The sequence below is a fragment of the Cryptomeria japonica genome, chromosome 4 (assembly GCF_030272615.1).
Source record: "Cryptomeria japonica chromosome 4, Sugi_1.0, whole genome shotgun sequence".
In the NCBI taxonomy this organism is placed as follows: Eukaryota; Viridiplantae; Streptophyta; class Pinopsida; order Cupressales; family Cupressaceae; genus Cryptomeria; species Cryptomeria japonica.
The window spans coordinates 152,121,976-152,266,154 of NC_081408.1; the positions used below are offsets into that span (position 1 = coordinate 152,121,976).

Genomic DNA, 144,179 nt, shown 5'->3' on the forward strand with positions numbered 1-144,179 from the left:
GAGGTATGTTTAATTTCACAAATTGAACCGGTATCAGTAATTGAGGCATGTAAAGATGAATATTGGTTGAAAGCTAAGGAAGAAGAATTAGATCGGATTGAGAAAAATAACACATGGACTAAAATAAATCCTTATTAGAACTAAATGGGTTTTTAGGAATAAATTGAATGAGGATGGTCAAGGTATAAGGAATAAGACTTGATTAGTTTGTAAATAATATTCTCATAAGGAAGGAATAGTTTATGGAGAGACTTTTGCACTTGTAGCTAGGATTGAAGCTATAAGATTATTTCTTGCCTATGTTGCTTATAAAAACTATAAGGTTTATCAGATGGATGTTAAATGTACATTTTTGAATGGGGATCTTGATGAGGAAGTTTATATTGAGCAACCTAATGGTTTTTCACTATCAGATGATACAAACATGGTTTGCAGGTTAAGGAAAGCTTTATATGGATTGAAACAAGCACCTAGAGCTTGGTATGCAAGGTTGGATAAATATATTTTGAAGCTTGGTTATACTAAGGGTAATGCTGACAATAATTTATATTATAAAATCACTGATCATGATATACTGATTATTGAAGTATTTGTTGATGACATTATTTTTGGAGGTGAAGATAAGTTATGCATAGAATTTTCTAAGAATATGGAGAAAGAGTTTGAGATGTCTATGATTGGAGAGTTTAAATTTTTGTTAGGTTTACAGATTACTCAGACTGACAAAGGTATTGTCATTTGTCAAAATAAGTATGCTAAAGAATTGTTGAAGAAATTTGTTATGGGAGATTCTAAACCAGTAAGTACTCCTATGGTTACAAGTGAGAAATTGACAAGAAAAGATGTTTATGCACCAGTAAATCCTACAAGATAAAAATCTATGATTGGAGGTCTGCTTTATTTGACTCAGACTAGGCCTGACATAATGAATGTTGTTTGTATTGTTTCAAGATTTCAAAGTGATCCTAGAGAAAATCATGAGAGTGCGGTGAAAAGGATTTTTAGATACTTGCAAGGTACATCAGAATATAGTTTGTGGTACCCTAAGAAAGATGACTTTACTTTATGTACATATACAGATGTTGATTGGACTAGAGATGTTGATGACTAGAAAAGTACTTCTAGTGGAGCTTTCTTTCTTGGAAAGAAGTTGGTTTCGTGGATCAACAAGAAACAATGATCTACTTCTTTATCTACTGTTGAAGTTGAGTATGTTTCTACTATTACTAACTGTACACAAGCTCTATGGATGAACCGAATGTTGAAGGATAAAAAGGTAGATTGTGATGTATTGGTAATTATTCACTATGATAACTATGTTGCTATTGATATATCAAAGAATCTGGTATTTTATTTGAAGACAAAGCACATATCTATTAAGTATAAATTTTTGAAGGAAAAACTAGAGGCAAATGAAGTTAGACTAGTTTATGTGAACACTAAAGAACAAATTGCAAATATCTTCACTAAACCTTTGCTTAAGGAATCATTTGAGTACCTGAGAGATAGATTGGGAGTTTTTGCCTCTCCGGTAGAGACTTGATTGATGCGGTTTGGCATCAGTCTGGTATGCATTATCAGATATACTATTCATTCCTGAAATTGATGTGGGGATGCTACTACTTAGGGAGAGTAGTTAGCTTTGAGTTTCAGTGGTTTGAGTTTTTGCTTTGATATTTATGTAAAATTTATGGCATTGATGTCAAAGGGGGAGAGATATTGATGTGATAAAGAAAAATTAAAGGGGAGATATATTGATAGGGGGAGAGATTCAGAGCTTTATAGAGATATCATTTATAGTGGGATTTTGGTCTTTGTTTCAAAACTTCATTGCTAGATCTGTAAGTGGGAGAGTGTTGGTTGTCTTCCATTGGGGGAGACTTGTTTGGTATTTCTTGGTACTTGGGTGTTTTTCACATCTACTGTTGTCATCAATGCCAAAGGGGAAGATTGTTGGCCATTTGGAGGAATTGATTATGTGTTGCATTAATGTTTTGTCATTGATGCCAACAGTAGCTATTTGGATGCTTTATTGACACCCTTCTAGTCCTAGTAGGATGAGTGGTTTCCTAGTTGGTTTGGACACGACATGATCTGGTAGGCTTCGGTATAGTTTGGTTATGGAATTGGCTTATTCATGATACTCATGTTCATATTCAGCAAGTTGGTTTTGGTCTGGTGATTGGATGTTATCATGTTTGCTTAGAAGCTTGGCTTCTGGTTCTAATGAGGATTTCACCAGCATAGCTTTCGATGAAGATCTTTGATGAAATGCATAAGTGGTATTGGTTCAACTTCTGGTGGAGTTTCAAGATGGTGATGGTGATCGTGTTCGACACTTGACCGATGGAGATCATTGTTGTAATGTGTGGACCTATATTGGTCCCCAATTGATGTAAGTTATGGAATGACTTTAATGTAACATGTGGATTGGACCTCTTGATGTGTTTCTGGGATGTCTTATGTGTTGGATATTATTTGTTTGGTCTAAGGCCGACATGGTTTGTAATTATGTAATTGGTTTATTGTCTGGTGGCCAACATGATTGTTTATAGTCAAGGGTTTGTATATATAGATGTAAGATCTCATTGTAGATCATCATGGTTATGGAAAGGGATGTAATGTGAGAATAATGTAATATCATTCAAGCAGAGGATTTGGTCAATTATTGGAGATCGAACTGGGTTTATGTAAGAGGATTTAGTCCTCTGGTATTGAGTTTATCTGGAACTGTACTCAGGCACAGGAGATGCTATCTTTTGTAGTTCAACACTTCTCTAGATTGTAGTCTGGATTTATATGTAGTTAGTGAGGCTCCTTTTGTGATGAGTAGTGCACTCTAGGCTATTAGCCTTCCTGCAAGTGCAGGCCCCTCAATTGTAATTCCATACTTACTGTAGACATATTATGTAACTGTGGGTAGGCTTCCCACTGTGGTTTTTCCCTTTATCAAGTTTCCAAGTATAAATCTTGGTGTCATGTGGATGGTATTTATTCTATGATTATTGTTTATGCTTAATTGGTCTAATTTCTATTCCAATATTAATGTTTCTGGTTCTGGTATTAAAGTTTTAAGTGCTAATAGTTCCTGTAATCTGTGACAACTAATTCACCCCCCCTCTCAGTGGTCTTCTGGTTATTTGAACTGTCTAACATGTACATCTCTTCTCCCTTTTCTTTCTTTCTCTTTTGTGATAATTATTTTATGTGTATCCCTTGTCTTCTATTGTTCCCTTAATATCTATTTAGGGATGATGCAAAGCATTGGGATCTTTTCTTTATCTCTTTCATGTTGACTCAAAATACATCCTCTATTCCCTTTCTTGCAAGGTAGTGTCCTTTCTTTGGGGAATGATGATTATTATATGCATATACATATATGATATACATGAGTTATCATACAACATAATAACCTCCAGGAAAGCGAAACTACCTCATGTTTTGTTCTCATTATCCTTGGGTTTATTGTTTACTTGGGGGCTAAGTCCTTGCGATAACGTGCTCCCTCTCTTTTATCTCTCTTGAGTGTATCCCATCTTAAAGAAATCGCTCCCAATAAGGCATTTGTGATCACTTTAACATGGGGGCATACACTCCGCTCATATTTTCCTTCTTGATACTTAGAATTATTTAGTAAACTTGGCTTTGCTTCATAATTTTGGTATCTTTTCCATGACTCATAGTAAGGGGAACCTTGCTACTTGCAGTCATGGTTTTCCCTTCTTGATCTTCCCTTTACTTTGTCAATCGATATCATAAGATCCTGAGTCCACTCAGGGCTTGGTGCATCTTGCCTCCTTGACATGGTAGAAGTCTTTCAATCTTGCTTCCTTTTACTTTGTTGGTAGTATTGGCATACACTCATACTCCCGCTAAAGTGGGGGCTAAATGTAGCATCATAAAATTGTGACCCTTGCAATTTTTGACCACATTAGGGTCCTCACGCATGTGAATCAAATCCATAGGCCTGATCGGAGACCGAACACTTGCTTAGCACCTGAAAAATTGCATCTTTCTTGCCCTCTGCACTGCCCGAACTGCATCCAGTCCTACAAAAAAGGGAAAGATAGGGGCATGGCACTCCTGTCCCCCCTAAGAAAATAGTTGTACTTTGGGACCCATAATAGTTGACCATATTGTCATGAGAGGATTCTAACCATAGTTTAATGGTAGCGTTGTGTAGTTCATCTTTTCAAAGAAGGTAACCTCCATGGAATTACAATTTAGTACCCTTGCAATATTTAACCATTATATTCAATTAGGCTACCACTTTATATTTTCAACTTGATAGTAATCGATTCAAATACTCTCTTTTGGTTTTAACTAAATCCATTAAAGTCATAAGTTATATCTATGAACTTGCCAATATATGTATTGCTTTGTTGTGTTCTTTGCTAGAATCATGGGATGATTTAGTGATCGCAACTAGTAGTACTACACTAAGTTGAAGCTTGAATAACTAGTAGGTTCTCTACTCTTGGAGGAGTTAAAAAAAAAAACTCTATTTTTTTTATAGGATGCATTGGTTATTAGAGGAAGATAAAAGGATAAAGCAAAGAGAAAAAATAAGAAAAAGGACAAATCTCAAAATATAAAGTGTGATCAAATTCTCTCAATAAATCCTATGTTAAGCTTTATAATTATGTGAAGAAAATCCACATAAAAATGAATGCAAGAAAAATATTACAAGAATGAATTAAATGATGATTTAGATTCAATAAATTATTAGGATGACAATAGTGATATTATTGTTATATATTTGGAATGCATATATGTGAGGATACATGGATGATTATATGTAGAGATTCTTTCCACATGACATTATATTTCTCATTGAGGCATAATTTTAAATTTAGTGTAATATTTTTAAGTTAAAAAACATCTTTAGATACACATTCTGACATTGGTAGAAGGTGGACTTTAGGAGTAGTTGAAATTTAGTATAATAATGTCATTTTAGAAACAATTGAGATACTTCACCAATAATGTCACTTTGATGACAAGTTCAAACTTTGACAACTTTTATGACACTTTAACAACACTTAATGTTACTTCAATAAGAGCTAACATTTAGTGGACATCTATCACTTTGGTAGCCATTGGACTTTATGGACATACTACCTCTTGGTTGGAATTTAATATTTAGCATCCCAATGACTCACCCTTACATATAAGAGTTCCATAATGTTCTAAATAAATATACTATGGTCTAGCATGAACACATGGACCACATTAGTGAAAAAGAACTTACGTATTCGAAAAATAAAAATATTGTTGAGGGATCAATTGATTATTTTTTATTTTCACTTTTGTGATAATTGTATATATGAAAAAAATTGTTTCTACTTTTATTTGAGATATACTTATAGATATGTCTACACCTATAAATATGGAAAAAATATAAACTAACTAGAAACAACATTTTGCTACACCTAGAATTATGAAAAACCATGAATTATTTGAGCAATATTTGTTTGCACTTAAAGATTTGGAGGACATGAGTCATGTGCTTTGTGATAGTGTGATTGGGAACCTCATGTATGCTATGACCTACACTAGACAATAAATTACCAAACAATGGGGGTTTTGAGTTGGTTTATGACTAATCTTAAAAAGAATCACAAGGCTGCATTCAAGATATTTTTTAGATATCTTTATGGTACTTTGGATTTCTCTATTTTTTATCAAGGATCTTTAATAGAAAAAATGCTTTCAACAACCATGTTTTCAAAGCCCAAAGTTTGGAAAGAAGAAAGTTTAGTAGTAGGATTGTTCCACATGTTATTAAAAATATAGGGACTTGTAAACTCAAATTGGATATGGCATGTTGGCATTAGGAAGTCTAACATTGACTATGTATTTAGTCTATGTGGTGGTACAATTAGTTTGATGAGTAGGTGGCAGGTTGTGGTTTCTCTTTCCACTATAATGTCAAAGTATATGACATGTTATCATGTTTGTAAATATATAGTATATCTTTAGAGATTGGGCTAAGTTAGGAAGTAGTGAGGATTAATAGTGACAGTTAGAGTATTATCAAATTTAAGAACCCTATTTTTCACTCACACAAAAAAGCACATTCATATTCATTATCATTTTAAAGTTCAATTTAAACATAAATTAGACATCAAAACATAAATTAAACATCTAACTTTTAGAAAAGAATCTTATAATTAAATACAACATTTAGAAATATAAATTCAAAAATTCAAACTTTTATACATGATTAAAATAGAGAGAGAGAGAGGGAGAGTAGGTAATTTGAGATACAACGAGTTACAAAGAGAATAGATAATGAGAGATAGAGAGTAGGTAATGATAGAGAGAAGGTAACGTGTACATGTGTGAGAGAGAGATAAGGGGGGTTTATTGTTTGTTAATTTTTTAGGGTTTTTTGTTCGTTTATTTTCTAGGGTTTATTGTTTGTTTTTTTAATCTAGGGTTTATTGTTCATTTTTTTGTCCAGGGTTTATTGTCTGTTTTTTGTGTCTAGTGTTTAGTGTTTTAACTATTTTTTACTTTTCATATTTTTTGCAATATTTAAAAACTAAAAACTATTTTAAGCATGAAATTAAATTAAAAAAAAAAACATTTTTCAAACTTTAAAACACTACAATTAAAAAATAACAATAAATTAACATTTTTTTATGAAAAATAATAACAATAAATTAAATTTTACAGTGAAAAATAATAAAAATAAATAAAGAAGAATATGAAAAACAAAAATAAGTACATGGAAGGAGGTAAAAAATGGTTGGGGGGGGTCAGCTAGGATGAAAAAATGGGTACCTATGCTCCTCTAAAACGTTTACCCATTTTTGAAACAATGAAAATGATGGAAAATGGTTTTAAATAAATAAATAAATACATTCAAGAAACGGGCACCCATTTAGCTTCGGGCACTCAAACCAAAAAAGGCACATGTTTCTGAAAATCCAAATCCATAATCTTAAGAGCGTAAACGTTTCAGGTACAAAGTACAAATCCATTTTTGACCAGTTGCCTCCACCGAATGGTAACTAAGTTTTGATGTTTGTCAAAAAGGGGGAGTATAGTATCAAAGTATGAAAGTGGGAGTGTAGTATACAGGGGGAGTATACCGAGCAAAATAGAGTATCCAAATGCACAGTTAATTTTGACAGGGCGAGCAGTGAACTGAGCAGTGACAACTAAGCAGTTAATACAGAATATTGATCACAGCACATGCATAATCAGAGTTTTGTACAGTATATTGATAAGGGGAGTATATCTGAATATACTATTTTATGTTCAGGCTTAAAATTATGTTTAGGCTTAAAGTACAAATCCATTTTTGACTAGTTGCCTCCATCGAATGGTAACTAAGTTTTGATGTTTGTCAAAAAGGGGGAGTATAGTATCAAAGTATCAAAGGGAGAGTGTAGTATACAGGGGGAGTATACCGAGAAGAACAGAGTATCCAAACGCACAGTTAATTTTTACAGGGCGAGCAGTGAACTGAGCAGTGAAAACTAAGCAGTTAATATAGAATATTGATCATAGCGCATGCATAATCAGAGTTTTGTACAGTATATTGATAAGGGGAGTATATCTGAATATACTATTTTATGTTCAGGCTTAAAATTATGTTTAGGCTTAAAGTACAAATCCATTTTTGACTAGTTGCCTCCACCGAATGGTAACTAAGTTTTGATGTTTGTCAAAAAGGGGGAGTATAGTATCAAAGTATCAAAGGGGGAGTGTAGTATATAGGGGGAGTATACCGAGAAGAACAAAGTATCCAAATGCACAGTTAATTTTGACAGGGCGAGCAGTGAACCGAGTAGTGACAACCAAGCAGTTAATACAAAATATTGATCACGATAATGCTCAGAGGGTAATGCTAAGGGATAAAGAGCACAGATTGAATAATCCTAGGAGGTGATCAGGTACGCACTCTCAAACCCTTGTGAATATCCTCCATCAGTGAACCTCTAGTGAAAGAGAAAATTTTGGAATGTGTATAAGTTTTTAGTTTTGGCGGTATTTTTGTGATGCGTCATGATTGTTTGACCAGATACACTACAATATTTTGGACTATTGCAGTGATTAGAAAACAACGTGTAGTGTGATCTAGTAGTAGCATAACTTTCTTGTATAGATCCTCTTTTGTGCACTCAACACTTCTTTACCATCATACTTTGCAACTTAATATTTCTGCCTTTGCACATAACATATCTCCTTCACTGATACAAAATAATTCAATGTGATGTCTAACATATCTATATATATTACAAATTAGGAATTAAACTGACTATTAACATAAAACAAAATAGTAGGTTACATATAAGTTGTTCTTTGAATTATATAGTTATGTTAATTATTGCTACTAATCAGAGTTTTGTACAGTATATTGATGTGGAGAATAATTTTAAGCCTGAACATGAAATAGTATATTTAGATATACTCCCCTTATCAATATGGGTTGATAAATGGGCACATGCCATTGGTAGATCTGCCTAAAGGAAAAGATAACTTAATATTTCTGCCTTTGCACATAACATATCTCCTTCGCTCATACATTAAGCATGCTCGTATACTATACTCCCCCTTTTTGTTCTGCATCAATTTGTACTATATCGGCCTCTATAAATCATATCACAATTACCTAGGTGTAGTGTATCTATTCGAACAATCATAACCCATCACAAAAATACCGCCAAAACTAAAAACTAGGGCACAGTGATGTTTGTCAAAAAGGGGGAGTATAGTATCAAAGTATCAAAGGGGGAGTATACCGAGCAGAATAGAGTATCCAAATGCACAGTTAATTTTGACAGGGTGAGCAATGAACCGAGTAGTGACAACTGAGAGTCTTGATAAAATTGGTTATAGGTGCCAGCTTAGGTTTAGAGTATGTGTTGGGACCTTGTGTCATCTCCTAGCACAGGGGGTGGTTCCTTTGGTTCCACATGGTCGAGAGGTTGGTTCTTTTTAGCCATTGGGATGTTCTTTGGGATTCTTCTTGCATGGATGTGGATTTAGAAACTCTGATGGATTTGTCTTTATCATTTATTTCTTGTAATATGCTAAGTATTTAGTCAAATTCGTCCATTTTCAATTTGATTTTTCACAGATTTTATCTTTTTGATAGGCTGAAAGTGAAATTTTTTAGTAAAACACCCAAAATCAGAGTCATCCAAGTCATATAATAAATACTCTCTCAACAATGTGATCCAATTCATCCCTAAGATAACGTCATAATCACCCATGTCCACAACATAGAACTCATCCTGGCGCTGATAACCATCTCCAAGATTGTTAAAGAGTATCCAATTACCTATTTTATCTGGTCAAGGTTATAGGTGCCAGCTTAGGATTGTAACCAGCTCACTCCCGCCTCTCCTGCTTCCGCTCATTTCAAATGGTACAAATGTTATCTAAAAATCTATAATTATATATTCTAGATTTTCTCTTTCTCCATTCAAATAAAAAATAATAACAAATAACTTTATATATACTCTTCTCCATTCAAATAACAAATAATAACAAATAACAATTCTCATATCTCCTTGGTAATTTTCTCTTTCGTTTCCAATTTGTAATTTCATAAGCATTTAAAGGTTATTATTGATACCTATTTTGATGATTGGCAGACACTCATAATAGAGATGAAAGGAAAATAGGCATAAGAGCGGAGTACAACACGAAGGTATAAAATATCTTTTAAACAGAGACATATTATTGGCCTGCTGGTATCCATCATTGTAAATGTATTATTTTTTATAATTAATTTATTAAATAAAGAAAATAATTTATATTATCAATGTGCATCTGGAAAGCCTTATTAATGCAGTTTTAAATGGGATTCATCAGTCATATTGATTGAAAGGAGAAACACCGAAGAAGTAGAAGATTATAATCCCCATCATTATTCACTAGGCCATGGACATTAAAGAATTTACTTTAGTTATATTGATTATGGATTCCAGTCTCATTCAGTTTTTAGAAAATAATTTCTCTTATTTTAGAGATAGTTATCACTTTGTATCATGTGAAACCTACAAATTTTCAAATCATGTATTTTTATCAATTGGTTATATTGATTTGTCTTGCTTTTTGAAGAGACATCTAATGCATATTTAGCAAAGAAGGAATAACCCTCTAAGCATTCACCCTAAGTTTGTTAGCAGCAAAGGCAAAGCATCTTGTAAGTTCCCCGACAATAGCCTTACTGTTTCCCCCTCCCTAACTATTATACTTCTGATAGTGAACTGGCTATGGATGTTACAACTATATATTGGTGCTAAAATTTGTTGAGGCCATAGAGAACCACCCCAATGATGATAAATCTGAGGAAGAATAATATTTAAGACAATATTTGAACAAATTGTCTTAACTTGAGATAAAAAAAAAAGTTGTGTATTGTCTTAAATATAGGTTTTAACCGAGTGTCTCAAATTATCGTCTTAAAAAATTGTCTCTATGAAGACAATATAAAACAAAAATATTTTTGTCTTTGTAGAGACAATTTTATATTTATTGGCATTTAAAGACATATTGTCTCTAGAGAGCCAATAATTTCAATTAAAATCATATCATCTTTTGAGAGACAATATATCTTAAGATCTCAACTATTGTCTCTCTAGAGATAATATTAAAAAAATAAACAATTTATTTCCTGTGAATCACGATCAGCTGCTTCAGTCACTATGGACCTCTGAAGGTTTTTCCACCATTGCATAACTTTTTGGTCTGCTACCCTGGTAAAAACAGAGATATGACTGCAATTTCTTGCTCGGTATGGGTGAAACTAGGGTTATTTGCGAGTGGGATGATATGGGCTAGGATGATCCACCACATGTCCCATAGCTAGTCTTCACGATGGGCAAATGGGTAGATATGGCAACATAGAATTGATTGAGGGCAGACTTAAGAAATTTCATACTGGTCTCCAAGTATTTTCGAGGTTTTTTCAAAGGTCCAAGCAGTGGAAATTGCCAGAGTATGGATAGCTCTAGTGAAGGGCATCAACGATTTTTAGATCGTAGGCATTTTGGTCAAGGCCCATGGCAAAAGTTTATCCCAAATCATTTAAAGGGGCTTCCAAGTAGATGATCTATAGAGTTGGGAGGAAAACCATCCTATGTGAAATTTGTGAAGTTTTCATCTGTAAATGAGGCAATTAGGGTTTCTCAGTTGAACGCTGGTGAAAAGATGATGGACAAATAGTCTAATAGTAACCTGCTTGAGTTATCTTTGTCACATCAAAGGGGGCATAAGGTAAGGGAATCTTTGACATCAGGAAAGGACAATAAGGTAAGTGAAAATCAATCTGGCTCTGAATTAGGAGGTGGGTCTTCATAGGTATGGGTTCTTGTTCCATGCAGTGAATTACTTGATTCTGTTGTGGATTTGAAAGCTCGTTGTTTGCATACACATGCTATTTTTAGGGAAATATAGGGCAATGCAACTAGTTTATCTAAATTTCATCATAAATTGCAGAAAAAGTGGTCTGATATGCGTTATTTTCAATTACTCTCTGCAAATGCATTTATTATTGTTTTCAACTCTTCTTCTATTAGGGATGAAGTTTTAAAATCTTCACATTACTGGTTTTGTAAAAATCTAGTGTTTGTTTCGGCTTGGAAACCATTTTATGTCCCTTCTTGGTCAAGCTTTAAATTAGTTCCTTTCTCGTTTGGGCTGCCCAAATTACCGTTTGAATTTACGGACCCAGAGGTTTTGGAACAAATTGGTAATACTTGTGGTTCTTTCTTATCATCAAGATTTGATTTTGTGGAGGGGGAGGTTTTGGTAAAAATCTGTGTCCTGACTAACCCTAATAATGTTTGCCCTTGGACCTATATCATTAAATCTCATGAGGGTATCTGGAAACAACCAGTTAATAAGCTGGAGAAAGACTTTGGTAAAACTTCCTTGCAATTGGATGCTCCTTTTCTTATGGATTTTTCAAAATCCTCTATTTTGGATAAGGCAAGTAACGATAATCCATTTTTGGATAAACTATTAGTTAATGGTTCCACTGGGAAACATCCCGCTACTTTTGAGCTTAACCAGGCTATGAGGGATGTTGGGAAGTGAGAGGTTTATGTTGTGTCTCATGATCCAGAGTCTATAGGGTTATTTTCAAGTAAGGATAAGCCAGTAGCTGACTAGAATATTGTGGTTTCAAGGGACAACAATGTGGATGATCTGCTTCCAAATCTCACTACCTTGAATTCCTTGGATAAGTCACTAAATGATGGTGGTGGGAATCATGTCTATCCTATGAAGTCAAAAGAATACTTAGAAAGTTGTCAGGGGATTGGTCAGATTTTTGCGAAGAATGATGGGGTTGTCTCAGAGTCTAATGTTGGGGTTTCTGCTCTAGGGTTTCTTGATGATACTATCCTTTCTCAACAAGTCAAAGAATTGGTGTCTAATTCTTCACAGCATGTTGATGTGGATGTGGATAATAACACTTCCTTAGGAAATAATATTTAGTTGGGAGACATTCCTGTTATTATGCCAAATGAAAATCTTGTTCACCAAGTAAATGATCTTTTTAAAGATCACGAGCATCAGATGGATGAGGACATTACGAATAGGGTTATATGTTCCATTAAGAATGACTTGGGGGGAATTAAATTGACCCTTCCTATTTCTGCATCTGCTAACCCTTTTGAGGTTTCAGCCTCATCAGAAGTGGGCATCATAGATAATTTAGTCATGACTTCTCCTAAGTCAAGTAAGAGTTTACCAATTGTTCAAACTACTCTAATTAGGGCTTCATCTGTGGTTTCTCCTGGTAGGGGTAGGCGTCCAAAGAATCAAAAGACTCAATTGGAAATTGATGCTGGGATTCAGAAGACTTTGTCTCTTTCTCCAGGTGTTGGGAAAGGGAAGCATTCAGTTTCTCTTGGTGATGCTATGAAAGGAAGTAGTACTCCTAAGGGTAAGAGGAGTAAGAGGTCTATTATCAGTCCTCCTATGACTAGGTCAGGGGCTGTGAAGTGTAATCTTCAAAGTAGTTTTGGAGAAGGGAAGTCTTCTTTGTCTAAAGGAAAGAGGGGAGCCTCAGTCTCCCCTTGAGAGCAATGAGAATTATATCTTGTAATGTTAGGAGCTTAAATGCACCTAACAAGAGGCGCTTAATTAAGTCCCAGATGGACTTAGTTACGTGTGATATTTTCATGTTGCAAGAGACAAAATTGTCAAAGGAGTTTGCTGATTTGGTTTTTTCTTCTTGGAGAAAGTGGGAATTCCTCTCCTCTCTAGCTTGTGGTGCATCAGGGGGTTTGGCATTACTTTGGAATAACTATAACATTGAGGTTGAGCTAGTTGCTTCTACTGTAAACTGGATGTTGGCTATAGTTAAAAGCAAGCTTTCGAAGGTTAAGTTTTGGCTTTTTAACATTTATGCTCCTTCTGGTATTCAAAGGAAGACTAAATTATGGGGAGATCTTAAGAGAATTTCCTCCCCTTTAAGGCATGGTCCCTTTATAATCTTTGGGGGGGATTTTAATTCTATCACTGACTTGGGAGAAAAGAAAGGAGGTATTCTTCCTAATAAAAAAATTATGGAAGACTTTGGGATGTTCATTAAGAACATGGGTCTTTTTGATTGTCAGTTTCAAAATGGGATTTTCACATGGACAAATATGCGAAGAGATTTTTCTTAGATTGCGGAAAGGTTAGACCAGTTTTTGTTATTAGATGTTTGGATTAATTTAGAGTTCGAATTTTTTTCCTCTATTCTTCTAGTTTCGGGGTCAGATCATTTTCCAATTTCCCTATCAATTATGGAAGATAAAGCTCCTTTTAAGTCACCCTTTAAATTTGAACCTATGTGGTTTAGAGATTCCTCCTTTTTGCCTTTGCTCAAAAAATGGTGGAGTTCTACTCCTTATTGCTCTAGATCTCGAATGTTTTAGATTGCTAAGAAGTTAAGATTTTTGAAATTTAATATTAGAGAATGAAATATCTTGCATTTTAAGAACATCTTTTAGGAAAAAAAGAGGATTCAAAATATGATTGAATGTCTTAATTCACATGTGATTCAACATGGTATGGTGCCTCTTGTTTTTGATGAACTAAAATTGCTAAAAGTAGAGCTTGAAGAAGTTTTGTCCAGAGAAGAAATCTATTGGAGACAAAAATCGAGGGAGATTTGGCTTTCAGATAGTGATAGAAATACAAAAAAATTTCACTCTTCAACAAAAATTAAGAGAAGTAAAAATAGGATATCTTGTATTGAGTGTCCAAATAGCAAACTTTTAATAGACTAGGAGGATATTGCTTCAGAGGCAGTTAGGTTTTTTAAGTCGCTATTGTCTTCGGAGCATGGGGATCTTCGTAATAACATTTCTTCTAATATTCCTTCTTTGGTATCTTCGAAAGATAATAAAATGTCGATGTCTCCTTTTTCTTTGGATGAAGTTAAGAATGTTGTTTTCTCAGTGAACTCTGATAAGGCTCCAGGACCGGATAGCTTTACTCCTTTATTTTTTCAGAAATGTTGGGATTTTGTGGGAAATGATGTCTTATTGGCCCTTGAGGAAGCTAGAAGGAATAGGTCTATTTTGAAAGAGCTTAATAATACAATGATTGCAATTATTCCTAAAAAAGAGGTTACCAAGACATTTGCTATACTTTGTACAAGATTTTTACCAAGGCTATTTCTTTAAGGTTGGCTAAAATTTTACCTAAGATCATTTCTTTAGAACAAGGTGGTTTTTTTCTAGGAAGGGAGACGACAGAGGGAGCTATAGTGGCACATGAGGTTTTGCATTCTATTTATACTTAGAGAGTCCTAGCCATGATCCTCAAATTAGATATGATGAAAGCATATGATAGAGTAGAATGGGGGGCATTGTGTGTTGTTCTACTTAAATTGGGTTTTTCCAAGGCATGGGTCAAATGGATTCATGCTTGTATTTCTTCTGCAACGTTCTTGGTTCTAATTAATGGCTCCCCTTGTGGTTTTTTCTCCTCTTCTAGTGGTTTGAGGCAGGGGGATCCCCTGTCTCCTTTCTTGTTCATTCTTCTAGTGTAAATGTCTAGTTGGGCTATAAGAGCCACTAAGCTGGGAGGGCTTTGGAAGGGAATTAGGATTCATAATGTTCCACAAAGCATTTCACATTGCTTGTTTGCAGATGATACCTTGTTATTTGGGCAGGCCTCATTGGGTGAGGCAAGAGTGATAAAGGGGATAATACAAAATTATGCATCCTTTTCTGGTTAGAGAGTCAATGTTGATAAGTCAAAGATTTTTTTCCTTCATGCTTCACAATTGGTTCTGGATAGATTGAAGATTTTTTGGGGATTTGCATTTGGAAATCTTCCTTGTTCTTATCTTGGTATACCTTTCTTCATTAAGTAGGATAGAGTTGAGTTTTGGGATAAGATCATTTTAGTCTGTCCGAAATGTTCTTATTAAGTCTATCCTAAATGTAAGATTGTTCTTATTAAGTCTATCCTAAATGTTGTTCCTATTTATCTCATGTCTGTTTTGTAGTCTCCAAAAGCAGCTCTTGTTAGTTTGCAAGATACTCTGAGGTCCTTCCTTTAGAGTAATAATAAATATGGTAAGAAGAAACTCCTTATGGTAGCATGGGATAAAGTTTGTTTTCCTAAAAACCTTGGGGGCATAGGCATTAGGAGTCTAGAAAGTTAGAATTTAGACTTAGGTGCTAAGTTGGTTTGGAAATTGTATGAGAGACCATTCTCCTTCTAGACACAAATTATGTTTGCTAAATATTTAAATAACAGACCAAGAGAATATGTTTTTCAAGTTTCTAGTTTACCGTTTGGTTCAGTTATTTGGAATTTTCTATGTAAATGTAGATCAGTGATTTTGCCTCATCTCTCATGGATTATTCATAATGGTAGAAAAGTCAAGTTTTGGGAGGAAGTTTGGAATGGACATCCCCCTCTGGTGAACTTGAGGGATTGGTATCCTTTAATTTCCACTCTTTCTTCCCTTTGGGGTGTCTTTGTGGCTGATTATTTTAAAATTGAGTATAGTGGGAATCTTAAGGTAGCAAAATGGAAATCAATTGAGTTTTTAGATATTGATCAAAATGTGAAATTGGAATATGAAAAGATGTTGGCGAAGAGAGTAATAATTCTTTTTGATGCTGGCGATGAGCTTATCTAGACAAGGAATATCTCTGGGAAGTACACAGTTAAGGATGGCTATAATTCTCTCTTGGTTGCTAAAGATTTATCTACTTGGCCATAAGGCTGGTGCTTTTGCTTGGTTAGTAGTGCAGGACAGGGTCCTTATAGGAATGAGGTTGGACAGGTTGGGTATTAGTGCAGTATTTTCTTGTGTCTTTTGTAATAAAAATTTAGAATCCTCTGCACACTTGTTTCTTCATTGTGATTTTGCCTATGCTTGCTGGCAGTGGTTGTTTGAAAAGCTTAATCTTTCCTTTGTTATTGCTAAGGATCTCCTTTCCCACTTTAGAGCCTGGCCTCTCCTATTTGCCTCATCTTTCTATGCACGTCTTTGGATTATTTCTCCATCTATTGTGATTTGGAATATTTGGTTAGAACGTAATAATAGGATTTTTAAACAAACAAGTTCTTCCTTGGCCGAGGTTTTATTGAGGATTGAATCTTCCATCTCTGAAGTTGCTTTGTCTTTTATCTATAAGAATTTGGAATCCGTTACCTCTTTTTCTCGTTGGGATGGTAGGGTAACTCGAGTTTGGAGAATGTTATCAGTCTTACCTTCTCATGGATCTATTTTAAATAAAACTAATGCTAAAAGTAAGAGAAATTTTGCTTGTTGGAAACCTCCTCCGCATGGGCATTTTAAATTGAATTTTGATGGTGCTTCTCATGAGAACCCTAGCCTAGCAGGGGCAGGTATGGTAATTTATGATCATAAGGTAAGATTTATTTAGGCTCATTGTCATGTGATTGGTTTCAAGTCTAACAATTATGCATAATTCTTTGCTTTGTCCTTTGGTTTGGATATGGCTATATCTTTGGGAATCAAGGAATTGATAATTGAGGGTGATTCTATGGTTATTATTCAAAGTGTCATGAAAAGGAAGTCGAATTGTTGGTAATTACAATATCTACTTGATCATATTATGCAAAAATTAGACTTTTTTGATTCCTTCTTGATTTCCCACTGTTATAGGGAAGTGAATAAGATTGCAGATTTCTTAGTTAATTTAGCCATTGACAGTGATGCTAATATGTGGGAGATAAGTGTGGATGAGATCCCTTCCTTGGTTTTAGAACTTTTGAAGTAAAGAAGGGCATAGTTGTTGTCTTCATCTACCTCCTTTTTTGGTGTGGCTTTTCTTTGGTGTGGGTTCTGTTATGCTAGACCACAATGTTTATTTTGATAGGGTGTCTGTTTATGGTTTCATTTCTGCTATGTGGTGTCATTCTAACTAGTGGTTGGAGAATTGTGTTTCATAGACAGGGGTGGTTCAAACTGATGTTTTTTGGCAGCAATGGATATGCATCCTTCAGTGATCATACTTTAATATTCCTTCTATATGCTTTTATTGGTGGCTTCCTTTATATCTAATGTGGCTAATGTATTTGGGATGGGTTTTTTGATGTACTATGCCAATGGACATTTGGTATTGGGTAGAATAGGCTTGTGTTACTTATCCAATACTAAAGGGTTTTCTTACTGGTTTTTTCCCTTCAGTGCTTTTTGAACCAAACACTATAAAGAAAAAAAACTTTTAAAATTTAATATAGTTCAGTGGTTCTATCCACTTTTATCAAAAAAAAATAAAATATACAATTTATTTTAAATATTTGTTGTGTGGTTTTCAATCAAAATGTATTAAAAAAATAAACAATACAAACTAACTTCATCCAAGAAAACAAGCTTGATTTCCTAAACAAAATTGATAATTATTTAGGAAACAACCAACTCCTCATGTTCTTAAGGAAAAGCTTGACAGTGAATATATTGACAAATATTCATTAAACAAGTATGATGATACAAAAATTAGGTTTATAATTACCAAGTCTTCTATAGGCTACAAAAATTAGGTTTATCATACAAGTCTTTTATATGTTGTGCCAACATTGATCCATTTATTTTGGCATTTGAAATCACTTAGCAATACATGCTTCTCCTCCTTTTCAACAATTTCCAACTTTATACGAGCCAAATTTACATGTTGATCTTGTTGTTCCATGTGTTGTTTGAAAGAATCATAGTAGCTATAGTGCCTCTTACAACGGTCTTTATACCATTCGCTCTCTACCATATAACTTTGCATTTGACTCAACTCTTTGTTTAGTTTCTCAATGTTCATATCTTGCTCATTTTTCATCTATCCAGCTTTTCTGAGAACACTTGATGCATGAGGGTTCTCCTTAGAAACAAAAAACAAAAAGTCAATCTCTTTGTCTAGCTTGCCTTAATCTAAATCTTAACATGGACTGGTTTGATAATAAAATACACATTTTTTTAATTTTTCATACCACATATGTTTTTGTCATTTTTACCAATTTCAAACTTTGAATTTCAAAGTGTTCAACTCGCTAAAAAACTACTAATAATGAAATATATGAAAAATCAATTTTTTTGTTATTGTATCTTTTGCACTTTCAGAGCATATTATGTCGCTAACATACATGCAAAAGAATTAGAGAAAGAAGAAATTGTGAGATTACCTGAGCTCTAACAACCATGCCTTCCAATTCCAGCACTCTTCCCATATCAACTATACGAACTTGGATCATAGATTCTACAGGGTATTTATAATCAAGAAACAATGCTTTCAGTAAGACAACATTAAACTTGAAACACATGAATACAACTACAGAATGCAAGGCTAGGAGGTTTGTTATGAAGTGTGAAAATATAGCAAGAATCCCTTGAGCTAATTCTACCAAGGCTTGTCATGTAATCCGCCAACATTTTTTGCTCCACATCGTATTCATATCTCCTTGCATGTACATAGTGTCATAAGTAGATCACAAATAAGAATACTGATGCAAAAGATAAAGGAAGGTACCCTCCTTCTGTAAACTTCCAAAGCACTGCTGAGAAGAAGATAAGCTCTATTGTTCCAAATATGACCACATAAGCACCCACCAGTAACAGTTGTCTGCCATATCATGAGCATTATGAGAGCAAGGAAGGCTGAGGTCACTATCATCACAATAACCATAGCTATGCCTACACCAACATGTCAAATTATAAACTTCTTAATTAATTTTTATTAAGTATGAAATCTTCATTATAACCTAAAAAGGTGTTGTTATAGGACTGTATACCATAGGCATTGCCAATTTTTTTTGTGTCTTTGAAAGAAGTGGTGCAATTACACACGGAACCATGAGAATGTAGTTGTTCTCAGGGATGTACAACTGCCCTTCATATTTCAGAGATGTGTGGATGATTGTAACTTGAGGAAAGCACACCATCGACATGGATTTCTTTACTATGGTAAAATATGTAGCCGATATCATTGACTGACTTGCAATAATTGAAGACAAAATAGCAACAACAAACATGGGCATGTATAGAGGATCTGAATCATATAAAAACCATATATTTCAATGCCTCATTCTTCATATTATTCATAGTTGCTGCTTCTACCAGTTTAGCTTTCCATATCTGTGAGTGGACTGTGGAAGCAATGATGCAATACTTTACTTGGAATTCACTTTTAAAAACTATCTGATACATTTTTTGGAAATCGTCGAAGGTATGAAACTTGACTCACATAGGCACAAATAAAACAAGGATAAACTACTCTAGTAAGTGCAATCTAAACAATTGTATCACAAGTGTAAGTTAGTTTATGTGAAATTAAAATCCAATTCTTGAACAAAGCTTGTACATCTATCAAAGGTGGTACTCACCTGAATAGATCAAACTGAAAAATGACCCAAGTCTACAAAGATGACCTCAATTCCTGCATAATAAGTTTTGCAATCAATTAACTCTGCATACACAATCAGATTTACTAATAAAAGAAAAAGTGGGTATGATTTTACATACCTGTAATGTAGAGAACAACTCCTCCCAAGGAGAGCCAGCCTTTTTTAGAATTTCTTTTAAAGTAGTCAATGATGCACATCAGATTGAAGGCCTACAGAACAACCTTGTCATGTTTAGCGAAGTTGTAGATGTCGATGGACCCAATAAGCAAAAACCATAGTAATATTGCAGGGCCGAACATACACCCAACTTTATTGGTTCTGAAGCTCTAGATGCAGAATAGCAAAACTAAAATAATCACAGAGATCATCACAACTACATCTGCAAAGAAATCATAAAGTCAGATACCTATGTATGACCAACCCTTCCTATCCCTTTTAAAATTTTATGTGTGAGGAGACATCAAAAACTCACCCTGGTTCAGTGACTTGTCGACCCTCTTGATTCCTCCTACTGCTGAGAGAACTAAGATATATAAACAAATAAGTGTTACCAAGATTACTTGAACAAATTAGAGGGAAAAAATTATGTAATTTTGTACATGAGCTGAGGGATTTATCATGAATTAAGTAGAGTACCAGAGATGCAAGGGGTGAGGACACCATCTCCTATAACCATGCAGGTTCCAGAAGGGTAGTGTTGATGTGCTCACTAGGCACATCCAAACTCAGAATAAAATAACAAAGTATCTTACCCTCTCTTGAACAAAATATTTTGGATGTTGAATATTTGCTTAAGGATCACCCAAAAAGACTCCAAGGTTCTTAATGTAGGATCTTTACGTGTGGATAAGCTTAGTTGGTCATTGTAATTGTCATTTCATCAAAGGGAATTTATGGTTCAAGAAGACTCAACAATTGATTAGCGGATGGTATCCAATGAGGTTTCTTTCTAAAACTTACTAAATCATTATTAAAAAATAGGCAAAAGGTCAAGGTTTAGAGGGAATTCTAAGCTATTCTAGCATGAATGGATGAAGAATGAATACAAATGAAGCTCAACTAGTTATAGCATTGCCATACATGAACAACTTTACTTGAACTAATGCAATCTTCTAAGGGCATTCTAAGGTTTCCAAATCATTGTTAACCATAGACACCATCAATTGAATGCATATCAAAAGTTGAATGATAATCGAACTTAAACACTTTTAAATGTTCTAGTTGACCACGCAAGGCTCGCTTACAATCAGCAAGGAAGCTAGTGGTATGGATAACGAGCTTCACTATATATCAAATATGACATTCCATCATGTAATCTATGCTAAAAATATCATGAAAATATCATCTTGAGAAGATAGAAGAACCATGCAATGAGCTTCAAGGATTGAGTAAAAACCCCATAACTTAATTGTTTCATTAATCCAATGACTAAATAACAACAATTCTTCAAGTCTTACACTTGCTACCATTACTCTCTCACTATTCACTATCATCTCTTGCTATCAACTATTAACCATTAACTATTAACCTTACAAATGAAAATGAGTGAAGCTTATATAGAGCTTCCTAATACAATGAAGGGCCGAGATCAAATGAAGATCAAAGGCCAAGATTTTGTCACCTAAACCCTAATTAGGGTTTGACACAAATGAAAACTGTGAGATTTTGCCAAGATCTAGAGGCAATGGAAAGCACAAATAAAAGAGAACTAAATAGATGGTAGGAATAAATTGTATTCTATCAAGATGCAAAATATGATCAACTGGATCATTACAAGTTGTTCAACTATTGCTCGTACAAACAACGTAGATGAGTCTGCTTATATAGACAAGGCTTATGGATATGTGAGCACACAAACATGACATGTGGCTCAATAAGAAATAAAGGTAGGTAGGAGAAATGATATAATATTCCACAGGAGGTGGAATGTAACAACAAGATAAGATCAACACCATAAAAGGTGGAAATTCTCCTACACACTATCCTAATGTGGCACAAACACCCAAGTGTCTCATACCCAAACTACTATTAAATCCATTAACTGAAGTAAACTTAAGTAAAGTGTAATAATATCCAAGATGAATAATTATTTACACCAACACCCCCCTTAAGTGCAACTTAGGGGAATGCGCTAAAGTCTACAATGCAACTAGGCAATGCAAGATGGGTCTCGGCTATGAGGCCATGTTAGGTACCCATGTACAAATACAAATGAAATCTCCCATAAAGCGGGGAAAGAGAGAAAAACACAATGGGAAAAAAACCTCGCCCAAAAGAGAGAAGATGAAAGCACACAATGCTCTCAATGATGAATGAGAAGAACAAAAATATGTCCCCCCAATAAGAGAGAAGAAGAGACCATGAAGCCCTCCCTTAATGTTGAATCTCCTACAAGGATGTTCCAATGATGTTGACCAAAATGCCTCCCCATAAGGACAAAAAAGAGCCAATGTTGCACCAATAATGTCAAAGTGTGACAAAACCAGGTACCAAGTCAATGATGATGAATCACTCATTGCAACAAAATGAAGATCAAGCATGGAGACAACCTTCTTTGAGCATCATCTGGATACTTGTAAATGGCAGAAATACTGGTACAATCTAAGTCTCACAAGAGCCATGCACAAAGTCTCACAAGAAATTCCTAATCTATGTGTACAAGAGGATTACAACAAATAGTCAACAATAACAATATACAAAGAGGTGTGGCACTATTTGATAGTGTGAGTACAACATTTCTCAAGCAAGAGCATACATCATGATAAAATATTCAAATGTGGAAACATGAAAATGATGCCACCAACAAAGAAGCCCTGTAGAATACTGCAGATGAAGATGCCTCCGAATGGAATTTCACCAAGAGATATAAATGAACAACTGACCCCCAATAAAAAGATCATGTTGGCACTTGCAAATAATGGAAAAGTGGACTTCTGATTTCAACTTTACAACTTCTCAAAATTAGATATAAGAGACTTCAACAAATACTGCTAGTGATATAAACTAAGATCCAAACACAATACAAGTACCAAATAGGCCAAAAAATGACCAAATACTAAAAGAACAATTTCTACTCATAATCATTGCAAACTAATGATGGATTATGAAAGTAGACAAAAAATTATGCACTTTCAAAAAAAACGGCACCTGAAAAGGAGGTCGTATGAGCCCAAATGAAGCCTCCAAAGTTGTAAAAATTAGGATTTCACGATTTTCAAAAAACCTATATCCAAAAATCAGAAAACTCCTACACCACAATATAGATCACGACATTCTACCCCCCCCCAAAAAATTGCTCAATAAAAGGAGTCCAAATGAGTGAGATATCACTATTTGAAAATTGTCTACAAAATTATAATTTCTGAAAAAATTTTGTCACAGCTTCAAACTTCAAATGCCTCTAGATTTGGCCTCTGAAGTCCGATTTGGATAAAACAAAAGGAAAAACTGACTTTCTTGGACCTCCTACATCCAATGATGACCTCAAATTTGACCCATCAAGTTTCAATAAAAACCTGCAGTAGAAAGCCCCAAAATGCAAACCCCAAATAACATCAAATTTCTCTCAATTGGCAAACCAATGACACTCTAATGGCTTTGATACCATGTGAGATTTTGCCAAGATCTAGAGGCAATGGAAAGCACAAATAAGAGAGAACTAAATAGATGATAGGAATAAACTGTATTCTATGAAGATGCAAAATATAATCAATTGGATCATTACAAGATGTTCAATGATTGCACGTACAAACAATGTAGATGAGTCTACTTATATAGGCAAGGCTTATGGATATGTGAGCACACAAACATGACATGTGGGTCAATAAGAAATAAAGGTAGGTAGGAAATAGGTGTGGGTAGGTAAGAGAAATGATATAATATTCCACAAGAGGTGGAATGTAAAAACAAGATAAGATCAACACCATAAAAGGTGGAAATTCTCTTACACACACTATCTCAATGTGGCACAAACACCCAAGTCTCATACCCAAGCTACTATTAAATGCATGTACTGAAGTAAACTTAAGTAAAGTGTAATAATATCCAAGATGAATAATTATTTACACCAACAAAACTCTATCTGGATAATCATCACCATGAATGAAACCAATAAGAAGGCAACATATACCAACATGGAAATAGAGGAAGCATCCTCCAATAGGAATGTGAAATGCTACATAGGATCATAACAAATTTTCTTCTAAAATCTAGTTCCTTTTCTCACATTCCTTCCTGGCATATTCAATGAATCTAGTCACCATTTCTTCTATCTCCTTCATCGAGATTTCTAGTAGAGACTTGAGTTTCTCTTCCATGTGCATCACCTCATTGAAGGCTTTGACGATGGCATCCTCCCATTCAAGTTCGAACTCTTGAACCTTGTTTACCAAAATCACAAACTCGAGCATATCATTCATTTGCTCTTTGGTTACCATACCATCTTCGTCGTAGAAGATAATATTTATTCTTTTTTTTTAATTCTTTGGATTCAATAACTATTCCTTAATCAATACTTATCCTCAAGACATCTCGTGCTACTACTATCTTATCATGAATTCGATGCATTTCGTCTTGAACTTGGCCACATCCATTTCCAATTTCTTTGAAAATAATCCAATGTACACTATAATTCTAATACAAGGGTACTTTAAAAATTAATTTATATAGGGCATGACTAAACTATTCAACCATGGCAAAACTATCCACACAAGGGACTTACATAATCTTACATCATGAGTCACTATCAGAGGCTATGGTATAGTGGTATTCACACACTTAACAAAGATAACACAATAGAGGCAATAGGCTATATGAACACAATACCATCATGATACAAGATTTACATTATGAACTCAATTACACCCACTATGTAGAGTATGGTTGATGCAAAAAATATAGATGATGATTGTAGGATACACATTATGCAGAAGGGGTTGAATGGACTTCTTCATAACACAATAGGACAATCAGCCACATAGATTCTCAAATGAATATAATGGAAAAAGAAATCTGAGGATATAAGTTATTGATGCAAATCATCTATTATGACAACTCCATATATGCACTATGTATTCTTATAGAGAAAGTTGTATAATGCACTCATTGAAAGTACAAAAACACTAATATATCACGGACATGAATTATTTAATCTCTTTCACATTTAAAGGCAACACTCATTCCATATAACTTATAATGCACAATTAGGGGTCAATCGATAGGCATTCAAGTCAAATCAAGTCAAATTTTGAGGAGACCATTACCCTAGAGAGAAATCCACAACACACATGATGATCTAAGTAATCATTTACAAACAATAAATTATGAAGAATATCAAGTTATGTCAAACATGGCAACAACATAACCCATCTAAATCATGTGACCTAGGCATCTTTTTTGTCTCATCACACATTACACATATATATGCATACAAAATTTCAAGAAAAGGATACCTTCCCTTCCTATTAGGTCTAACAACATCTAGGAGTTATCCCCCCCCCCCCCCTCCACTACTTAAGTTGAACCAAGTTCATTCAACTATTGACTCAATCTATAAGTACTTACACACAAATGTGCTAATTAGTATTTGATTGAAGAGTTCTACAATCAATCATCAGCAAGTGAACTCAACGCCCTAGTGTTGAACCTATAACTTTGATACCAAATGTAAGGGATGGACCTTGAAATTATGTCAAAAAATCAACTAAATAACTCAATTACACATTAAAAAGAAAATATAATGAAACAACATCAATATTTGAGTACATATTACATCATTGCATGAAGTAAGATTAAATTAAGAATATAGAGTATAATAACATATTGTGCAAATGTATGTTACCTAGGCTCTCATGCCCATCTGGTCATAATAGTACAATAAGAATACAAATCACTAGAATCTCCAGCCTACACTAACCTAGTGATCATCTAAAAACCAAGAGATGAGACCATAGTTCAAGTGCTTTTACACCAAACCATGAAGCTTACACGTCCCCAAAATGATCCTAGTCTAAGAATACCCAACCCTACAAGGGAAGCCTAGCAATATGGAAATGACATTTAGGATGAAATTTGATGCAACTTGATATATATACATTCATTTAACATATGAACATACTATGTCATACTATCAAGATATGGAAAAGAGAGTAAATCATAAAATAACATTAATCTATTTTAGTTGTACACATAGGTTTGGTCAAATCATTTGAACCATTTCAACCATAGCTTTGGTCAAATCATTAGAAAGGAGAAAGATTAGTTAGAACATGTCCTTGATAAGATAGAGGAAAGCGGTAAAGGCATATACAATTAAGAACAAAATAAAGGCATATACAATTAAGAACAAAAGCATGAAATCCTCTTACACCTCCTCGGATGATTGTGTTCTTAAGGATTGGCCAAGAATAAGTTTTTTCCTTCAAAGGTAGGTAGTCTTCTTATGAATTCAATCAAGAAATAGGAATAGGAAAGACATCAAGTGGGAACCACCAAACAAATCTCAATGTAAGCTCAACTTTGATGGAACCACCAAACACGGCAAATAAAGCTATATATACGCTTCTCCATTCACAGAATGAATAACAAATAACAAGCCTCATATCTCCTGTATTTCCTTCAGACTGGGATCATGGGCAGACACTCGGCCATCATTGTTTTACTAATGTTGGTCTTAATATTTCAATCACACTGTCGTCTACTTGGTAATTTTTTCTTTCGTTTCCAAATAGTAATTTCATAAGCATTCAAAGGTTATTATTGATACCTATTTTGACGATTGGCAGACACTCATAATAGAGATGAAAGGAAAATGGGCGTAAGAGCGGAGTACAACACGGAGGTATAAAATATCTTTTAAACAGAGACATTTTACTGCCCTGCTGGTATCGGTCAGCGTAAATGCTTTTTTTTTAATAATTGATTTATTAAATACAGCAAATACTTTGTATTATAAAAGTACATTTGGAAAGCCATATTATCGCAGTTTTAAATAGGATTCATTGGTCGTATTGATGATTAATAAACAGATTGAAAAGAGAAACACCGAAGAAGTAGAAGATTATGGTGGTGGTCATAGTTCGCCGGCGCCAGGTCGTGGAAATTAGAGAATTTACATTCGTATAGGTACTGAATGATTACCACTGGCTGAATGAATAGACATATTCGCATCACCTTGTATCATGGCAATTGCCAAGCCTACAAATTTTTAAATCATGTAATTTTAATTGGTTATATTGCTTTTTGTTGGTTTTTTAATAGACATCTAATGAATATTTAGTAGAGAAAGAATAACCCTGGAAGCTTTTTGTTGAGAGCTGATGCATGAGCCTCACCGCTATGCATTTCATTTTGACTACCATGCGTAGTTTGACTGCAAGCTTAGATTTAATCTGGAATTATTTATTTTTAGAAATTTCAGTTAAAAGTGTTGCTAGAATAATGCATATTGGTGCATGTTCTATTTTTAGTTGCATGAATATAATTAATTGTAAGGGGCTATGAGCCTTCGAGTGGGCTAAAATTTGTTGAGGCCACAGAGAATCTTAATGTCAAGGACGACAAACCACTCAAATTCATAGGCGATGGCTATGAAAGTTGAGGATCTTAATGTCAAGGACGACAAACCACTCAAATTCATTTGGACTGTGAGAGAAACAGAGAATGGATCGAACTCTTGGAAGGGGGCATTGAGAATCTGATCATAATAAACAAAAGCTTTATGTAGAAGTGAGTGATGTAGGTTATGATTGTGGATAAGAAAATTGAGAAGAAGAAGAAAATCAAGGCTCCTGCAGAAACCAAGAACGAGGGAAAGACTAGGAACACCTCACTCTTGTGTGAGGAGGAGTTCAACGACATGATGGATGGATGTGGCTATGTTTCTTAATTTCCATGAATGTTTTTTTTTTTGTTGTTTTTAGTCTTACATATTTTTAATTGGTTATCTCATAACTTCTACGTTTATGTTTTTGTTTATATTTATATGAATGTTTTATTAAATTTTCATTGCTTTTATTGGGCTTCACCTAGAAGCCTTGAACTTTTTTTATAGATAGTTTTTTATTTGGATGTGCAACCAGTTCAGGCACTTCCCCCTAATAAAAAGCAAATAAAGAATAAAAGAAAATGAGAGTTTAAATTGTGTAAAGTAACAATTTGTTTGAGTTATTTTAGGTATAAGAGTAATTTATTTAGTAGCTAATATAGATTATAAGGGATAGACATGTACAAAATGTTTAGTTTATATGTTTTAGATTTGACTTTAGTTTTATGAAAATCTAAAGAATATTTGTGCATAAGTTATTATTTTGATTAATTTGATAAATTAGTTCTAATTTTTTAAATTTTATTTAAAACGAATTTAAATTTATTTTGAATAAGTTAGAGTTGTTTGTGAGAATGTAATGATATATCAAATTATATTATGTTATTTTGTATTAGTTAATCTTATTTTTAGAGAACCTGGATCTTATATAGGGAAAATAATTGTATGCTCATGCAAGAGTTTAAAAAGGAAAGCATGTAAAAAATGACAACTTAAGACAGAAGAGTAGGATAAATGTCAATGATCTTGATTGGTAAATTTATGTAAACATATACATTTATAGTGTAAGGTAAATTCATTTTTATCTTAAAATGCACAATATTATGTGAACATATACTAATTAAGATTTCTTAATTAACACAAGGTATTATGTGCAATATTACACTTAGGACAAATATTTCCAAATTATAAATAAAACACCACAACCCCCAGTAAGTGCAACTTAGAAAGGGTATACAATCAATCTAAAAATAATGATGGGTTCATTTGATTAGGTACCCATTTACAGAGTAATCTCTCATAAATTGGGAAAGATATAAAATCCAATAGAAAGAGTACCGCAAAAGGGAGGAATGAATGACTCTCCAAATGCTAAGAAGAAAAAAATCTATATAATAAAAACTTCCTACTATAAGATAAAAGAAGAAGATAGACTGTGTAGCCCTCGCAATGTAGATCCTCATGTAATGATGGTAGATGCCGAGGACTAAATGTTGAGAATCATGCAACCTTGGCAAACAATATTCAACCCTGAGGAAGAAACATAATCACAAAAAGTATAAAAAAAAAATTCACATTCCTAAAAGGAATATTAAGGAAGAATGCTAAAAAATTATGGAGTTTTTGAACTATGCTATATTTATCTAAAAAAATTCTAATTCTGATTGATTCATAAAAAAAGTTGAGAATAGTGATCATTAAGGTGTGATATATGTTCAGATATGTAAATTAGGTTGTTTCAAGAATATCAGCTAGAAAAGAAAGATCTTGAGGAACTTATTTCTAAAGACAAGTGTAAATTTTCTAGAGATAACCCAAAGTAGCATAAAAATAAGTCAAGAACTTTGTCAAAATGGTAGGTGATGACACAATAGCTGCTAATGTTAGAGGTGTGGACATCTAAAACTGACCATTGATATTTGGCTAATTTTCCCCTTTATACTATCCTAGTTCTATTCTCTTATTAATTATTAATTTATTATTATTTAATTAATTAACCCTCATTATTCTATTTTCTTAACTAATCCACATAAGGTAAATAATTATATCAATTTATCTAGATAACTATAGTCTATATTCAACTATTAAATTAAATAAATCCCCTTGTTAATTTAATTAAATTTATTTTTCCTTTTCTTGTCCGAGTGGAATTGAAATGAATGTTTAATTCCCTTTTTAAAAGGAAAATTAAAACAAAATTTTGAATTTTTCCCTACTCATTCTCTCTCCAAAAGTCAAATCCTCTTAGATTTCCCACTTGCCACTTAATATTATTTTTAATCAAACCTAATCTCCACCTACCTCTCTTCTAATCATTTGCAAATTCCTTAATATATCTATTAACGGATAAACCACCTACTTGCCATAACTAGCCCCCTTTGTTGTCCTCTTAGGCCTTACATGCTTTCTCCATTTGTAAGGAGAACCAACATGGGCTTCTTGCCAAAGTAATCACAAAGTACATGCAACTAATTTTTAATTACTTTATTCCAATCATTCTTATTCTTTCATTTGCAAATGACACAAGACTTACCTTTGTGACAATATATTTCAAATTTGATATATCTCTCTCTCAAGATTTCCTATGATGACACTTAGTATCATCTTAGGACTTGGGACATCCTTAATCCATGTCAACTCTTCCATTTGAAGCCTATCCATTAGTTCAAATTTGAACCTTAGCTATTGATCTTCTTATTCTAAAATCTATAAATTGAAATCTCCACCCACTCATTGCTCATCACTTGCAAATCATACTTCCATTTATTGAAATCTCTAAATGAAATATTTATTGTTATGCTACTTGGAGAGAAATCTACATATCTATGATCAAAAGAGAAAATCAAGTCAAATGGGGGCATCACTTTAGCTCAATCCTAGACGAGGAGGGATACTTTAATTTGTGTTCAAATTTATGTTTTTCATGCTTTTGAATTCATACTTTCCTCATCCATATTTTGGCATATGCCCAATGGGACCCACATCCTTAAGATACTAAGAAGAATTTTGGAGCATTGTGTAGTTTTTACATCATAGGTTTTAGTTTGTTGCATTAACTTTGTATTTCAATGCATTTGTTGTTTGAAGCATATGCTCTTGGATCAGTGCCTTTGCTCCAATTAGAATCTAGCACATTTTGGTTATAGGGTTTTTGATAATTTGGATTTAAATCAACTTACATGACTAACCCTTTTTGTATGTATTTGATTTTTTTGAATATTTAATTAAAGTAAAAGTGGTTTTCATTGCAAAATTAATTACTAATAGTGTAGATTTAATATTTTAGTGCCTACAGTTTGCACATTGTCACATGTGCTTTTTAGTGCCTATACCTTTGTTTTGACACCTCCATAACAATTTAACTTATTTTTAATTTTGATCATTTTGTTACTTTCACAGCTAGCCCCTTTTGGCTTTCTAATATTTTTGCTTGCTAGTGAGTCTCTATCCAATATTCTATGGCTGTATGCTTTAATATTTTTTTTGTGTATTAACCCCTGTATGTTATATGTCTATACAAGTAAGCACCTCTACTTGCTATTTAGTTTTTGTGCATTAGATTTTACTCTTGTGACTATGTCATACTTCACTTGCCATTTGTTTCATTCATAATTTATTAATTTCCAATGTATCATCACAAAAGGCATAAAAATATTTTTAAAATTACAATATAAAAAATCTTAGACTATCATTATATTTTGTAGAGTTTGATGCATTCTTCTATCTATTTTTGTTAGTTATTAGTTTTTTTTAACCATAATTATTTATGTTCTATTTTGTTGCATATGTCTATGAATCAATGTGTGCACTTTTCAGTGTCCGCATTTGTAAATCATTGCCTACATTATATATTAGTTAGTTTTTCATTTTTATGATTTCTAATAGTTTGTGTAGACTGACTATGCCTCTCTAAAACCTTTTTGGTAAACTACTAACTTATTGTCTACATGTTATACTGTTGGAATACAAGAACACTGAGAGGGGGGGGCGTGAATTAGTGTTCTACTAGAACGATCAATTTTAACCTTATTAAAACATGCATACACCAACTGGTATACCGGTACATATAGAATTGGAAGAAGTAAAGCAACCAATAAGCCAATCACATAAATGAGTTCCATAACACACAAAATTATACGTGGAAAACCTCAAAGAGGAAAAACCACGATGGGATTTGTGACCCACAATATCAATCCACTTGCCATATGAATTGATATTATAAAATATAGGTGCCTGCACTTGAAGAAAGGCTTACAGCCTAGAGCACACTGCTCAGTCACAAAAGCAGCCTCACTGACTACATACAAATCTAGACTACAATCCCGAGAAATGATTAAACTACAAAGATAGTATCTTCTATGCATGAATATAGTTCCGGTTAAGCTCTGTTTGTTCTAGTCTGAAACCCTAAACCCTTTACCGAAATAACCCTTTACAAAAATATCCTCACATACATGATCTCTCTCATATGTTTCACATTACATAACATTATCTTATTCACCTATCCATCCATATTCACATTCATATCATATATCAAAATGATCTAACCAACTTAACTATATACCCTTTACAATTTATCATGCCTTATGTCGGCTTACAAAGATAATTACGCTATCAATATACATGTCGGCTAGATAACATAAATACATGAATATCAAAAAAAATTCCGATGTTGGATCCAAAAGATGTTGGCCTCCAATACCGATAACCTGATTCTAAACTATGTCGGTCTGTATTGCCAGTAACCAAAGAATTCTATCCAACCCATCGGTGCCGGTGTAGTGTTTGTGAAGTTCCTGTTGGTACACAACTGACCCAAAATATGAAGCCATAATGAATTACCATGTTTCCATCAATGACAACATAGTAAAACCAACCAATTGAGTGTCAAGTGCCAACAATCTCCCCCTTTGGCATTGATGACAACACTCATGTGAAAAATGGTCATGGTTTCCAACTGCCCATTTCATCTATACTCCATACTTCCATAGTTTTCACCTATACTCCCCTTAACGTATACAACTCCCTTTTTTTTCACATCTACATCACTCCCCCTTTGACACCAATGCCATCAAAAATACCAAAAAGTACCAAAAAGCCAAAAACTGGGATGAAGAATGAAAGGTTGTACAATGAATATGTCCCAAAATACCTTATCGGAGCTGAATGTATTTGAAAATATCTAGATAGGCATTCTCCAATAGCTCAAGATAGGTATCCCAGCTTGATTAGAAAATGTTGAAAATAGATACAAGTCCATTTAACATATGGGCAAATGACTCTTTCGCATTAAGCTCTGTAAGTGTGGGCTTACCAACCAGATCTATACACTCCTTCTTATGTAAACTAAGTGAATCCAATCGGGGACTCACCAATCCTCTAAGACTTTTGGCTCTTCTTATGATTTTGTCTTTTTCCCTCTCAGGAGGAAAAATTTGGGCTTCTAAAACCAAAATTTTACCATGTATATAGATGTAGTTAATGAATTCAATCCATCAAAATAATTGGCTATACCTGCAATCTCCTCTTGAATATCCTTAATCTTTTTATCTGTCTCAGCTGTGAGAAAACCTGTATTACAGAATACTCTATAGATATTAGTACACTACCTCAATGCATTATCTGTCAATTTCAATTTATCATTAATCTTCTTCCTTTCAGACTAAATCACTTGATCAAATGTAGCTCTTTTTGCCTGTGTGAACCTCTCTAGTGCTTGCCGATTTGATAGCCACTGCAAGGATTGAAAATCCTTTGAAATGTGCTATGTGATTGTCTTAAGCTTGTCAGATGGGCTTCCATCTCTGTCAAACTTGCACTCCGGGACCAGTCTATGCAAAACAGTGATATACTGATCAATAACCCATTTATCCATAGATCCTTCCTTTAACATTTTCTGTGCAACCATCATCATGAGTTCAGTAGAACTCATCTCGGTTATTCTTTTCTTTTCAACTTGCGAGGTGTCAATTGACAACAATGATGGACTCACTACCATTTCCCTGTCGGATTCCCCTTACTTCTCCTCTGATGTTTTAAACTTTATAGCTTCCTCACTTGCATCGGTGGCTTTGCCACTTGGTACAGTCTCAGTAACTATCGATTCCTCCCTAGGAACTATAACCTCATCCTGTACATCTATATCTGGAGGACTGTTGTCCTCAACATTAGTAACCTATACATTATCAACCTTTACACTCTCTATATTTGCTGGTATCTCAACATTTATCTTTACATTTGAATCTACAGGGGGCTCAATATCCACTATCTTAATGTTTTTCAAAATTGAGGGTGAAGTACCCATAATACCCTTTCCTTTCCCTTCAATCAGGATGTCTGTAGTATTTGTCTTAGATTTAGATGAAGTATAAAAACCATGATTCTCTTCAAAGAACTTAACCCATACCTTTTGGGTCTCCTTGATTATCTCATTTACCCTACCTAACATAAGACTGACTATTCTATGCTTGTTGTTAAAGATTTTCCTATCTGCAACTTCAAGTGTCTTATCCATCTCTAGAGAAATAGAAACACAAACAGATAATAAATCTTGAATCTTTATATGCTTGTCCTCTTGCATTGCTGATAGTCTTCTAGCATCTAACATATCATACAATTATGTCGGTATTTGGTCTTCAATTTCTAACAAGGCTTTCTTATGAATATCCAAATATAACAAAACTGCTTCCTCTACTTCTCTTTGTTCATCATCCTCTAAATGTTCATAATAAAACTGTACATTCTTTAATATACCATCTTTAGTAATTTCATCAACTAACTCTGCACAAGTCTTTGGTGGAAAAGTAGTTACATTACCAGATTCAATTGCCAGATCAATGTTGTCCTTCATCTTTCTCCTTCCAGTACTGGATGGGGCTGAAGGTGTTACTTTTGGTGCTTTCTTCTATGTTGGTAGCCTAATAGTAACTTTTCTAACCAGTTGATTCTTAGCCTCTACCTTATTTTCTTCAGTTCTCTTCCTTATTACCCTTTTGAATGCCAGGGGTATGTCATCATCAGATGTAGACTCTGCTGCAATAGGTTCAATGAATATTTCTAGTTCTTTTCTCTTCCTACCTTTCTCCAGGATAGCATCAATCAGTGCTTTGATACTCTAAGAAACCTTTTTAACAAACTTGCTTTCCTTTCCTTCCTGCTTCTCTCTCTTCTTCCGGTTGAACTCAGTTTCAATCTCTTGTGTCTTCTTCTTAGCAGTGCCAAAGGTTGTTACAGTTCCATCTACCAGTGCATCAATTAGTATTTGTGCATAAGAATCAAGAATCTGTGCATCAACTTCATTACCCATTTCCTTAATCCAAATCTTCTAGGGCCTAACAACTTCCATCAAAGTTTCATCTTTCTTGACCACAAAGCATATGTCAATAGAGTACTTCTCAACAATGTGCTTAGGAACCCTCATCCTATAATTCATACCCTTTTGAAATGCTTTAAAATAACCCCACACTTTGTCATCTCTTTGACTACCCAATGTAGCAATAGATTGTTTTAATTGTCTCCCTACCGGGATATCGAATGCCCATTTTCTCTTCCCAAAACCTAGGAGTCTCATTGATGAAAAATAACATTAAATAGACAATTAGGTTACCATACTGGAAAGTTCCTTTCTCCTCTCCTTTAATCTTTTCAAGGTTAATCAATAGTTCATCCAACATCCAACCACATACATCCAACTTCTCTTCTCCCTCATCATTTTATGAGCTGCATAAATGAGAGACCTAGAAATAGAATTTAGTCAGTTTGATTGAGTTACCTTGTAACCGATGACCATGCTACTGAATTTGAGGTCTATTTTGGTGATAGTATTGATTCTCATTGATCATCTGTCTGATGTTGCGTCAGTAATCTTGTTAACCTAATCATTTGAAACTTTCTTCACCAGACGTTGTCCAACCTGTGGTAAACCGATGATTTCCCTGATGGCCTCCTTCATAATCTTATATGGTCTATCCAACCAGATAAAATTTCCATGCACCTTGCTCAAAACATACCTAATAATTTCATCTTCGAATTCCAAAATATCCAGAATGTCGATAAACCCTCAATCAACAATATGTTGGTATTCAGACTTAATCTTTCTAGAATCTCTCATTAGCTCATTCACATACATGCTCTTCATATCAGTCATTCCCAAATCCTTAGTATGACAGTGAATGTATTCTCTTACATCTTTGACATACATGACTCCTTCTGGGACACGGGAAAAAGCTCCAACTGAATCATCCAGGGTAGATACAGGCGGATATCACTTGAAATTGGCTTGGGATGGTCCTTGACGTCAATTATGATTGAGTTTGCAATAAATATAGGTACAGATGATGATCCTGCTTCCATGATTGAAGATAAATACCTGTGAATCACTGACGGTGAAAAATCCAAAAGACCTCTTCCAATTGCTAGTGAAATCACTCAAGATGATATCAATCTCGTTGATTTGCCTTAGACTTCATCTGAATCTCTCTGAATCACTCTGAATGCAAAGTGATCAGAAATGAAGTGAATTCAACCTTTTATTCTCTAAGAAACCTTAATCTTTCATTGATATAAATGACTTCCAATGAAAGATACCAGATCTCGATAAAACATTTCCATGTTGGATAAGAATCTCCAATATCTAGAACATCTCCAGAACCTCTTCCCAGGGCATATGCAACATCTTCATGAATTTTTCCTACCCCTAAGGCATTTACCTCAATTATGGGTTGGGCTTCCTGTTGGTGCAGGAGCAACCTCCTCTGTCGGATAAGTAACCAGTGCATTCCCATCTGTAGATTGATCTTCAGACTTCCCGACCCATCTCTGGGTATGATCTTGCCAGATTTCATTAACCTTTTCTTTCCCTTTCTCATTTGACCATCCATTACCAGTCGATGGATTTCTGCTTTTACAAAAATTAGCAATATGTCCAATCTCATTACATGCATAACATGTAACATTCTTCTTTTGAACTGCTTTGCTAAAACCAGTGTAATTGCTTGATCTGCACTAATTAGCCATATGTCCAAACTTTCCACATGCATAACACTTAACATTCATTCTGCAATCTTCTATCTTGTGTCCATACTTATTACATTTAGAACATTGACTGGGAGTAGAATCAGAGTTCTGATTTGCTCTATTTCTACATGTTGCCTAGCCATGTGACCAAATTTATTACATGTTATAGCTTGAATTTCATTTCTTATAACCATTTTCTCCTGACTCAGCTTCTAACACTGTTCCTTAAGTGTATCTTTCTCATCATCATCCTTATTCTGCAAAATTTCCTTCCTCCTAGCTTGAATAGATTACAACCTCTCCTATAGGACAAGAATGAATTCCTGAGCATAATTCAATTCATTTTGTAGCTTCAAGTTCTTTATCCTTTCACTATAAAAATCTTCAAGTGCCACCTCAAGTGGATTTTCCAAACTCATATCCATGGATTTCGGATTCAGGATCTTCCTCAAGCTATTAAACTTCCTCCGAGGCACAAGGCTCTGATACTAATTGTTGGAATCCAAGAACACTGAGAAGGGGGGGGTGAATCAGTGTTCTACCAGAATGATCAATTTTAACCTTATTAAACATGCATACACCAACCGGTATACCGGTACATATAGAATTGAAAGAAGTGAAGCAACCAATAAGCCAATCACATAAATGAGTACCATAGCATACACAATTATACATGGAAAACCTCAAAGAGGAAAAACCATGATGCGATTTGTGACCCATAATATCAATCAACTGGCCATATGAAGAGATATTAGAAAATATAGGGGCCCGCACTTTCAGGAAGGCTTATAGCATAGAGCACACTTCTCAATCACAAAAGGACCCTCACAGACTACATACAATTCTAAACTACAATCCGGAAAAATGATTGAACTGCAACGATAGCATCTTCTATGCCTGAGTACAGTGTCGGTTAAGCACAGTCTATTCCGGTCTGAAACCCTAAACCCTTTACCGGAATAACCCTTTACAAAAATATCCTCACATACATGCTCTCTCTCATATATTTCGCATAACATAACATTATCCTATTTGTTGGTTAACGGATTGGATTTCGTAAAATTTATAAATAAATACTCCTGTTGCCCAAATAGAAAACCAATGGGAACCAACAGTTGGGTAAATAATTATTATTTTACCCTTTGTATAAAGGTACAACTCCCTATATGATATTCAATGAATTTTGACTAAATTTTATCATGTAATTAACTTTTAACCGGAATGCAAACAAAAGGCTTCAACATTCACTAGTCAACACAACGTGAATGCTTAATGATAGATAATGAAATTCATAGTAAGATATTTGGTCTCGAATAAAAATTAACTCATAGGATGATCAAAAATATTTGAATTCTCATTGATACTCACTCATGACTCACGGGACAAGGGAAATCAGAATATTAAAATGCTTTCAGCTAATTTGATTTATCAAATTGATTCACAGACTTCAAATGAAAAATCAGAGAAAGGAATCAGATACATGTACATATAATCATTCTAACAGAAATTTTTACACATTCAAAACACACAGGTTTTTTTTTTAAAGCTATATCATATATTCCATTCCATTCAAAGATGGGTATTTCACTGAAATTAAAAGTAAGACCAGACTGTTCCTCCTATTTTTTTTACAAAATTTTAATTATATCCCGCGCCAAAACATCATTACTAATATATATAGCCGCCAGGCTAAATTGTCTTTTTTTAAAAATGAAACTTTGAAATTCAAGAAACAACCGCCCGTAACTGAAATTAACTAAATGGCCACAAGCCATAAATAGAGCTATAACGATAAGAACAGAAAATGGCTTAAATTGTCTCTGGGGTGTGCGTGGTGCCACGTATATTTCGCCACTCCATATGAGCCGCGGAGAAGTTATGAACAACCTAGTAATGTGGGAGCCCAATGTGCAGGATGCATTGCTTCCAAACTTCTTTGTCCATACCCACTTCCGTAGCTTTAATTTTGTGCACTTCTAAGTGATTTGAATAGACAACCAACATAGATTCAATTCGAGCTACCCTGGTGAAGTCATCTCTGGTAAAAGATTTTGATTCTTTAACTGAGTTTATTTTCCCTTTGAAACTCTGCACCATATCTACTACCTGCTCGATAGTCTGTCCATCTCCCTTTAGAAGTTGTACATCAATGCACTTTAAGTCTTTCTACATCACGGCAATGAGTTCTTTCGATTCTTTCAACAGCTTAATGGACTCTTCATGACCTTGCTTTATGATTGAATTTCTCCATTCAATGTTTTCCTTGGCCACATGCAGTACCTTGTCATCCAAATCATTTACTACCTTTTCTATGAGGAAGTTAATGACTCCATATTTCTGCACATCTTTCATCTGAATCAGTACTATAGCCCATTTTTTACTTTCCTTTTCCCACGCCGACACCTCTGTTTCAAGCTCTTGAGTTACAGTTACAACATCCTCGTACACCCTGACTAGATTACCAATATACTATGTTCCTTGCTGAATTATGAATTCAAGCCACTCCTTGAAGGTTTCCGCCAACACATGATTTCTCTGAACCTTATCCAATAAATTTTGGTTCATGGGTGATTTAGGATCAAAACTCTGAGAAACCTATGACAGGGGCTATGGACTGGGATGATGTATGGCATTGACGTACTTTGCCATCTTCTTAACAATCTATTTCAACTCCCGTTTGTCCTTCTCATCCTTCCATGTTCTGGACAACATTCGTTTAGCAGAGATTTCTAGGTGTTTTGCATCAGCAGCCCTTGAAGTAGTTCCTAAATCAACCTTTTCAACAACAAAATCCTTCTTAGTTGCATTCTTTGGATCTTTTTCTGAAATCAGCCTAGCCACTTTAGCTACCCAGTGCCCTATATTCTCATCCACTTCCAGCATAGCTTCTGCTTTTAGCGTTTTAGACTTAGGTGTTTTCCCAAGGCATTTACTCACCATATCCTCCATGGATACACTGATAGGGACTACATTATGTTTCTTACTAATTGACGCTTCCAACCACCTCGAAACATTTGGGGATACCTTTGCTGGTGGTGTTTGATATTCAGATGAATCCATGGTAGCCAAAGTAGTCACTTGATTGGGGCTTTCCTCAGGTTGCTCCTTTTCTTTACCTGCATCTTGAGCTGCAGGGATATTGGCTTCTAGTTCACCCATAATCACTTGCGCCTCTTCACTATCAAGAACTATGATAGTTTCTTTTCCTGAAATTTCTGCACCTTTCTTTTTACTTCTGGAACGGGTGACTCCAACTCTTGAGGGGCCAAATAGTGGTTCTTTAAATATTCTAGTTTGAACCTTCTCACCTTGAGTACCAGTGACACCTACAATATCAACAATAATGTTAGAAGAAGAAATTGGTACAACAGCATGAGATTGCTCAACTGATTTCTTGGCTGAGGTAGTGGTCAGTCTTATTCTAGACCTACGGTCTCTTAACCATTTCTCTGTTCTCCTTATAAAATTAAAGGTTTTAGATTGAATATTTTCTTCTTCTCTCCTATCCCAGTCAATTTTAGGAATAGGTTGCTCATGAACTCTTTCATTGAACTCCGGGTCCAATACATCTTCACCTTCCTCTTCTTGTATTTCTGCAATGTTCATTGGCAATTTCAAAGTAACGATTTGCTGTAAAGTGAACCTTGACCATAATCTTCTCTAGACTTCAAATTCATCATAGCAATGTTCCCAGTAGTCTTCTAACTGGGGTATATGTGAAAAATTCACATCAACATTCAGGTGCTTCATTGCATATTCTTTGCTGTCAAACCCCTGTCGAGCAACATATGGCAGCAAATTCATCTTCTTGAGCTCCAATTCTAAGTTCAATGCATTAGAAATAGTTTTGCAACTATAATATCCAAGTTCAACTGGGAAAATTGCTTTAGACTCACTTTTCATCTGGAATTTCTTATCAACGTGAGCTAATTGTCTGCAAACTTCTAAAAGTACATAACTATCAAGAGCATATCTAGGCAATTTGAAAGGTTCATCTTCAAAGCCACCAATTCTAATATAAGTAAATCTAGGAAATTGAATAAAACAACTCCCATATGTGCTGACCAACTTTAATGCCTCAGGTGACATTCTATTATTCAAATTTCCCTGTAGTTCAAAAGTTAATCTTCCCACAAAGACATCATTTTATCTCAAGAAGTTTTCTATGTACCTCTATATTTGCAAATGTGGATAGCACTCATAGACCTTCATTCCATTAACCCAAGGTTCTTGATATAATCCTGGCCATTCTCTAATACAGGCTAAAATATAAAACAGGTATGAAGTCATATGAAAATTAGCTATTCCAACAAAATTACTCAAACCTTCATGCAATCTTTCAGCAATTACTTCCGCCCAGTCAAGGTATTTCTCACCAGCTAATAATTCCTGAATGTAAAAATACATCCAGTCCTCCCAATAGAAGGCATGTGAATTCCCTTTAAGCCTATTCAAAAGAATCACAATATCCCTAACTTCTGTGATGAAATGTTGTTTTGTCAAGGGTTTAGGCAACCTAGAAACCTCCTTTTGTATTTTAAGGAGCCAGTTTCTAGCAATGACGCTCTGATAAACACTTTTCTTCTTAGAGAAAAATGCATACGAGGTTCCTATGGACCAATCTTCATATGGCTCTTTGTGAGCAATTCTAATTGCAGACATTATTGTTTCTCTATCAATCTACACTAGCATGTCTCCATTATAGGCTATAATACACCTATTACTAGCATCATATCTGTTCATGCATGCATATACTAATTCTAGGTAAGGAGCAGCGATTGGGAATGCGATAGCCTCAACAAAACCACTATGAACTATCTTTTCCATCATGGAATTGGCTGTTGGGTTCTTAGCTCTCCTTATAAAATTATCTAACTCATCTTGAATGAAGGTTGTATCATCTAACTTTGGGAGGGTACTAATCAAGCATGATGTTCGACCCAATTTTGGAAGAGTGGGTCTCATTTTTGCTTAAAATTGCGTCAATCAGACAGCATTCAACTCCGAGGCAAAGAATTACACTTTTCCAATTTAAGAACTAAAATAGAGCAGGGGAAAATAAGCAATTGAACTCACCTGTCTTCAACATCAAACTATGAAACCCTCGGAAAAACTGAGCTAAATTACCTTCCACGTCTCCATTCTTCGCCAATGGCAACAATAATTGTCTTACCTGAGACGCCTCATATTTAAAGACAGAAAAGATTGAAAAGGACCAACACACACTTCGTCCCAACTCATTCATCCATGTAAAACCACTTGTGATTTGATATAGTTCTGACATGCTTATTAATTAGAAATCAACTCCACACAATCGACATGCCTTCTCATGATTGTTTCCATAATCGCAATTTGAAAACAGGAAAACCAAGGAAAATTCTATTTCGATCGCACTGCCTTTTCTTCCTAAACACCATCGGGCTGATTTGAAAACACCACTTTGAACCTTGAACTATTTTGAAAGAAGTTCATTGGTTCAAAGTTCAATGACAAGAGATCAACATTTGCGAATAGGCAGAAAGAGACAGAAGGAACATTCAATGACATGAGAATGAACCCTGAACCTTGAACCGTTTTAAAAAAAGGTTTAATGGTTCAAGTTCGAAGTTAGCACAAGACTAGTACTAAAGAGACAGCCACAAAACACAAGACAAAAGACCGATTGAACCTTGAACCTTGAACCGGAAAGGTTCAAAGTTGAAGTTCAATGACTATGCTAATGAAGACTTAGAACTTAATGGATCGCATTTCCTTTGAACCCAAATTTTGAACTTTATAAAAGGTTGAACAAATGAGTACGAAACTTGATTGCTGAAGACTTAAGTTCTACAAAAATGATGACCCTTATTTTTGATGGGCTATAAGCAGAAAAATAAAAAGGGGGTAACAATTGGCTCTAACTGGGGAACAGGATTGTGAAGGACTAGGAAGGAACTTAGAATCTCTGGTTTCGCACTAAAACAAAGATGAGGATGCAAAACAGGTACATCTTGACACAACAAAAACTGACACAAGCAAAATTGAGAAAACAAAACAGAGCTATGTACAGAGAATGCAAGGAATACTTTCTTACAATTTGTAGAGCTTGAGGTCCTGTCCATTATAAGATAGGGGAAGAAAAGCACCATCCATATACGTGAGCTTGAAAGAATTTGGTCCCTTCACTTCATGAATCAGAAATGGACCTTTCCACAAGGACTCAAATTTTCCATGTGCTCCCCTTGGCTCCCTTCTTTTGTCCTAGAGTAGAACTTGATCTCCCTGCATAAATTTCCTTGGCCTAGCTTTATGGTCAAAAATTTATTTAACCCGTTGTTGGTGTTTCGTAATGTGGTCAACCAATTTTTCCCATTCTTCTTCTATTCTAGCCAGATGCATAATCCTCCTTTCCAGTGCATTTTGAAAATGTGAATCTTCAATAACTGTCTGTAATTTGGAAGCTACCAATTCAAGAGGAAGTGAGAGTTGAGCCCCAACACCATACACTAGTTCAAAAGGTGACATACCAATTGCTCATTTTGGTGATGTCTTGTCTACCCACAGGGCCTCATATAACCTTTTATGCCAATCCTTAGCATTTTCACTAACCAATTTCTTCATGATATTTATCAGTTTTTTGTTATTGGATTCTGCCTAACAATTACCTTGTGGATAATAGTCAGAGGAATGAACCAAGGAAATACCGTGATCATAACAAAACATGGATATTTTTGTAGAAGAAAAACTTGAAGCATTGTCAGTCACTATCTTCAATGGTACCCCAAAATGAACCAGAATATTTTCCTTTAAGAACTCACATATTATTTCTGAGGTTGTTCTCCTAACAGGCACTGCCTCTACCCACTTAGTAAAATAATCTATAGCCGTGAAAATATGTGTATGTCTAGCACTGGAAGAAGGTGTCAGTGGACCAATGAAATCTAGTCCCCATTGCTTGAAAGGTTCTTCCACAACCACTGGCCTAAGAGGTAAAGCGGCTAGTTGTGGTTTCCCTGTAAAGAATTTACATTTATCACACTTTGCAACCCAAACATAAGCAGCTTTAAACATACCGGGCCAATAATAGCAATTTCTTAATATTTTGTATGCGGTGACTGTAGAAGAGAAATGACCGCCACAAGCATCATCATGAAATGACTTCAGCAAGGCCTCATGCTGTGCTTTATCCACACACCTCAGGAAGGTTCCATCTAGACTTTTCTTATATAATATGTTATCAAAAATAACATATTTAGCTGCCTTTAATTTCAAGTTTCTCTTTTCTCTGGGGGACAAATGTCTAGGACATTTGCCATATGTCAGGAAAAAGGCTACATCGGTGAACCATTCATCCTGCAGGATAACAAAAAGAGTTAAAGGCAAACTTTCCTCTTCTTCTTTATTTTCTGCCATTAGGCGACATAATCCCTGACCACGAACTAATTTTGTTGGCCTGATATCCGAGTCAAATTCTTGAACCTTTGAAACCCAAGTTTCTCTATTATTCATTCCCACCTCTTGCTGAGTCAAGATACTTTTAACAACGGAATTTGGCACAAAAACAATTGAATGAGAATGTAATATGTAATACCTGAAATGCTTAACAACTTTTACAACTGCAAAAGCTTGCTTCTCATTCAATGAATAGTTTAATTCATGATTTTTAAGTGGAATGCTCATAAATGCAATGGGGAACACTTCACCAAGTTCATTCTTCTGCAGGAGAATATCGGACATTGTGTGTTCTGAAGCATTACAGTAAATAATAAAACTTTTCTTAAAATCGAGATTAATTAATGTTGGAGCATGAGCGATGGCCTTTTTAACCTCTTCAAAGCTTTCTTTGCATCCTCTTTCCATTTAAAGATCTATTTCTCACTCATCATTCCTACAATATGCTTAGTGATTTCAGCAAAATCTAGCACAAATCTCCTAAGAAAGCTTACTTGACCAAAGAATGATTTGACACCACTCATGTCTGATGGCAAACTTAACTACTGAATAGCTTTAACACGATCAGGATCAATCTTGATACCATCTTGCAAAACTATATGTCCTAAAAGCTTTCCTTCAGTGACACAAAAAACTAATTTCTTTGGGTTAAGAGAAATACCATGATCTCGGCACCTTTGCAACATAGCTTCTAAATCCTTGAAATGATCTTCCCTTTTCTTGGAGAAAATTGTCAAATCATCTAGATACACAACAATGGTCTTACCAATCAGATGACCAAAAAAAAGGTTCATTGCTCTTTGGAAAGTAGCTCCAATGTTTATTAGACCAAAAGGCATGCGATTATAGGCAAAAGTTCCCCATGGTGTTGTAAAGGCGGTTTTGTGTTGATCTTCTTTTACCACACTTATCTGATTATATCTAGAGAATCCATCAAGCATCAACATCATTTCAGATCTGACAATAGTTTGGAGAATGCGATCCATTGCTGGTAAAGGACAATTATCTTTTAAGCTAGCCTGATTCAGATTCCAGAAATCAACACAAATTCTTATCTCTCCATTTTTTTTGCGAACCGGAACAATGTTAGCCACCCATGTAGAATGATGAATTGGATAGATTATCCTTTGCTGAAGCTTTTTATCTATTTCTCTAAAAATTGCATCTGCAACTTTTGGGTTATAATTCCTTAATTTCTGCCTGAAAGGAGCCGCTTCTGGTTTAAGGGGAATATGATGTTGTAATTGACCATCTCTAAAATCTTTCAAATCTTCATAGGACAAAGTAAAAACATCAAGAAACCTTTTCAATAGTTCAATGAACAAATGCCTTTCTTTCGGAGTGCAACATTTACCCAAATTAACCATTTCTAGATTATTTTCATCACCAATAGTAATCTTCTCATATTCACCTGATGTAGAAGCATTGTGGGAATCAGTTCTTCTTACAGACTTGTCATTGTGATCGAACAGGCTCTCTAAAGTCACTAATCCTTTTGGAATTCGATTTCCTTTAAGCTGAACTACTCCCTCTCTGAAGCTTCCCTTCTCATCTGGACACAATTCATTACATTGGTTTTCTAAGCCTTCAAAATAAGAAGAAGCAAACATAGCAACATTTTGTAAGAACTTATCAATATGCTTATCATCTTCAAACACCTGCCAGAAATTTGAATTATCAGGGACGTTTGGGCGATAAACTACTTCAATTTTTTAAACATTAGTACCAAAATCTGGATGTGGAAGTAGTAATGATGCTGATACCGCTAGAGAATCTGTGCGAGAATTTTGACTTCTGGGAATAGCTTCTATTGAAAATGCATCAAAATACTCAATTTCATCCCAGATTCTATTTCTATAATGTTTGAGCCTCTCATTTTTCATAGAATAATGATTGCGTACCTGATTAACAATCAATTCTGCATCACCTTTAGCACACAATAGTTTAATCCCTCTCTTCTTGGCTTGTTCAATTCCTAGCAATAATGCCTCATATTCTACGGTATTATTTGTATTTTTAAACTCCAACTTAAATGAAAAAGGAAAATTCTCACCCAATGGAGAAATAAGTACCACTCCAACACTAGATCTAGCAGATGCACAACTTCCATCAAATTCCATTGTCCACAACCCTGTAGTGTGATCAACCACATCTTTCAACATATTTTTAATGTCATCAGAGAAAAGCAAATAGTTACCAAATTCACATTCCTGGTACAATATTTGTGATTTTGGATCCTATGAAGGAAACACTGTAAATTTGGATTTTGGTTCTGGTATGAGAGTAATCTTTTGCCTTCCTATAGGAATCGTTACCTCAGACCAATCCATTTTAATCTCACCACCTAGGTCTTTACAAAAAGTCCTACTCAACAACATTCCATAACTTGCTGGAATATCAGCAACCAATATTGTGAGCTTTACTCTTTTATTGGGATGAACTGCTAAAGCAACTTGAGCATCTTTAATCTGACCAAGTAAAGGAATTTGTTTAGAATCCATTGAGAAGCATTTGCCAAAGGTTTTAGTAAGTGTGAGACCTAATGCTTTGGCCACTATGGAAGGCATTATATTATCTAAAGCTCTCGAATCAATAATATAGTTATTAAGTTTATAACCATTGATAAATAAGGAGACATAGAAAGGCTCAGGTTTTTGGTCAAGCATATGTGATGTTCCTACAGATTCATTAACTGACACTTTTGATGTAAAAGCATTTGTTTGTTCTGTTAACTGGGCTTTAGTATTGAATGGTAAAGACTCAAAGTTTGTCAATAAATCAGAGGGCTGCAACTGAGAGTTTTCCCTCCGCACATATTTAATCAACTTTTCTAGCTCTTTGGGATTCAGCCTGAGGTATTCAGCAGGAGAGATTTGAATTTTTGATGTTTTACAAAACTCAACAATATCAAAAGGGATATCAGACTCAGGTCGCTTCAATATTTGAACCTCTTGAACCTTTGAACCTGCTTCTGAATTTCGGTTCATAGGTTCCTTACCCTTGGTTGAATTTTCATAGGATGATGGAGTGCTTGTATTTTTAAATTAATGCTGGTTTCTAGTGAAAACAACACAAGAGGGATCTTCAAGGGTTACCAATATATCTCCTCCTCTATCTGATTCAGATTCATATTCAAGGAAGTGTATTCCAGAGTCGCCAGGTTGTCCATGAATTTCCTCTATTGAGCCAGGTTCATTTAGAACTTCTCCTGTGCTAAGCATCTGTGCATGTCTCACCATTTCTTGACAAGAGTTACCATCATGGTCATCTGTTAAGTGAAAGACGCACATATTTCTCCTGGGAGGGGGTGCTTCAATGGCTAGTCTTTGCTGAGTTGGGGGCAATTGTAAAGCTTTGTTTCCTGTTCTGGCAGGCTGATTAATAGGCCATCTTGGAATGTCTTGATAAGGTTGAGGGTATGATGTATTAGCCTTGGGGAGTTGTCTCTTGAGAGTGATCACATCATTAACTAATCTTTGGATTACATGATCAAAGGAAGTTGTGGAAGTTGATGGCCATGAGTTAGCAGCTTGAACTTCTCTTCTCCATTTGCCTGTATTGATCAGATCATCTTCGAATTCTACTGTAGTGGTTTTGGCAGTAGCTAAATCCTGGAACCTTTGCCTATGAATAAAGAAACTTATTTCTGCAGGCATTGCATTAATGAAGAAACATTTCAAATTATCATCAGAAGGTCTCCGATTAACTGGAATCTTATGAACAATCTTATTAAACCTTGCCACAAAGTCTCTCATGGATTCAGGTATTTCCTTTTTTAGTTGAGCTAATTGGGCTAAAAGAGAATGGTCATCTTCTGCCACTTTAAACCTATCCTCAAACCTAGTTTTCAAGTCCTACCAGTTTGTTATTACACCATTTGGCAAATGGTAAAACCAGTCAGTTGCTATTCTAGTCAATGTCTGAATAAACAACCTTATTGTTACATCTTCATGTTGAACCGCCAACATGCCGCATGCAACATTAAAAGCGTTAAAATGCTCATCAATTGTAAATTTCCCATTAGCATTAAACTTAGGTAAATGTTCTCTAGCCCCTTTAGGTAAAGAATTCAAATTTGCTCCAAGGGCAAGTGGTCCTACTGTTGGACCCCAAGGATTATTTGCAGCCATAGAAAGGATAATATTCAGAGGGGTAGGATTAATCACAGAGGGAAAGACAACACCATGTAAAGTCAAGGATTGGCAAATAGAAGATTGGGAAGGAATAGAAGGAGATCTTGGGGGCCTACTTCTTGCCCTTTTTTGAGGTGTAAAGGAAGGGAAGGAATTTAGATTTTGCAAATCTTCAAAAACTGAATCAACTAACCCTTGTCGCCTTTGGGATCTAGTATATCTTCTGGTCTCCAGTGTGCTCACACCCAATTGAAAATAGCTTATGGCTGTAAAACTAATCTTATTATTCAACTCCCCAGTAGAGTCACCAAAAATCTGTTGGTTAACGGATTGGATTTCTCAAAATTTATAAATAAATACTCCTGTTGCCCAAATAGAAAACCAATGAGAACCAACAGTTGGGTAAATAATTATTATTTTACCCTCTGTATAAAGGTACAACTCCCTATATGATATTCAATGAATTTTGACTAAATTTTATCATGTAATTCACTTTTAACCAGAAAGCAAACAAAAGGCTTCAACATTCACTAGTCAACACAACGTGAATGGTTAATGATAGATAATGAAATTCATAGTAAGATATTTGGTCCCAAATGAAAATTAACTCACAGGATGATCAAAAATATTTGAATTCTAATTGATACTCACTCAAGACTCACAGGACAAGGGAAATCAGAATATTCAAATGCTTTCAGCTAATTTCATTTATCAAATTAATTCACAGACTTCTAATGAAAAATCAGAGAAAGGAATCGGATACATGTACATATAATCATTCCAACAGAAATTTTTACACATTCAAAACACACAGGTTTTTTTTTAAAAGCTGTATCATATATTCCATTCCATTCAAAGATTGGTATTTCATTGAAATTACAAGTAAGACCAGTTTGTTCCTCCAATTTTTTTCCAAAATTTTAATTATATCCCACGCCAAAACATCATTACTAATATATATAGCCGCTAGGCTAAATTGTCTTTTTTAACAAATGAAACTATGAAATTCAAGAAACAACCGCTCGTAATTGAAATTAACTAAACGACCACAAGCCATAAATAGAGCTATAATGATAAGAACAGAAAATGACTTAAATTGTCTCTGGGGTGTGCATGGTGCCATGTATATTTCGCCACTCTATATGAGCCATGGAGAAGTTATGAACAACCTGGTAATGTGGGAGCCCAATGTGCAGGGTGCATTGCTTCTAAACTTCTTTGTCCATACCCACTTGCGTAACTTTAATTTTGTGCACTTCTAAGTGATCTGAACAGACAACCAACATAGATTCAACTCGAGCTACCCTAGTGAAGTCATCTCTGGTAAAAGATTTTGATTCTTTAACCGAGTTTATTTTCCCTTTGAAACTCTACACCATATTTACTACCTACTCGATAGTCTGTCCATCTTCCTTTAGAAGTTGTACATCAATGCACTTTAAGTCTTTCTGCATCACGGCAATAAGTTCTTTCAATTCTTTCAATAGCTTAATGTACTCTTCGTGACCTTGCTTTATGATTGAATTTCTCCATTAAATGTTTTCCTTGGCCACATGCAGTACATTGTCATCCAAATCATTTACTACCTTTTCTGTGAGGAAGTTCATGACACCATATTTCTGCACATCTTTCATCTGAATCAGTACTGCAGTCTATTTTGGTTCATGGGTGATTTAGGATCAAAACTTCGAGAAACCTATGGCAGGGACTGTGGACTTGGATGATGTATGGCATTGATGTACTCTGCCATCTGCTTAACAGTTTGTTTCAACTCCCGTTTGTCCTTCTCATCCTTCCATGTTCTAGACAAGATTCGTTTAGTGGAGGACTCTAGTTGTTTTGCATTAGCAGCCCTTGAAGCAGTTCCTAAATCAACATTTTCAACAAGAAAATCTTGCTCAGTTGCATTCTCTAGATCTTTGTTTAAAATCAGCCTAGCCACTTCAGCTACCCAGTGCCCTGTATTCTCATCCACTTCTAGCATAGCTTCTGCTTTTAGCTTTTTAGACTTAGGTGTTTTCTCAAGGCATTTACTCACCATATCCTCTATGGGTACACTGATAGAGACCACATTATGTTTCTTAATAATTGGCGCTCCCAACCACCTTGAAACATTTGGGGATACCTTTACTGGCAGTGTCTGATATTCAGATGAATCCATGGTAGCCAAAGTAGTCACTTGATTGGGGCTTTCCTCAAGTTGCTCCTTTTCTTTACCTGCATCTTGAGCTACAGGGATATTTGCTTCTGGTTCACCCATAATCACTTGCGCCTCTTCACTATCAAGAACTATGATAGTTTCTTTTCCTAAAATTTTTGCACCTTTTTTTTTACTTCTAGAACGGGTGACTTGAACTATTGAGGGGCCAAATAGTGGTTCTTTAAATCTTCTAGTTTGAACCTTCTCACCTTGAGTACCAGTGACACCTGCAATATCAACAATAATATTCGAAGAAGAAATTGGTACAACAGCATGAGATTGCTCAACTGATTTCTCGACTGAGGTAGTGGTCAGTCTTATTCCAGACCTACGGTCTCTTAACCATTTCTTTGTTCTCCTTATAACATTAAATGTTTTAGATTGAATATTTTCTTCTTCTCTCCTATCCCAGTCAATTTCAAGAATAGGTTGCTCATGAACTCTTTCATTGAACTCTAGGTCCAATACATCTTCACCTTCCTCTTCTTGTACTTCTACAACGTTCATTGGCAATTTCAAAGTAATGATTTTTCGTAAAGTGAACCTTGACCATAATCTTCTCCAGACTTCAAATTCATGACAACAATCTTCCCAGTAGTCTTCTAATTGGGGTATATGTGAAAAATTCACATCAACATTCAGGTGCTTCATTGCATATTCTTTGTTGTCAAACCCCTGCCGAGCAACATATGGTGGCAAATTCATCTTCTTGAGATCCAATTCTAATTTCAATGCATTAGAAATAGTTTTGCAACTATAATATCCAAGTTCAACTGAGAAAATTGCTTCAGACTCACTTTTCATCCCAGATTTCTTATCAACATGAGCTATCTATTTGCAAACTTCTAAAAGTACATAACTATTGAGAGCATATCTAGGCAATTTGAAAGGTTCATCTTCAAAGCCACCAATTCCAATATGAGTAAATATAGGAAATTGAATAAAACAACTCCCATATGTGCTGACCAACTTTAATGCCTCAGGTGACATTCTATTATTCAAATTTCCCTACAGTTCAAAAGTTAATCTTGCCACAAAGACATCATTCCATCTCAAGAAGTTTTATGTGTACCTCTGTATCTGCAAATGTGGATAGCACTCATAGACCTTCATTCCATTAACCCAAGGTTCTTGATATAATCCTGGCCATTCTCTAATACAGGCTAAAATATAAAATAGGTATGAAGTCATATGAAAATTAGCCGTTCCAACAAAATTACTCAAACCTTCGTGCAAGCTTTCAGCAATTACTTGCGCCCAGTCAATGTATTTCTCACCAGCTAATAATCCCTAAATGTAAAAATACATCCAGTCCTCCCAATAGAAGGCATGTGAATTCCCCTTAAGCCTATTCAAAAGAATCACGATATCCCTAACTTCTGTGATGAAATGTTGTCTTGTCAAGGGTTTAGGCAACCTAGAAACCTCCTTCTATATTTTAAGGAGCCAGTTTCTAGCAATGACGCTCCAATAAACACTTTTCTTCTTAGAGAAAAATGCGTATGAGGTTCCTATGGACCAATCTTCATACGACTCTTTGTGAGGAATTCCAATTGCAGCCATTACTGTTTCTCTATCAATCTGCACTAGCATGTCTCCATTATAGGCTCTAATACACCTATTGCTAGCATCATATCTGTTCATGCATGCATATACTAATTCTGGGCAAGGAGCAGCAATTGGGAATGCGGCGGCCTCAACAAGACCACTATGAACTATCTTTTCCATCATGGAATTGGCTGTTGGGTTCTTAGCCCTCTCTAGAAAATTATCTAACTCATCTTGAATGAAGGCTATATCATCTAACTCTAGGAGGGTACTAATCAAGCATGATGTTCGACCCAATTCTAGAAGAGTCCATCTCATTTTTGCTTAAAATTGCATCAATCAGACAGCATTCAACTCCGAGGCAAAGAATTACACTTTTCCAATTTAAGAACTAAAACAGAGTAGGGGAAAATAACCAATTGATCTCACCTGTCTTCAACATCAAACTGTGAAACCCTCAGAAAAATTGAGCTAAATTACGTTTCACGTCTTCACTCTTCGCCAATGGCAACAATAATTGTCTTACCTGAGATGCCTCATATTTAAAGACAGAAAAGATTGAAAAGAACCAACACATGCTTCGTCCCAGCTCATTCATCCATGTAAAACCACTTGTGATTTGATATAGTTCTGACATTCTTATTAATTAGAAATCAACTCCACACAGTCGACATGCCTTCTCATGATTGTTTCCATAATTGCAATTTGAAAACAGGAAAACCAAGGAAAATTCTATTTCGATCGCGCTGCGTTTTCTTCCTAAACACCATTGGGCTGATTTGAAAACACCGCTTTGAACCTTGAACTATTTTCAAAGAAGTTCATTGGTTCAAAGTTCAATGACAAAAGATCAACATTTGAGAATAGGCAAAAAGAGACAAAAGGAACATTCAATGACACGGGAATGAACCTTGAACCTTGAACCGTTTTAAAAAAAGGTTCAATGGTTCAAGTTCAAAGTGACCACAAGACTAGTACTAAAGAGACAGCCGCAAAACACAAGACAAAAGACCAATTGAACCTTGAACCTTGAACCGAAAAGGTTCAAAGTTCAAGTTCAATGACTATGCTAATGAAGACTTAGAACTTAATGGATCGCATTTCCTTTGAACCCAAATTTTGAACTTTATAAAAGGTTCAACAAATGAGTACGAAACTCGATTGCTGAAGACTTAAGTTCTATGAAAATGATGACCCTTATTTTTGATGGGCTATAAGAAGAAAAATAAAAAGGGGTAACACTATTCACCTGTCCATCAATGTTCACATCCATATCACATATCAAAAGGATCTAACGAACTGACCTATATATCCTTCACAATTTATCATGCCTTATGTCGGCTTACAGAGATAATTACACTATCAATATACATGTCAGCTAGATAACATAAATACATGAATATCAAAAACAATTGCCAATGTCGGATCCAAAAGATGTCAGCCTCCAATACCGATAACCTAATTCTAAATCATGTCGGCCTGCATTGCCGGTAACCAAAGAATTCTATCCAACCTATCAGTGTCGGTGTAGTGTCTGTGAAGTGTCTACCGGTACACAACTAACCCAAAATATGAACCCAGAATAAATTACCATGTTGCCATCAATGAAGACATAGTGAAACCCACCAATTGAGAGTCAATTGCCAACATATGCTTGGCAAATTATTTATCTTTTTGTAGTTTAGTTACACTAAATTAGTTTAATTATTAATTTCACTTGTGTATCATGTTTGGAGAGTTTTATGTGGTCTATATTCTCCCCTTGTAGAAACTTGGGTGATAAAAATCCAATACATTCAATTTATTTACATTTGACTCAAAACACAAAACCAAGTACAAATATCAACCAATATGGTTAAATTTTATACAACATAAATGCCTATTTTTAGTTGAATATTATCAACATTATGTTCCTAGATAAATGGATATGTAACATGAATTCACTATAAAACTTTAATTAACAATATTTCCAAGAATTGAAAAACTAGTAACAACTAACATCTTTTAAGATTGCATCAATGAAACTGAAACCATAAACTTTTTTTTTTTTAATTCAAAGAATTAAACTAGCAAAGATGTAATCTAAAGCATAAGCATATTCCATTAATTTTAACAATACGACATGAGAAAAAAAGAGAGGTTTAGAGTTTACAACTTCTTGGATTCATTTTGAACCTTCAAGTAATCTTTGCAATCCTATTAAGAGGGAAAATGTCATCAGGGTGCTTTTTTATCCAACCATGGACTCACTAGTCTGTCATGCCTTTTCTAATTAGAAAGGTCCATCCTTTCATAGGAAAATTTAAGAAGTTGATTCAAATGCCATTCGAGTTCAGTGTTTGTCCCTACAAAATGCTAGGTGGTCTCACCCCATAGGTGGCTCCTAACTAGTATGACCTTTGACTGGGTTGCATATTTGGACCAAAAGAACTGATTGATGCATACTTATTACAGTATCACCTTGGCTGAAGGTTTTACATAGATGCATGTAGTCATTGATCAACACCCTACTCAATTGAAACAAAAACAAGTGGTAGAACTCCAAATCATCAAGACTATCTCTTATGCTACTTGTAAACTGACTCTATTTTAGGCTTACTAGGATTACATATATGTGTCTGACTTAGAAGAATTTTTTTTTTTAATAATAAGCATCACTAGCTATTAATCCTACTTTAAGAAACACTTTAATTTTATTTTTATCTTCTTTGTTCATGATACCTTTTGGTTCCATACTTGAGCTCATGAGCTAGCTAACATTCTCTCTCCTATCCTCTGATATAGGAACTTAGTTTACCTTATTGTATTATCTTACAATTGTTAATTGTACCAAGACTCTCTCTCAACTCTAGAAATTTGCTAATTGGAGAAAAGATAGAACTTGCACGCTTATCCTTTCTAGGAATATAGTTATACCAATATTCAGATTTCTAACTTTATATTTCGTGTTTGGTTCTACTAACCATCTCAAATATTTATGCTATATTATAATTGTGTCTATACTTTCAAGTCTACTTTTGGCTAGCCACTTTGGCTTCCTATCCAGTTGTAGCTTATCATTACAACATTGTTGCTTGTAATTTGTGTTTCAATTCTAGGATAGTTTAGAGTTTAAAATTGTATTTGATACCACTATACAGTATCATACCATGCTTCTTGTCATTATTTCCATACATTTAATCACACTTAAAGGATTAGGTACACAACTAGTTGTTGTGAAGGTACTTCTACGTTAACATTCATAGTTCGTTCTCCTCATGAACTCTTTAGGACATATTCTTTTGCCAGGAAAACTTAACTCGTGGATGACCACTTATCTTTCAACTTGGTAACTAATTACAACACACATGAATCAATTATAAGAAAATATTTCTCTACCTAGTGTTATAGCTTGCTCATCTTGATTGGATTATCTGCCTCTTCTTGAGGTTTGGACACCTTAATTCATTTAATTGGTGTGAAGTATACAACTTGTTGTTTATTAAGGTTTAACCCTCCTAGTTCACTGCTTAATTCTTCTAGTCTTATGTTAATACCTATGCATGAAGGAAACTAGATAGGCAGTCCTTTAATTAACTTTCATGTCTGAACTATGTTGGACTATACACTGTATAATCGTGCTACTCTTCTTGAATGTATGTATTTATAAACAAATCTTCTTATTACAAGGCACAAAATAAGTTGACACGACCTAAGAAGTCTTCTTCATGCTAAAGTCGAGTTCATTCACATAGACTCAGTTAAAGAGTAGAGATCATTTAAAAAATAAAACTTTATCTTTTCCACATTAAATGAAATGGTAACTTAATTTATGCTCAGGAAAATCCCTAAATCTTTCTCTAAATAATTATATGGAAAGAGCAATACATTTTGAGGAATCCCTTTAGGTCCGAGATATTTTATTTGTAGAAATAATTTCCAAGTTCTAATACTAAAAACTTATCCAAATCTTGTTTATGTCTCTATCTTCCTTGATATATCTCGGCAATTCGATTCAATTCTTTATTCAGCTATGTGAAGCTATGACTAATTGTGTATAAGAAATGCATTTCCCTTTTATACTATTCAGAGCTTCTTTTAAAAGCTTCAGCTCCATAGAAATAGATGCTTAATTCAAAACAACAAAAGGGTTCTTTCCTTCCATAATTAAGAAATAGGGTAAAGAATGCTACAAAGCCATTTCAATTTATATGCTACATGACCTGGTTAAGTAGATAAAGGTATGACTTGTTGTAGCTTTCTTTCCAGCAAATACAAAACCCTATATTTTCTTCACAACTCCCACGAGTTTAGCTATGCAATGGTGCCGCTCTACCACTGAATTCCAACATACAATGCAAGCAAAACTACAATTAATGCCATGTACACTTCCTGAAAAAGAGATCTAACATATATTACTTCTATTACTTGTTCAATGATGACTGTGATTTTCCTCTAAGATCTAATGAGGTGAAATGAGTTGTTTATTGCCCCAAAGTGAATGACTCTTTGCATTAATTATTATTTTAAATTACTATCCATTGATTAAGAACTTCTCTTCTCATCTTTCTTGATTATTCAAACAAGAAATTATGTGATTATGAGAAGGGTGAATGCAACAAGTGGAAATATGATAAATGTGTATAGTGAATCTATATAGTAGATGCAAAAAATATAGAATCTCGTAAGTTACACGTGTATAGAGAATGAATAGGGCTACAAATTTTTTAGCTATCTTTAGGGTCAATCAAAGCGATGGAGAGAGTTCTATAATTATGTTCAACTATTGGCTAGCTTTGGATAAATTAATTGTAATGGATAGAGAAATAGAGGGGCATGACCATCAAGTTCATATTGGGTAATCCAAGACTACCTAAGATATTCTTTTCATAGCCAAGAACAATGTCTTGGTTCCAAAGAACATAGTGTGTGAAGTATGTGGGGATGTATAGTGGACAACCATGTAAGGTTTGATAGAGCTGGACTTGATGAAATTTGGAAAGTGATCAACAGAATATTTGAATGTCAAGATTCAGTACATCTTGATATTCGATATGGATAAGGCACTATCAAATAAAGATCCACTTTGGGAAGGGATTGGCAAAGCTTTAAATTTCCTTTTTCATGTCTATTGTATTTATTCTCATATGGATCCGAACTCATGCTCACATAGGGGTGCAGAGTGGAGAGGACGAATAAGGACTTTATTTTCATTGGATTTAAGTTTGGGCTTTGTTCTCGTTTCATTGGGTAGTGGTGCATACAAAATCATAGATTAAGTGGTGTTTTATTCTCATATGGATCTGAACTCATGCACACATAGGGGTGCAGAGTGGAGAGGACGAATAAGGACTTTATTCTCTTTGGATTTAAGTTTGGGCTTTGTTATTATTTCATTGGGTAGCGGTGCATAAAAAATAATAGATTGAGTGGTGTGTTATTCTCATATGGATCCGAACTCATCCACACATAGGGGTGAAAAGTGGAGAGGACAAATAAGGACTTCATTCTCATTGGATTTAAGTTTGGGCTTTGTTCTTGTTTCATTGGGTAGTGGTGCGTTAAAAATCATAGATTGAGTGGCATTTTATTCTCATATGGATTTGAACTCATGCACACATAGGGGTGCAGAGTGGAGAGGATGAATAAGGACTTTATTCTCATTGGATTTAAGTTTGGGCTTTGTTCTTGTTTCATTGGGTAGCGATGCGTAAAAAATCATAGATTAAGTGGCGTTTTATTCTCATATGGATCCAAACTCATGCACACATAGGGGTGTAGAGTGGAGAGGATGAATAAGGACTTTATTCTCATTGGATTTAAGTTTGGGATTTGTTCTTGTTTCATTGGGTAGCGGTGCATAAAAAATCCTAGATTGAGTGGCATATTTTTGGAGTTTATGAGTTAGGATGTTAGGCGAGGCTTCATTTATTATCAGATGAGAATTTCAAAGGCATCAATTTTTTCTGTGTGGAGTTCAAATGAGAGGACATCCTTTTAGGAGCGGAGAATGGTTTTGACCCTTGGAACCATTTGCTTATGTAGATTGAAAACACTAGACATTTAATATAGTTGCAATTTTAAGATTAATATGAAGTTTGTTTTAAATTCTATTAAACTAGTGTTGAGGGAAAGATTTAGAGGGGATTCTCATGTTCAGGATGGGTGGGTATACAAAGTCTTCTTTAGCCTAATTAATGAGCTTGTAGTGGAATATAACTTGTAGACATCTAAAATTGATTCGTCATTAACATTGTTAAATATTTTTTATTATTAATTAAATAATTTTAAATTATTTAATTAATTTAATTATGTTCTTCTAAATTAATGTTCATCATTTTTCATATGAAGCTAATTAGTCAATTTCCTTTTAATCGTCTGATCAACTAATCATTCCACCTTTAAAATTAATTAAATAATGATATTATTTAATTAATTATTATTGTTAGAATATTTAATATTTACTTGGCTTAGGTTTATTTGTTTTTAGTTTGGGATATTTCTATGGAATCCCTACATGTAATTTGTCCTTTAGTTCAAGTGTGAGGACAAGTCATTTATTTTATTTTCCTTTATTAAGGAATATTAGTTTATCCTCCTTAAGAGGATGATGACACATTGCACACACATATTGTGAATGGTGGCATTCATAGATTTGGGAGTTACTTTGTATGTCCTCTCCTCATCTCTAATTAAGAGATGCTTCTCCTTTTATTCTTCACTTTTGATATAATTTAAATGAGCTTATCTCTCTCTCTCTCTCTCTCTCTCTCTCTCTCAGTGCTTTGCCTTCATTTATAATACATAAGGGTTTTTTCTTTCTTTTCCCCTTTGAAAAGATCTTGTGTCTCCTCTTCAAGTTTTGGGTGAGTGCTCTCAAGTTGCTCTCTACTTTGGTAACATTACCTCAATCAACATACTTACTTCGATTTCTTTTTATTTTCTTGCTCTTGTATTTCTTTTCATGGTATCAGAGTAAGTTACTAATCCTTGTTTAAGTGGAAGCTGATGAAGGTTGCCATAGTTTATTTTGGAGATCACCTTTCTTGGGGGCACTCTTTTAAATAAGAATAGAAGTTTATTCTCTAATTTGTTTTGTGCAGTTTTTAATTTTATTTTCAAACTTGCTAACAAGTTTGCATGTAGGATTAATCCACTTATATTTTAGTTTAAAGTATTTATTTTAGTTTTGGAAGGCTTGTCACCAGAACTCTATTTCATTTCCTACATTCTTTAGTCTATATTCATTTTGGAAGACTTTCTGCCAAAACTGATTTATTATTAAGTTGCATCTCTAATTGATTTACATGTTTTAACATTTTTGTGCTTCCAAGTTTTTTGATAAAAAGAAATTTCATATTGTTACTGTATTTAATCTCTACTCAATAAAATATCTTTGGTTTTCATATTATAGTCACCAATTTGTGTATTGCAAAATTTTATTAGCAGAAGTTTAATATTCTAACGTATTCTATTTGTTGTGGGAATTTCTCCTATTTTGTTACATTTTTATTTGCTAGATCTTTCTAATTTCCATTAAATCTTTTCTTTTCTCACACTCCTTGTAACGTCTGTACCAGTTTAATAAGTTTCAAGTTCGGTTTCTGCATCAGCGATATTATTGGTGAGAAGCTTTAGTTGTTTGATTCTCCTTCACAGTCTTCGTTCATCCACTTTCTCACTGAGCTGAAAAAGTTTATTTATGTTTGTTCCCTGTCTTTTAACACCTCTGACTTGCCCTTCTTTCTGTGTGTTCTTTGTTCTTACCTTTGCATTTCCCTGCCCTCACAACCTATTGAATTCTCTACCACATAATTTATTTGTTCTCTTTGTTGTTTTTGTAACGTACTTCCTTCATTATAAAGTTTTAAGTTTTATTTTTATTTTTTCCCTTCCTAATGTATATGCTTGTTGCCTAAACCATACTTTATTCATTTCATGTAATAAGCTTTAATTCTCGTTCTATTCTTAATCATATGCATATATAAAAAACTTTTAAAAAACTTTATAAAGTTTTCTAATAGATATAATAAAGTTTCAAAAAAGAGTTTTCAAAGTTTACAAGATTCATGTATAATAGAGTATAGTTTATTTTCATTTAAAAAGTTTATAATTTTCATTTTTATACAAAAAGTTAAATTAAAATTTTAAAAAATTTATTAAGTTTTTTTCTAATATATAATTTTTTTTAATAAATAGTTTTATTTTATTATTAAGATTTAAAGTTTGTTTAAATAAAATTAATTTTAAAAATTTAATTTATTATTAAAATATTTAAAAATAATTTTTTTGATAAAAAAATTTAAAACAAAATTGGTTATTTTAAAAAGCTATTATTGAAATTTAGTTCAATTTTATTCAAGAAGGTTATTTTTTGCTTTTTAATCAAAGGGGTATCTTTTTCTTAATCATTATTTTGCTATCACGTCTACTTTACTACTGAAAATTGAATTAAATAGTTCTAGTTATCATTCATGGAAAAACATTATTTCCTGTATTTTTTGTTTCAAGCACCTTTTGGATGTTGCTACTACTAAAAATTTAGAGCCCGCTTCAACTACTCCTTAAGCTGGCCAAGATAGATGGAAGGCTCAAAATGATGAAGCACTTGACTTAATTGGTATTTCGATGATTCCCAAATTGTATGTTCTCATTAGCAATTGTACAAAAGCTTATGAAGCTTGGGAAATTAAAAAAAAAAACTTATGGTAGTTCAAATGAATCTCGAAAAATTCACCTTCAAGATCAACTCAAATACCTCAGGTGTACAGATTTTAAAACCATCGATTAATTCTTATTAAAGTTTGATTCTATTAAGTCAATTAACTAGTTTAGGAGTTAAACTCGACGATGCACGTTTAATTCATCTCATTCTTAAAAAATGTCTTTCTAGACAATTCCAGCAGTTTATTACTAATATTCTTGCTCAGCTTGCTATTCTTAGTTTAGTTACTCGATTAACTTATGATATTTTTTGTAATTTATTACATCAAGATGAAGCTAAATTAATTCAATTTGGTACTCTTAAAAGTAGTTGTTAGAGTAAAGGTATTAGTTTACTTAACTAATTAAATCATATTGATTTAATAATTAAGTCACATTTTCTCTATTTCACTTAAGCTAAATTTAGGAAGCTAATCTTAAGAATAGTAATAATAAATTTATTATTAATTATAAATTTCTATTAGGGTTTTCCATTTTTATGTTTGATCTCCTTTTATAAGGATTGATCTCTTTTATAATTCAATAACCAGATTACTATTATTGCATTATTTTTCTCTAGGTTTTCAAAGAAATCTTTGTGTTTTGTGAATCTTCCATTGTTGTGACAAGTTATTTGCATACAGGTGTTCACTAGGTTATGTGAGGTTGTATTCTACAACTTTAACATGGTATCAAAGCTTCAGACTTGAGGCTTTCTTGTTCTTTAGATTTGGAGATTCTACCTATAGTAGGTCTTCTATGCAATTTAGGTTGATCTAGACCTCACCATTGAATCCGACACATTTCAAATAGTTACGATTGACCTTTTCTTTGTCAAATTTTGATTCATGGGGCTAGATCTGTGAGGGTTTGAAAATAAATTTTTCTTTTGTGATCCAGGGGCACCTATTTTTTGGAAAAATTTGGGCAAAAAAAGACATCACGGTTGGCTTCTAGAGGTTGATTCCATGAATTTGGATATATAATTTGCCTATTTTCGGTGACAGGGGCATCTAGGACATGATTTTTTTTGGCTCATTTTTTGAGACACGAAAATCCGTACGACCGTACCTGAACATGGGTGAGAAATATTTTCCAAAAAAATCAACTTGGTGGTAAAAAAAACAAATTTTGATTGCTTGGTTTTTAATTTTTTTTTTTTTTTAAAAAAAAAATCAAGTTGGTGCATGTTGCTAAAAGATTATTTTTTAATTAATAAAAAAGAGGTCAAACCTTGTGCAACAAAAGTACCATGTGTTACTGCTTACTAAGTTGTCACTAGTTTTATGTCCAAAGTCATTCTATATACTCTAGTCGGTTACTACTATCGAAATATTCAGTCGGTAAGCACAGAGCAGTCAGTTAAAGAAGAAAGTAGTCACAGAGCCTAGTATACACTGAGTTGTCTACTGAGTAACACTCTATATCTACCGAGCAGCAATAATGATACACCGAATGAACACAAACCGAGTAAAACGTGTTACCAGATTCATTGAACCTAGACACACATGGGAAACATGTTACAAGATCAAGGAACAAAGAACCATTATCTCATTGGAAATTACACTTAAAGATTTTGTATGATTTTGAGGTCATCTATCCAATAAAATATTTTATATGGTTATTCATTTGATAAATCATGCTTGTAAGATCGAAGCAATGAACAAATCACCGACATAAGAGATCTATTTATACAACATGAATTAAGGATCAAAATAGAGAGAGATATATGAAGCAAGACATGTGTGATAGATAAGGAAGCACTGAGTATTGTGACTGTCGGAGACACAGAGGTCACCGAGAAGGATTTCATAGAACAGTCAAAGAACAGAGTAAATAGAAAGGTTTACCGAGTTACTTTATGGGTTACCGAGGCATGCTATAAGCAAAATAATCTCATTTTGAGCACATAAAATCTGCTATAACATTTCAGATGTAAAGTTGCAGGTATTTGTAAAGATTTTATTGTAATATTTTGAGTTGTAAGAGAAACCTTTAATAGGGTAAAAGACTCTAACAAAGTCTATAAATTGTAAATCCTTTTATCAGGTGCAACATTTAGAAAAAGTGTTGTAAAATCCTTTAGCAAGGTCGATCTAATGATCTTGATACTCCTCACAGGGTAAGCTATCAGAAATATCTAAACATGTAGCTCTAACCGAGCAACCTTTATTATTGCAGTACTGAAGTTGTGGGTGCCATCCCCACCGCAGTTTTTTTCTCTAACCAAGAGTTTCTGCATAACCAAAATATATGTGTTATGGAGTGAATCATGTATGATTATTATTTATTTGTTTTAGCGTTATGTTATGTTACAGCAGTTTTTGGTTTATGCATAACAGTAAAGTTATTGATAAAGAAAGGATTTGAAGTACTGATTCACCCCTCCCCTCTTAGTACATTACCTTTCCATATTGGGCCTAACAATTGGTATCAGAGCTTGAATCTTGTAAAAGGGTTTAACGGCATAAAGAAAAAGATCTTATCAATGGAAGGCTATAAACAATCTCAGAGAATTGTATATCTGCAAGAAGAGTTGGATCATGCTAATCAAGTGATTGCGGACATGCAAAGACAAATGCAAAAATCATTGAAAGTTAGAAGAAGATTATCTGATGATTTACAGGAATCTCAAGAGTTAGTGAAACAGATTGAGACATCATTTGAGAACAGTATATCTGAAGAGACTGAAGAAATGATTAGAGAACTAAAAGAAAAGAACAAAGCACTAACTGATCAGCTAAAAGCAATGAAGAGAGGACATGAACATTTCAGCACACAGATGACTAAAAATCTTGATGCATTGAGGATAGCCGAGGATAAAGTAAGAGATCTAGAAAGAGAAAAACAACAGCTTGAAGCATTAGTATCTAAAAAGAATGATGAAATCACAAGGTTGACTGGGATTCAACAAAATCTGTCAGATCAATTGGGTTATGCACATCATGAAGCAAATCTGAAAGATAATGAGAATCAAGCATTAAAACTTGAACTATCAAGGTTGATCGATGAACTTGAAACAAAGAAGAAATCTAAAGAAACATTGAAAAAGAGTTAAGAAGCATCAAAGATGTTGGATGAGCAACTAAATACAAAAAGACCCAACAAAGTTGCAGGACTCGGTTACAAAGGAAAGGACTCTACCGAGAAGGGAATCCACACTACCGAGAGAGGAGAATCATCAAAGCAAGCTGGAAAAAAGAAGAACATCAAAGGAAAGAAGCCTATTTGCAACTGTAGATGTATAAAAATGACCATATTCCTAAATGAATATTTTATGTTCATTTCTCTATTTAATTAAATCCAATTTAATTAAATTATCCACCTTCTTCTATTTTATTAAGTAAACTACTCAATTTATTTAAATAAAATTCACTATACCATTTAATGAATAAATCATTTTATTCAATTAAATCCCCCCTATCCACTTTTAATTAAATTCAAATTTAATTAAATAGTTATCCCAAATTGAATAAATCTAATTTATTTAATTTCTCCAAATTGCAACCAAATTGAATGAATTAAATTAATTAAATTAAATCTTATTATCCCCCCATCCACTTGCAAAATCCCAAACCCCTTCCTAGTCCCTTCTAGAATCTTCTAATCGCTTCTAATTAAGCTAACCCTCCTCTAAACTTTGTCACATCCCTAAGCAAAGGGAGGTCACTTCTCAAATGGCCCAAAGTCTTTGATAACCATTAAAGGTTTTTAACCTTCAACCACTAAATCCTCAAAGTCTTTGATAACCATTGAACGCTTTCAACCTTCAACCACTTAATCCTCAAAGTCTCTAATAACCATTAATGGTTAACTCAAACCCTCCCACATGGTTAAAACATTTTTTTTGACTCAACCTCTACCCAACCCAAAGGTCTCATTAGGCCTTTAATGCTTTGACCATGATTATCTCTTAATCATTTGCACAAAGGTTTATCCTTGGATTAAATCTTAATCCATTGGGTAAACCTAATTTAGACTTGACCCTTAGCCTTTAGATAACCATGAGGTTTTCTCAGGCCTTTAATGCCTCCAACCTCTTCTCTCAACCCAATCCTATGTTGACACTTGTCACCATTTCATTGGTGCCAATTGTGCACAAGGATCCCCAACTTTCAAACTTGACCCTTGATTAAACCTCTCAATCTTGACCATCCATTGCCCTGTTTATGCTATAAATAGAGCTCTCATTCCTCCATTTTAAACAATCATCATCTTTCAAATTTGAAGCATCACACTTATGCTCAAATTCTTTCAAGCTTTCATTTCATATATGCTCATCATTTAGCCTCTTTTAGATCATGAATTAGACTAAATATGCATGTTAGAGTACTTCCTTTATTGTTTTAGCTCAATCATAAACTAAATATAGTATGCTAGGATAGTAATCATAATAATTTTGTCATCTTATCATTTAGTTTATTGCATTTTTAACATCATACATAGCTTCACATCTATTTCATAGAAAAATTAGCAAAAGCATCTCTCGTTCTCATATTTGCCATCCCTAAACCATTTTGCTCAGTGATCTAAGAGCAAAAACATTGGTTTGAGGGACATTGTGAGATAGAGAACCATGGGACCCTCCTTGGGAAGCTGAGTAACACTACGTTACTCCATAGCTTGCATCAAGAAGTCTTGTGTGTGTGTGTGGACTAGTATTTAACTAAATTTTCACATATTAAGTTTTATTCGCCCACTTTTCCCTCATACATTTCTGGCACCTACTGTGGGGCCGGACCCCATATATCAAATCGGTTTTTGAAATTAATCATTTTGCAGGTCCGCGGGAAAATAAGAATCAGTGCATAGGAAACATTTCCTAGCGCATCCGATCAACAGTCTAGCGCATCTAGCTCCTTGTTTAGCGCGTGCGGTCTACAAACTAGCGCATGGAAACATTTTTGCAGCGCATGACTCCCTCTAACACTTTCCTGTAGGTCTCGACGTGGACGAATCATAGAGCAGCGCATTCAACAACCAGAATAGCGCATGCGATCCCTAGTTCAGCGCTTATAATCCATAATACAGCGCATGCAACCCAAACATTAGCGCATCATATTCCAACTTACTTGTAGTGTCGGGGCGAAAAAAAAATAAAAAAACACAGAGAAGCACTTCCAACACCCAGAATAGCGCATCCAGAGAACAGAGTAGTGTGTTTATCATAAATTTTAGCGCATAGAATATATATTGTAGTGCGTACAGTTTGTTCTGTAGTGCATCATAGATAGAGAAAAAAAAAAGACAAATTTTTTTTTTTATTGTAACTGAACTGGAATTTTAGACTTGTGGAAGTCCCCCAAATTCGCTAACAATTTTTTTTTTTGGTTTACTTGCAGGACTCTAATAATTTTCTTGCAGGTGGAGCGGACGCCTTTCCTTTATAACCGATTTCTTTTGTTGACCTCAAAATTGAACATTTGCTTTATTGACTATTTCCCTTTCATAGATTAGAAAATCATTGATTTGCCTGGATAAAATAAACACCATGTTTTGTGGAGCAACATCTCCACATAGATTTTAGCAAAATCATTGATTTGAAAGGCTAAAATAAAATTGTTTGCTTTGTCTCGAAAGTGGAAGTTATATGCTCTCCCCTTAATTGGGTGATCAAAAATCCAGACCACTCTTACAGATTTCAATAATTCAAGCATTAAAACCTTTAGCAGGCCTGCCTTCCCGAGGAGTTGCAATCAACTCTTAAAGCCATTTATGGGCCGGTGTGAAGGGAACGACCTAAGTGGGGAACGACTTTGACGCCAAGAATTCCAACCCACTATAATCAAATGTGGAAAGTGACGAAAGTCCTTTTCAATGGTTGCGCGCAGTGATTAGCCTTTTCCCAATATCCTTGAGATACGTAGAGCCTTTGTTCTAAAGGTTGGGAAGCCTCTTGAGGGAGTTTATCACTGACGGCTGAATGAGAAGCCTAATTACGAACCATAGAATTAGAAGCTTTGAACTGAGTCAGTAACTGAACATTTATAACATCATAGTGCAAAGGTGGGGAAGAATCCGCCCCCAAGATTACTCACCATATATCTCCCAAGATACCTACTCAACTGTGAAGCAATTCACTTTGGGTTAATTTTTGGCAAAAGACAAAAAAACGGGCGCCCTCTAGGGGGTGACATGGTTGTTTGAGCTGATGGAGTATCGAGACTAGTGGGCTATGATGTTATTTATGACCCTTGAATAAAGAGTCTTTCTGAAGTGTCTTACTTATATCCAAACCTGTTAAAACATTTGGGATTTAAACACATCCTCATAGAACATACACTTTCTCTTAGATTAGGCAAAATGGTTATATTTTTTGTGCCATGCTTAAGTTTATTATTTCAGAAAATCATCCATCACACTTGAAAAATTTCTCAACAAAATTCAAAATCCTAAAAAAATAAATAAAAAATCACCCAAAACGGAAAAATTAGGGCAGTCTAACGCATAAGAGAAACATCTTAGCGCGTGGAACACTTCTATTAGTGCATCCAAACCTCAAATTAGCACGTGCAGTTAAAACAGTAGCATTTTATCATTAGGCAAAACAGTATACAATCCTTTAGCACATCCGAAACATAGTCTAGCACATGGCAGCAACATTTTAGCGCATAGGTGCCCATAATTAGAGCATAAAGTAAAACAGTTAGCGCGTATCAGGCCCAGTATAGCGCATAGCTTTTTCAAACAAATTTCACAACAATTTTCAACAGTCCTAATTTTAGCGCGTGGCAGCAATAGCTTAGCGCGTGACATAGATACATTAGCACATTCACTCAAACAGTTAGCGCATGACAGGCCCAGTATAGTGCGTAGCTTTTCCAAACAAACTCAACAGCAATTTTCAATAGCCTGAATTTTAGCGCGTGAAAGAAACAACTTAGCGCTTAGAAACCAAATTTTAGTGCATAAGGTCGAACAGTTAGCGCGTCGAAAACCTAGGATAACGCATCAACTTTTGAAACTGTTAGACCGCTATTTTCCAAAATCCAAACTTTAGCGCATGTCTAGGGGCAGATTAGCACGTGTGCTCATTCCTTTAGCGCATCAAGTAAATTCATTAGCACATGTAGACTCTGTTCTAGCGCATGATCCAAAACAGGAAAACAGAGAGTAAAAACTATGAAAAATTTCAAAATTTCAAAAACATTTTTAGAAGCCTTTTTCATCAAAAAACCAGTTTTCATCAAGCCAGAGTGACAAACAAACCACTAAAACTATTTCTTGAGCTCAATTTGTGTTAAAACAAAAGTTGTCAGAATCCTAAACAAATCGCACAATAGAGGACGTCTCTCCTATCATAATCCAGAGATTTTATCATCAGTATCAACAAAATCCTTTACCATCTTACGGATTTCTATCTTAAAACACTTGTTTAAAATTCTCAGATTGTCAAATCCAGTTTCCAGATTGGGAAGCTTTTATCCATATCATTTGACATGCTTTATCGTGAAGGGGCATCTAAACCTTCACTCTGATAAAGTAAGATTTGAAATTTTTCAAAACAAGAATCAACTGAATCCACACACATCCAAGAAAATCATTGATCACTCATGCATGACTAATCCCCTTATTCTGAGAAGAAAGAACCTCTATCGTAACATCACGTTGAAGAAACAACAACCTAGTTTTTTCAAATTCATCAAGAGAAATAAGTTTTTATATATCAATTGTCAACTCTTCAAATCTCATCGGGTATTCCTTCATCACGTCAAACGTTACATCCAAAACAAATCTAGCAAATTTGACAAAGAACCTTTGAAAACAAGAGCATACTGTCAAAAGTCTGCTTTTAATCAAACCATAAACCACGATAGAAAAATCAATCCAGCATTCTTGCCCGATGAGTGCATTACATATAACACATCTCGACTAGAACCACCAACACCCGAGCAACCCATCGAAGAGGCTTTTGTCCCTTTCATCACTGAAAGTTTTTACTAAAATGTCTGTTACTTGCTCTCAACGAGACAAACAAAGCGAGACACACGTAGAATCAAGTATGAATCGCAGATTATCAAATCCTTTTGAAGTTCCACCCGTAGAAGAACCTGAAATTACTGAAGCACTTCTTTGGGAATGTCAAGAAAATCCTTCCTTCCAAAAACTTGTTGAAAAACTCATGGAAAATGACACAGAAAAATATCTGTTGATGCTCACAAGCAAGGGCATTAAACTTCCTGAAGATTTCGACCCAAACATCTTTCAAACTAGTTCTCGACAATATGCATATCAAGAACAACCCAGAGAAGAAGAAACTCGCATACCTGAACAACATAACTTTTAACAACACATTCCAGAACAACGCATACCAGAAATGCGTATACCTGAGCTAGAAACACCAGAGCAACATATACCATTTACCACACCTTTTGAGCTAAGAACCAATACAAAATAAGAACTTTTTCCTCAGCAAGACAATATACCCTTGGCAGCCCTTACTCAACAAATGCAAATGTTGCAAAGGCAAATACAAGATATGCAACAAGGGACAACAGTGTGGTACTCTTTAAACGAAATCTATCCTTATCCATTTGACCAAAGCTTAAACATGGTGCCTTTTCCTTCGAACTCGGACATTCCCAAATTTGATAAATATGATGGGAAAAGTGATCCCAGGGATCATGTTTGCAAATTTTGCACACTAAGCCTTGAATTTGCTCATGATGACACTTATTTAATGAGGTTATTCCCTAGAAGTTTGGGAGGGCAAACCATGGAATGGTTATCCAAAATATCACCACCTGTCTGATCATTTGATGAGTTGGTTAACAAGTTCATAACCCACTATTCCTACAACATCCAACATGCCATAACCATGCTAGATGTTTGTAATACCAAACAAAAGAACAATGAAACATTCATGGTATTCCTTCAACACTGGCAACGCATGGTCTCTAGATATCTTCGAGATATTCCTGAAAAGGAGAAAATGGAAATCTTCATCAATAACTTGAACGGCGAGATGAGTTACAGACTAAAACTTCAATGCATACCATCTTTCGCCAAAATTGATTGAAAATGGCATTCAAGTGGAAGAAGCGTGTGTCAAAAAGGGAACACTCAAATTTTACAAGGAAGGAATGAACTCATCAAACTACAATAACCAGAACAACACCAATCTTGACAAATCTCGCTTTTGGACTCGAAACAGAAATGAAGGCAACAACGAATCACATGATCCTAAATCAAAGAAACTAGTGCTTGCATTATCTGGAAATCCTCGAAACACGAAAAATACTAAAAATGCTGCACCAAATGCTAACACATATGCATAAAACATTGATTAAGGACAACTCAATACAAACAATACCAACGATACTCAAAGCAAAAACATGAATCCGGGACCTAACAACAATTCACGCAACAACACGAACAATTTCCAAAAATGCATCTTCACACCACTAGGACAATCATTAGAATGCACATTCAGAGAACTTTTTGCAAACAAGATTTTGTCTTTGCCTCCAATCAACAATTATGAACCCCCAATCAAACCACCTTGGAGGAATGATTCACACTATTGTGATTTCCATCGCAATAAGGGTCATAGAACAAACAAGTGCATGAGATTGAAACACATAGTACAAGACATGATTGATCGAGGTGACTTAACAGTCGATGGACTTAAAACAAATAATGATCATGGAGCCTTTAAAAATGCTCTCCCAAATTAAAACAAAGATGGAGCATCCACTTCAGATGATACACGCAGAGCTCGTATTAATCATATCTACAACAACACCATCAACCACATATCAACTGAAGATCATCACGTAAATGTCATCACCATCCGAGATCAGCGTGATCATGAATCTGTCAATGTAACAACCCGAACTCAGAAATATGTCTTGAAAGGACATACTGCACCTGCAACTACCACACCAAAAATCCAATATGACTTGGTTAGCCAACTACACAAGACTCCAGCTCAGATATCTATCCTGGAATTATTGAAACTATCACCGAAGCACAAAGACATATTGGAACAAGCACTATTGGAAACAAATGTACCTCAAAATCTGGATACAAACAAATTTCAAGCCATGGTCGCCCATATGACAGGATCTCATAACCTCACCTTCTCCGAGCATGACGATGCTTCCTTGATCCATCCACATAATACTCCTCTCCATATTGAAGTCATTGTTTGCAAACACCGAGTCAAAAGAGTCCTAATAGATGGAGGAGTCAGTCTTAATATATGTACTTTAAAGCTTATCCATGCATTAGGCTTCTTAGAAGAATCTATTGATCCTTGCAAAAAGATTACCATAAAAGCATATGATGATGAAGAAAGGTCCTCTAAAGGCACAGTGATATTACCTATTCAAGTAGGCCCAGTACAAAAGAATACTATTTGTCAAGTCTTAGATATTGATCTAACCTACAATATTTTGTTAGGACGACCCTGGATACATGAAATGCAAGCAGTACCTTCTACATATCACTAGTGTGTCAAGTTTCCTTATGATGGACAAGAAATCTCCATATCTGCTGATCACAATCCATTTCAACATTGCAATGCAATGGGGGTAGCCTAGGACAGTTTGGTTCCTCATAATAGAGAAAAGCAACAATCTTCAACAACAGCAAAATCCAACTCCTTATGGGGAGACTTCAAATAGAAAATGCAAATCAAAGCCCAAGGTATGGGAGAATACTCTCTAGAGCCTTTATGCTTGGCCAAATTGCCAACATCACCTAGATCACATGGTTTGCCTACTACATCAACACAACTGGCCACTCGGCCCATCACTAAATTTGATGGTACCTTCATCCAATTGGGTACTCTGGCACATGAATCAGAAGACAAAGATGTTCTTAGTTGGTTATACAAAGATGAGGAATAAAATCATAGAGCAGCCGCTCTAGACATTGTTCTACCCACACACCTGTATGGAAAAGGCTACTTAATCATGAAGCAAATGGGATATGATGGTAAAGGACCTATTGGGAAACGCAAAGAAGGAGTCACTGAACCTATAGATCTTCCTTCACAACCTAGCAGAAACAAAGCAAGATTGGGTTCTAAACTCACGTTCCTATTGAAACGGCCGCCACACCTACCTATCAAGCCTCAATGGAAAGTAAAGACAAAGTACAAAGAAGAATCCTGGCAGGAAGCACTCTTTGAATCTGCAGAAACAATCCACAAGGCATGGGAATGTTAAGATCAGAAGTTACATCAGGAAAAGCTTCTAAGTCATAAGAAGGCCCTAGCTGCAGCAGTAGCTCATATTCAGACACCAATATCTCAAGAACAAATCATGTCATCTCCAAATACCATTATTCCTCCCCGAGGAAGCACAGTCTATGAACAAATTCAGAAAGTGGAGGATGGATTTGACACAGAATCAACAAAAACCATCAAAATGGTATCCATCATCAAAGATTTATTTTCACCCTACAACATACCTATTTACAGCACAGATAAAATCTGGGATGATGCCTATGAGACTGATTCCAATGAATATGAATGGGGTACCTGCTCCAATGCTACTATAGATATCTCTAGTGATACTGATTCTATATCTATCTCCCAAGAAGAACATAACGCAGAAGATAGACCTCTAGAATTTGAACTGCAGAATATTTATGACGCCGAGGAAAGCGAATAGGAACATTATGAGCAAGTATATGTAGAGGATAATACCATTGAAGACCGCGACAAAATCCTGAACTTCTTTAAAACCAAGAACCATCACGATGAAAACTCTGTCCTAACACTCACAGTAGCCGAACTTGATCCACCTAATGATTCCTTACCACTTGTCTTTCCTGACCTCATCAACTGGGATGAACCTGAAATCCATAATATACCAATTTTCCCAAATGACGAATCTATTATCCATTACCTATGGACTGTAAATCCGGAAACAGGCTCTACCAGTGAACACAATAACGATGTTTACAAACCAGGGAGTGCCAAGTCTCTCAGTCACAAAAATGAACCAGATAAAGGATCGGATGCTGAAAACCAGTCAATGGCAGCTCTAGATCATAAAAAAGTAAAAATAAAAGATGCATCGAGGGGTGAAAACCTTTTTAAGGCACCTAACTATGGGAGACTTGACACTATTCCTGAGCACTTTCTTGAGTGATCACCCATATTGATTGAGCCCACTCAATCAATCAACATTGGTACCACAGAAGTAGTTAGGAACCTACATCTTACAGAATCTCTAACAGAGGAAGAGAGATCAGCGTTCATCATTTTCTTTAAAAAACAGCAAATCAACTTTGCGTGGTCATATGCTAATATGCCTGGAGTGGATCCACACTTAATCATGCATCATCTGTCCATTTCTAGAGGAGTTAAGTCAGTCAAGCAAAAGCTACCAAAGATGAATCCACAGGTGGCACTCATGGTCAAAACTAAACTAAAGAAATTATTAGATGTCGGATTCATCCGACCCATTGACTATGTGGAATGGATTTCCAACATCATTCCAGTATCAAAACCAGATGGTAGTATCAGAATCTGCACTGACTTCAGAGACGTCAACAAAGCTTGTCCAAAAGATGACTTTCCTTTGCCCAGTATCAACATCATTGTAGATCTCACAGCAGGCCATGCAATGCTCTCACTAATGGATGGCTTCTCAGGCTATAACCAAATCAAAATCGCCCCAGAAGATCAAGATAAAACTGCGTTCACCTATCCTTGGGGAACGTACTGTTGGAATGTTATGCCTTTCCGCTTAAAGAATGCAGGGGCCTCTTATCAAAGAGCAATGACCACAATATTCCATGACATGATTCACACATTTATGGAAGACTATGTGGATGACTTACTAGCTAAATCCTTCACCAGAGGAGAACATCTTGGCATCCTAACAAAGATTTTTGATCGATTGGAGAAATTCCAAGTCAGGCTTAACCCTAAGAAGTGTGTCTTCGGGGTTACATCAGGCAAGTTACTAGGTTACATAGTCTCAGCTAAGGGTATTGAAGTAGATCTAGCAAAGGTACAAGCCATCATGGACATGCCACCACCAAAGAATATCAGTCAACTCAGATCTCTGCAAGGACGACTTCAATCAATCAGGCGATTCATCGCTCAGCTAGCCAATAAAAGTCTACCATTTAACCATTTACTACATAAGAATGTACCATTCAAATGGGAGGCTAAGTGTGCAGAATATTTTTACCAAATCAAACAGTACCTGATGAATCCACCAGTTCTAGTACCTCCAGTCGTAGGAAAGCCTCTTATTTTATATATCTCAACCACAGACATATCACTGGGGGCATTATTGGCACAAGAAGATCAACAAGGAAAGGAATACGCCATATATTACATCAGTAGAACATTGAATGGATATGAACTCAACTATACATTCATCGAAAAGGCTTGCTTAACAGTGGTTTTTGCATCTCAGAAGTTCTAACATTATATGCTAGCACACACCATCAAGCTAGTGGCAAAAATTGATCCTCTCAAGTATCTACTCAGCAAGGCAGCTCTCACAGGCCGATTGGCTAAATGGGTCATGATTCTCAGTAAATTTGACATCCAATACACAGAAAGACAGGCCATCAAAGGACAAGCAATTGCAGATCAGTTAGCTGAAGCACCCCTACCAGGAAAACACACCATGGAGGTTGAATTTCCAAACAGAGATGTTCTTGCTCTTTCTACCAAACAATGGACCCTATACTTTGACGGATCCTATACACAACATGGTTTGGGTGTTGGCATTCTATTCATCACTCCTGAAGGACACACTATACCAAGATCATACAGACTTATGTTTCCATGCACCAATAATGTGGCTGAATATGAGGCACTGGTCATAGGCATCAAAATGGCCGTAGAATGGAAAATCACAAAGTTGAAAGTCTATGGGGACTCGCAACTGGTTGTCCATAAAATCAACAATGACTATCAAACAAAGGACGACAAGCTCTTACCCTACAAGCGAATGGTGGATGACTTCAAATAGTATTTTGTGCACATCACCTTCGAGCAAATACCAAGGTTGAACAACAAAGAAGACGATGTAATGGCTACTATCGCTTCATTACTACAAATTCCAGAGCAACAGAGTCGTTATGAGTTCCTGGTAGAGCAACTGTTCTCCCCCACCTATGACCACTCTAAATCCCATGTTATCTATGCCTTGACTGGTTCAAATTCTCTGTTATATGGACCAATATACGACTACCTCAAACATAATATCTTACCCATTGACCAATCCCGCAACCAAAAACGTAACTTTATCTGACAAGCTGCCCGTTACACCCTTACCGCTGATACTTTATATCGTCAAGGTCTCGATGGTACTCTTCTTCGTTGTCCTGATCATAATGATTCCGATTCTGCTTTACATGAGCTTCATGAAGGTATTTGTGGCACACATTCAAGCGGCACTACTCTTGCTAAAAAGCTTCTAAGGATGGGATACTACTGAACTACAATGGAGAAAGACTCATATCACTTTGCCAAGAAATGTCTTAAAGGCCAAATCCATGGTAATCTGATACATGCACCAGCGCAAGAACTGTAGCCATTTACAACATCCTGGCCCTTTTGTCAGTGGGGACTGGACCTCATTGGCAAAATTCATCCCTCATCTTCAAATGGACACAAGTTCATTATAACTGCAACAGAGTACTTTACCAAATGGATCGAAGCAGTTCCCATGACCATAGTGACCGGGAAACAAATTGCCTCTTTTATCCTAAATTATCTGATCTGCAGATATGGTATTCCAAGTTCAATCTTCACAGATAATGGACGACCTTTCAAAAATCAAGATGTACAGGAACTATGTGAAAAATTCAAAATCCAACATAGGTTCTCTACACCATATTACCCACAGAGAAATGGTCAAGCGGCGGCATCTAACAAGACAATACTGAAAATCCTCAAGAAAATAGTGAATAATGCAGGCAAAGATTGGCATGTACAACTCAATCCAACACTTTGGGCATACAAAACCAGCATCTGCACACCTACCGGAGCAACACCATACTCATTGGTATATGGATTAGAGGCTATTTTATCCCTGGAGGTAGAGATCCCATCTCTCAAAGTCTCTTTGAAAGGCTTAATCCCAGATGAAGAGTATCGCGTTAATTGCCTACAAGAACTTGAGCTATTAAATGAAAGATGCCAACATGCTTATACTCATCTCAAAGCATATCAGCAACGCATGTGTAGGAGCTACAATCACAAGGTCATTCCCCGCAACTTCAAGGTTGGTGACCTAGTACTCAAAGAAAATCCAAGAAATTAGCAAGGTCGAAAAAAGAAAGGAAAATTTGAGCCTAACTGGTTGGGTCCCTATGTTATCATATCAGTTTATGGATCAGGTGCTTATCAGCTAATAAATTCTGAAGGAGATGTGCTCGATGACCCAACTAACAGCATCCATCTGAAAAGGTACTATACTTAAAGTAAGCCTAATGCACGGAAAAAGCCCAAAACAAACAAAAAAAACAAAAAATCTAGAAAAAGCAAAAACAAAGTACAATAAAAACAAAGGGTGAAAACCTAGTAAACAAGCGCTCTTGTGAAAGAATGGCTCCTCCATCTATATCCACGCCATTTTATCCCTACAAACACTATCGGCCATCGACCAACACTTAGTAAATATCCATTCAGGACATACTTAGCGTAGTCACTATCCTGATTTGTCTATATATATCCTCTTACCACTAATCCACCATGGCTTGGAATCCTTGTATATATTCACATCAAGAGGCACACTCAGCTAGGGGCATATGAATCATATCAATATTGCAAACACTCAAGACATCAAGACTAGATGCAAAACTCAACAGCATGACATCCAACAAACAACTACGCTTCATTGCCAAACAAAAACTACACAAAACACAAAACTACCAACGATGGATGATTTTCTGACATACTGAATGTTGCACTATAGCATAAAATCTTAACTAGTTTTGCATTTTGAACTTTTGGCATTATTGGATTCTCTTCCTTGTCTCACTAAATGCTTCACAGCTAGCGGTCAAGGGGGACTTCCAATATTTTCTTAGTCTTCTGTCTAGGAGGCGATCACTTGTACTGTGTGGATACTTGCCTCGAGACGTGATACATCGAATATCACTGAAGGCCTGATTCCACTTCACACATACAAATAATCAAATCTTGTCTATTTACGCAATACACACTCAGGTCGTCCTGGTTCAATTATACCTTGACGCTTGTGCTATCTTGCAAAATCAAATATCATATAAATTTTTCTCAGGTCATTATGGTTCAATTATACCATTATGCTTGTATAAATTTTCAACATATCCTAAACAAATCCATGCTCAATGATGATGTCCACAAAGAAAGCAAAAACATGGTTCTATCAGATGGCAAATACAGAACGAGGGATGCTCCAAAAACAATTAATTGCATATCATTTTACAATTAGTTGCATATCATTATTGCACATCATTTTACAATTAATTGCATATCATTTAACATCATATACATATCACAATACATTTAGCAGCATATTAAAACATACATCTCATTTTCAAGATACATCTCACAGCATATAAAAAGCATACATCCTGCATCATGCATCATATATTGCATCACCATATAAAAATCTCATATAACATGCATCCATATAAACACATCACATAGATCAAAAATGGTGCCGTATATATATCTCAAAAAAGGATAAAAATCTACAAAATGTGTCCCAACACTATGTCCAGTACAAAGTATAACAAAGATCCAAAAATACAACAAAGACCCTATCTCTCAAGTATGACTATCTCTTGACGGAGATGGTCTCGCTCCAGATACACCCGCCCCTAGATCTCCAGGAGGGTCCAGTCTCGATGGCCCCGTCACACCTCGGCTCTCAGATCATGTCCCAATGGTTCGAGATCGACTCGATCTCAACTATGCAAAGCTCTCCACTCGCAGCCTCATAATACCGCCTATAATACTCTACCTCCTGCACTCTCCGTGTCAACTCTCTAAGGGTGTCTCTCAATGGACCACCCGCCGCTTCTCTCTACATACCCGCCGCTTCTACTCAGCTCCTCCTCACCCCCCACTACAGCTAGCACCTCCGTCACTCTCCCCTCTCTCCCGGCTCTGATAGCCAATCCTCCCCTGCCGTACTGCTCTCTCCACACCTCTACCTCCCCGCCTCCCTCTGGCTCCTCTACCTCCTCCATCCTCCCCATCATCTCCATCATCTCCCCCATCTCCCTCCTCCCCATCCGAGTCAAACGCTGGCCTCATCTCCTCTAGATCTGAGATCCTAGCCACCGCCCGTGCAGCAAACAAACGGACGAACTCATCTATCATCCCTGCATCCTGAATCTCTGGGGCATAGTCCCAGATCTGCCCGGGCAACCCTATAAACTCCTCCACTACCACGGCACTATCAATAGTCGGCCCCCAATCAGCCACATCCTGCTACCTCCGTGCATACAAGCACGCTCCCTGAGGAATCCCTTGCTGACGCCCGAACTGCCTCAAAACTCCCAATCAGATATCGCGTCATAAAAACAAAGGGCATCTCCAACCCATCCTCCGCCCATACCTCACAACCTATATACGGTCTCCAGGTGACCATATCTATATCATCAAAAACCCTCCTCCAATGCTCTAGTTTGCCCAGCTTACGCTAAACAACTAGACCTCTATATCCGTAGGCATATGATGCACCTACGGGCCTGTCTCTATCCGCTAGTGGCCTCATTGCTAGAATGTGCTCCCAGCACCATACCTGTAATAGGGTCACGCCAGCTGACAAACTGCCGTACCCGAGGTATACTACCTCATGCAAACTATGATATAAATGTGCCAGCATCGCTGACCCCCATGCAAATCTCTGGCCCTGTGTGACCATCTCCTGCAACACTAACCCCCATCCCACCGAGAATCCCTTTGACCTACGATCAGGATGAAGGAATCCCCTAATGAATCCTGCTAGTACAGATGGTAGCGGTGCATAACCCAAATCCAAAAACTCCTGCCAGGGGATCTCATAACCACAAACTGTGTCATCCTGAAATATGCAGTGCAGTGCCTTTGTGCCACCCTCCTTTGACTGCTCATAGGGAAGTAGTGCCCCTACTACAGGAATTCGCAAAATCCGATAGCAATCCTCCAGTGTCACTGTCATCTCTCCAGTGGCAAAATGAAAGGTGTTCGTATCGCTATGCCACCTCTCTGCCAATGCTGTCAAAAGCCCCCAGTTCATAGTGAATCGAGGCATATCCAGAAGCAAGGTCAATCCACATCTCTCTATAATGTCCAAATCTGCCTGTGACAATCTCGGTATCAATGTCCACGGTCTCAGGAATCTCTCCCTCGATTGAACAACACCCAATCACTCCTGTCAACAAACAAAACATATCCAATATCAGTTTCCACATCAACACAAAGATATCAACTTACATCAACAACATAAAACAATTTGCTCATCTACAATCAAAGTTCAAAATCCTATCATTTCATATCAACTTGTAAAACAACTCAAGTTCTCAAAAACCATATCAAAACTTGTAACACAACTCAAGTCTCCACAATCACATAAACTTGTAAAACAACTCAAGTTTCCCACCCATATCAGCTTGTAAAACAACTCAAGTTTCCAACCCATATCGGCTTGTAATACAACTCAGGCTTTCCACACATTGAATTTGAAACAGACCATGCAAATACATCATATTTTGATCAAAACAACAGATTGATATCTATACATAACTTGGCAAATTGCAAATCCAAACAAGTTATACAAACACTCATATTGGATAAATTCATCAAAACATGACAGGCAAACAAAACAAATTTTCAAATCGGCCAACACTGCAAAAAATTTTCTGATGCGCTAAAACAGATCTTCAATGTGCTAAAACATCCCCACGTGCTAGGCTGTCTCTCCTATGCACTATTCTAGCTAACCTATGTGCTAGATTCCACACGCTAAACTTTTTACCCAATGCGCTACGTAACCCACCCCATGTGCTAGACTCTGCCTGTGTGCTAATCTACCCTTCCTAAGCGCTACCCCCTTCCCTATGCGAACCTCGGCGGCCCCTATGCGCTAGGTCACACCTACGCGCTACCCTGTTGACGCGATGCGCTATCCTGTTGACGCGATGCGCTATCCAACACTTTATATCCGCTATTATCCATGCATGCGCTAACCTAAAAGTTTTATGCGCTAGCCTACATTTTTCAGACGCGACCCCTAAATTTGAACTTGATGCGCTACTGTGGACCCTAGACGCGCTAAAACAAAACACCCGAACTTTGAAATTCAAAAAGTGACTAAAAACGACAAAACAAAAAATCAAAAAAGGGTCAAAAATGTTGACTTACTGGTGGTCCACGCGCTACAGGTCTTCGGTACCTCCGAACGTGCTCAAAACGGTGTCTGTGATAGGGAATAGGCATTTTTTCTCCAGAGCAAATTCTCTTTCTTCAAAGTCAACAAAGCACAAATGACTTTAAATCAAGTCCTTTTCCCCTTTTATAGGAGGAAAATGAAATTAGGGTTAGCCGTATGGACCTGTAATATGGTCGCGGTCTCCCCTATACCAAAACAATTGTAACTTATCAGGAGATGAATCAATCTACACACTTTTTACATGCACGAAATCATACACATCATACGAACTTCATTAAATTAAATCAACAATTTTCCAAAAAAAAATAAAAAAAATTGATTCATCTCCCGAGGGGGCATCACCATCAAATATCGAATCTGGGGCATCACATCAAATTTGGGGCACAACTGGCAAATCAAGAGAGTGACACAAAAATTGCATTTGATCATAAATCATGATAAGGCATCATTTTCTTTGAAATAACATGTGCACACATGTCACTTCAAAGAGGGGCAAAATGTAGACGTATAAAAATGATCATATTCCTAAATGAATATTTTATGTTCATTTCTCTATTTAATTAAATCCAATTTAATTAAATTATCCACCTTCTTCTATTTTATTAAGTAAATTACTCAATTTATTTAAATAAAATTCACTATACCATTTAATGAATAAATCATTTTATTCAATTAAATCCCCCCTATCCACTTTTAATTAAATTCAAATTTAATTAAATAGCTATCCCAAATTGAATAAATCTAATTTATTTAATTTCTCCAAATTGCAACCAAATTGAATGAATTAAATTAATTAAATTAAATCTTATTATCCCCCCATCCACTTGCAAAATCCCAAACCCCTTCCTAATCCCTTCTAGAATCTTCTAATCATTTCTAATTAACCTAACCCTCCTCTAAACTTTGTCACATCCCTAAGCAAAGGGAGGGCACTTCTCAAATGGCCCAAAGTCTTTGATAACCATTAAAGGTTTTCAACCTTCAACCACTAAATCCTCAATGTCTTTGATAACCATTGAATGCTTTCAACCTTCAACCACTTAATCCCCAAAGTCTCCAATAACCATTAATGGTTAACTCAAACCCTCCCACGTGGTTAAAACATTTGTTTTGACTCAACCTCTACCCAACCCAAAGGTCTCATCAGGCCTTTAATGCTTTGACCATGATTATCTCTTAATCATTTGCACAAAAGTTTATCCTTGGATTAAATCTTAATCCATTGGGTAAACCTAATTTAGACTTGACCTTAGCCTTTAGATAACCATGAGGTCTTCTCAAGCCTTTAATGCCTCCAGCCTCTTCTCTCAACCCAATCCTATGTTGACACTTGTCACCATTTCATTGGTGCCAATTGTGCACATGGATCCCCAACTTTCAAACCTAACCCTTGATTAAACCTTTCAATCTTGACCATCCATTGCCCTGTTTATGCTATAAATAGAGCTCTCATTCCTCCATTTTAAACAATCATCATCTTTCAAATTTGAAGCATCACACTTATGCTCAAATTCTTTCAAGCTTTCATTTCATATATGCTCATCATTTAGCCTCTTTTAGATCAGGAATTAGACTAAATATGCATGTTAGAGTACTTCCTTTATCATTTTAGCTCAATCATAGACTAAATATAGTATGCTAGGATAGTATTCATACTAATCTTGTCATCTTATCATTTAGTTTATTGCATTTTTAAAATCATACATAGCTTCACATCTATTTCATACAAAAATTAGCAAAAGCATCTCTCGTTCTCATATTTGCCATCCCTAAACCATTTTGCTCAGTGATCTGAGAGCAAAAATGTTGGTTTGAGGGACATTGTGAGATAGAGAACCATGGGACCCTCCTTGGGAAGCTGAGTAACACTACGTTACTCCATAGCTTGCATCAAGAAGTCCTGTGTATGTGTGTGGACTAGTATTTAACTAAATTTTCACATATTAAGTTTTATTCACCCACTTTTCCTGCATATAGCAACTACTTTGGAAAAAAAGGACATACTATTAATATGTGTCAAATCAGAAAAGGTAAGCAACTGAATGTCACTAGGTCTAATGGTTATTGTAACAATTGCATTAAATATAGTCACACATCTAACCAATGTAGGACAAAGTCTACTAGCAATTATTAGAAGGCAAAACTCAAAGGATTTTGTAAAAACTGCAATAGATATGGACATAGTACCGAGAAGTGTTGGTTGAAGAAAAAGAACTATATGTGGTTTGCACATCGAGCAAATACTAGAGGCTACTGAACACACATAGATTCTAACCGATAGTATTCTACAGTACCATGGAATTACAATATAAGGATATGGTGTGAATATTGTGGAAGATATGGACATATAAGTGCCAACTGCTTTATAAGGTTTAGAATGAACAACTGAAGATCATGGAGAAATCCTGGTATGGCATGTTTTCATTGTCACAAAGCTGGACACTTGGCTAGAGATTATGGAGATCAACCTAGAGAAGACACTGAGGAAATAAGAAGCAAATTACAGATTATTTGCAAAAAGAAGGAAATTGTGTCAAATGAAGAAAGCACCTTACCTACCAAGTTAGGTGCACCTATTCCAAATTAATCGGTAAAGGTATGAAGGGATTGCATTCTTTCAAAGTTTAAATCTTAACAGTTCCTATTTTATCATATACCTAATTCAAAATCTGCATAACTAAAAGATGCATTAGAAAATTTGAAATTTTATCTAGTCTTCAAGAAGCCTATGAAGTCGGTAAATACAGGAAGCCTGTCTAGTCAGTAAATACAAGAAGTCTGGCTACTTGGTAAATACAAGAAGTCTGGCTACTCGGTAAAAGCATAAAAAGGAAGTGGTACAGAGTACATTTAATGTCTTTGACCTAACTGGATGGAGCCCAATAAGGTATATTGTGTACTTAAAGCTTTTGTGTGGCCATTTTACACTTACCAAGTTTTAAAGAGAGCAAAGAAAAGCGATTCAAAGGCAATCAAACTTCCTACGAAGCGAAATTCAAGGTATTTACACATCGATCTCAAGCATTTCTAAGAGCTAGCTACTAGGAAATATCAGTGTGATTATCTGCTTTACATTTGCTAAGTGAAAGCGTTTGCTGGTTAAAGTTTTCAAACCCTAAGGATCTTTTGTTAAGTGATTATCTAAAATTTGCAATGGCACCTAAGATCCAGAAGCCCGTTGTTGTTGAGAACATTGAAAAGCCCTCACTGAAATACTCTCTAACTCCCAAAGTAGCATTTGAATCGGATGATAAAACTGCATTTTCACTCATTCTGGATAAGGTTTTATTAGTTAGGATGTCAGATTCTTCACTAAGTGTTGTGTTGAGGAACTACGTCAAGTTGAAATCAAGGACACATATGATGAATTGTGTACTGATGGAAAATTGGATAGCAAGTATGAACACATCAAAATCAAGGGATTGACCGAAGCCCTAACCTATGTCTTCAAACCCCAATAGGTCAAGTTTGTTCTGAGCAAAGTTCATGATGATTTCATGTGGTTAGAGGAGCAACCATTTAAAATCACCTAGGAAATCATTCATTTGATCACCGGTTACCCTATTTTTGATCATGCTCAAGCTCAGAAAATGATATCATAGAAGGAATTGATCACTCTAACCGGAGTTGAATCTGATTGTAGAGGACTGAACTTGAACAATGTGATAGATGCAGAGCTGAAGTTTGCCATTAGAGTCATAGTTTATTGTTTCTTCCAATCGGCAAGGGAAAATAGTATACCTTATGTAGCAGTCGATTTAGCATATAAAATTGTGAAGAAAGGAATGAAAATTGATCTTTGTGAAGTATTGTTGAAAAACCTGTTTGAGATTCTAAACACCATAAGGAAGCCGAAGAAGAACAACTCGACTAACACACTAAAGTTTGGATCACTTTTGGTATGTATGTTTTTCTATTTTGAGAAATTCTTTCCATTAGTGGGTAATGTAGTTTGGGAGCTACAATGACCAATCACCCATCAAATGGCTAGGTGATAACTTTAATGATATTATGGATGATTACTTTAGCAAGTTTCAGGAAAAGATGCATAACAGGTATAGAATTCAACCCCAATTAGTAGACAAATACAAGGATGACATATGCTTTAAAGTAGACACCGACTACTGCTATGTTAATGCTGTGGAACCGAGAACTCAATCTTTGCCACCTATGGGTTATGAGATTGATTTTGACATCACACAACATCAGATAGATGATTTTCTTACATTACCAAGGCATGCTACTGAGATGAGATACGGTACATATGAAGAAGTTAAAGAGAAAGTAAAGATGAGTACTGTAGTACCCAAGGCTACAAGGAAAGCAACAAAAATGATCAAGGCATTAACGGAAAAATTTGGAGAAGGTTCTTCCTCCACACCTGTCAAGGGCACTGTAGTCATCACCGAGGAGGTATCTGAAGCCCAAGAGGTAGCTATTACATTGAGCACCGAGTTGCCTAAAGGGAAAGTTTTGAAAAGGAAGAAACAGGATACATGAAAGGTATCACCGACTTCTTCAGTAAAGCGCCCAAACACAAGATCATCTGCAGCATCACTGAGTAAGAAACCAAAGAATGTTGCCACACCAAAGGTAACAAAAAATTATAAGAAATCTACTCGAAGACTCATTTTGACTAAAGAGTTCAGTGACACCAAATCTAAAGACCAAAACAAATTTCAAATTGTCAAGAGTAAAAAGGTAGATGTACATAATGTTGATAACTTTTGTGCTAATCTGAAGCAATATGGTGGATTTGGAGCATTGAGATATGTTAAGTATGAATCCAGATCTGATGATGAAAAGAGATAAATAGAAGAAGTTGTCATCTGCACACTTCTGAAATTCCGATTGGTCCCATTGGAAGTATCTAAATCTCTTCCAAATGAATTATATTTGCATATTGATAACAGGTGGAAGTATGCTATGGACTTAGAGAAACAGATGAGAGAAAGAAGTCTAGTACATCTCTTTCTAGACACATCAGTAGATGAGATCAATGAACATCTGAAAAACTACCACACAAACTTCCTAGTCAAGCAAAGAGCCTTGAAATTGATGAATGGCCTCTACTTGGATGTAGAGAATGAGACCAATGAAAAATGGCAGGAAATCTTTTGAATCAAGAATGCTGGTGAGAAAGTTGAAGTTGAAATAGTTGATGTCATTGAGCAAGATTCTGATATCACTAAGCAAGACCCTGCTAACACTATACAAATTGATGAGGATATCATGGACATCGAGGCATAAGAATGAGAAATGATAGAAGGGAATGCATATGCCAAATTGGTATCCAGTGAGTCAGTTTTGGAACAAGTTCGTCCCTATCCTTTGGTCACTTAGCCTATTTTAACTGAGGCCCCTCATGATACTAAACAAGGAATAGAGGATCACAAGTCTACAAAAGGAGAAGCTACTTCTCAGGCCACTGGGGAACAAACTTCTCAAGCACCTGCAAGAACATAAACTGATGCCACCGAGACCCCAAGCATAGAAGCACCGAAGGACACAACAAAGGCTACATCAAAGGTTCAAGAAATTGACAAGAGTGTTGCCTCTACCGAGGGTCAAAAATCCTCCCAAGCCATTGTGCTAGTTCAACTGGTGAAAGGTAAAGAAAAGAAGATGAAAAAGCATAGTTTCAAATTAGATCTGTCAAAACCAATAGTGTTGCCGAATGTAGACATATCCAAATTAAAAGGGCAAGCACTCATTGAATTCGGTGAACTATGCAAAACCAAAGAAGAATAGGAAAAATAAATGGCTATTCAAAAGAAAAACAAAGTACTTCAGAAGGTGAAAGCACTATTAATAGATATGATACCTGAAGCTACAGTGACAAAAGATGCAGCCATCCATATTCAACTGGATTAACTCCTAACTAAAATAGAGACATCTGGAGTAGATGCCTCTGAATATTTGAGCAAATTGAAGGACAAAGAGCTCACTGCTAAAATGATTGAAGAGGTACACAAAGCTATTGCTATTGGCAAAGTAAAACTAGTCAAATTTATTGCTGAGTTGTCCCCTCAACTCAAGCATATTCTTTATTTATTTCAGAAACTCTGTACATTTTCTTTATTCATTAAAGATATCAAAAATAAAATAGAAGTGATTAATAAAGAGATCACCGATCCCTCAAATATATTAACCACTGAGACAAATTCTATTCTGCATTTCTATACAAAGTTACAAAAGCTCATGGCTCAACAATTGGAACTTAAGAATAAAGAGCACAAGATCAAGATGGATATAATGACTCTTCAGACATTATTCATTTCTCATCTTTCATCCGTCTAGGAGCAGATCAACAAGGCTACCTCCCTATCCACTCAACAAGAGGGAAGTGCCTTAGATGGACTAATTTCACTGTTAGCTGACATTACAACTCAGAATTCACTCATGGATATTGTCAAGGATGCCCTCTCTACCGCTCTCACCAATGCAAGGACAAAGTACAAATCCAATTTTGACCAGTTGCCTCCACCGAATGGTAACTAAGTTTTGATGTTTTTCAAAAAGGGGGAGTGAGTATAGTATCAAAGTATCAAAGGGGGAGTGTAGTATATAGGGGGGCTATACCAAGCAAAACAGAGTATCCAATGCACAGTTAATTTTGGCAGTGAACCAAGCAGTGACAACCCAACAGTTAATACAGAATATTGATCACCAAGCATGCATAATCAGAGTTATGTACAATATATTGATAAGGGGAGTATATCTGAATATACTATTTCATTGACAAATGTATACACTGTCAGTTTAGTCAAATTTTGTAAGTATATAGATTTTTGAGTTATGACTTTGAAAGTAGTTTTGTCAAACATCTCAACTAATGTCAAAAGGGGAGATTGTCACTAGTTACTAAGTTGCCATTAGTTTTATGTCCAAAGTCATTCTATATACTCTAGTCGGTTACTACTACTGAAATATTGAGTCGGTAAGCACAAAGCAGTCGGTTAAAAGAAGAAAGTAGTCACAGAGCCTAGTATACACCGAGTTGTCTATCGAGAAACACTCTATGTCTACCGAGTAACAATAATGATACATTGAGTGAAATGTGTTACCAGATTCATTGAACCTAGACACACATGGGAAACGTGTTACAAGATCAGGGAACAAAGAACCGTTATCTCATTGGAAATTGCACTTAAAGATTTTGTATGATTTTGAGGTCATCTATCCAATGAAATATTTTGTATGGTTATTCATTTGATAAATCATGCTTGTAAGATCAAAACAATGAACAGATCACTGAAATAAGAGATCTATTTATACAGCATGAATTAAGGATCAAACTAGAGAGAGATATAAGAAGTAAGACATATGTGATAGATAAGGAAGCACTGAGTATTGTGACTATCAGAGACACAAAGGTCACCGAGAAGGATTTCAAAGAACAGTCAAGGAATAGAGTAAACAGAAAGGGTTACCGAGTTACTTTATGGGTTACCAAGGTATGCTATAAGCAAGGTAATATCATTATGAGCACATAGAATCTGCTATAACATTTCAGATGTAATGTTGCAAATATTTGTAAAGATTTTATTGTAATATTTTGAGTTGTAAGAGAAACCTTTAATAGGGTAAAAGACTAACAAAGTCTATAAATTGTAAATCCTGTAACCAGGTGCAACATTTAGAATAAGTGTTGTAAAATCCTTTAGAAAGGTAGATCTAATGATCTTGATACTCCTAACAAGGTAAGCTATCAAAAATAGCTAAACATGTAGCTCTAACTGAGTAACCTTTATTATTGTAGTAGTGAAGTTATGGGTGCCATCCCCACCATAGTTTTTCTCTCTAACCAAGTGTTTCTTCGTAACCAAAATATATGTGTTATGGAGTGAATCATGTATGATTGTTATTTATTTGTTTTAGCTTTATGTTATGTTACAACAGTTTTTGGTTTATGCATAACAATAAAGTTATTAATAAAGAAAGGATTTGAAGTACTGATTCGTCCCTCCCCTCTCAGTACATTAGCTTTCCATATTGGGACTAACACCATGCATCAACATTGACATTAGCATGATGCCATGCTGACGTTAGTGATATGGATGGCTTGCATAGCCCCCTGTGAACTTCTTTGTGTCCTAGAAGAGAGGTTTTTTTTTTGTTTTGGCCATAACTTGGGCATACAATATCATTTTTTGACAAACGAGATATCATTGGAAAGCTGGTTTCATCTACTTTCTATATTTGTGGGTTTCATCATCTGATTTTGCCATTGAATTCTACAACCATTTGAATTCAGAGGTGTTGTTTTCACTCCCGAGCTCGTATCTTTTCACCAATTTCTCTACTTTTCATGATTCGAGCAGCATTGGGCCGGTGTTTTAGAGCTCTTCACAGCCATCTATGCACTTTTTCCATATTTTACTCCAAGTACATTTTATTCAGTTTTTTGTGTTTTCACTCTGGTGTATTACTTGGACATATGAGCTCGTTGAAACTTCTAGTTTGCATGGGATGACTCTTTTTTGGTTGTTCTTCATGGATTTCCAGTTTTATGTCTTTTTTTGGACATTCAGAGCTTTCATTGTAAGCATTTATGATTTTGTAATCACACTGAGATAAAGTGCCTCTGTATTGCACCTGTCTTATGGGATCTTGCACATCAATTTTGTTCCATATTGTACTCGCACTATGATATAAAGTGCCATGGGGGTTTGATGTTTTCCTTTGTTTTCCTTCATACCTTTCTCATGTGTGTGTGCCTTGGTTTGCACACCCTTTGTATTTGCTTGTACTTTCATGTTTGCACGGTCAGATGTTCTTGGTTCTTCTTCATGCACTACATTATGGCTTTCAGATTTAGTGTACCTATCGTACCTCTCCCTTGTCATCATTATGGGGGGGGGTTCTACTGTTGGTGCTAATGATTCCTTGGTTTTGCGTTGGAGTGAGCTATGTATTCAGTATTTGTTCCTATGTACTAGGCGCATGCAGCAGATGGTTACCCATGCATTTCAAGGAGATGGAATACTTATCATATGGACACTCTTGCATTCCTATTTCTGGAGGTGACCTTCCTTTTTTTATCATTTGATCAGTTCTTCAGACTTTTGGTACTCATGCCATTTGTATCTTCATATTCCAAATGTTTTGCCTATGTTTGCCATCTAATTTAGATTCGAGTAGAGTCATTGAGGGAACTCACGCAGATTCATGTCTTCTTGATCTTGATCATCTTTTGTTTCAGAGGAGGTTCTTATTTCAACATCATAGCAGTTATTCGATGATAGTGTTTGCAACTTCTTCATGCTTCAATGATTCTTCATGCTCGTCTTTTGTTGCTATCTTTTGGAACATTCTTGTTTGGAGGATTCTTAGTCCTCTACTTGAGTTTTCATCTCTTCTTGGAGAAGATTTTTGTTCCCACAGGATTTTCTCCCTTTTCTCCACTTTACAGAGATTTCATTGTGCTTGGGTACATCATCAGGCCTTGTTGTTGGGACCCATTTTTGGCTTTCATGCATCTAGTCCTTAGTTTTTTTTAGCTTCTCCCTAACTTCATCTTAAGGGGGGTGTTAGAGTAAAGGTATTAGTTTACTTAATTAATTAAATCATATTGATTTAATAATTAAGTCACATTTTATCTATTTCACTTAAGCTAAATTTAGGAGGATAATCTTAGGAATATTAATAATACATTTATTATTAATTATTAATTGCTTTTAGGGTTTTCCCTTTTAGGTTTGATCTCTTTTTATAAGGATTGATCCCTTTTGTAATTCAATAATCTGATTATTATTGTTGCATTCTTTTGATCTAGGTTTTCAAAGCAATCTTTGTGTTTTGTGAATCTTCCATTGTTGTGACAGGTTATTTGCATACAGGTGTTCACTGGGTTATGTGGGGTTGTATTCTACAACTTTAATAGTAGTGAACATGCTTTTATGTTTAAAACCTAAAATCATAATAATCATAATTATAATAATCATTATTCTAATAAAAAGTTTCATTCAAAATTGTATATTAACAATTCAAATAATGGCCAAAATAATAATTATTCTAAGACAACCCATTGTACATATTGTGGTAAGGATGGTCATGTGACTAATAATTGTTTCAAGAAACAAAATGGTTAAAAAACCATGAACCAAAATAATTAAAATAATAAAAAACATAAACCTAATTATAAGAAAGGTAATAATAATGGTACTTCATCTCGTCATGCATTTACTTGTAGTTACAATGTTTCAAAGCCTCTTGAATGGATTATTGATTATGGCACATTTCAACATGTTACTTCTCATAAAGAAATCTTTTATTCTATGCATCCTAATTCTTTGAATATTCCTATTCAACTTGTTAACAATAATACTTGTAAAGTAGAAGCTATTGGTGATGTTAATGTTCCTAATGGTGAATTACATGATATTATTTATGTTCCTGAATTAAAATCAAATTTACTTTATGTTACTAGGCTTTGCCAAGATTATAAGATTGAATTCTATAAGGATATCGGTTATATCATTGATCCAAAGCATAACCAAGTTATTGCTAATGCTAAAAATAGATAATGATAACTTATTCAAATTTATGAGTTTCCTCATTCAAAGTATTCTTTTCTTACTAGCATTGATTTTAATATTTGGCATGAAAGACTTGGCCACATAAATTCTAATAATATTGCCTTAATGCAAAAACAAAATATGGTAGATGGATTGCCTAGCATTGTTCCTTCTAAAATTGTATGTATAGGATGCATGAGTGGTAAGATACATAGGGAGCCCTTTCCTCATGTTCAATCATGTAGGGCAAATCATAAATTGCACTTAATTCATAGTGACCTTTTGGGACCTATGGAGAATAACTCCATCCAAGGATCAAGGTATGCACTTACATTTGTTGACAATTTTTCAAGGAGAACTTGGATCTATTTACTTCATAGTAAGGAGCAAGTTCTTGATGTTTTTATTGAATTTCATATGCTTGTTGAAAGACAATTTGGTTTTAAGATTAAAATACTTAGAACTGAAATGTTAAGGAATATGTGAATAATGCATTTAATGGTTATTTGAAATTTTTGGTATCAAACATGAGCTTACTATTCCCTATGCACCTCAACACAATGGTATAGTGGAAAGGAAGCATTGAACCATTGTTGAAATGACTAGATTTTTATTGCATGCTAAGAATATGGATTATAAATTTTGGGTTGAAGCTATGGCTTATGCTATTTATCTCATTAATAAGACTTCTTCAAAAGCTTTATAGGATATAACTCCTCAAGAAGCTTGGTCTAGTAGGAAGCCCAATCTTGAGCATTTAAGGATTTTTGGTTCAATTGCTTATGTTCAAAAACCTAAACAAAAGAGGCATAAATTAGATTCCAAATATTTTTCTTATAGAAATTTATTGGTTATGGTGACCATTCTAAACCATAAAGAGTTTACAATCCAGTCACTAAAAAAGTAAAAGTTGCTAGGCATGTTTGTATTGCTGAAAATGGTGTTCATGATTGCTTGAAAGTGCAAGATAATGAATTTGTTGATAGTACATTTGTGGTTGTGGAGGACAAACCTCCTTGTCTTAACCCTACTACTAATGAATCTATTTCTAAAAGTGATAGTGATGATGATCATGATAATTCTACTCCTAATGATTCTTCTTCTAGTGATAATTCTATTAGTTCTAAAAGGAATCCTAAATGGTTTAAAACTTTGATTCAAGAAAGTGATGATTATTTAGCTAGAATGGATAAACTTAAAGATAGAAGAATAAATTATTGCAAGTATGCTTTGATGTCTACTATTGTGAATTTAAATGATCCCGATTCTTTTGAGCAAGCTAAAATTCAACCTCATTGGCAAAATGCTATGCAAGAAGAATATGATAATTTTCTTGCTAATCAAACTTGGGATTTAGTTATGTAAAAATATTGTTTGTTGTAAGTGGTTATATAGAACTAAATTGAAAGCAAATAATGAAGTTAGTAAGTTTAAAGCTATATTAGTTGCTAGAGGTTTTTCTTAAATTGAAGGCTTACATTCTAATGAAACTTTTGCTCCCATTGTTAAAATGCCAACTATTAAATGTTTTCTTGCTTTAGCTTCTAATATGAATTGGCCTATTCATCAAATGGATGTTAAAAGTGTTTTACTAAATAGTGATTTACATGAGGAAATCCTCCTAGTTTTGTCAAGGTAGGTAATGAACATTTAGTTTGTAAGTTAAAGAAGTCAATTAATGGTTTAAAACAATCTCCTAGATAATGGTATGTAAAGATAAATGCATTATTTCTTTCTCAAGGTTTCATTAGAAGCAAATCTGATCCAAATTTATATATTAAACGTAGTGAAGATGAAATTGTGATTATTATTTTATATGTAGATGATTTGATTCTAACTTCAAGTTCCAATCATTTGATTTTTGAAATTAAGTTTCAACTCAATCAAAAAATTCAAATGAGTGATTTGTTGGCATTATTGGATGAATTGATTATGTGTTGCATTGATGTCAACACTAGCTGTTATGGTTGGTTACTAGTAGATAGGTTTTGGTTACCAACAAAAGAGACTATCTGTTGGACACTTTTGGCATGTTTGGATCAGTGAAGTATATTTGATTTTATGTGTTACATGTTCCTTGAGCATGTTTAGGTCAGTTGGTATTGACTTAGTAATTAGATATTGTCATACATTCTGGTGTTAGAATATTTATTCTTCACTTGGCATAGGTTTATTTGTATTTAGTTTGGGATATTTCTTTGGAATCCCTACATGTAATGTATCCTCTAGTCCATCTGTGAGGACAAGTCATTTATTTTATTTTCCTTTATTAAGGAATATTAGTTTATCCTCCTTAAGAGGATGATGACACATTGCACACACATATTGTGAATGGTGGCATTCATAGATTTGGGAGTTACTTTGTATCTCCTCTCCTCATCTCTATATAAGAGATGCTTTTCCTCACATTCTTCACTTTTGATATCATTGTAATGAGCTCTCTCTCTCTCTCTCTCTCTCTCTCTCTCTCTCTCTGTGTGTGTGTGTGTGTGTGTGTGTAGGCTTTTCCTTCATTCATAATATATGAGGGGTTTTTCTTTGTTTTTCCCCTTTCAAAAGTTGTTGTGTTTCCTCTTCAAGTTTTAGGTAACTGCTCTCAAGTTGCTTTCTACTTTGGTAACATTACTTCAATCAACATGCTTACATGTATTTATTTTTATTTTCTTTCTTGTGTATTTCCTTTCAATGATTTATTCACCCAAATTAAATAATTTTTTATTATTTAATTAAGTTTAACCTATATTTCCCCATAATTAAATAACTTTTTAAAATTATTTAATTATCTATTTATCTTCCAAGTTAAATAAATTACATAAATTTAATTTCCCTCCATTTCAAATTAATTCAAATTCCCTCTAATTCAACTTAATTTCATTTCCAATAAATTTGCATTTCATTTAGCATTTTGAAAAATCTGAATGCACATCAAATTGCATTTCTTGTTGATTTCCTATAATACATGCTAAATGCCACTGACATCAAGTCAACTCACAATCAATCTCTTCTAACTAATTACTTAACTCTCAATCAATATTTTCTTACTAACTAGTTAAATCAGTTAACTAATCAATTAGATCAGTGTTGTAATCAATCAATCTGGAGTTAAATATCAATTAAATTTCCTGATTTATCCATCAATTTTGTTCAACTCCCTATTAGATTTGTTATCTCTCAAATCAAGCCAATTAATCTATCAATTAGATTCAATCGCCAAGACTGATTCTCTCTCACCTACTTCTCACATTAAATCTCGATCATTGATCAAATCAAGTCTCAAATCAATCTCAACCATCCAATTAGATCCTCTAGAATATATAAATTCGGCATCAATTCCTCTTTTTTAGAAATCATGATCTTCAAATTCTTGTGTTATCATATTTTTAGTCTTTCATATCATGACTCTGAGAGTCAACATATTACAAGATGCAGAAGGGTAATGAAAGTGCCAAGCTCAAATTCAATAGGGAGTTTTTAATGACAATTAATTTTCTTGTTGATTTTTGAATGCAAAATTTCATTGATGTTACAGACAAATAATTAAATTTGGGCTTTTGTGGTTTCTAGTTGAATTGGATTAATGCTAATAATTTTCTTTATGTACATATTGGTGAACTTGACGTCAAGCAAAACCTCTTATTTATTTCATGATTTTTCATGTGTTCTTGATTAAGATAAATGCATTTTAGAGGAACTCGAAACCTAAATCCAACATCAAAAAATCAAACCAGTAGTGAACCAGAGTCTAAACAACTGCCAACCGACAACAAAAGTAGGGGATACACCCCACAACTCCTAAACCAAAAACAACAAAAACAAAGCGAAACATCAACTAGCAAAACTAGAGCTTTCATGAGCTTTGTATTTTTCTAGATCATATTCCTATTAATATCTTCTAGTTCCTCCATGATAAATCTCGATCTTCTCCTCTCCTAGTTCTTGCTTCTCATCCCGGTTGAAGGTCCATTAGAGATTTGTATATCAACATCATGTGTGTTTATTCTCGAACTCTTCTTGCTCATCTTGGATAATGATGGATGGGCTCATTGAAGATAAATTCTCTCATTAACCATTTTGAGGCCTTCCACACTACTATTCATAGCCTCTTTACTGATTTACACCAATCCCCTGAGGTTGCCATTTAGTTCCTCCATTCTTTTTTCTAGATAGGTAATTCTTGACTCATTTTCAGTTTTCATAATCCTAATATCTTCTGTTAATTTTTTATTCATCCTCAGAATCTTGTTGGTTTTTTCTTGCATAGGATTCTTTGTGAAGGTATTGATATTATAATTAATGTCCTATTTTAAGAAAGTAATTTCACTGGTCATCCAGCGAAAACACTTCACCTGGTTACTAGTAGAATTAGCAAGGAGCACTTCAAAGTCATTCTCATCCTTTTTTATATTCTCCTAGGTCCACATTAAGGGGGATATCCTATTTAATTTATTCGTCCACTTTACCCTTTGTTTCCACCCCTTTCCCCATTTTAAACTTTTTCAAACTTTGAGGACCCTTAACAGGGGATTTAGAATGTAGGGTTTTGAACTTTTTAGCCACTTGTCTAGGAAGGAATTTTCTTTTCCTACTACTATTTGTACCGGGGGTAGCTTTTTGTGAGGGACCCTCATCCTTTGATGACCGGTAATTAGAATCGTCAAACACATGGATGTCATTCTAGTCCATCCTCATATCCCCACAAGGGCCTCTATGGCTTGGCAATATTATATCACGTGCATTCATATTGGGGGGTTTAATATCCCAAAAATGAGGGTACAATATATTGCCTATTGGTGAAAATAGGGAGGTTTTTAATTTGGACTATTAAAAAATACAATATTTGGTGAAAATACGGGGGCTTTTAGTTCAGGCTGTGTATTGGGAAGGGGTGACAAAAAAGAGTTTAAGGCAACATTTTTTGAAAATAGGGGGAATCTTTAGTATGTCATGAACGCACGTGCTATAACCCAGGCTTACTAAGTAAAGCCCCTGTGCATATCCCACACCTCCTTCTCATTAAACTCGACATCAAAAACCACATGAACATCATCGCTAGCCAAATGATTAGGGTTATTTACAAAAGGGGAGGGCTTAACCTCATGTGCTTTGGCATATTCCATAATAAGTAAGATTAACCCCTCATGCAAAATTGGGTTTTCATTATTTTTAGCATGATGTAAAAGACTATGCTCAAGAGAATAAAGTAAATAAAAAGGCAGAGAAATTTTTCTATCATGCCTAAAATGATTTAAAATTGTGAAATGATTGGAAAAAATGCTAGCATAATGGTCGTCCAAAGTTATGTATCTCATTATAATCTCTACTACGTCCGCCTATAGATTCATGAGATCTTTCTTGTTGTATCCCCCATATGGCATTTTCCTTACTCTATTTCTTTCACTCTATTTGTCATAGAAGATTGAAAAATATTCCTTAAAGGTCTTTCTCTCTCTATAGAACTTTTTTCCTTCCATTTTTAAACCTATAATCTCTTCTATGAAATGCTCATCAATTCTAAATTTGGCACCATACACAGAGAATGCACTTTTGTCAACCCTTCACAAAATCTTCCATCAAGCTGGGCTCTTGGCCGTGTAGCTTTCTGAGGTAAGGCTCAAGGTTGTTGTACTTAATTTCAGTCCACATCTCCTTGTTATGTTCCCACTTCTAGCATGAGTTTAGCTCCATTCTATTCTTATCTGCCCCCATAACTAGAATACCTTTGCAATTTTTATTGTTCATAAAACTAATACCTGACCCAAACCAGTAGATACAAAGCTAGACATGCAAGAAGAATCTAGAATTTCATATCCACATATTTCTAGAAATGACTTTACTCATGTGATTTGATGCCATAATTACAATTTGGTAATTGGGCAAGAGTTTCATCATCCTTACGTGTCAACTCACACAAGTGAGTTGGGAAGGAATTCGTAGTCATCCACCATTTAATTTCATCATTTACCAATCCAAGTTTTTCCATGTGATCAGTAGGAATATTACCTTCCCTAGAGACATGAGAAATTTTAATTTTCTCCAGTTGGTAGTCATACCAAGGCACTCCTGTATTAAAAGTTTGATAGTCTAGCTAGGAGATGCTTTTATAATCAGGGATTCATCTCTAGATTTTTGCATTCATTGAAATCATTTCCACATTCATACAAATAATATTTCACCTTTGTTAAGGTAGAATTTTTCATTCATATGAGGAGTTTTTTTGCATTTGTGTGATAATTGGCATGCCAGCTAGGTAAAATAGAAAGGGTATAAAAGTGCTCACTGTGAATTTTGCTTTACCTTTCTCAATTTTCTATAGAAATTCATCTTTTGATTAGAAAATAAATTAATAGAATACCTAGATAATTGGGAACGAATTCAATATGATACCTCGTAAAATAAAGATGAAGCTTCTAGGTTACTATCAAAGAGAAGAAAAGAGGAGGTTCAACAAGCTATTCTAGTGGTTTTTGGAAGAAAAGAAATTAATCAATGAGCCCGACGAATACATCAAAATTACAAAATATAAAATGTGCATTATGGCTTACACCTAGAAATATAACATGCATCTCAGAATGATTTTGATGTTCTAATTTATTATTTTATTTTCTAGAAAATTCTAAATTTTTTTTTGCAGATCCCACTATTAAATGACATACATTTTCAAATTGATAAGGTAATTGTTTCACATTCATTGGAATTTTAGTTGACATTTGTTTTTTGCAAATGTTGCATTTGTTTGTTTACTATTTCACATTCGACTACCAGAAATAATTTATGTTTTGACCTGCAAATTCATTTTCTATTTTTTATTTGTTACTAGTGTCCTATTTTGAGCATGTGGCAGACGAAGTTCTAAGGAGAAAAGCTTATGATCAGTCAAAGACACAAAATTAACAACACTACTAATTCATTATTTTTCCAAAGGTAGTATAAGAGGGTGTCATATTTTTTCTAGATTAGCTCATAGTTCATTTGGTGCTTAAGATGAATAACTTCTTTGACATATCTAGGGCACTTGCTCATTCTGTTTAACCCCACTAGAAGGCTTGGCTCTTGAAGGATTTGTAGCATACTTAAATTGCAACCCTTATAATTTTTGATCAAATTTGGGTCTTTGCCTTAGTGTTTGCACCCCTTGGCTTGATCAGAGACCTAATTATGCTCATACATGTCATAAACATCATCTAGCTCAAAGATGCACCTCATTGCTACCATGGTCCTACCCCAAAATAGGCTCCCTAATGGGGACCTATTTTGGACCCCCTGACCTATCTCAAATTTGAGCGGGAAAAACCCCCTCCATGTTGGCTCATGTTGAAAAATTAATTCATTTTCCCTTCGAGAAAGTATATAAGGGGATATTCCTCTCATTTAATCATTAGACAACATTAATGAGTAAGCATTGAGCATTCAAGAAATCAAACATTCAAGCATTCAAGAGCAATTGAACATTTTTAGTCTTCCTTCAAGCTTTGGAGCAACAATATAGTCAAGATTTCAAGCATTGAAGACAAGATCATTATCCTAATCCATTAAGTCCTAATTCCATGTGAAGGCAAGAAAAAATTTACAAGGAGGTATAAGCATTTTATTTTCAATCAATTCAACATCCACTCAAAGAGGATTTATATTTTTAGTCATTTTCAATTATAGTATTTCAACATCTTGCTTAATTCCAAAATTGGGGTTTGACCTAAAGGCAAGCCCCTATCCCCAACACACTTCCATTTCCATTTTTGTATAGAAAAATAGGTGCACAGTTGTAAATCTTGGGATAAGTTTTAGATACAGAGACAAAAAAACCCTTTTCTGTGATCGGAAATCTCAGAGGACAAGGAGGGGGCATCTTGGTCCCTGCACATAGTGCCGGCTACTTTTGGCAATTTTCATAGAGCATTTTTGAATCATCTCATACTTCTCAAATCAAGGTGCACAACAAAATCCTAAATTTACAACTCACTGTTTTCTCAAATTTGTCTTCATTTTTATCACTTAGTCTAAATTCAACTAGTCAACTTACAAAAGAGGGTCAAACACATTCCATCTCCACTAGTCTACTTAGTATTCAGTCCTAATCTAGTTAGTGACAAAATTTAGTGGATTTTCCCCCTCTTTTGAATGTAAAGTCATCTCCCCATCAAAGAGAAAATAAGTGATTTGGTGATTTCTCCTTCTATCTTAAAAAATTACCAAGTCACCTAATTTTCTTCTTTACATTTTGGTGAACCCATTGTCAATTTTCCTTCTAATTTTGGAGTGTTATGTAATTTGCAATTCAAATTTTTAATTAAAAATTTAATTTCCTTGAAATTTTAAAACATTTGGAGCTTAAATTTACAAAAAAACCCTAATTTTTAGATTCAAATTTGAGCTTCTTGTTGGTTCCCAAATGGTTTTACACTGCAAGAGGAAAAAGCCAAGTTGATTCTTCAAATATCTATGAAGAATCCAAATCCAACTATTAAAATCCATAATAAATTGGACCAACTTACAAGGATTCAAACAAATCCTTCACTTTGGGCTCTGCAAAACCTGGGAGGGTGATCCCTTAGTGAATTTTATGATCTCTGCACCATCCTCAAAAGTTCACTAAAACAAAGCTAATAATCTCATATATAGGCTCAACAACAGGGAGAATGCTCAATTATGGAAAATCCTTCAGTGATCCTCAACCTAATTGCAACATGAGATGGGTATAACACACAATAACAAACATGAAGTGAAGGTATTCTAGTAATCAATAATTTAATAGAAAGAATAGATGAATGGAGCATAAAACTGATTGTAAAGACTAAGACAAGCTAATGACTTGTACCCTATTCCATTTAAGAGTCAAATTCATGAAATGTAAGGTGAATTACGATAGAAATAATCTGATAGCATACTGCTTGAAGAATATATTGCCTTACAATACACCTTAAGTATAACCCAAGCCCAAACTACTTATCAAAATCCATGCATAAGCCCTACCACTTTGCAATTTTGTTCAAGAATTTAGTTGATCCCTTAGATCAAAGCATAAACACAATTCACATACATCATAACAATGCACTGGATTAAATAAATCCTTGATTTACTTCATTCAAAAGATTGTAGAATCATACATTGGAGAGAAATAATCCTGAATTCTATTTCATTTATTCAAATGCTATATCTAACATGAAACAATATACAATTCAGTTCTTAAAAACATGCATAAGATGTGACACAATACACATTCTACTTTTCTCTATAAAAGACTCTACACTTTGCTCATTCCACCTAAAACCTACTACAGGAACCCTAAAGGAACCAAAATCTGAACCCCTGTCTCATGGCCTTGAAATCCCTTTTATAGAAAGAAGGGAGATAACAAGCTACGAGACAGAGGAGACACTTGTTATCAAGATGACCAAACACACCTGATTCTATTACAAAATATTCTAACTGTTAGACAGTCTAAATAACCAGAAGACAACTAAGAGGGGGGGGGGGGTGAATCAGTTGTCACAGGTTAGCGGAACTATTAGCAATTTAAAACTTTAATACTAGAACCCAAAACATTAATACTAGAATAGCAGTTGAACCAATTAAGCATAAACAATAATCATAGAATAAACACCATCCACATGACACCAAGATTTATATGTGGAAAACCGGTAAAGGGAAAAACCATGGTACGAAGCCTACCCAAAGTCAAATAATACTTCTGCAGTAAGTATGTGAATTACAATTGAGGAACCTACACTTGTAGGAAGGCCAACAACCTAGAGCGCACTACTCATCACAAAAAGGAGCCTCACTGACTACATAGAAATCCAAACTACAATCCAGAGAAGTCTTGAACTACAAAAGATAACATCTCCTATGTCTGAGTATAGTTTCGGTTAAGCTCAATACCGCAGGACTAAATCCTCTTACATACACCCAATTTTATCTCCAATGATCGACCAAATCCTCTGCCTGAATGATATTATATTATTCACACATTACATTCCTTGACCATGACCTCTAACATAATCATGATGATCTACAATGAGATCTTACATCTATATATATACAAACCCTCGACCATAAACAATTAGGTCAGCCACTAGATAATAAACCAGTTACATAATTACAAACCATGTCGGCCTTAGATGAAACAAATAATATCCAACACATAAGACATCTCGAAAACACATCAAGAGGTCCAATCCACATGTTACATTAAAGTCGATCCTTAACCTAGATCAACCGAGACCCAGTATAGGTCCACATGCTACAATAATGATCTCCATCTGCCAAGTCTTGAACATGATCACCAACAACATTCTGAAACTCCACCAGAAGTTGCACCAACACCACTTATGCAATTCATCAAAGATCTTTATCAAAAGCTCTATCAGCGAAACCCTCATCAAAACCAGAAACCAAGCTTCTAAGCAAGCAGGATAGCATCTGATCACTAGATCAAAACCAACTGACCGAATATGAGCATGAGTATCATGAATAAGCCAATTCCATCACCAAACTATACTAGGGCCTACCAGATCATGCCAGATCCAAATCAACCAGAAACCACTCAACCTACCAGGACCAGAAGGGTTTCAATAAAGCATCCAAACAGCTAGTGTTGGCATCAATGCAACACATAATCAATTCCACCAAATGGCCAACAATCTCCCCCTTTTTCATTGATGGAAACACTAGATGTGAAAAACATCTAAGTACCAAGAAATGCCAAACAAGTCTCCCCAATGGAAGACAACCAACAATCTCCCATATAAAGCTCTGAATGTCAATATCTCTCCCCTTTACTTTTCTTATTCATATCTCTCCCCCAATGATTTTTTCTTTTTATTTCTTTGTCTTTTTCACATCAATATCTCTACCCTTTACTTTTCTTATTCATATCTCTCCCCCAATGATTTTTTCTTTTTCTTTCTTTGTATTTTTCACATCAATATCTCTCCCACTTTGACATCAATGCCAGAAATCTGACAAAAAATATCAAAGAAAAAATATAAACCAATGAATCACAAAGCTGACTACTCCCCCTGAGTAGTAGCATCCCACATCAGTGCCGAAATGAATACTATCTCTGATAATGCATGTCAGACTAATGCCAAACCACATCAATCAAGTCTCTACCAGAGGGGTAGAAACTCCCAATCTATCTCTCAGGTACTCAAATGATTCCTTGGGCAGAGTTTTAGTGAAAATATCTGCAATCTTATCTTTAGTGTTCACATAAACTAGTCTAACTTCCTTTGCTTCCACCTTTTCCTTCAAAAAGTTATACTTTATAGATATGTGCTTTGTTTTAGAATGAAATATCAGACTCTTTGATATATCAATACCAATAGAGTTATCACAGTGAATACCTAGCGGTGCATCACAATCCACCTTTATATGCTTCAACATTTGCTTCATTCATAAGATTTGTGTACAGTTAGTAGCAGCAACAACATACTCAGCTTCAGTAGTAGATAAAGAAGTACATGACTTTTTCTTGTTGATCCATGAAACCAACTTCTTTCCAAGAAAGAAAGCTCCATCGGAAGCCCTTTTCTGGTCATCAATATCTCCAGCCCAATCAACATCAGTATATGCACATAAAGTAAAGTTATCATCCTTAGGGTACCACAAACCATATTTTGATGTACCTTGCAAGTATCTAAAAATTCTTTTCACCACAATCTCATGATTTTCTCTAGGATCACTCTGAAATCTTGAAACAATACAAACAGCATTCATAATGTCAGGTCTAGTCTAAGTCAAATAAAGAAGACCTCGAATCATAGTTTTGTATCTTGTAGGATTTACTGGTGCAGAAACATCTTTTCTTGTCAATTTCTCACTTGTAACCAGATGAGTACTTACTAGTTTAGAATCTCCCATACCAAATTTCTTCAACACCTACTTAGCACATTTAGTTTGATAGATGAAAATACCTTTGTCAGCCTAAGCAATCTGTAAACCTAAGCAAAATTTCATCTCACCAATCATAGACATCTCAAATTATTTCTCCATATTCTTAAAAAATTCTATGCATAACTTATCTTCACCTCCAAAAATATTGTCATCAACAAATACTTCAATAATCAGTATATCATCATCAATGATCTTATAATATAAATTACTATCAGCACCGCCCTTAGTAAAACCAAGCTTCAAAAGATATTTATCCAACCTTGTATACAAAGCTCTAGGTGCTTGTTTCAATCCATATAAAACTTTCCTTAACCTGCAAACCATATTTGTATCATCTGATAGTAAAAAACCATCAGGTTTCTTAATATAAACTTCCTCATCAAGATCCCCATTAAAAAATGCACATTTAACATCCATCTGCTAAACCTTGTAGTTTTTATAAGCAACATAGGCAAGAAATAATCTTATAGCTTCAATCCTAGCTACAGGTGCAAAAGTCTCTCCATAATCAATTCCTTCCTCCTGAGAATATCCTTTACAAACCAATCTAGCCTTATTCCTTATAACTTGACCATCCTCATTCAATTTATTCCTAAAAAACCATTTAGTTCCAATAACATTTTTATTTTTAGGCTAGGGAACCAAGGTCCATGTGTTATTTTTCTCAATTTGATATAATTCTCCTTCCATAGCTTTCAACCAATATTCATCTTTACATGCCTTAATTACTGATACCGGTTGAATTGGTGAAATTAAACATACCTCATTAGTTTCCAATCTTCTTCTTGTCATCACTCCATTGCTCTTATCCCCAATGATACTACCTCTTTTGTTCCTCTTCTTCCCTGTTCTTTAGTTACTATAGAATTCTCTGATATTGCCAGAGTAATTGGTTCAACACTCTATTCAGGTAAAGGTGCTACCAGTTCACATATAATCATTTCCACTATCGGTTCCTTCTCGTAAACTCTGATTTGACTTTTGTTCAGCTCATCTAATTTGACATTAGCACTCTCCACAATTCTCTGCAATCTCTTGTTATAACATCTATATGCTTTTCTTTCATTAGAATAACCAAGAAATATGCCTTCATCACATCTAGGATCAGATTTCCCAATGATATCATCTCTCTTGATATAACATTTACTACCAAAAATTCTGAAATACTTAACTATAGGTGTATTTCCAAACCATAATTCATAAGGTGTCTTATCAGTTTCTCCTTTGATATGTATTCTATTGAATGTATAAACCGTTGTGCTCACTACTTTTCTCTAGTAGATATGAGGTAGACTATCTTCCATCATCATTGTTCTAGCCGCATCCAAGATAGTTATGTTCTTCCTTTCCACAAATCCATTCTGTTGAGGTGTCCAGGGAGCAGAAAATTGTCTTCTTATACCATGCTTCTCACAAAAGTTATTAAACTCACTGGATGTGAATTATCCACCATGATCTGACCTCAAACATTTTATCTTCAATCCTGTCTCAGTTTCCACTTTAGCCTTAAAGATTTTAAACTTTTCAAATGCTTCATATTTTTCTTTTAGAAAAGTAACCCACATCATTCTAGAATAATCATCAATGATTAACATGAAATATTTATCACTTTGAAAACTTTTAACTCTAGCAGGGGCACACAAATTAGTATGAATAAGATCAAGAACATCATTTGATTTATCTTGTATACTCTTGAAAGAGGTTCTGACATGTTTACCCATTTGACATTTTTTACATACTGGATTATAGGGCTTCATAATCTTAGGTGTATCCCTAACTACCTTAGTTGAAATGATTTTGAAAATGCAATCAAAATTCACATGACACAGCCTTTTATGCCATAGCCAACTCTCATCAATTTTTGTAATCAAACATGTCTTCTCACCGAAGTTCAAATGAAATATATTACCTTTTGTCTATGTACTAGTTGCAATCTCTAAACTAGATCTGTTAATGATTTTGCATTTTCCATCCTTGAACTGTAATTGAAATCCCCGATCCACCAATTGTCCTACACTCAAGAGATTATGCCTTAAAGCTTCAACATAATAAATATTGTCAGTATTGTTCTTACCATCCAATGATATAGTTCCTTTTCCTTTGATCATACATGATTTTTCAACTCCAAATCTAACTAGACCACCATCAAATTCTTGCAAGGATAGAAACTTCCTTTTATCTCCAGTCATATGATGTGAACAGCCGTTGTCAATTAACCATTCATCCTTGTCTTCAATTTTAGCAACAAGTGCCTTCTCTTTAGGTACATTCTCTTCTAGTGTAGGAACATCTTCCTTGATAGCTAGGAACACCCATTCCTTCCCATTATCAGAACCACTAGTAGAGTCTTCTGCCGGTTCATCATCAGAATCAATAATGCCTTCCTCATCCGCTATGTAGCATGATTTGTCTCTATTTTTCTTGTACTTGTACTTGTTCTAATATCCAGGGTTAGGCTTAAATGATCTTCTAGATCTTTCTTCAATCTTGAATTCCTTTCAGGACATCTAGATACAAATTGACCAATCTTATTACATGCGAAATATTTAAAAGGTGGTTTTCCTTCATACTTACTTCCTACTAGTCCTTTAGGTACTCTTCTAGCAAATAGTGCTTCAAGTTGCTCAAACACATCATATTAGCTCTTCATATCCTCTAATTCCTTTGCATATAAAGCTTTCCAATCTTGCTTATCAGTTGTAGATGTAGATGCATGAAAAGAAGGTTCAGACTTCAAAGCTCCAAAAGGTCCAAATTCTTGAAGCTCAAAAGAAGAGAGTTTCCCAACCAAAGTATCTTTGTTGACAGATGTGTAAGCCATTGTTCTCAATTCATTAATAGCAGTAGCCTTCATTTTATAAGTCGGTGGTAGGGCTCTCGAGACTTTAGAAACAATTTCATCTTCGCTCAGAGTTCCACCACAACATTGAATTCCCATAACAATCTCATTTACCCTTTCCATGAATGCAGTAATCCTTTCATCTTATTCCATCTTTAGGTTTTCATATCTCACCCGGTAACCATTAAGTTTAGCAATCTTCACTATATGGTCACCTTCATTAAGAGTCCCCTACTTATCCCATATAGCCTTTATAGATTATTTGTAGGTTAATTCCATTATTTGCTGATGAGAAAGTGCAAACAAGAGGGCTTCTCTTGCTCTGCAATCATTCTCAAGATCCTTGTCCAGGTTTGCCATAGGAGGATTGCCAAATCCCAGATTATAAGGTGTGACATCATTCTATGTGATCTCCAAAATCTCCTTGGCAAGACATCTTAGATGAGTCTCCTTCTGAATCTTCCATACTATGTAATTTGTTCCATCAAGCCTTGGAATATCCCTTTGAAAGATAGGTCCAGAAGAATAGGATGAACTTGAACTATTAATCACCATAGGATCCTCCTCAAGCGGTTAAGATTTCTGCAGAGAGGACAAAATTTGTGATACCAATTGTTAGACTGTTCAAATAACTAGAAGACATCTGAGAGGGGAGGGGGTGAGTAAGTTGTCATAGATTACCGAAACTATTAGCAATTTAAAACTTTAATACCGAAACCCAAAACATTAATACTAGAATAGCAATTAAACCAATTAAGCATAAACAATAATCAGGGAATAAACACCATCCATATGACACCAAGATTTATACGTGGAAAACCTGATAAAGGGAAAAACCATGGTGGGAAGCCTACCCACAATTAGATAATACTTCTGCAATAAGTATGTGAATTAAAATTGAGGGGCCTACACTTGCAAGAAGGCCAACAACCTAGAGTGCACTACTCATCACAAAAAGGAGCCTCAATGACTACATAGAAATCCAAACTACAATCTAGAGAAGTGTTGAACTGCAAAAGATAACATCTCCTATGCCTGAGTATAGTTCCGGTTAAGCTCAATACCAGAGGACTAAATCCTCTTACATAAATCCAATTTGATCTCCAACGATCGACCAAATCCTCTGCTTGAATGATATTACATTATTCGTACATTACATTCCTTGACCATGACCTCTAACATAACCATGATGTTCTACAATGAGATCTTACATCTATATATATACAAATCCTCTACCATAAACAATTAGGTCAGTCACCATATAATAAACTAATTACATAATTACAAACCTTGTCGGCCTTAGACCAAACAAATAATATCCAACACATAAGACATCGTGGAAACACATCGAGAGGTCCAATCCACATGTTACATCAAATTCGGTCCATAACCTAGATTAGTCGGGACCTAGTATAGCTCCACACGCTACAGCAATGATCTCCATCAGCCAAGTCTCAAACATTATCACCAACAGCATCCTGAAACCCCACCAGAAGCTACACCAACACCATTTATGAAATTCATCAAAGATCTTTATCAAAAGCTCTATCAGTGAAACCCTCACTGGGACCAGAAACCAAGCTTCTAAACAAGCAAGATAGCATCTGATGACCAGATCAAAACAAACTAACCAAATATGAGCATGAGTATCATGAACAACCCAATTCCATCATTAACCTATATTGGAGCCTACCAAATCATGCTAGATCCAAATCAACTAGAAACCACTCAACCTACCAGGATCAGAAGGGTGCCGATAAAGTATCCAAATAGCTAGTGTTGGAATCAATGACAAAACATCAATGCAACACATAATCAATTCCACCAAATGGGCAACACTAATTGCATCCAAATATCTACAACTACTTCTCTAATACTTCATGCATTTGACCATCCTTGGTGTTATCATCGATGAAAATCTGATACGAGCCCACTTTACTATTTCTCATGACACACTAGGTTTGCTCCTTGAGGAGACAACCACTAAAAGAATAGAAAACTGCCTGCCAGATGCTTCAATTGCACCAGATAACTCTAACTATGTTTTGAGAGCTTGAACAATCTCTGTTGGTTTTCAAAAATATCTCTTCTCATGCTCAAAATGCCCTTGGTAATTTGAAATAAGAAGATTTCTCTCTTTCATCATTCTTTTGTTAGCAGACAAGACCCCATCCACCATTACCTACTCATGCACATGAAGAAAAGATGCCAATTTATTTTGAAATGAATTTTGAATCTCATCTAATGATCTTCCTCCACGTTAGTGCATCGCATGATCCATACTAGTCAATCTAACATTTACCATCAAATGTGGAAAGTGAACCCATCAAAGGTATGATGTGACACCTCCAACTCACCACCACCTCACCTTGATCAATTGACCACAACTTTCGGCTTACCTCAACCCATCTTGGACACATGACATCATCTCATATTGTCATGGTCCATAATCCCCTTGCATCTCTTGATCACAAGGTTACGAGGGTCATTGGATCTGTTTGAGCTTTATCTCACTGCCACTGTGACCGCCTTCTTAAGCCCATTAACTGTTGAGAAACTTTTTTGCAGAAATTAAAACATCTCCATCCATTTAGGCATGTGTACATAAGAAAGCCCTTAGTAACTCAGACTTTACCTGCTGGGAACTGGTTACATCAAATGTTTGAAAGGTCAAACCATCAGCTCACCCTACCTGCTCAGGACATGTGGCAACATCTCATGATGTCACGGTCCTTATCTTACTTGCACCTTCGACCACGGGGTAGCGTGGGCCATCAGATTTGCCCTACCTTTAGTCATCGGTTGAAATATTAAAATTTTAGACTTAGGAAAATATTAATAGGCATTGGCATAAATATTAAAGGGGGCTCGACCATAGGGAGATTTTACATGGAGACAAGAAAATATAAAGGGGTTGACCGAAAACAACTTAATGCCTAGGAAATACAAAGGCCCCACCAATAGTAATCGACCCTTGGCTTAAGTGGAAAAAGGTAATGAAGGAATATAAAAACCTTAGCCTTTTTTTTTTAACAAGACTTAATCGAAAATTCATAAACCCTATGATGGTATGATGAAAGAATAAGTATCCGGTAGAATATAGAGAGCAGGGGTGAATAAGTATATTGAAAAACTGATATAAAGTTCCCAAACTCAAACTCAGTCAAACAAAGTAAACATATCTCAGTCAAGATCAACATTCATAGGAATACTTGACATTAACTGGTTTAACTGTTATGACAACTTTAACCGTAGGCACCTTCAATCTTGTAAACATCAACAATGCTTAATCATAACTCAACATATTCATCTCTTAATGCTTTTACTTAACATGCCATATCAAAAGTTAACCAAATCAACAAATAAGATCACAACCACAAAAGCATCCACCACTTGACACAAATGTTTATATGTGGAAAACCCAAATAAGTAATGTAAAACGGAAAATCGCGATCGAACCCTAGTCGCTCTCCCCTCTTCCAACTCCAAGGAGAGAGAAGGGAGAGTCACTAGGGTTGATGGTTTTCACTTAGGGGAGAGAATTTACATTCAAAAGAGGGGTTGAAACCCACAAGATCCAATCCCACACAATGCAAGATTGGATGCTAAATGTGTTTCAAGGGTTAAGAAAGCAAGGCTACCCTCTTTTGTAAAGAATGTTGATAGAAAAATTAAGCTAGGAATGCATAGAAAGTGACAAATATTTGCTTATAAACTGAGATAGGGATATAGGATGAAGCTGCGGACCTGGAATTAGCAGTAAAATGTCGATACAGTGCTGTCCTGCAAATTTGAGCAAAAGTTGTCGGGACGATGGCGCCCGAGCGCCACGGTCCTCCAAAAAATCCGCGAAACGAAGGGGGATCTGTTCGTCTCTGCACAAGGATTCCAAATCTTCAATTTCAGCCGTGCACCTGCAACCTACACATAGAAAAGTGAAGACGATTGGGGGGTTAGGGATTAGGGGTTTGCCTTTAGGTCAAACCCTGGTTTTGGAATTAACCAAGAAATGAGCAATGTTGTAAATGTAAATGTCTGTAATGTAAAACAAGTACTAATACCTTGTTGTAAGGATGTTTGTATCCTTATGTGCGAAGGTATAGATGTTGTATGTTGTATGTTGTAGTAGTATGCAGTAAGTGATCTCCGCTTCAATGGTTGAATCCTTGTCTTGAATGCAACACTTAGCCTTGAATGGAGACTTGAAATGATCAATTGCTTGAAGGAATACTTGAATGCTTGAATGCTTGAGTATAGTTTCCACATTTTTTCCCTCATGTATCTCCCTATCCAAATGAGAGAGGAAAATGTAGTTTATATACTTGTCATTTAGGGCTGATAGACTGATTTTCCCGACCTTAGGCTGACCAGGAAAGATAATTTTCCAATTTGCAAACATAAAGACCCGAAGTCCAAAAGAGACCGGGCCCAAAATAGGACCCAGGGACTAGGGCGCTGGGCGCCATGGTCCTGGGGACCAAGGCACTGGGCGCCCTGGTCCTGAAGGACTAGGGTGCTGGGCGCTCTGGTCCCACCTCCCAGGACAGCAAGGTGCAAAGGAGGTTCAGGCCAGGGTACAAGAAAATGCAGTTTTCAGTGTCATAATCAGGTTTCGGGGTCTCCATTCAGGTTGCGTGTTGTGTCGCCGTCGTGAAGACCAAAATGCAGTCAAAATTGCAAGTGTCACAATTTTAGGACGCTACATTTAGCCCCCACTTTAGCAGGAGTATAAGCGTACGCTCATACTTCCGGTAAAGTACAAGGAAACAATATTGAAAGACTTTCACCACGTCAAGGAGGCAAGACACACCAAGCCCCCAGTGGACTAAGGATCTTATGACTTCGATTGACAAAGTAAAAGGGAAGATCATGAGGGAGAACCATGATTGTCAGTAGTAAGGTTCCCTCACTATGAGTCATGCAAGAGAAATACCGAAAATTTTCAAGGCAAAGTTGAGTTCTCCAAGAAATTTTCATGTATTCTGAAGGGATAGACAGGGTGTATGCCCCCCTACGTTAAAGCGATCACACACGCCTCACCAGGGGTGATTGCTTTAAGGTAGTGATACATATAAGAAAATGAAAAAGGGAAAGGAGCATGTTATCGCAAGGATTTAGCCCCCAAGTGTGAGATAAACCCAAGGATAATAGACACAAAACACAAAGCACGAGGTGACTTCGCTTTCCTCGGGGTCAGTATGCTGTATGATAATTCATGTATATCATATGTATGTATGCATAATTGTTCTTCATTCCCCAGTCAAGGAAGGTCACCTAGAAGAAGGGAACACATGTGTCTTTTGAGTCAACATGAGAGAGATCGAGAGATCTCAATGCTTTGCATCGTCCTCAAGTAGACAACACTAAGGACAACAAATAGAAGAATGAGAATAACACATAGAGGAAGTAACAAAAGAGAGGGGGAGAGAATCTGCTATGCTAATGAAACTAGTCTAGCACGTCATCTACCCCCCGATCTTGCTGATCAATGTTTCGGGAAGGCAGGGAACACGCTAGAGGAGGAACATCCAACACAGCAGATGGAGCTATCACAAGATCCAAACAAGGGCTATGTTCATGTTCCAAGCCACGTTGTTCTTGTCTAGGAGCTAGGATAAGTGCTTTAGAAAATTCATTAGATAAATGGTTATCAATATCAACAAGTTCATATTCACTATCAGAATGAACAAGAGTAACATTTGCATCATGAATAACATTTTCATCTATATCATCATCAAGATTTATAAAGATAGGGTCTTTAACTCGCACAGGATCAAGACCATCATGCATCTTATGTTTAGGAGATTTAGGCTCAATGTCCGGCTGAGGAGAAAATGGAATAATGCTTGTTGAAGGTGTTTTTGGGGATTGCAAAGTTTGAGAAGCAGCTCCCTGAGCTCTAAGACGACGCTTTTGTTGGCATTCACGTGCAGAACGATTTCGTCTAGTCTTAGTAGGAAGTGAAGAAGATTAAGGAGGAGGAATGTTCTCATCCTTATCACTTGGGTGTTTAGGTTGTGGTCTCTTAGGCTGGATAATAGGAGAAGAGGAAGGTCTCTTCTCTCTATAAAAGGAAGGAGGAGGAACTGCTCCATATAAAGGAGGAATTTTTGGTTTAGGAAGGAGACCAAGTCCATCATGACGAGGAGGTATAGGTCTACTTTTAGAAGGTTTATTAGATATAGGCATAGTCACATCCATGGGGACGGGTTGGGAATCGTCTTGAGGAAAGACATTAGTTTTATCTTTCAAAGGAAGAACTTCCTTCTCAAGAATGATAGGAATATCAAGTTTAGGTGTTCTAGGTTCACTTAGAGATAGGATCATATCTTTTTTCCACTTTTGATAAGATTTGAAAAGATGATCACTTCGCAGAGGAAGAGATTGGAATTGTCTAGGCCAAAAGTAATCAATAGGAACGCTAGAAGTTCTTTCAGCTGGTTTAAAGAGACTATGATTGATAGTAACAACTTCACCATTATGGGGAAATTTCAAACACTTATGAATAGGAGAAGCAATAGCTTTCATGGAAGATAGCCAAGGATAGCCAAGCTTCACACGAAATTGTTCGGATGAAGGAATAATAGCAAAGTTCACATCAAGGGATTTGTTATGGACCTCAATAGGCAATGTAATAGAACCAATTGCAGGAGAAGAAAATGCATCAAATAGTTTCACAATCACATCTGTTTTGTCATATATCACTTGATTCAATTGCAAAGTAAAAAGAAATTCTTCAATAATAACATTAATCATGCATGAAGGATCAATAAGCACTCCACGGCAAGGTGTATTCTTGACTTTTGCAACTATGTATAAAGGACCATCAGGTGCCCTAATGGTTTCACTGGAATCAAATGTGATGGAAGGTTCTTTAGGGTTTTCTTGCTGCTCTACAAAGTTAATCACATTCGGAGTCATAGACACAAGACCATCAGATGAGAGAGAGGAATCATTAGCCTCAATTGCATTAGAGGTATGAGAAGGTAATGGATCAGTGAAAATCTGAAGATTTTGGTTAGGAGGAGCTACAGATGTGTTGCTTTTATCATTCACTCCAGAAACAGAGATAGTATTATTATCAATCAAATCTTGAATTTTACCCTTTAAGGAAAAACATTTTTCAGTATCATGCCCAGGCTGACGATGAAATTAACAAAAAGATTTGTTGTCAAAATAAGGTGAAGTAATCTTTGCAGGATCAATTTGTCTTATAGGAGGAAGAGTAAGCACATTTTGTTCCAATAACTTATTCATAATACTATGCAATGATTCATTCAAAGGAGTATACTTTCTTTCTTTCTTGAAAAATTTAGAAATAGGAGGCACATCTGATGCTGCATTCACATTATTGTTGATGATGTTTTCATTGAATTTGATGGAATCTCTGTTCGGTTTAAACTTCCCAAATGGTTGTTGACTGCTATCACCCTTATCACTCGGAGCCATAGGATGTGATTGTTCCATTTGACTCATAGTCAGTTGATAATTGTAAAGAGTTGCACACAACTGTTGGAAAGAAGTAAACTCAGAAAACAGAAGTTTGTCTCGAATATCTTTTTGCAAATTAGAAATAAAGATTCTTTGAATATCATTGTCAGGCACTGGAAAAGAAATTTGAGCATACAAATGCTTATATCTACCAATGAAATCAGTCACTTTTTCTTTAACACCTTGTTTACAATGCATTAAATCAATCAAAGTAACTTTAGGACTTATATTGTTTTGAAATTGTTGAATGAAAGCATTTGCAAGTTGTTCGAAAGAAGTAATAGAGTAGGAAGGCAATGAGCAATACCATTGTAGGGCTTTGTCTCTTAATGTTCTAGTGAATAGTTTTGCAAGCAACCTTTGGTCATAAGCAAAATCAGTACATATTGTTTGAAAAGTCTTAACATGTGTTAGAGGATCACCTTTACCATTATAAAGCTCCAAATGCAGGATTTCAACATGTTTAGGAGGGATAGCTCGAACAATGTCAAGAGAAAGTGGGCTCGCAACATCAAATGTGGGCACACTAAACTTAGATTGATTCATAGAGGCAATTTGTTGCTGTAAAGAAGAGACAGTTTGTGCAAGATTGTTAATGGTCACTTCAGTCGAAGAATTCATATTAGATGTGTTAGATTGAGATGGAGGTGTTATGTTATTGAAAGAAGGTAAAGAGTAAGGTGGTGGGACTCTATGATAATTAGTCATAGGAGATGATTGGACAAGAGGAACACTACAAGGAGGAATGGAATGATTGAATGAATTGCCCCCTTGCGTCATGTTCATTTGTGGAGATGTAATAGGAACACTCATTGAAGGGATGAATGAAGAAGTTGGATTGAATGAAGGAAGAGGGTTAATTGAAGAGGAAGGATTGCCCCCATGACTGGTGATCAAAGGGGGAATGTCTTATATAGAAGTAGTCATTATGTTTGATGTAAAGGTAGGTATGCTAGCAATAGAAGTCATCAAAGGAATAGAATGATTGACTTGAGTAGGAGGTTGTGTATAACCCAAATTTTCAGCACAACTCTTCATAAGCATCACATTCGAATCCACAATGTGTGCAATACCACGCAAAATATCAATTCCATTCTTATCACTTTGAAGCATACGTTTTAGACCCTCAATTAAAGGAAGAGCTTGACTATCAGGGTATTCTTGAGACATCCATTGTCGAAAATTGTCAAATTGGTTATCCAATTTCGAAAGTTGTTCTACAGAAACCTCATGGAGCGCTTCTTCATCATTAGGAGGATTAGAGGAATTACCCATGTCCTCGTTAAAAAGGCTATTCAAATTAGGTTCCATCTCCTCAGTAGTTAAACCTCGGAAAGACTTCATTCTACGGCTTCATCTAACGGGAATAGTGTAAGTAGGGCTTATTGTTGTAAAACTCATGCACTAGAGAGAGAGAGAAAGTTTTGAATTTAGAGGTAGCAATTTTCAGTAAAATCAGCCAATCTTCTGGATTTAAGCTATTAAATACAATCAGGACAATCTCCCGAAATTTCAAAAAAAATGTCAGGGACCGTGGCGCTTCAGAGTGCACACGGTCCCAGCAACTTTTTTCGAAATTCACAGGGATGAAAGTTATGATGATTTTAGAGCTAATCTGAAAAAATTGAGTGGTTTTACGATCTATAGATAGGCCAAATTAAAGTTGCAATCTCGAAATTGAACCCTACCAAGATTGTCGAAAAATGCAAAAATTTGAATTTTGAAAAAGGGAGGGAAACTGAAATTTTGAATGTTATGATTTTAGAGGGAATGTCAAGAGCAATGCAAATTTTGAAATTTAAAAATTGACTCAATTTCACGCAAAATTCAATTTTGAAAGCGGAAATTAAAGTTGTTGTAATTAAGCACTTAATTTCAAAAGTCACACATTGTAAGAATTTGAATAAAGCACTGAAATTTCGAATGAATGCAAACACACTTTTCAGATTTAGGATAGTAAGAACACAATTTTGACACAAAATTTCAATTTCGATGATTTTTGAATGTTTAGAAGCCTTAATCCAAGCAATCACAAGACCAACTTTGACTGTAATTTTGAAGGTGTTAAAATTGATAAAATCAGCCAAAATTCTGGATTTTAGCAGGAAAATACAGTAAGATCTCGCTCCCGAAATTTCAGAAAAAATGTCGGGGACGATGGCGCTCGGAGTGCACACGGTCCTCGCAACTTTTTTCCAAATTTTCAGGGATGAAAGATATTGTGATTTTATTGCGGAATCCAAAGTTACAATTGATTTGGAGATGTTTTGATCAATGAAATTGTCGGACAAAGGTTGAATCAAGAGGGTTTCAAAAATTAGGGTTTTGACACTTAACCACTTAATTTTCAAAATTAAAGCACAATTATGAATTGATAATTTGTAATAGAAGGGCAGATCTGAAACAAGCATTAATAATTAAACATTTCACAAGTTTAATTACTTAAAAAGAAAATTTAGGGTTTTTATGCAATTAACCTCTAAAATTTTGCAAAAGATCAAACATGGAAATGTAATCAAGGAATCCAATTTTCAGATCTAACTATGAATAATCAGAAAGGATGTTCACATCGGGTTCACCAAAATGTAAAGCGGAAAATCTCGATCGAATCCTAGTCGCTCTCCCCTCTTCCAACTCCAAGGAGAGAGAAGGGAGAGTCACTAGGGTTGATGGTTTTCACTTAGGGGAGAGACTTTACATTCAAAAGAGAGGTTGAAACCCACAAGATCCAATCCCACACAATGCAAATTGGATGCTAAATGTGTTTCAAGGGTTAAGAAAGCAAGGCTACCCTCTTTTGTAAAGAATGTTGATAGAAAAATTAAGTTAGGAATGCATAGAAAGTGACAAAGATTCACTTATAAACTGAGATAGGGATATAGGATGAAGCTGCGGACCTGGAATTAGTAGTAAAATGTCGATACGGCGCTGTCCTGCAAATTTGAGCAAAAGTTGTTGGGACGATGGCGCCCGAGCGCCACGGTCCTCCGAAAAATCCTCGAAATGAAGGGGGATCTGTTCGTCTCTGCACAATGATTCCAGATCTTCAATTTCAGCTGCGCACCTGCAACCTACACACAGAAAAGCGAAGACGATTGGGGGGTTAGGGATTAGGGGTTTGCCTTTAGGTCAAACCCCAGTTTTGGAATTAACCAAGAAATGAGCAATGTTGTAAATGTAAATGTCTGTAATGTAAAACAAGTACTAATACCTTGTTGTAAGGATGTTTGTATCCTTATGTGCGAAGGTATAGATGTTGTATGTTGTATGTTGTAGTAGTATGTAGTAAGTGATCTCCTCTTCAATGGTTGAATCCTTGTCTTGAATGCAACACTTAGCCTTGAATGGAGACTTGAAATGATCAATTGCTTGAAGGAATGCTTGAATGCTTGAATGCTTGAGTATAGTTTCCACATTTTTTCCCTCATGTATCTCCCTATCCAAATGAGAGAGGAAAATGTAGTTTATATACTTGTCATTTAGGGCTGATAGACTGATTTTCCTGACCTTAGGCCGACCAGGAAAGATAATTTTCCAATTTGCAAACATAAAGACCCAAAGTCCAAAAGAGACCGGGCCCAAAATAGGACCCAGGGACCAGGGCGCTGGGTGCCATGGTCCTGGGGACCAGGGTGCTGAGTGCCCTAGTCCTGAAGGACCAGGGCACTGGGCGCTCTGGTCCCACCTCCCAGGACAACAGGGTGCAAAGGAGGTTCAGGCCAGGGTACAAGAAAATGCAGTTTTCAGTGTCATAATCAGGTTTCAGGGTCTCCATTCAGGTTGCGTGTTGCGTCGCCGTCATGAAGACCAAAATGCAGTCAAAATTGCAAGTGTCGCAATTTTAGGATGCTACAGGTAAAAACCATGGTGAGATAGGACTAACAAGGATAGCTATTTGAACTCTTTCAAAGTTCGCCCTGTTAGGAGCCAAATCCTGTTAGAGCTTTATAATAAGTCATGTTAAGAACTAATTCTGGTTAGGAATAACCCAGTTAAGGGATTTACAAATATTCCTTGTTAGAAGCACAATACCCTTTTAGGAGTAACCTCACTGGAGGATTTAAGAATCCAAGCTAATGGACCACCTTGTTAGAGGATTTAATGAGTAACCAAGCTTGTTAGAGCTTACCCGGTTAAGGGATTTTACTTCTGCTATAATTGTTAGAAAACAACAGGTTTTCTTGATCTGTCTAAGTAGCACTATATTTGCTTGATCAGATCCTTCTAAGCTTCATTTTGCCTTCATTCAAAGTGTAGATCCATTCACTGGTTGGGCAATTGCACATTCAACGGGTTTTCTACCAATCTTGCCAATAACCTTTACAATAAACTTCATCGACCTTAAATACAAATCAATTACATTAGTAACACAACAAAAACCTAATTCTCATCATTGAGAGTACAAACAAGTCGGTTCAATCTTGACCATTAGAAATCATGACAATCTCTGTACATTCTTCAAGACAATTCCAACCACTCCATGATCACCACTCCATTGGACTTTGTAAATCTTCACATGTTGTGCATTAAATGCAATCCACTTTGCTCCTTCCCTAGATGATAAACTATTGGCATTATTGATGATTATGTTGTGATTGTCATTGATGGACACACAATTGCTATGAGATCACTTTTTGAATGTATGAATTATGCTCAACCAGTATTTGTTCAAAACTAATATTATCTTGTAGACTTTAGACTATTGATGTTTTGTAGAAAGTGTTTACCGATCTCAAGCAGCATGAAGACCTCAAGCAGTTCAAGGATCTCAAGCGGGATGGAGCAAAGGAACTAAAAGCGATAGTTATCATTTTCCTAGTCTTCATTTTTTGTCAACCGGTAATTAGTTTAATAATTAAACCAGTATTACTCTGAGTTACCAACCGGTAATCGGTAAAGTTGTATAAACTGGTAATACTCTATGATGAGTTACCAACTGGTATATTTTTGTGATGAGTTACCATCCACCGACACTTTGAGGGTGATTTTGTGTCATGTTACCAAATGTGTCTAGATACACTAAACCTAGGAACTTGCAATGTAATCCTATTGGACCGACATGAAATTAGATTCCTTTTAAGGACATCATGTCTAGGGTTTTAGGAGTTGTTAGGGTTCAAGGTGATTGTTGAGGTTTTTGCATGTGCAATTATAGAAGAAGAATAGGTTTGTGTGAAGAAACAGAGTGTGGAGATATTGAAGACTGAAGTAATGCTGAAATGCATTAATAATGAGCTATGGGGGATCTAACCAAGCATACCATGCTAATATTTAGATCACCCACTTGTTGATTACTCACATCTTTGACAAGTCTGAAACCTTTAACTGGGTAGGCTTGGCAAAGCCTTTGTAAATCCTCTAACAAGGTGGTTCACAACTGTGGATCTGAAATCCTCTCACAAGGTAGTCTTTGATCAGACTATCTCCTAACAAAGATTGAGATTCCTAATAGGATCTGTTCTGGTAAAGAATATTGTATGACCTTAACCAGTCTGACCTTAATCGATTTGGTTACTATTCTACAGATAGTTACTTGTGAGTTTCATGTCACCTTGGTTTTTCCTATTTTGTTTCCATGTCAAAATCTCTTGTGTTATGGTGATTGTGCTTCTATGGGTGAATGCCTTATTTGATGTCTGGTTTGCATGTGTGTTAACTAGTTTGTTTGTAAAACTATTTTACCGATTTATTGCTAGATCGCTAAAGTGTTTGAGTTCAGTATTTTTTGGTATACTAATTCACCCCCCCTCTTAGTATTCATCAATTGGTATCAGAGCCAACCTTTCTATAAGTCTAACCACTTGGAAAGAGATATGGGGGAATACACTGTGAGGGAACTTACTCATCGACTCACTCAGACTGAGCAAGCCTATGATGAACTTAAAGTCAAATATAAGGCCTCTCAGGCAAAAAGAAGAGAACATGCTAAAAAACTGATGGAGCTAACTGAAAATAGTTCTTCTGATGAAGCGGACATGGAAGCCCTAGTTCAAGAAGTTGAAAAAATGAATGAGTCCAATGCCAACCTAAGAAGGGAACTTGAAGGACTAACTATCAGAATGTGTCAAGAGCTTGAGAACCGGAGGAAAGCTGAAGATCTGGTAAAAGACAAAGATCATGAGATCTCCAAGCTGAAGCAAGAGATCAGTGCACTTACCACTCATCTTCATGAAAGTAAAGTGGAAAAGGAAGAAATGCAAGGTGATCTACACATGGTTGTTTCTGAGAATGCAACCTTAAAGGAATCCAATGCTGCTATTTCCAAAGAACTCACTGAGTCAAAGGAAATACTTGCCAAATTCAATAAGAGCTTTGTTAAGCTAGAGCAAAAGCTTGAATCAACTAAATCGGCAAAGAATACTAATGGACTTGGTTTCTCTGAATACAAGGAAGGTGAGACATCTGGAACAAAATATGGAGCATCAAAGAAGCAACCGGCACCAAAGGATAAAGGTAAGCAAAAGTTCAAACCTGTTTGCTTTAATTGTCTCAAGGAAGGACACACTGCTAATGTATGTAGAAGTAAGGCTTACAATAATTTTCCTTATTTTCTAAATGATAAGCCTAGACCCAATAGATTCAATGGTAATTGTTATGCATGCAACAAGTTTGGGCATAGAGCATTTGAATGCAGGTTTGTCATGCACAACATCAGAAGGTATCCTCAAAGGAGTTAAGGAGTTTTTCCTGAACCCCTTGGGAACTGGAACCCAAACTGGTTTAATACCTATAATCATCAGTCAAGTAACGGTGGCTATCAAGCGGCAACCGGATGGAGAACAACCTATTTTATTTGTCATGATAGTGGGCACACTGCTGCAACATGTAGAAGGAAGAATGGAAACATGAACAATGGACCTTGGAGAGCACCTAGAATGGTTTTCTCTCATTGCAACAAACCGAGTCATACAGCAAGATTTTGTGGGATGAGAAAGAATATATCATATGATATACTAGTCACTCCTGAAGGAAATATTGATGTTGAAACTGTTCAAGTGGATATGAAGAAAGCATGGAAAAAGAAGCTAGAAGAAGTGATTCAAGAAGAACTAGTTTCTGCACCTAGTGTGGAAGTCACTGAACTGACAAACTAAGCACCAGAAAAGCTTAGGGGGAGCAAATGGTGAAATGTTTCAAACCCCCAGTTTACACCTGTAAAAGACCTTAACTAGTATGTGATACTTGTCAACTGGCAGAAGACCAGAAATGGTAAAAGGAAAATTAGGGTTTACAGCCTAATAGTGGAGCATTTATTATGGTAGGTGAAGAACTTGTTTAAAAGGATTTTTCAAGTCATTTTTCACTTATCAGTTCTCAAGTGAAGAAGTTTTCAAGTGCTGAGCGACAAAAAGCGATTTACATTGCGATTCAAAGAATTTTCAAAACCTTGAAGAAGAATCAGAAGCTAATATCAGTCGGTCAAGTATAGAACACAAAGTAGTATTTCAACAACCAAAGGAGTGTGTTGCGAAGTGGAATTTGCAAGCCCTAAATTTTGATTTACAAAGGTATTTTTTGAATTTCTCTATTTATCATGGCTTCTGCATCACACTCTAGTTCTAGTGCACCCGTTGATTCAATAGATTTCATCCAACGAAAGGAAAAATATAATGCTCTATCTCAAATACCCGTTGGTGTTATAGTGGAGGAAGGTATTTCAGGAAGGACAAGAAGATTAAACCAGAATTCAACATCTTGGAAAAGAAGAAGCTTCACAATGCAGTCTATTTCCTTGAAGAGTTTTTAGATGATCACATCCACATCATTCTGAGCAGAGTGCATGATGACAAAATGTACTTAGAGCAGACACATGACATCACACCAGAAGCTATTCATGTCGTCACCAGTTTCTGTAACATCGATGAAGTGCCAGCCCTAAGGAAGATCAACAAGACTAAAATGACCAAGCTCACTAGTTCTGTGAGCGACAAATGAGGAATGACCATCAATCCCATCAAGGACGATCTGGTCAAATATGCCTACATGGTAATAGGTTACCAGACATTTTATGCTAGCAAGATCAACTCTGTCTCTGCTGTAGCGGTAAATGCTGCCTACGGGATGATCATGGAAGATGCATCATTTGATTTATGCACTTGTATGCAAAGGCAACTTCTAGTGAACCTGATGTTGATTAAATAGGACAATGCCTTGAGATTTAAGTTTGGACAACTATTGGTTGGGTTTCTCTTCTACTTCCAAGGTTACTTCCTAGGAGTCAGAGATATTCAGTGGTTTGTCAACCAGCTGGTTACAAAGCAAATCAAGGAAAGCCTTCAAGCGGTTGGAACCAATTATCTAGAAATTCTGAACAAATACTTTGATGAGTTCAGACATAAAATGAGCCAAAGAGTGAGAATATCGGGTGATATTGTCAAGAAATATGAATATGGAATATGCTTCACCATCAAAGTTGATGAGTGCATAATGAAGGTGGTTGAGCCTAGATAGGAAGAAGTGGAACCCATGGGATATGAGGTAATGTATGACATGCTAGATGTGTATGCCTCTACCCTACTCACCTTGCCCCTTGACCCAAAGGCAAAGAGAACTGACACCTATTTGGAAAGGGTTACACCAGTTGAAGAACCTTCAGTAAAGAAGGGAAAGGTAGTGCCTTCAGTATCGGCACCAATTACTACAACAAGTCCCAAAGTGACGAAGTAGTCACCAACAATGAAGAAACTGGAAGTTCCACCTACCAAAGTATTTTCAAGAAACTGAAAGACAAAAAGAAACACACCGGACTCAGAGGACACTATGTTTGAGGAACAGCCTAAGAAGACTAGGCAAACAAGGAAAAAGACAAAGACAACCAACAATGAACCGGCAACATCTGCACTAGTAAATATTGATATTTCCTCCTACAAACCTTTGACACATTGTCAAAGAACTATTAAGAATATTAGAAGAAAAGTGCTTGGTGATTTGAAAGAGTGCTTTTATGATTTTAATGATGATGAAAAGGAAGAAGTTGAACAGAAAGTCATTAAATATTTATGTATTAATGATCAGTGGCCATCAAAAATTAAATCTGAGACACCTGATTCTTTATATAATTCTTTAGATAACAAATGGTGCATTGCCATAGAGAAGGAACAAGAAATAAGAGAGGAAGTATTTGCACAATACTTTCCTGATGTGCCTAAATCAGAACTTTATGAAGTGGTGGAAAGATATAAGGGCCTCTTCTTCATGAGAAGAAGGAGACTCCTGTTGCTAGAAGGAAAAGTCCCAAAAGTGGTAAAAGATACCCACTCGCTTTCTCAATCCGCTCTAAGGTTGCACCAAGTGGCAGAAGCCAACAGGAAAGTTGAGCAAGAACTAGAAATCAATAAACCAGATGAGGTGTATGACAGTGAAGGAGTACCCGTCACTGATCAAATGGAACCCATTGTTGTTGATGCTTGAACGGTGAAGATGTTACTCTAGGTACACCAATAGAAGCGGTAGGATAGGAAAAATAGGCAGAGGAAGAGAAGAAGCAACAAGAAGAAGAAAAGAAGAAACAGATAGAAGAAGAAGAAAAGAGGAAACGGGAAGAGGAAAAGAGAAAAGAAGAAGAAAAGAGGAAATAGGAAGAGGAAAAGAGAAAAGAAGAAGAAAAGAGAAAACAAGAAGAGGACAAGAGAAAAGAAGATGAGAATAATAGACAAGAGGAAGAGAAGAAGAAGAAGGAAGCGAAAAAGAAAGAAAAAGAGAAATGGAAGGAAGAAGAAAAGAAACAGGAAGAGGAGAAGAAAAAGGAAGAGGAGAAGAGAAAGGAAGAGGAGAAGAGGAAGCAGGAAGAGGAGAAGAAGAAGAAGGATGAAGATGAAGAGAAGTGGAAAGAAGAGGAGAAGAAGGAAGAAGAGAAAAGGAAGATAGAGGAAGAGGAGAAAAGAAGGTAGAAGAGGACAAGCTAAGGGCTAAAGAGAAGGAGGGAGCAACACAGAGCACTCAAGTGGAGACCCCAAAGGCAACCGGTAGTCAAGCCAAACTGACTGACATTACCAATCCCATTGACCTCCAATCTACAAACAAATTGGAGCTGCTACAAAGCATTAAGCTTGCTCAAGAATGCCTAGAGGTGATAAGGAGGAAGAAGGAGCAAGATGTGACCCAAGTTGTGGTGGACACTCTTACCAGTTTGATACCCGATACCAACCTCCCTAGTACTGATTCCTCTCTGGCCCAACTGAAACTCTTATGCATAGTTGTGGAGGACCAAGTACAAAGCTTGGAAGAGGTTGTTGAAGCTAATGCACAAAAGAAGCATAAAAAGGCACTGGATGTTGTCTTAGTGAAGAAATTAAATGAGTTTTGATCAGAACTTCAGAAAGCACAAAAAGACATCAGAGATGCAATGGATGAGGGGAAATTACTTCTTAGTAAGACAAGCCAACCCCATCTATTCTGTGATGATGTGCTTGCTCAGAAAGACAAATTGCAATCTCTCATGTAGTCATACATAAGCACCTTCAAGACGCCCTATGATTCCTTCACCAAATATGGGCAAACCATTCATCGGTTTCAACTTCGGGCTACAAGAATTAAGTTGGAGATCAGCAACCAGACCAGGGATTTGCAGGAACTAGAACTGGTCCTACTACCAAGACTGCAAATTATTCAGAAATGCTATCTCAATCTGGATGCCTTAATGCTCACTCAAGAGATGAGTACCCTGGATGCTATGGAGGAACAGGTATCCCAGATGCAAATAGAGAATGAGGTTGCTACCTCATTGTTTGAGTCATGGTCCTTATCCATGAAGCAATTTATGCAAGACTTTAAATGTGTTTTGACAAGTTCCACTCTTTATTGTCATAAACACTTATTTAGCTAATAGAAACAGGGGTTATTTAGCTATATTTTGTCATTGTTGGCAAAGGGGAAGAAGTATTCTGGTATTTAAAATTTTGATGCATGCTATGTATACTCTCATGTTTATCTCTGTAAGGAAGTAGTATACATTACATTTTTGGCAAAGGGATAGTGTATATGCTTAGGGGGAGTAATTTTGATTATAGCATTTCTTTTTGTAAAACACTTAGATGCCAAAAATTTTCCTGTGTTGCCATCAATGCCAAAGGGGGAGATTGTTCACGTTTTTGATGATTATGTTGTGATTGTCATTGATGGACACACACTTGCTATGAGATCACTTTTTGAATGTATAAATTATGCTCAACCGGTATTTGTTCCAAACTAGTATTATGTTGTAGTCTTTAGACTATCGATGTTTTGCACAAAGTGTTTAACGATCTCAAGCGGCATGAAGACCTCAAGCGGTTCAAGGATCTCAAGCAGAATGGAGCAAAGGAACTAAAAATGGTAGTTATCATTTTCCCAGTCTTCATTTTTTGTCAACCGATAATCTATTTAATAATTAAACGGGCATTACTCTGAGTTACCAACCGGTAATCGGTAAAGTTGTATAAACCGGTAATACTCTATGATGAGTTACCAACCGGTATATTTTTGTAATGAGTTACCATCCACCGACACTTTGATGGTGATTTTGTTTTGTGTTACCAAATGTGTCTAGATACACTGAACCTAGGAACTTGCAATGTAATCCTATTGGACTGACATGAAATCAGATTCCTTTTAAGGACATCATGTCTAGGGTTCTAGGAGTTGTTAGGGTTCAAGGTGATTGTTGAGGTTTTTGCATGTGCGATTACAAAAGAAGAATAGGTCTGTGTGAAGAAACAGGGTGTGGAGATATTGAAGACTGAAGTAATGTTGAAATTCATTAATAATGAGCGATCAGGGATCTAACCAAGTATACCGTGCTAATATTTAGATCACTCACTTGTTGATTACTCACATCTTCGACAAGTCTGAAACCTTTAACTGGGTAGGCTTGGCAAAGCCTTTGTAAATCCTCTAACAAGGTGGTTCACAACTGTGGATCTAAAATCCTCTCACAAGGTAGTCTTTGATCAGACTTATCTCCTAACAAAGATTGAAATTCTTAACAAGATCTATTCTGGTAAAGAACATTGTATGACCTTAATCAGTCTGACCTTAACCGGTCTGGTTACTATTCTATAGATAGTTACTTGTGAGTTTCATCTTACCGTGGTTTTTCCCATTTGGGTTTCCACATCAAAATCTCTTGTATTATGGTGATTGTGCTTCTATGTGTGAATGCCTTATTTGTTGTCTAGTTTGCATGTGTGTTAACTAGTTTATTTGTAAAATTGTTTTACCGGTTTACTGCTAGACTACTAAAGTGTTTGAGTTCAGTATTTTTTGGTATACTAATTCACCCCGCCTCTTAGTATTCATCATAAACAAAAGTGCCAAACCAATTTGAATTTATCCTCATACAATGATCACACATGTCTCCATTATTACCACTCATTAAATAATAAACCAACAAACTTGATCTATTAGGGTTTAACAACTGATAATGTTTACCTGTTACATTACATAGAAAGGTTTAACCCTTTTACACCGGTTCACCAGTTCAACTCACAAACTTTACATACCGGTTACTAGTCAATATCAAAAACAACAATATCAGCAATAACATGAATACCATTTACTAGTTCAATTGACATCAATGACAACATATCATTAATGCAATCTCTATGCAAAATGCCAACAAACTCAAAATGCCAACAATCTCCCCCTTTAGAATTGATGGCAATATCAAAACCTCTGATTGTTGTTGAGATTGGTGAATAGGAATCCCGGTTTACATTACCAAGTATTCACCTTTCTCTGTGTGTCTTCAGACTGCCGCTAGTGAATAGGAATCCTAGTTTACATTACCAAGTATTCACCTTATCAGACACATAAATCTTCTTCCCCTTTGACAACAATGCCAAAGTGAAAGTAAAACATGTAATTCTACTCTCAGTGTGATGTTGATGCTCCCCCTGTGGAATACATTCACTCCTTCATCAATCCATATAAGATTATACAAGTAATTTAGGGACTGATGCAATCAACATCATGTTCAACTAACTTCATGAAGAGGGAGAACCCCCAATTGACTTCTAAGATACTCAAAAGTGGTTTAGGTAGAGGTTTGGTAAAGATATTTGTAAGTTGCTCCTTAGTAGAAACATGCTCTAAGATAACATCTTTACTTTGAACTTTTCCCCTCAAGAAGTGATATTTCAATTCAATGTTCTTAGTTCTTGCATGCAAAATGAGATTTTTTGAAATTTTTATTGCACTTGTATTATCACACAAAATCTTCATAAGTTTTGAGATTTTCATCTCCAAACCTTCCAAAATGTGCCTCATCCACATAGCTTGTGTGAAATTCATATAAGCTGCTACATATTCAGCTTCAATAGTAGATTGTGAAGTGCAACTCTTCTTTTTACTACTCCATGAGACTAGCCTTCCTCCTAGAAAGAATGCTCTGTTGGTAGTACTCTTTTGGTCATCAATATTTCCTGCCCAATCAATTTTTTTATTTCCCCTACTAAATTTTTTTATTTCCCCTACTAATGACATCTCAAAATCATTCTTCATTTCATCTACAAAACAATTACTCATGTCATCATTACCTCCAAATATAATGTTATCTACAAATACTTCACTGACTAGTATATCATCTCCTTCAAACTTGAGATAAATGTTGCTATCATCACTAGTTCTAGAAAATTCTATCTTTATCAGATGAGTATGAAGTCGTTCATACCATGTTCTGGGTGCCTTCTTTAATCCATACAAAACTTTATACAATTTTCATACCATGTCTTCCTTCTCTATCAATGCATAACCATCAAGCTTCTCTATATAAACCTCTTCTTCCAATATCCCATTCAAGAATCCAAACTTGATATCCATTTGGTATACTTTGAACTTCTTATGAGCTGCAAATGCAAGTAGTGTTTTGACACCTTCTAGTCTTGATACTAGTGCAAAAGTTTCTCCATAGTCTTCTCCTTCTTCTTGCACATAACCTTTGCATACTAATATTGCCTTATCGCAAACTACAACACCATCTTCATTTAACTTGTTTCTGAACACCCATTTAGTACCTATAGCATTCTAGTTTACTGATCGGGGTACCAGGGTCCAAGTGTTGTTCTTCTCAATTTGTTCGAACTCCTCCTTCATAGCTTTCACCCAATGATCATCACCAAATGCCTCCTTAGCATTTATAGGTTCAAAGGTGGATATCATGCAAGTGTTCTCTCTTATTCTCCTTCTAGTTAGTACTCCAACATCCTTATCCCCAATTATCTATTCAGGAATGTGATTCAGTCTCACATACCTAGGAATAACATGATCATTCTCTTTAGGTTCAGCTTCTTCATTATCATCTTCCTCTGAATTTATTTGTTCTGGTTCTAAATGCAAAATGCAAGGATCTGCATCCTTCTTCTCAGAACTGGTTCCTTCTGAAATTTTAAGGATATTCATCTACATGAGCATCAGCACTCTCAACAATTTTCTATGTCTGGTTGTTGAAGCATTTATAGGCCTTACTCTTGGTGGAATAGCCAAGAAATATGCCTTCATCACACTTAGCTTCAAACTTGCTTATGTAGTCACCTCTTTTAATAAAAAAATTGCTACCAAATATTTTAAAATAGCTAACATCAGGTAATCTCCCATACCAGTACTCATATGGGGTCTTGTCCTTACCTCTTTTTACCAGAACTCAGTTCATTGTGTAGACATCTTTTCTTACAACACCTTTCCAAAAAAATTTTGGTACACCTCCTTGTATCAACATAGCTCTAGCAGCTTCAACCATTGACCGATTGTTTCTCTTTGCTATACCATTCTCCTGTGGTATCCTTGGTGCACAAAGTTGTTGCTTGATACCATTATCATCACAATATTTAGTGAACTCTACAAAAGTGAATTCACCACCTTGATCTATTCTTAGACATTTTATCTTTTTGCCACTCTCTTTCTTAGTTAAGGCTCTGAATGCCTTGAATTTTCTAAAAGCTTCATTCTTATCCTTCAAGAATGTGACCCACATCGTCCTTGAACAATCATCAGTGAAGATCATGAAGTATATATCACCTTGAATGCTTCTTATTCTTATTGGTCCACATAGGTCTATATGAACCAAATCTAACAAGTGCTCTGCTGAGAAGGACTTTCTCTTGAAAGTTGAAGAAGTGTCTTTCCTAGTTGACATTCTTTACAAAGATCATTAACCAGTTTGTCTAGCTAAGGCAGACCTCTTACTATCTTAGACTTGCTTACTTTACTAATATTATTAAAATTTATATGACAAAATCTCCTATGCCAAAGCCAGCTATCATTTATTTTTGCAATCAAACAGTTGCTAACTTTAGGATTGAGATGAAATAGATTACCTCTGGTCTGTTTCCCAATTGCAATCAATTCACCTTTGTTGTCAAAGATTTTTCATATACCATTTTTAAACTCCAGTGGGTATCCTATGTCATTAAGTTGTGCCACACTTAACAGATTGTGCTTTAGGCCTTCAACCCAATAGACATTATCAACACTACTCTTCCCATTAAGAGAAATAACTCCCTTACCTTTTACCATATAGGGTGAGTCATTGCCAAATCTAACAACACCACCATCAAATTACTTAAGGGAAATAAATTTGCTCCGATCACCGATCATGTGATGTGAACAACCACTATCAATGGTCCAATCATCAGGGTTATCCATTCTGGATATAGTGCCTTCTGATCTGATAATTGTTCCTTAATTGCTACAAATACAATATCTTCACTAGCATCATCATCAGATTCATCATCAGTAATACCACTGTCAATAGCTACAAGACAATCTCTCTTGCCTTTACTCTTGTACTTCTTAAATTTGTCTCTCTTGTAATCATTTTCACCATTAGGGTAGTTTGCTGCTATATGACCAATCTTGTTGCATGCAAAACATTTTAAAGGTAGATTACCTCTATATTTACCAATGCCTCTAGGTAGTCATTTTGCCAACAATGCTTCAAGTTCTGCTAAGTTGTCTTCATCATCAGCATCTCAGCTATATCTATATTCATAACTATGGCCAGTATCTTTACTTGTTCTCATAGATGGGTTAGATACAAAGGCTCTGAATGCATATTCTAATTTTTGTACACTACCATCATAGCCATTTAGTTCAAATGCAGTAAGTTTTCCAATAATAGAGTCAAAAGTTACTTTTGTCTTGTCAATGGATTTCATCTACTGAATATCTACAACTCAGATAGCATAGACTAGTAGTAGGGTTCTCAGTACCTTATTGATTACTATGCCATCTTCCACTTTCCCTCATGCACTCTTTATCTCTCCAACTATCTCTTTAATCCTTTGACCATACTGTTGGATTTTCTTACCTTCACACATTCTCATGTCGTCAAAATTGCCTCTTAAACTCTCTTCTTTATCAATCTTGACATACTCATCACCACTATAGATATCTTCAAGTTTCTTCCATACTTCATATGCAGTTTCAAGACCATGAACATCTACATATTCAGCATCAGATAGGGAACTGATAATAGCTTCTAATGCCTAGTGATTTTCTCGTTCTTCTTTCTTCTGATCATCAGTCAACGTTCCAGTACGTGTAGTATACTTATGTTCTATATGATCCCAATACTAACTACCAAGACTCTAAATGTAAATCTTCATCCTGTCACTCCATATTCTATAGTTATCTTTTAGATTAAGAGGAATTGAGATGCTTTGATACCAATTGATGGTATGATGAAAGAATAAATATCTGATAGAATACTGAGAGGCAGGAGGGTGAATCCATATATTAAAAAACTGATACAAAGTTCCCAAACTCAAACTCAGTCAAATAAAGTAAACATATCTCATTCAAGATCAATATTCATAGGAATACTTGACATTAACCAGTTTAACTGTTATGAAAACTCTAATAGTAAACACCTACAACATTGTAAACATCAATAATGCTTTTACTTAACATCCCTTATCAGAAGTTAATCAAATCAACAAATAAGATCATAGCCACAAAAGCATTCACCACTTGACACAAATGTTTATACGTGGAAAACCCAAATAAGTAAAACCATGGTGAGATGGGACTCACAAGGATAGCTATCTAAACTCTTTTGAAGTTCTCCCTATTAGAGCTTTACAATAATTCCTGTTAGAACTAATTCCAGTTAGGAATCACTTGGTTAAGGGATTTACAAATATGCCTTGTTAGAAGCACAATACCCTTTTTAGGAGTAACCTCGCTAGAGGATTTAAGAATCCAAGCTAATGGACCACCTTGTTAAAGGATTTAATGAGTAACCAAGCTTGTTAGAACTTACCCGGTTAAGGGATTTTACTTCTACTATAATTGTTAGAAAACAACAGGTTTTCTTGATCTGTCTAAGTAGCACTATATTTGCTTGATCAGATCCTTCTAAGCTTCAATCTGCCTTCATTCAAAGTGCAGATCCATTCACTAGTTGGACAACTACACACTCAATAGGTTTTCTACCAATCTTGCCAACAACCTTTACAAACAACTTCATCAACCTTAAATACAAATCAATTAGGTCGGTAACACAACAAAAACCTAATTCTTATCATTGAGATTACAAACAAGTCGATTCAATCTTGACCATTAGAAATCATGACAATCTCTTCACATTCTTCAAGACAATTCCAACCTCTCCATGATCACTGCTCCATGATCACCGCTCCATTGGACTTTGTAACTCATCACACGTTGTGCATTAAATGCAATCCACTTTGCTCCTTCCCTAGACAATAAGCAAATGTGCCAAACCAATTTGAATTTATCCTCATACAATGATCACACGTGTCTCCATCATTACCCCCCATCAGATAATAAACCAACAAACTTAATCGGTTAGGGTTTAACAATTGATAGGGTTTACTAGTTACATTACATAGAAAGGTTTAACCATTTTACACCGGTTCACCGGCTAAACTCACAAACTTTACATACTGGTTACTAGCCAATATCAAAAATAACAATATCAGTAATAACATGAATACCATTTACCAGTTCAATTGACACCAATGACAACATATCATTAATGCAATCTCTATGCAAAATGGCAACAAACTCAAAATGCCAACACCCTAAACCCTAGACCTTGTGAAATAGAACAAAGGGAAAAATTAATCTAGAATGACCAATATTTTGACTAAGGGATGAAGGTTTTTGCACAGTCATTGTCAGGTCTATCAGAGGCTCTGGTTGGGGATGTTCATTACTCAAAAATGATGCAAGAATCCAAAATATCAGGTGGAGCAGACCATTGCAGAGAAGACCAAAATGAAGTTACCTGGACAAGGCCACTCAAACAGAAAGGAAACTACACTACCTATGCACAAGACCTAATCTAATATTGATGGAAAAGAGATACTTTAAGAAAAGTAGGGCTTCAATAATTTTCCATGAACAAGCAATTCAAGAGTATCATGATAGCTATTCCATTTGGGCATAGAGTCAAAAGATTTACTCTACTCCAAGTTTCTTGTGGCCTGAAGGTCAAACCACATGTGATGGCCCAAGGCCATTGAAAAGGTTAGGCAATGCTTTCCTCTGTCATAAACATGGTTTTCCTTTGACTGCACTGAAACCAATCTGATAACATAGCTGGAATACCATTGGTCAAACATGCTAGCATTTTTTATCTAGCTACCATGCTTAAAATTATCATCGCACTCACTATTGAACTTCTGAAACCTGTGCACTAATTGAAAATACTGATCACTGTGTGATATATATGTTTTGCACTAAACACAACATATATCCTGACTGAAACCAATGTCACACTCTTTAAAAAACATCACTCAGTTGAGAAAACAAAGACTGATGATTTGGCACACAATTGAGAATATAGGTTTCATTCAAATCATTAGTTTGCTCATAGAAAGAGGAACTCTCAAAAGAATCCACCCTCCCATTGTCCATAATAAGAAAACTATCATCAAGAGAAAGAAAAGGATCACAACTGATCATCTCATGCATCTGTAAATCATCAAGTTGAAAAAAGATTTCAGCCTCTGGCTCTGAGTCCCATTTGATGTCATTCATATCAGCAACATGGGTGTATGTTGGAATATCACATCCTCCCAGCCTATCACCACTTTGATCATAGCCACCAAGAGACACTTCCCCTTTATGTGGACTAGCATTCTCATAGAGAGTGCCATAATTAGCATCCACACACATATTACTAAAAGAAACAATTGAGTTTTAATTAGCATGTAAATCCTCATTATCAACACAAATGTCAAAGTTTAAATCAAATAATTCCAAGCACTCAAGCTGTGTATCCTCTTGCATATCAGTTGGTTCAAACATGGGATGAAACTTTTCAGTAGATGTATTTCTTGATGCATCATGAGAGACAACCTCATTGTAAAAAATCACATCAGTAGGGTGCAAAATGTCTTCATTTTTTCCATATGTATATTGAGCAGGTACTCTACTGCTAGCCAATCTGAGATTCCTTCACTATTGATAGAACATGTGTCATCTTTCTCACTTACATGTCCCATACTACTATCCTCCCCAACTCAAAACCCACTAGATTCAAGAGATCATGTATTTATCATGTTATGGGAGATTGCATCTCCAACAACCTTCTCAAAATCAAAGTCATCATCCAGAAAAAAATATTGACCTTGTAGATGTTTATTTCCATCTTCATTTAGGCTACCATGACATTCATTTTCAGGTTCATTCTCTTCAACCATCTGCTACTCACACACCTTGTCTTCTTCATGTTGATAATGTGAATAATCTTCAACAACATAGGGAGCATCATTATTAACTTGTGCAATATCATCACACTCTCAATCAACCTTGTCATTATCAGCATGCAAACTTTCACCATCTAGTTGCATCTTAGGTTTGACATCTTCAAATATATCAATCCATGCAACCAAATATATTATCTAGTTTTGTTCTCTTTGGCCAATGAACAACATCAGGTTCATAGACTTGCAAAATAAGTCTACCCACTCAGAATCTTGGAGCATATAACTCATAGGAATACTTTGTAATGCCTTCAAAAATCTTGATAGCAACACATAAGGTTTCTCACCTACTTGTGTTTTTATGTCTAGCTGAGCACTGACATACACCATTGGGTCCTCCATAGAGAAGCTTTGTTCTTGAGCTATTTGGGGCTGATAAACTTGCTCATACTGCTGAAAAGTATAGGCTGGGAAAATAGGAATACACATGCTTTGAGATGTACATTGAACACTTGACACATGTTTCTCTTGTGCACACATCATATCCTCACATGTTGGAAAACTCTGAGGACTAGGAGGCTGCTCATGACTAACTATATCATAGTTGTATCTCTCCAAAAAGAAACCTCCTCAAGAAATCCCTTGAAGACACACTTTATGCTGATAAACATTCATACCAGTCCTTTGCACCATCTTTTAATGATCTCACAAAAAACTTCATGACTATATCTTCAATGCAAAGCCGATAATCTTCAACAAACTCTCTGAATAACTTGGCATGGTGGAGTGTTGAATTGGATTCTTGTGCATGAAATAAAGGCACTTGATCCAATGGGGAAGGGATGTGGGTACCCTTCAATGTTGCTGAAATTCAAAGGTTTGTATTACTTAGGGATGAAAACCCTTCTAGGCTGACCTTCCTCAAGCTGTTGATCACTCATTATGCTAGGGACAACATTATGACCATACATCTTTCTTGTCTTTACAAGCTTCTCATTCAAACTTTATAGTTACACATCTCTTGATTCTCTTTTGCAATAGGGTCTTAAGTAAAAGCCATACATAAATAAGATTTAAATATTGGACTTAAGTCTTTTGAATGAACTTATTACAAACACTGCATACTTCTCCTAATATAAGCATATAACTAAAAAATGAAACTAAGAAGTATGCAAATCTGAAAAACTAACACTTTCCCTTTTACTTAGTGCTGCAATACTGGGTAGGGAAATATTTTCTACAGATAACTTTCATGGAAATGCATTTGACTCATGAAAGTCAAAATACCTGGAAATGTTGTAGTGGCTGCAAATCAGCTTTCTGGTTGGAAATATTGGTAGATCTGGAGCTACCTCCATATCTTCATTAGGTTCTTGGGTATAGTCACCACCTCTTTGCAGAGGACAAACATTTGAACAACTAGAATTTCTTGACAGGTCAAATTTGTTCAAAAACTAGCACTGCAACACCTCCTTCTCATCATATGGCATCATATGGATTCCATCCTCAACTTGTTAGGGTACTTCATCACAAAAGCTCAAATCTGCTTCATCTCTTCTAAAAATTATTCGGTTCTTCTTCAGATGTTCTTCAAATAATGCACACTAGTGTAGAGATCTTAGAGTCACCACTCACAACTTGTGAGGTATTGAAATATTCATGAAAAGTAGACAAATCTAGATAGAACTCACATTGAAAGATGCATAACAACAAATTTTTAAGCAACATTCATGAGAATTGACTTAACTGATAAGGGAAAAACTTAAGAAGCTCTTGACTCTACAAGATAGAATGGGATAATCTAGACTATATATTGCGCCAATCTTTTTTACCTAGAGATTTTGGACACTTATCCCCAGCAGAGTTGCCATTTTGTTGGTTACCAAATGGGTTTACACTGTAAGATGAAAAAACCAAGTTGATTCTTCAAATATCTATGGAGAAGCCAAATCCAACTATTAAAATCATCAAGAACTTGGACCAACTAACAAGGATTCAGACAAATCCTTCTACATTTTGGGCTCTTTAAAACCTAGGAGGGTGATCCCTTAGTGAATTTTATGATCTATGCACCATACACAAAAGTTCACTAAAACAAAGCTGATAATCTCATATACAGGCTCAACAAAAAGGAGAATGCTCAAGTATGGAAAATACTTCAGTGATCCTCAACCTAATTGGAGCATGAGATGGGTAGAACACACAATAACAAACATGAATTGAAAGGTATTATGATAATCAACAATTTAATAGAAAGAATAAATGAATGGAGCATAAAACTGATTGTAATGACTAAGACAAGCTAATGACTTGTGTCCTATTCCATTCAGGAGTCAAATTCATGAAATGTAAGGTGAATTACAGTAAAAATAATTTGATAGCATACTGATCTAAGAATATATTGCCTTACAATACACCTTAACTATAACCCAAGCCCAAACTACTTATCAAAATCCCTGCATAAGCCCTACCACTTTGTAATTTTGTTTAAGCAGTTAGTTGAGCCCTTAGATCAAAGCATAAACACAAATCACATACATCACAACAATGCAATGGATTAAATAAACCTTTGGTTTACTTCATTCAAAAGATAGTAGAATCATATACTGGAGAGAAATAAGCCTGAATTCTATTCATTTATTCAAATGCTATATCTGCCATGTAACAATATACAATTCAGTCATTCAAAACCTCCAAAAGATGTGAAACAAGACACATTCTATTTTTCTCCACAAAAGACTCTACACTTTGTTCATTCCACCTAAAACCTGCTATAGGAACCCTAAAGGAACCAAAATTTGAACCCCTATCTCATGGCCTTGAAATCCCTTTTATTGAAAGAAGGGAGCAAACAAGCTATGGGCTAGAGAAAACACCTATCATTAGGATGACTAGACACACTTGATTCTGTTACAAAATATTCCTCTGCTACAAAATATTCTAACTGCATCCAAATATCTACAACGGCTTCTCTGATACTTCATGCATTTTACCATCCTTGGTGTTGCTCTTGATGAAAAACTAATACGAGGCCACCTTACTATTGCTCATGACACACTAGGTTCACTCCCTGAGGAAACAACCGTTGCAAGAATACAAAATTGCCTACCAGATACTTCAATCGCACCAAAAACCCTAATTTTGTTGTGAGAGCTCGAACAATCTTCGTTGGTTTTCAAAATAGTCTCTGCTCATGCTCAAAATGCCTTTGGTAATTTAAAATAAGAATATTTATCTCTTTCATTATTCTCTGTTAGCCGATCAAATGTTGTCCACCATTACCTGCTCGCACATGCGAAGAAACAATGCCAATTTGTTTTGAAATGAATTTTAAATCTCAGCCCTCAATCTTCCTCCATGTTGGCGCATCACGCGATCCATACTAGTCAATTTGACATTGACCATCAAACGTGAAAAGTGGACCTGTCAAAGGTATGACGCGACACCTCCAACTCACCACCACCTCACCTTGGTCAGCGCCCCCACCTTCCGGCTTATCTCGGCCTGTCTTGGACATGTGACATCATCTCATGATGTTGCAGTCCATAATCCCCTTGCATCTCTTGATCACGGGGTTATGAGGGTCGTTGGATCTGTTTGAGTTTTATCTCACTGCCATTATAACCACCTTCTTAAGACGCTTAACAGTCGAGAAATTTTTTTGTAGAAATTAAAACATCTCCATCCATTCAAGAACGTGTAGATAAGAAAGCCCTTAGTAACTCAGACTTTACCCCCTAGGAATTGGTAACATCAAATGTTTTAAAGGTCAAATTGTCGACTCACCCTGCCCACTCAGGACATGTGGCATCATCTCATGATGTTGCAGTCCTTATCTTCCTTACACCTTCGATCGTGGGGTAGCGTAGGTTGTCAAATCTACCCTACCTTTAGTCGTCGATCGAAATATTAAAACTTTACACTTAGGAAAAAATTTAATAGGCACTGGCATAAATATTAAAGGGGGATCAACCATAGGGAGATTTTAGATGCAAACTTAGGAAAATATAAAGGGGTTGGCTGAAAACAACTTAATGCCTAGGAAATACAATGGCCCCGCCAATGGTAACCGACCCTTGGCTTAAGTGAAAAAAGGTAATGAAGGAATATAAAAAGCTTAGGGTTTTTTTTTTAACTAGACTTAATCGGAAATTCATAAACCCTAAACCTTGTGACACAGAATATAGGGCAAAATTAATCCAGAATGACCAATATTTTGACTAAGGCATGAAGATTTTTGCACAGTCATTTTCAGGACTATCACTTCTTATTTGTCTAAATTGGATTAATTGTTTCGGATCTAAGAACTCTTCAACTTTACATTTCAATTTTTTATTTACATGCTCAATTTTCAACAAAATTTCATAAATTTAGTGGTTAAATGAAAAACCCTAGTTTTTAATTTTAAAATTGAACTTGTGGATTGTGTGGATCTTGAATTAATTTTCAGATTTGAGTTCTTGCTTTGATTTCAAAATTCACATCCCTACATTACAACATTGAAATTTTTAATTTTTAATTTTTAAAATTAAGTGGTTTATGTAACAAACCCTAATTTTTTAAATTTAAATTAATCTTGTGCAATTTCCAATTTTTCTTTAAGCATTTAATCAATTTTGTTAAATCTAAAGTTTTATTTTGTCCTTATAAACATCATAAAATTTGGCCCTTAACCTTAAGTGTGCCATTTTTTGTTTCATTCGTTCAATTAATCATCTTATTGCACATCCTAAGTGTGTCCTATTTTGACCTTCAAGACTTGGTTTTGCACATCTATACATCTCCAATTTCCATATCCTTCTAGAATTCGCATTAAAATCACAATATCTTGCTTCCTAAAAATTTGGTAAAAAGTTGGTCGGACCAAGTAGCTAGCTATGTGGTCCCGACTTTTTCTCCCCAAATTTTGGGAGCCTGTTTTGACTATAGTTTACTATTCAATTCTAGAGATTTGTGAGATTTTATTGATTTTAGGTCACCCTAAGGTTGAAAGAAAATCTAAATTTCAACATTTTCAATTTAAAATTAAGTGTTTAATTACATTCACCCTAATTTTTAAAATTAAAATTGATTTTTTCAACATTTCACAATTTTAAATTTTAAAATTAAGAGGTTAGTTTTGGACAACCCTAATTTTAAATTCAAATTTCCAATTTATCTCCCTTAGTGCATAATTTTTACTACTATTAGTCCTACCTATAATATCCTCGTAAGGAGTTGTATAATTAAGGCTACCCAAGGTTTAATTACCGAGTAGATGGGGCCTAATTTGGCTAGCTTTTTCAATGAGGATATTGGTGGTTCTTCCAATCCTATAGATATCCCCATGTATCCTCTTGATAATTCTCATGATGAGGAAGAATCACTAACTAGGGTATTTGTTGACCAATTGGTGAAGATGGATGATCAATTTGACAATCTTGAACAATGGATGAGTCAAGAATACTCGAAAAAGTGAATCTCTCCTATTGATTGAAGGATTAAAAAGAATGATTTAGTGATAAACATGGTGTTGATATCTTGTGGGGTATTTCTCATATAGTTGATTCTAATATTATTCCCATGAAGAGTTGTGCTAAAGCCCTACATTTTACACAACCTCCTAGTCAAGTTAATCATTCCATTCCTTTGACCACTCCTATGACTAGTGTACCCACCTTCACATCAAACATCATGGCTACCTCTATACAAAATACCATACCTACAAGTGTTAGTCATGGGGGAAATCCCTCTTCTTTCATTCCTCCTACTATGAGTGTTCCCCTTTTTACCCAATCACCTACACCACCTATAAATGTTAGTCATGGGGGAAATACCTCTACTTTAATTTCTCCTCCTATGAGTCTTACATTTGTTACCCAATCTTCTCCAATACCTACCTACCATAGTGTCCCACCTCCTTATTCTCTTCCTTCATTCAACAATGTTATTCATCCTTCTCAATCCAACTTGTCTAATTTTAGTCCTTCTACTGAAGCTACCATCAATAGTCAAGCTCAAGAAATGTCCTCCTTACAATGACAAATAGCTTCTATGAATCACTCTAAGTATAATGTGCCCACATTTGATGCAGTGAGCCCATTATCCAATGAAATTGTTGGAGCTATCACTCCCAAACATGTAGAAGTCCCTCAATTGGAATTTTGTAATGGAAAAGGTGATCCATTAACTCATTTTAAAATATTCCAAACTTTGTGTATTGAATTTGCTCATGACCAAATATTGTTAGCGAAATTGTTTACTAGAACATTAAGGGATAAGGCTCTGCAATGCTATTGTTCTTTGCCACCTTATTCTATTACCTCTTTTCAACAATTGGCTAATGATTTTATTCAACAATTTCAAAATAAAATTGGTCCTAAAATTACTTTGACTAATTTGATGCATTGTAAACAAGGTGTTAAAGAAAATGTGACTGATTTTATGTTGGAATTGAGTTGTCATTGATGTCAATGAGTATTACAGGCTATCGGTAGAAGTATGTCAAACTAGTATGAAGAAGATTGAACTGGCATAAGGAAGATTAACATGAAGGCTTGTCAAATGGTATGGTAGAAGACAAATAGTTATTGAGACTATCAGTGACTTCACTAGTATGAGGTGAGATGCATGTATGTGTTAGCATGTTGAGTGATAACCGATAGAGCATAAACCAGTTTGGAGGATGGCTTCATGTTTATGATGAAGAGGAAGAATGTTAAAATTATCACAAACCATTGGAGGTAAAGATGTGCAACTATTGTAGTGTGCACTATCAGTTAGTAGGAGGAGAAGGTGTCACCAACAAAGGCTTGTGCTAGTATGTGTTTGGTGAAAGTTCAAGTGTAAACTGACCTTGTGTTGGTGAGCTGAGTCTATGACTAATGTGATGCCATGTGGAGCTAAGGTGGCAAGCATGCAGAGGTCGGTGAAGTTTCCATCAATATGGTTTTTGAAATAGCTAGTCAACATTAATGAAACAACCACAAATCATGGGATGATAGCAGATTGATGTGGCTCGAGGAAGAAAGAGTGATAGAAAAAGATCAGGGAGTTGTTCACACTTGGATCAAAGAAAAGAAATCAGACTGCAAGAGGACCTCGAGAAGGAAACAGCTGGGTCATAAATAAGTTAACAGATTTCAAGGCCAAGGATCATGGTCGGGATTGCTATCTTTAGCAAATATGCATTGGATAATGTAAAATGCATACAGATGCATTCCTCAAGTACAACTGATTGATCCAAGATAGATTGGATTGGATCTGATGCATATTTGGTCGGGTGAAGGAAACCTTAACTGCCCTTAGTTTGGATTGATTCTTGGCAGGAAAGCTCAAGTTTAAATATGATGACTAGAGACTATGATTGTTGCTGCTATAGAGTGAAGGCAAGTGTGAAATAATTGTCTGAGAGCCGAAGAGATAAAAACTTGAAGTGATTATGAGTATAGAATAGAACAGTAAGGAGAAACAGGATAAACCAGTGTAAGGAACAAATCGATGAAGTGAGTGTAGAACACAAAGGTGACAAGCCAGCAAAATCTGTACCTAATAAAGAGTGATCAAGTGTGAGTTGAAGGAGGAAGACATTGTGAGAGGAGACTTAGAAAAGTTATCAGCAAAGAAAAGTTGCAGAGTGGGTTGAGAGAATACAGATCGGTAAGGTTAGAACCAATAGAGCAGAATATTGTAAGGTTGCAAAGATTTCATTTGCAATAGTGATTTCATTTGTATAACTAAGTTTTATATTGTTTTCCCTAATTTGGAGCTTAGTGCAAGGGTTGTAGCTTCTTTAGGTTGTAGCCTATAAATTGTGTAGGGGTTGGTGCTCCTTTGAGTTGGTGCTCATAAATCAAAGGTTGGTACTCCTTGGGTTGGTACCCTAAATATTGTAATCAGAGATTCTTTGTGAGGTTGGATTGGAGTAGAAGATCTCCAGTAGCTATTCTCACCGAGGTTTTTCCCACATTTGGTTTTCCTTGTATATCTGGTGTTGTGTGATGCATTCTTGTGCATGTCTTAAGTTAATGTTTTAGCAAGTCCTTTCATAGACCTTGTTTGCATTGTTTGAGCTATTAGTTAGCACTCAGTGTGTTTTATATATTACCGGTATCTCCCTATTGAATAAAAAGTGTTTGAATCACTAGTTCACCCCACTCTCAGTGATCCATTGTGTCCAACATTTTATTGGTAGATATAAGCATTTGTATTCTTAGATTTCTTTTCATGCACCTGATCATGGTATCAAAAGAATTTTTATTACTGATTTGCAAAAAGAAATTAGGGATAAACTTCTCTTAACCAAGTTTACTTCATTTCCATAGTTGCGCATAGTAATTCACAAATATCAACTAACTGTGGGTCAATTGGAGAAATATCTTTTCGTGGTTCCGAGTGATAAGGGTGATAGTGCCTAACAACCATTTGTGGAGTTCAAACCAAACAAAGGATTCATCAAATTCAATGACAACAACAACAACATTTAAGTAGCAGCCACTACAGGTGTGCGTCCTTTGTCTAAATACTTTAAGAGAGAAAAATAATTTACACCTTTGAATAAATATTTGCATAGCATTATGTCTTAGTTATTACAAAGGGATGTGTTAAAATTTCCCTCATCAAACCAATTGATCCATCTAAGATAACTTCACGTTACGTTGATGCTAAATCCTTTTTTCAATATCATTGTCGACCTAATCGTGACACTGAAAAGTGTTTTTGATTGAGAAGTAAGATTCAAGATTTAATTGATAACAATACTATATCTATTGCAAGTGTGAATGATAAAGGAAACAAATTTGTACCCCCTCATCAAAACCTTGAAATTTTCACCGATACTTCACCATCCCATTTCATTAATGTGATTGAGACTGATCATCTTATTTTCTCTCCCAATGATAATGTGGTGAACCTTGTAGATCAACAAGAACTTCCTAAAGACTTGTGCATCACATTTGATCTTAGTGAGAACATTAAAGCACCTGATGGCCCATTATACATAAGTGAAAAATCAAAGGTATACTTTCTAGAAGAGTACTTATTGATTTTTCTTGCATGGTTAATGTGATAACTAAAGAATTTCTTTATAATTTGCAGTTGTATCAAGTGATATATGATAATATTGATGTGGTAGTTAGAGTATTTTATGGCTTCTCTTATCCTGATATTGATTCTATCACACTTCCTATTGATGTCAACACTAAATGTTTAGATGTTAAATTTTCTATCATTCCTACATCCGATCAATTTCATGTGAAGTTGGGACATCCTTGGCTCTCTTCCATGAAAGTGATCACTTCTACTGTTCATAAAATTGTTTGAAATTTCCTCATAATGATAAAATCATAACTATTAATCATACCATGTATTGACCTATAGTGAGGCATGGAGATGTTTGTCTTGATTACTTTTGGTCTAAAAAATTCTAGCCTCCTCAACCCAAAAGTGATGCTCTCGTTAAATCATAACAAAATTGGAAAAATGAGATGATTTTATTCTTGAGTAAACCTAGAAATACAACACTTAGATTTCCTCTTGATGATCATATGCCTCCTCTTGAGGATAAGGTTATTATTCCTCCTAAGGAAAGAAATAATCTTCTTCCCAAAAAGGAATCTATTCCTTCTCCTATGGATGAGTCCACTCTTCCTCCCAAGGATATAAATACTCGTCCTCCCAAGTTTCAAGCTGAGGTTAGACCTACTCCTCCTCCTCATGATGGACCCAGTCTCCTTCCCATTCCTCCTTTATACGGTGTGGTTCCTCCTCCTTCATCTTACAAAGAGAAGCAACTAACCTCTCCTATTGTCCAACCTAAAAGACCTCATCCTATTCATCCTTCCCTAGAAGAAGAAAAGAAGCCTATACTTGATGAACCTAAACCTCCTCAACTTTCAGCCAAACTATATGAAACCGTTGTGTGAGAGAACATTGATAGAGACGTCGTGCTAGAGCTCATGAAGTTGCTTCTCAAACCATTTCTTCTCCTAAAACACCAACTTTTGACATGATTCCATTTTATCCTAAACAAGATGTTCAACCTAATTCTCCAAGATGAAATTTTTTTAAGACAAATGAGGGTTCAAGTTCTATTCTTATTAGAGATCCTATTTTTATTAATCTTTAGGAATAAATGGGTGAAAGTGTTGTTAATTATGAAAATTTTGAGCTTAATATTTATGGTGATGAATATGAATATGTAGATGATGAAAATGTCCTTGTTTGGAACTTGTGATAGCTCCATATAATTTAGTTGATGTGGCTCCTCTTGCATGTTGTCCACCTTCTCGAAAAAATGATCAACAAGATTGGGGGGAGAATGACATGATTGATTAGCTTCATTAGCACCATAGATTCTCTTTCTCTCTCTGCTCTTACTTGTTTGTGATCCTTCTTCCATGTGTTTCCATATTCTTATATTTTTTGTCCCTAGTGTTGTCTACTTGAGGATGATGCAAAGCATTGACATCTCTTTTGGTCTCTTCCATGTTGACTCAAAAAACACATGTGTTCCCTTCTTCCATGGTGATTTCCTTTATTTGGGAGTTGAGGATAATTATATGTACTCATATATACATAATATACATAAGTTACAATAAAAAGCATGTTGACCCCAAAGTTAAGTGAAGCCACCCATGCTTTGTGTTTTGTGTTCATTATCCTTTGATTTGTCCTCTCCTAGGGGCTAAATTATTGTGATAATGTGCTTTCCTTTTTGGGTGTATCATATCTTAAAGAAATTGCTCCCAAAAAGGCATGTGCAATCACTTTAATGTGGGGGCATACAATCTGCTCATGATTCTCTCTCTTGATACTTAAGGTTACCTAGAAAAATTTGTCTTCGGTTTTTAATTTTTTGGTTATTTTTCTTTTCATGACTCATAATATGGGAACCTTACTAGTTGTAGTCATGGTTCTCTCTTTCTCTCTCATGATCTTCCATTTTACCTTATCATTGAAGTCGTAAGATCCTAAAGTCCATTGGGGGTTTGGTCTATCTTGCATCTTTGATGTGGTTAAAGTGTTTCAATCTAAACTCATTGTACTTTACCACAAGTATTTGTGTAAGATCATACTCCCACTAAAGTGGGGGCTAAATGTAGCATCCTAAAATTTCACCCCTTGCAATTTTTTATCACATTTGGGTCTTCACCTTAGTGTTTACACCCCTTAGCCTGATCAAAGACTTGATTATTCTCATACATGTCATAAACACCATCTAGCCCAAAGATGCACCTCATTGCCACCTTGATCCTTCCCTGAAATAGTCCAAGACCAGGGTCTGGTGCCCTCATCCTCCCTAATTGGGGCTCTTTTTGGACCCCTCGACCTATCTCAAATTTGAGCGGGAAAAACCCCCTCCATGTCGGCTCATGTAAAAAAATTAATTCATTTTCCTATTGGGAAAGTATATAAGGGGATTATTCCTCTCATTTTATCATTAGATGAACTTCATGAGAAAACATTGAGCATTCAAGAGATCAAGAATTCAAGCATTCAAGAATTCAAGCATTCAAGTATTCAATCATTCAAGTATTCAAGAGAAATTCAGAATTTTCAGTCTTCAATCTTTGGAGCAGCAATAGATTCAAGATTTCTAGCATTGAAGAGGAGATCATCATCCTAATTCATGAATTCCTAATTCCATGTGGAGGAAAGGGAAACTTCATAAGGAGGTATAAGCATTTCATTTTCAGTCGATTCAACATCCCCTCAAAGAGGAGGATTTCTCCTTTCATTCATTTTCAATTATAGTATTTCAACCACCTGGTTAGTTCCAAAACTGAGGTTTGACATAAAAAAAAGCCCCTATCCCCAACATATTTCCCTTTCCTTTTATCTATACAAAAATAGGTGCATAGATGTAACTCTGAGGATAAGCTTCATATTATGAGATGAAAAAACCATTTTCAGTGATCATAAATCTCAAAGGACCAAGAGGGGGCATCCTAGTCCCTGCACACAGTCCCTGCTACTTTTGGCAGGTTTTGCAGAGAAGTTTCGAATCATCTCATACTTCTCAAATCTAGGTGCATGACAAAATCCCAAATTTACAACTCATTGTTT

General features: G+C 35.6%; 1 long non-coding RNA gene across 1 annotated transcript; it reads left to right on the plus strand.

The window, feature by feature from the left end:
• Nucleotides 1-26,425: 26,425 nt before the first annotated feature.
• On the plus strand, nucleotides 26,426-27,650 carry LOC131041459 (uncharacterized). Its single transcript, XR_009105033.2, has 3 exons — nucleotides 26,426-26,543; nucleotides 26,625-26,680; nucleotides 26,868-27,650. It is a non-coding gene; the product is annotated as an uncharacterized LOC131041459 (long non-coding RNA).
• The last annotated feature ends 116,529 nt before the right edge of the window (nucleotides 27,651-144,179 follow it).